The following is a 144179-nucleotide window of genomic DNA, read 5'->3' as shown; positions in this document are numbered from 1 at the left end:
GAAGTACAGACAGCCGTGCCACGGTCCATATCGCGTCTCCTGGTGCATCTGTCCAAGACCGGGTGAGTGCTCCATTTATATTTCTTTCTGTGCTTTATACTTGAGCTTACCGTGTATCTATGTACGTAGTAGCACAGTAGGTGACAGTTCATACCTGCCTTTGTCCTAGAAGAATTGCTGCTCTTTTATTTGAACTTATATGCGAGACTGTTGTTCCTCTAAAGTGGATCTTGTGCCGGGTCTTCTTGCTTTCTTTGTGGTGAATTATACCAAATATGTTTATTTGTTAATTGTGAAAAGGAGGTGATTAAAATTTTTATTAGAGAGTGGCTTATTTGTAATTTAAATTTTTTTTTTTACTTTTTCTTTCACATTTTTCAAGTCCCAACAGGGGACTATTAAAGGAGTAGTCCAGTGGTTTACAACTTATCCCCTATCTTAAGGATAGGGGATAAGTTGCAGATCGCGGGGGGTCCGACCCCTGGGCCCCCCCACGATCTCCTGTACGGAGCCCCAACAGCCCGCGGGAAGGGGACGTGTCGACCTCCGCACGAAGCGGTGGCCGACACGCCCCCTCAATACAACTCTATGGCAGAGCCGGAGCGCTGCCTTCGGCAATCTCCGGCTCTGCCATTGAGATGTATTGAGGGGGCGTGTCGGCCGCCGCCTCGTGCTCGACACCCGCTATCTCGGCGGAGAGCCGGGGCCCCGTACAGAGAGATCGCGGGGGGCCCCAGCGGTCGGACCCCCCGCGATCTCAAACTTATCCCCTATCCTTAGGATAGGGGATAAGTTTTTCACCACTGGACTACCCCTTTAATACCAACATTTCAATTGCTATTACTGTTCAGTGCTATGCAATGGAATAGCACTGATCAGTAATATCCACAATCAATTACAGCCTGCCAGATAGCAAACTATACAAGAACCCCAGACAGAAGTATTGAGGAGGGTAAGAGACTTTTGGCCATCATTTTCACTCATTGGACCCCTGTGATCTCCCTGCAGATGGTCAGATGAATGTACTTGAATCACTGCAACTGCTTTAGATGCTGTGATCAGCACTGATTATGGCATCTAAGGGTTAATGACATACATAAACATGATCGTTGAAGTCTCCCATAAGCAGTAAGATCTCGGGACCTGCTGTTTATGAAGTACTCACTTCATGTGTGCTTACTTCATGTGCATAATGTAAATGTACGTCATGGTGTGCTGAGTACCAGGGCACCATGATGTACATTTATGTCATGTGTCCTTTAGATGCTAAATGGGAGAAATACTGTTCTGCTATATGAAGTTTAACAAGTAGAGAATAAATCCACTTGTGAATTTTGTAGTTTAGCTGATATTAATTCTATACATGAAAACAAATGTGTCCTGGCAAAATGCCAACTTCCTTTTTTAACTGCATGTAAAATACATTTAACAATTTTAATATTCTTCTGCTTCTTGTCTTAGCACATAAACGTGAGAGGAAAGTCTTATGTCACATCTTCTGATGGAACTAATATTTTGAGAATACAATAGATGCCATGCACTGGAATTTAATGATGTGGGTTCTTCTCAGTCCAGTGCTTTGTACAGCAACTTGGCTGAACATAGATGACCTCAAGCCAAAAATTAGAAGAATGTTTTAAAAATGTTTGGCTTCTGGTTTCACACATGTTTTTTTTTTTGTGTTCTTTTCTGTACAAAACACTTCCACTAGATGTTTGCTTTTTTGGGACATTTCATTTCTTACTTTGTGGGAATTTGTTGGATCCATGAGTTTTTTTCCAGGCAAACATAAACACATTTTTTTCCAAGCAAAAAAATCCAGACTAACTTGTGTGTGTGTAGTCATTGAAAAAAATGAATTGTACATGCTGGTTTTAATTAGAAAGATATTGAAGTAAAATGTCACAAATCTATTAAAGGGGTACTCCGCTGCCCTGCTTCTGGAGCTCCGCTCCCCAGTATCCGGAAGTTTATTGTTCCGAACGCTGTGTGCGGGCTTCCGTGTTCAGGGCCGCCCCTCATGACGTCACGCCCACCCCCTCGTGACGTCAGCCCGCCCCCTCAACGAAAGTCTATGGGAAGGGGGTGCGACGGTCATAGACTTTGGTTGAGGGGGCGGGTGTGATGTCACTAGGGGGCGGGCGTGACGCCACGAGGGGTGGCCCTGAAGACGAAAGCCCGCGCACAGTGTTTGGAACAATAAACTTTCGGATGCTGGGGAGCGGAGCTTCGGAAGCAGGGCAGTGGAGTACCCCTTTAATGTAATCCTCTTAACATATTTGGCACATTTTGACTGCCTGTGCACCACAATTTATGGCAGCTTGAAATGTTTGCTATGATTTGACACCTATTTTCTGCATGAATTATAGATAATGCATTGTGCACGAACGATTGCTTGCTCATTCATGTGGCCCTTTGCAGCCGTTACACATCGGCCACACGTCTCCTATCACACAAGGAGATATGCAACAGTTTTTTGCCAGGTCAGAATAAAGTGATCAGGCAACAACCAAGGGATCTATTGATTGTCGGCAGGGTGTTTGGACAGTAATTGCCCCATTTAAGGAGGGCCTTACACTAATGTGGGGCTATTTTCACACTTTTTTTTTTAGCAGTGTCTGATTCCATTTCTCACCAAGAAGGATCTCTGCAGCATATCGGGTACGGTAGACTGTGTGACGGTATGTCAGAGATATCTGTTGGGTGAGAAAAAACTATTCAATGGAACAATTGCAAGCAGAAGCTTTAATATTTGTGCTGTTCTCACTTTAGAGCCCCTCCAATCCCTCAGGAAAGGCAACAATCCTCTGATTTTGGGCCAGAGCCCCTTCCTGCATGCTTAGTACACATTGCACCAGTAGTTGAGGAGACTTGCACCTGTAATGCATTAGTCATAGGGAACGTGGGTAGGGCCAAGGAATAAGGGCATAAAGAATAGCTAAGAAATTGTATGGCACAACAGGAAAAGTCTCCTGCACAGCAAGCTGCACCCGCAGCCTAGTTTGGAGTATGTGTGTGGCTGCCAAGGCTGTCAGATAGATCATAAATGCATTCTTTATGTTTTTTTGCTAATTATCTCCTGAAGAACTGGGTGACCGAAACACAGAGGCAGAGACAAAGAGAAGGAAATGAGCTGTTCACACTGTCTAGGGGAAGCTAACTAAAAGGTCTTGCCAAGTCATAGCATTTACACATTCAGGGGAAATGACAGTTTTCCCTTAGTACCTCTGCAGATTGGCAGTTAGTAGGGTTTAGCTGTAACATAATATCTAAAATCAGAACAAAAAGAACAAACTTTAAGCAGGATCATACCAAAGAGGATGCACAGAGACATTGATTGATATGAAAGATTTAGAGAGCTTTGTTGGAGACATAGCTAATGGCAATTTTCTCTGAACATCTCCAACTCTCCTTGACTCATTTTTATATCCCTAAGGGTCTATGTACTAAATTTTGATGAAATATTAAAAACCCTGACACACCATGTAAGCCTATTAAAGGAAATGCATTTCAGCTGCAAACTGTTGCACTTGTAAGACATGACAGCTGGTCTGTACAGTGTGTTTAAACAAAGCAATGAATATTATTCTTGCTAATCTTACTTTGTACATATAAAGGGGTACTCCGTTGGAAAACATTTTTTTTTAAATAAACTTGTGCCAGAAAGTTAAACAGATTTGTAAATGACTTCTATTTAAAATATTAATCCTTCCAGTACTTATCAGCTGCTTTCTGCTCAACAGGAAGTTCTTTTCTTTTTGAATGTCCTTTCTGTCTGACCACAGTGCTCTCTGCTGACACCTCTGTCCATGTCAGGAACTGTCCAGAGCAGGATAGGTTTGCTATGGGGATTTGTTCCTACTCTGGACAGTTCCTAAAATGGACAGAGGTGTCAGCAGAGAGCACTGTGGTCAGACAGAAAGGAAATTCAATAAGAAAAGAACTTCCTGTGGAGCATACAGCAGCTGATAAGTACTGGAAGGATTACGATTTTTAAACAGAAGTAATTTACAAAGCTGTTTAACTTTCTGGCATCAGTTGATTTCTATTTTTTTTTTCCAGCGGAGTACCCCTTTAACGACACAGTATTAATACTGAAAACCAGGGATCCCTGTATACCATACAAAGAATTAGTAAAAATGAAATATGTTATATAAAAAGTGAGCGTTGATCATTTACTGCAGGCAGCATAATACTGGTAAAGGCATTGTGATCTTGCTCCCTGCCCGGCTGGCTTGAGCGATGCATCCCGCCCTGTACACAGCCAGGTAATGAGGCAACACTCAAGACAGCCAGGCAGAGAGCAGTTGCTGGAACCCATCCCAAGGACCAGTTACCCAGCTCCCAGGGGCATTTTAAAATTACTCTAAAATACAACAACATCTTAGAGTAATTTTTAGTGTTTATAGTGTATTGGAATTACAGAATTTGGCATATCTTGCTTAATATTAATTTACCCAATAGAAGCTACTACACATTAACATCATTGAGTTGAAGCCCTTCTTTGTGCACCACTAAATGTGTCTTAATGTTCACATCAAATACTTTTTAGATAGACAATTCTTTTCTAGACTTTTACTATTTAATCAACACAACATGTACAGTACTTAAAAGTGCTAAATACCTTTTATAGTGACACTAACAATAATGAGAAAAAAACTTGGATACATGCATTAGTACCAATCCCATACTTGGTAGAAACACCTTTCCCTGCAATGACAGCTTTTGGAGTTCAGGTCTTGGCTTTAACTTAAACTGCCCAAAACTGCCATTTTCGGATATTAACATACTTTGATCTAAATCATTCCATTATTGCCCTAGCTGCATGTCTAGGGTCGTTGTCCTGCTAAAAGATGAACCTCCATTCTCCCTGAAGGCTTTTTTTGTAGACTACATCAGATTTTCTTCAAGGATTTCCCTGTATTTGGCTTTATCATCTTTCCATCAGTTCTGACCAGTTGCCCAGCATGATGCTACCACCACCATGGAAGGGGGGATTGGGTGCGTTTTGTGTTTTCAAGATGATAGGCTGTATTGGATTCCAGCCACATACCGAAGTTGCCTTGTGGACAGATTCTCCCATCTCTGCTCTTGATCTTTGCAGCTTTTCCACAGTTACCATGGACCTCTTGGTTGTTTCTCTATTTAAATCTTTCCTTCCCAAACTTGTCAGTTTGTTGCGTGTCCTTGTCTTGATAAGTTTCCATTTTTCACATGATGGATTTAATAGTGCTCCATGAGATTTTTAAAGCTTATGAATTTTTTTTTATATCCTAGTACAAAGCGTACTTCTCCAAAACTTTATCCTTTACTTATTTGGTAAGCTTCTTTGTCTGTATGCTGCTTTTTGTTCAGTAATACTCTCTTTTGTTTTATTGCAGGTCTCCACACAAATACAAGTGTATCACCAGAAAACCATTACAGTCATTGGCGCATTGGCGCGAAACATACGTTGGGGTGAGTGCTTGTGGTGTATGGCTCTGTAATGGTAACTATCTTTTAACACTGCCTGCATCTCTTTATCTATAGGTCATCACTGTTTACATACCTGCAGTTAAGACTTTCAATTGTAATGTGATTTGTCTATATGCTGATGCTTTGGGCTGATGTTTATACCTTAGTCTATACCACTTGCTGTCCATGCAGCCCTGTGCTTTGTGCTTATTCCTCTTTTTTAATGTCCTTTTAATGTTTAAATTGTCAATAAAGTTTGCATATTTTTCATCATCTCTCTGTTACCGTAATGGTTTTTCGTTGATGCATTATACTGATATACAGTAACATTTATATCTACATTTTGTATTGGTAATACTGTTGGTGTTAATACAAATACAAGTATGCATAATTTAGCAGGAGTGACAGAGCCTTCCATGGCCTGATAGATTAACTATAATTTACACCATAAACTGGAAAAAAAATATAGCATAAATCTACATATACTACAAATGCTGTTTACTGGATATTTAGAAAAAAGCAGCTGGATAGGCAAAACACATGTAATAATATTAAATAGTAATATAGTAACCATGATAGTAGCCATCAGCCCAAATGCAAAATCATCAAAGTTATATAGTTTTAGGCATTTCCAAATGTCAAACCCATCATCTTGATGTCTCATTTAAACAGAGAGTGAAGAAACATGTAGTTTATGTTTAATCCTCCTAATGCTATAATTGTGAATACTATTGTGAAGACTGAATCTGTGTAGACTTGTAAATGTTCTTTTTTTGGTATTATTAGTATGTTTGCACATGTATTTCTTACATTTAACCAAATCGGTTTAAAGAATTCAGAATTTATATTAATATTATATTTATTCACATTGGTAACAATTTGTTAAGTTAGGGTACACTCAGATATCCAGCGATCTGGCATACTTTCTTTCAAGTTTCATTGCCGAAATGCAAAAAGTTTACTGCACTGCTTTTCAATCTGACAGGTTTGTGTTTCAGTTAAGCTTATCTAGCATTTGCCTAGTGTGTTGAGTGCCTTTGGTCTTTGCCATTAAGGCACCATGGGGCCCTAATTCCCCCCCCCCTTTGGTTGAATACATATAGGTCAAATTTTACATGCAATTTTGTTGTAGCAGCCAATTCATTCTGCTGTGATGGATTTCACCATTAAATAGGGGGTCAGATCCACAGTGAATCCGCAACAAAATTGCATGCAACGCATGGGTTTTTTACTGTGTATTTGTGGGTGTATTCAGTGCCCAGGGCAGCACGAGTTGTAAATATGGCCCTTGAGAGGATGCCAGATGCAAAGCATCAGCTTTTGCCTTCTGGGTAACTCCAGATTGCCAGACATACTATATGTTAGAGAAGCAGTTGCTCTTGCAACAAAATGGGACCGCGATGGGGGCACCTGTTGCACCAGCTTTCATTAAAGCGTACCCATCAGATCCAACAAAAAAATGTTTTTAATATATTACTCACTACCTAATCCTGACCATGTACATCTAATTTTTATGTATCTAGCACCTTTATTTATTTTTTATTACACTTGTAATGTAGCTCACTAGTCTGAATTCCTCTCAAAGGGAGGGGGCGTGGCCTCACTGTGCATGTCTCCGCCCCCCCCCTGAGTATGCTGTCTGCTCACATCTACCCTAGAATTAGCAAAACTACAACTCCCAGCTTGTCCTCACTGACAGTAGCGGGACACAAGCTGACAGTGGGAGAATTTTTCCTCCAGCTATGAGCCCTGCACTCACAGCTGTCAATCAGGGAAGTGTGTCCATGACATAGGTGATGACTCATTTACACAGCAAGACTAGAATGTGTCTAAGCAGGCAGGGGGGGCAAATTTTATAATTAAAACAATTGCAAAACCTATTGGTTTTGCATGCTTTGCAACATATCAAATTTTTTTTGTATCTGACTGTGCCCATTTAATATCTTTTTTGAGCATAAAGTGTTTTAAGACCCAGTTCAGTGTTAAAACCATTCATTTTCTGAATGTGAATTTTATAATTGATCAGGGTTCAAGACACAATGCACATAACATTTTTTTCCCCAAAAACATCAGCCAAAAATGCATTTCTGTGTCATGACAGCTATCATCCTGAGCTCTCTTTGCATTTTGGGCAATTTATACATCTTAGTGAAAGAAACAGTGATGATGGATCTCTTGATCTACATGCTCTAGAAGCATTTACAGGACCAAGGACATCCAAAATGTTATAAGGGCCTGGAATAAGGCAAGAAGTAAAAACAAAAATCAACTTCTATACACATCCAATAGAAACAGTAGAAAGGAGGGTTTCTCATGTATATGCAGATACAGCCCATTGAGTAAAGTTATAAAATCTGTCATCAGAAAAAAACTGGCATGTAATTGCAAATTACTTCATTTTTTTCTTAAAAAGTGAATTAAAATGATAAAGGAATTTGAGAGACTCCTTGTAGATTTCCTGTCACGTCATGTAGGGGAGGGAAGAATGCACCCAGAGCTTATCCCACAATCCCTTTCCCTGTCTATGTGTATAGCCGCCTGGGTTCCAGTCCCTCAGTAGACTAAAGTGCAGGAATATAGTAACAACAATAAACAGAACTGTAAGGTCAATGAGATAGGTTGGAATATGAAAGGTTACATGCTAACAAGGACATGAAACCTGTAAACTAAATAATAGCAGGAATACAAAGTAGATACAAACAGATATAAGCATGCAGACAACAGCCTAAGAACCAAAGCAAGAATGATAATAAATGGCAGGAATGATAATAAATGAGACAAGATCATTTAAAATTTAATGGCAAAAGTAAACCAAGAATGCAGGTAATGGGAGGTTATCTGATGTCAACACTTTATGGATCAGGATGCACTAGAACCAATTAACACTAGACTAACATCAAAACCATACTCCAACAATGGAGGAATACAAAATACAAAAAAACAAATAGGCTCCAGGTAACGGACAAGCAACACATTGGTTGCAGAACTAACCTAACCATAGAGGATTACAAAATACAAACAAGTCTGAAAAGAGATCTAGATAAAGATTTCACTAAAACTAGTTCACAATGGACAGAGGAACTAACAGACTCCTGGTTAGGGATAAAGCGACACGCTAAGTAACAGACCTAACCCTAGGAGGAATACAAAATACAAACAGGCATAAATACAAGTTCAAGATAACACAGAATCAGATAAGAACACAAGCCAAAATACAAGAATACTAAAACAGACTATAGAACTGACATTTAACTAAACTATCAGAAACAAAGCTAATAGCTGGACAAATGAGGCAAAACTACAAAAGCCATGGATAACACAAAGATACATGTGGACTTTGACAAAAACAGAGTGTAAAGTGAGTCAGAATGTCAAACAACAGCATAATAACCCCTCCTAACTGTCTATTGGTTGAAGAATAGTAAAGAGCAACATGCACAGTTTGACCAGATACAATGTTACATTTCCCTCATCATTTTCTTCAATTTAAGGCACAAATTAGAGTAAATCTTGAATAGAGGTCCCATCCAACCCTGCACACTATTTAGAAAAAGTAAAAAAGGAGAGGTTAATTTCTGCAAAAATACACCTTATCTCACTATTGGGGATTTAGAGCCCTGTATCAGATATACAGTATTTGGTCAGCCACCAATTGTGCAAGTTATCCCACTTAAAAAGATGAGAGAGGCCTGTAATTTTCATCATAGGTATACCTCCACTGTGAGAGACATAATGAGAAAAAAAAAAATCCATAAAATCCCATTGTCTGAGTTTTAAAGAATTTATTTGCAAATTATGGTGGAAAATAAGTATTTGGTCACCTACAAACAAGCAAGATTTCTGGCTCTCCCAGACCTGTAACTTCTTCTTTAAGAGTCTCCTCTGTCCTCCACTCGTTACCTGTATTAGTGGCACCTGTTTGAACTTGTAATAAGTATAAAAGACACCTGTCCACAACCTCAAACAGTCACACTCCAAACTCTATGCCAAGACCAAAGAGCTGTCGAAGGACACCAGAAACAAAATTGTAGACCTGCACCAGGCTGGGAAGACTGAATCTGCAATAGGCAAGCAGCTTGGTGTGAAGAAATCAACTTTGGGAGCAATTATTAGAAAATGGAAGACAAATAAGACCACTGATAATCTCCCTCGATCTGGGGATCCATGCAAGATCTCCCCCTGCGGTGTCAAAATGATCCCAAGAACTGTGAGCAAAAATCCCAGAACCACACAGAGGGACCTAGTGAATGACCTGCAGAGAGCTGGGACCAAAGTAGCACTACGCTGCCAGGGACTCCAATCATGCAGTGCCAGATGTGTCCCCCTGCTTAAGCCAGTACATGTCCTGGCCCGTCTGAAGTTTGCATGTGGATGATCCAGAAGAGGGTTGGGAGAATGTCATATGGTCAAATGAAACCAAAGTAGAACTTTCTGGTAAAAACTCAACTCATCGTGTTTCGAGGAGAAAGATTGCTGAGCTGCATCGCATCCAAAGAACACCATACCTACTGGAAGCATGGGGGTGGAAACATCATGCTTTGGGGCTGTTTTTCTGCAAAGGGACCAGGATGACCATGTAAAGGAAAGAATGAATGGGGCCATATATTGTGAGATTTTAAGTGAAAACCTCCTTCCATCAGGAAGGGCATTGAAGATGATACGTGACTGGGTCTTTCAGCATGACAATGATCCCAAACACACTGCCCGGGCAACGAAGAAGTGGCTTTGTAAGAAGCATTTTAAGGTCCTGGAGTGGCCTAGCAAGTCTCCAGATCTCAACCCCATAGAAATCCTTTGGAGGGAGTCCGTGTTGCCCAACGACAGCCCCAAAACACTGCTCTAGAGGAGATCTGCATGGAGGAATGGTCCAAAATACCAGCAACAGTGTGTGAAAACCTTGTGAAGACTTACAGAAAACGTTTAACCTCTGTCATTGTTAACAAAGGGTATATAACAAAGTATTCAGATGAACTTTTGTTATTGACCAAATACTTATTTTCCACCATAATTTGCAAATAAATTCTTTAAAAACAGACAATGTGATTTTGTGGATTTTTTTTCCTCATTATGTCTCTCATCGTTGAGGTATGCCTATGATGAAAATTACAGGCCTCTCTCATCTTTTTAAGTGGGAGAACTTCCTACTGACTAAATGGTGGCTGACTAAATACTTTTTTGCTCCACTATATACTGCACAATCTGATCGATTGTCCTGCACTGGACAACAAAATGATACCTGGGTATAGGGTGAGGTGATTTATACTTGCAATTTCAAAAGCATGCAAAAAATAATATTGTAAACCCGTCACCAATGATAAACAGCTGCATACTATTTGTAGACAGCAATACCGAGCTATATACAACTTGCAAAATGGATGGAATTATAAAAAAAATAAACTGGGAAAAAATACAATTTTGTGTCAATGAGTCACAAGCAAGCTCTTGACATATTTCAATCATGTTTGTGATGTCATCAGGGGAGATTGCTATAGATCACACACATACATATATATATAGCACATGTTCAAACTAGCAAAAAATATTTGCCCAAGTGAGCTGGTCTGATGGATTTCATTAGATGTCATTAAAGGGAATATTCAGGAAAAGTAAAACAGAGCTAGTTTATTTAAAAAACAGCTCCAAGTCTGCTCCAGGTTGTGTGTGGTATTACAACTTGGGTCCATTCATTTCAATGGAACTGAACTGCAGAACCACACTCAACCTGGAGACCGGGATTTTTTTTTAAAGAAATCAGCTATGTTTTTCTATTCCTGGATAACCCCTTAGTTACCAATAAAAGTCCTCTCTCCCTGAACAGTTTCTTTCAAGTGGTCCCGGGTGGCAGCTCTCTCACTTCAGGAGACTGTTAATGGCAGTCATTTTCTGTGGATTGTGGTCTGTAGACCACCTTCTCCATCTTTAGCAATACAAATGTTAAGGAATGCCAAGATGTTTCTATTTACCTCAAAGGTAAGGAAAAGTCCAATATAGTTTGTATTCACAAAATGCCTCCCTTTCATCAACAAATGTCATACCCCACCAGCTCAGGAGCAAATTAGCGTATGTGGGGTCACATGGGTTCCCCATCACTGTACTCCTGAGCTGGTGATAAATTAGGCTGTCAAATAAAAAATAGTTCCAGGTGGGAACAAATTCAAGCAATTTAAGGACCAAACTATTGTGTGGCTACATGTGAAGCCCTCTTGCTGATAGGTAGTAAGAGACTGCTGTTATACCTTGGTTTGCGGAATAGATGAGTAGAGCGCCTCTACGTTGATACTGAGTGCCCATCGTCTATCAAACAGTCCAGTTATTCCAGGAAGTCTATGGTATTTCTTGTATATGACAGTTAAGCGAGGACAAACTCTCTTAGGACCCTATCAATATAAATACCCACATTCTGTCCAATATGTCCTAATCAAGATGCTCCGTTAGTAAAGTTGTGCCCTGTGTATTTTGGCAGTAAGTTATTTATTATTGGTGAGAGGTTCACAATTCTTTATTTGTGAGCTTTTAAATGTGTAACACTAAAAGTTAAGTGTTAAGCACCTCCCCCGATGTCCTGGTATTATTTTGTTGTAAGAGCTTTGTATCAGAAAAACAGACCCAATCACTATAAAGGTATGTAAAGTAATGAATCAAATCATATTTGATTTAATTATGGTACAGTGTTTATAGTGGACAGTCAAACATGCTTATTAGGATGCACAGTAAGAGCCTTAACCTCTCTAGGACTAAGGGCTTACAGGTACTGATTTTTAGGAATAAGGGCGTACAGGAGCTGATTTCATTTAAAAACCACTCCCTTGTCCTTAAAGAGTACCCCTCTGATCTTGTTAAATTTTATAATCCTCCCAGTTCACTGCCCCATCATGATAAACCATCCCCTGCCTTTATTTTTATTATTTGTTAGTTTTCTTTTCTACCTTGATATTGCTTTGTATTTTCTGCTCAGATTCACAGACTGGGAAGGGGCGTTACCCAGCAGACGTGACATGATCTGAAGCCATACAGGGGTGAACTTCCTCCCTTACTCTGCTGCACACAACCCAGGGAAGTTCAATGTGTGAGATGAAATATGTATTTTTTTCAAGTACATTAGAAAGATTTTTTATTAACAATAAGGAGTGCAATAGCAAAAATTAGTTTTAATTAGAGTGCCCATTTAAGGACCAAGGGCGTATTTTTCCGTTCACCGCTGGTAACCAGGCGATGATCGGAATGGGATGCCTGCTGAAATCATTCCGCAGGCATCCAGTGACAATAACTAGTAGGTACTGAGACCCCCCCCATATCAGGTCGCTGTGATTCGCCGGTCAATCCGGGACTCCTGTGAACCTGATGACCCGGAAGAGGAGAGTGATGGGTGGTGTTAGACACACCACCTATCACTCTCCATACTTAAGTATGACCGACCAATCATAGGCACCATTATGAGGGGTAACCTCCCATTGCTCCACTCTGCTCACCCACAGTAGGAAGTTGGTGAGCAGAGCGGAGCCTGGTACCTGGACCCCTCCTCAGTGTGCCATCTGTGCCCATCTTGGCATCCTCTGTGCTATAGGGATAGTTTTAAATCAGGCAGGGATAGTTAGGAAGTAAATAGTGGAAAAACTAAATTTTTGTCTTTTGCTGCTGCACCCCATAGTAGGTGTCCGAGGGTCGGCAGCACCTTCAGCTGAGTGACCTGAGCCCTACTTCTGCGTAGTTCTGCGGTCTGCTCCAACCTTTACGGCGCAGAAACTTTTTTTCTAACTCTGTGGCCCTTTTGCTATATAAGAGTGGCTGGCCACTGTTAGCGAATCACCCACCTCAACACTGATCAGAGTTTTTTTTTTTTTGGGGTGCAGGCACTTTTTCGTAGTGGAGGAAGCATACACTATTATACTCTCGCAAACCGAAAGTACCATTGAGGTTGAGAAAGACCCCTCTTTCCTGCTGTTTTCCTCATCCTCCTCATCATTTATCTTCTGATGATGAGCCCCTAAGAAGACGGCGGCAGCGGCGCTGCTGTGAGAGGCCACCCCCCCCATGCAAGTGACCCAGTGCCCCATACTAGTACAAGCGACCCTGGCGCCCATACCAGTTATCCGACCCCCCAGTCAAGTTTACCTGTGCCCCCTACCGGTAAACTTGTCTGGACTGCCCCAGAGGACTAGCAGCCCGTGATTCCAGGAATCCAGATTGACATTGACGCCTTTACTGAAATGGACTCGTTCAATAATTTTTTCAGTGATGACTTTGTCAATCTGATGGTAGTTGCAGACAAACCTGTATGCCTAACATTTTTTTGGCCAGCATCCAGATTCCTTTTTGGCTAGGCCCAATAGATGGATCCCCGTCAGTGCAACCGAGATGAGGACAGACATATTGGAGCATATTGGGGCCTTGTGCTGCACATGGTCATAAAACCTAGTGTCAGACAATACTGGAGTGGGGACGTCCTCTACCAGACTCCACTCTACAGTATGGCCATGATACGGAGACGTTTTGAGGCCATTCAGAAAAGCATGTATTACACTGATAATGCAGCATGTCCCCCCTAAGTGATCCTGCGTATGACCGCCTGTACAAAATCAGGAAAGTCATCAATCATTTTGGGGCCAAATTTTGTGAGGCCTACATACCCCAAAAAGAGGTCTCTATTGATGAGTCTCTCCTTAGCTTCAAGGGGAGACATATTTTCCGCCAATATATTCCCTTTAAGCGGGCAAGGTATGGAGTGAAACTCTATAAACTTTGTGAGAGTTCCTCAGGGTACACTTTCAAGATTAGAGTGTATGAGGGAAGGGATTCCCGTCTTGAACTCCCAGAATGTCCCCCCACCATCCTGGGAGATAGTGGAAAACTTGTGTAGGACCTTTTGCAGCCACTGCTGGATAAGGGTTACCACCTGTACATGGATAACGTTATGCCAGTATCCCTCTTTTCAAATCCCTCGCAGCCAGATCCACGGCCACTTGTGGGACTGTTCAGAAAAACCAAGGAGGCCTCCCAACCTATCCCCTCCAGACACCTATCCCCAGGCATTAAAGCAGGGCCCCTCCCAGTGAAAACCTGTTGCTGGTAAGGTATAAAGACAAGAGGAATGTCCTTATGCTGACCAAAATTCTTGGTAATGGCAGAACCCCAGTCCCTGTATGAGGTACCACATTGACAGTCCTCAAACATGATTGTATTCTGGACTGAAATTAGTATAAGTGAGGAGGTTGATCTCTCTGATCAAGTCATAAAGCCATATAACGCCATGCGGAAAACCCAGGCATAGAACAAAAAAGTTGAGGACTTCATGGTCCAGATTGCCATGTTCAACTCTTTTGTACTGTCCCAGTTCTCTAACAATGCACGGACATTCCTGCAGTTCCAAGAGAAAGTCCTCAAGGCCCTGATCTTTGGCAACTGGGAAAGAGCAGGCCAGAGTTCCCTTGGAACTGGAACTGTAGGTGACAGGATCTTCCCATGCGAGGTCCCTCATACTGAAAAGAAGGGACAGTCCAAAAAAAAATGCAGAGTGTGTCACAAGAGGGGGATAAAGAAGGACACCACAACTCATGCGACACATGCCCTGATCATCCGAGCCTCTGCAATAATTTATAATTTATACTCCTCTTACCCCATTTTAATTTCCCTTGATTTGACCCTAATGTACATTGTCTTCCAAATTTTAAACCCAAAAATCCCTTTTCATAATACCCCTAATAAGATCTCTTGGGGTATTTTTTCCCAAAAATGGGTAATAGGTAACCAAGTCACTTGCATTAGGGGATTTCATAGTTGCCTCAAATGGGCAGTGCTCTCTCCAAACCTGAGCACTGTGCGCATTTGCAGACAACAGTTTAGGGATGGCCACACACAAAACATTCCCAAAATGATGAAGCAGAGAATAGGGTTTGGAGTGGGCACAATTTTTACTTTTGGCTATGCTCTGGGTCATCATTCTGGGAACATAATTAGCAAATCAGTAGGAAAATAGCAATTTTCTTTTTTTTACAAACTACACTTCATCCATTCCTGGAAAATACATTTGAGGAACACCTGTCCATTCCAAATGTCCTCAGGGGGAAGGTAATGGGGTCACATGTGGGTGTTTCTGATATGTCATAGCTCTTAAATGCGAACATAGCTTTACGACTCTTGAACCCTGTTGTGCGGCCGCACAACACGTTACATCCACATATGGGGTATTTCCATACTTAGAAAAATGCCCTCCAACAGTTGTAACCCAATTTCTCCCATTACCCCTTGTGTAAATAAAAAATTTGGGTAACACCAGGATTTTAGTGTAAAAAAAATCTAATTTTTCATTTTTACAGCCCACTGTTCCAAACACCTGTGAGGTGTAAATACTTACTGTACCCCTTGTTACGTTCATTGAGAGCTGCAGTTTCAAAACTACATAGTTACATAGTTAGTATGGTTGAAAAAAGACATACGTCCATCAAGTTCAACCAGGGAATTGAAGGGTAGGGGTGTGGCGTGATATTGGGGAAGGGATTGGATTTTATATTTTCTCATAAGCATTAATGTTATTTTGTTCCAGGAATGTATCTAACCCTGTTTTAAAGCTGTTATATTTTCCTGCTGTGACCAGTTCCTGAGGTAGACTGTTCCATAACTAAGGTCACTTGGCTTTTTTTTTTTATATTTTATGTCAGAACTTCTGCCATTGCAGTGCAAATCACCACTGTAGATCTTAAATGTGACTCCTGAGCCCTGTTGTGCACCCGCATAGCATCTTACAGCCACATATGGGGTATTTCCTTACTCTGGAGAAATTGGGCTACAAATTTTTGGGGGCAATTTCTCCTTCTGTCCATTGTGGAAATGAAAAATTTGGGGTAACACAAGCATTTTAGTAAAAAAAAAAAATCTAATTTACAGTCCACTTCAAGTATGAACTAAAATTTACCACTATCTTAAAGTAGAATATGTCACAAATATTATCTGGGAATCAGAATTATCTGGGAATCAAAATGATAAGTAACAGCAGAGTTATTAATAGAGAAAATTTGGTTCAGCTATGTCTGGCCTACAGAGAGCATCAATAGGGTATAGAACCCTTTGCCTTGCCATAACATGGACTTGGAGTTTGCTGTGTTAGTGAAATAATACTGTAATTCAGTATGACATGCAGATTAGAGGCGTCACTATTAGAATCACTTTCGCAGAGGGGCACAATGACAGAGCCTGGAGGTGGCATCAGTATGAGGAGACCATATAGTGGCTGAATGACACAGCGTGGAGGTGGTGGCAGCATGATGAGACCATATAGTGGCTGAATGACACAGCGTGGAGGTGGCGGCGGCATGAGGAGACCATACAGTGGCTGAATGACACAGCGCTGAGGTGGCGGCAGCATGAGGAGACCATTTATTGGCTGAATGACACAGCCTGGAGGCAACAGCCTGATGAGACCATAGGGCCTCACAATTGAAAAGATTAAAGATATTTTTTAATATAAGATTTCAAATAGTTGAACCTAAAAAGTTTTATTTAATGTGCCCACATGGTGGCACAGTGACACAGCCTGGAGTTGGCTACAGCATGAGGAGACCATAATCTGGCAGAATGACACAGCCTGGAGGTGGCAGCAGCATGAGGAGACCATATAGTAGCTGGGTGGCACAGACTGGAGTTGGCGGAAGCATGAGAAGACCATATAGTGGCTGAATGACACTGCCTGGAGTTGGCTGCAGAAAGCGGAGACCATATAGTGGCTGAATGACACAGTCTGGAGGTGGTGGAAGCAAGAGGAGACCATATAGTGGCTAAATGACACAGCCTGGAACTGGCATCAGCATGAGGAGAACATAAGGTGGCTGAATGAGACAGCCTGGAGGTGGCATCAGCATGGGGAGAACCAGGGCCAGATTAAGGCTGCCTGGAAGACAGAGCACTTCATTATGATGGGGCCCACCCCCCCACAGTTCCCCCACATTAGGTGCAGTATAGTTCCCCCGCATTAGGTTGTAGTTCCCCCACATTAGGTGCAGTGTAGTTCCCCCCATTAGGTTGTAGTACCCCCACATTAGGTGCAGTATAGTTCCCCACATTAGGTGCAGTATAAGTCCCTGCACATTAGGGGTGCAGTACAGTTCCCCCACATTAGGGGTGCAGTACAGTTCCCTCCATTAGGGGTGCAGTACAGTCCCCCCCCCATTAGGGGTGCAGTACAGTCCCCCCATTAGGGTTGCAGTACAGTTTGCCCCCAAAATTAGGGGTGCAGTACAGTTCCCCCCCCATTAGGGGTGCAGTACAGTTCCCCACCATTAGGGGTGCAGTACAGTCCCCCCCCATTAGGGGTGCAGTACAGTTCCCCCCCCATTAAGGGAGCAGTACAATTCCCCCATTAGGGGTGCAGTACAGCCCCCCCATTAGGTGTGCAGTACAGTCTCCCCCCATTAGGGGTGCAGTACAGTTCCCCCATTAAGGGTGCTGTACAGTTCCCCCCCCCATTAGGGGTGCAGTACAGTTTCCCCCCCATTAGGGGTGCAGTACAGTTCCCCCTCATTAGGGGTGCAGTACAGTTCCCCCCCATTAGGTGCAGTATAGTTCCCCACATTAGATGCACTATAGTTCCCCCACATTAGGTGCGGTATAGTCCCCCACATTAGGTGCAGTACAGTTTCCCCCACATTAGGTTGGCAGTATAGTTCCCCACATTAGGTTGTAGTTCCCTACATTAGGTGCAGTATAGTTCTCCACATTAGGTGCAGTATAGTTCCCCTGCATTAGGTTGTAGTTCCCCCACATTAGGTGCAGTACAGTTCTCCCCATTAGGTGCAGTACAGTTCCCCCACATTATGTGCAGTATAGTTCCCCAACATTATGTGCAGTATAGTTCCCCCACATTAGGTGCAGTATAGTTCCCCCACATTAGGTGCAGTATAGTCCCCCACATTAGGTGCCGTACAGTTCCCCCCACATTAGCTGCAGTATAGTTCCCCACATTAGGTTGTAGTTCCCCACATTAGGTGCAGTATAGTTCCCCACATTAGGTGCAGTATAGTTCTCCACATTAGGTGCAGTATAGTTCCCCCGCATTAGGTCGTAATTCCCCCACATTAGGTGCAGTACAGTTCCGCCATTAGGTGCAGTACAGTTCCCCCACATTAGGTGCAGTATAGTTCCCCCACATTAGGTGCAGTATAGATCCCCCACATTAGGTGCAGTATAGTTACCCCACATTAGGTGCAGTATAGTTCCCCCACATTAGGTGCAGTATAGTTCCCCACATTAGGTGCAGTATAGTTCCCCCACATTAGGTGCACTATAGTTCCCCCACATTAGGTGCGGTATAGTCCCCCACATTAGGTGCAGTACAGTTTCCCCCACATTAGGTTGGCAGTATAGTTCCCCACATTAGGTTGTAGTTCCCTACATTAGGTGCAGTATAGTTCCCACATTAGGTGCAGTATAGTTCTCCACATTAGGTGCAGTATAGTTCCCCTGCATTAGGTTGTAGTTCCCCCACATTAGGTGCAGTACAGTTCCCCCCATTAGGTGCAGTACAGTTCCCCCACATTATGTGCAGTATAGTTCCCCCACATTAGGTGCAGTATAGTTCCCCCACATTAGGTGCAGTATAGTCCCCCACATTAGGTGCCGTACAGTTCCCCCCACATTAGGTGCAGTATAGTTCCCCACATTAGATTGTAGTTCCCCACATTAGGTGCAGTATAGTTCCCCACATTAGGTGCAGTATAGTTCCCCCGCATTAGGTTGTAATTCCCCCACATTAGGTGCAGTACAGTTCCCCCATTAGGTGCAGTACAGTTCCTCCACCCACATTAGGTGCAGTACAGTTCTCCACATTAGGTGCAGTATAGTTCCCCCACATTAGGTGCAGTATAGTTCCCCCACATTAGGTGCAGTATAGTTCCCCACATTGGGTGCAGTATAGTTCCCCACATTAGGTGCGGTATAGTTCCCAGCATTAGGTGCAGTACAGTTCCCCCACATTAGGTGCAGTACTGTTCCCCCCCCATTAGGTGCAGTACAGTTCCTCCCACATTAGGTGCAGTACAGTTCCCCCACATTAGGTGCAGTACAGTTCCCCCACATTAGGTGCAGTATAGTTCCCCACATTAGGTGCAGTATAGTTCTCCACATTAGGTGCAGTATAGTTCCCCTGCATTAGGTTGTAGTTCCCCAACTTAGGTGCAATACAGTTCCCCCCATTAGGTGCAGTAAAGTTCCCCCACATTAGGTGCAGTACAGTTCTCCACATTAGGTGCAGTATAGTTCCCCCACATTAGGTGCAGTATAGTTCCCCCACATTAGGTGCAGTATAGTTCCCCCACATTAGGTGCAGTATAGTCCCCCACATTAGGTGCCGTACAGTTCCCCCCACATTAGGTGCAGTATAGTTCCCCACATTAGGTTGTAGTTCCCCACATTAGGTGCAGTATAATTCCCCATATTAGGTGCAGTATAGTTCTCCACATTAGGTGCAGTATAGTTCCCCGCATTAGGTGCAGTACAGTTCCCCCCATTAGGTGCAGTACAGTTCCCCCACATTAGGTGCAGTACAGTTCTCCACATTAGGTGCAGTATAGTTCCCCCACATTAGGTGCAGTATAGTTCCCCCACATTAGGTGCAGTATAGTTCTCCACATTAGGTGCAGTATAGTTCCCCCACATTAGGTGCAGTATAGTTCCCCACATTAGGTGCAGTATAGTTTCCCACATTAGGTGCAGTATAGTTCCCCACATTAGGTGCAGTACAGTTCCCCCACATTAGTTGCACTACAGTTCCCCCCCATTAGGTGCAGTAATGTTCCTCCCACATTAGGTGCAGTACAGTTCCCCCCACATTAGGTGCAGTACAGTTCCCCCCCATTAGGTGCAGTATAGTTCCCCACATTAGGTGCAGTATAGTTCCCCCACATTAGGTGCAGTATAGTTCCCCCACATTAGGTGCGGTATAGTCCCCCACATTAGGTGCAGTATAGTTCCCCCACATTAGGTGCAGTATAGTTCCTCCACATTAGGTTGGCAGTATAGTTCCCCACATTGGGTGCAGTATAGTTCTCATTAGGTGCAGTACAGTTCCCCCACATTAGGTGCAGTACAGTTCCCCCACATTAGGTGCAGTATAGTCCCCCACATTAGGTGCAGTACAGTTCCCCCACAGACATATAGCCTTCAGCCATATACAGTGTATGGCTGGAGGCTGTATGCCTTTTTACTGCCCCAGTGTTCTGACCACCGGTCCTCTGGACGGGGTCACAATCTACTGCTATGGCCTATGGGCATCAGCAGCATCAGGAGTCAGAGTGGGGCGGTGGGTGGCAATACCAGTACCCCTTGACGAAGGTGAGTGAAAGAAGGAGAACTTGGCATCAAATGACAGACAGATTACAGGATTAGAATAGTAGCTGAGGCAGGTCGGAAGAAGAAAACGGTCTCTTTTGTAAAAGTGTTAATGTGCAGCAGTCAGTATTGAGGATATGCATTACGTAAAGCTTAACTTTTAATACTATTCTTAGGATAAAATATGTGTACCCCAATTTTTTTTTTATATAAGAACAGGAAAGGTGTGCAAAAAACACCATGTGCCACCTACACCACCAAGTATTGATGTGATGCAAAGACCTCTAAAAGGTGGAAGGGAACAACGTTTGGTTCATTGTAACCGGTGGGGATAAAAACTTCCCCTGTAAGGCCCTGGAGCCAGTTGTCTGGAGCCAGTTGATCTAAAAAAAAAAAAGTTTTTCCCTGGAATACCCCTTTAAATATGTTTTGCACTATCCATGTTTGTGAAGTGTTGGTGTGGCACCATGCTCAATCTACTCTGATGCATCAGGCATGGGTGGGTGGAAATCCTATATGATCCATGCCTGATTCATCTTCACAAAGGTCAGTCTCTCCACATTTTGGTGGACAGACGAGTTCTCCTTGGGGTTACTATGGGCCCCGCCGCAAAAAAAACCTGCTGTGATGACACACTACTGGCTGGGCAGGACAGCTTGCCCAGAAGTCCAGCGGGCTTTTCAAAGTGTGTGGGCAGGATCATGTCAAGATATGCCACCATCTACTCTTACTGTAAGGGGCGGGGTGTGAAGGCAATCCGACCATTAAAATAATAACTACTATACCTTTAATTTAATCACATCTGATATCCTTCGCTGCAAATGTTATGACTTGTTATAGTTAATTTGTTATTATTTATATATATGCTGTTGTATTTTATCAGCATGGATATTTACTTATTTTATTCTATTGTATAACATATTATACTTCATAGTTTCCTTGAGCTTGATATATTATTCACCTTTTACTTTAATGTTTAATCTAAAATGTATTGTTTATTGTATAGTGTAATGTGTGTTGTAAAATTTAATAAAAATATATATAAAAAAAAAAAAGATATGCCACCACCTGCTGCTGATGAGTTGCTTCACTACATGGGTGAAGAAAGCTACTCATCAGCGACTATAGACTCAGGATGCAGCTCATGGAGCTGGTACTGTTCCTTCCGCCCCACCCCTCCCCAGCAGTTTGGCAGTGGAAGGTGAGTGCAGAGGGCCCCCAGAGTCAGACTTGCGAGAGGCTGGACGATGGCACAGATAGGCTTCGGCCAACTGACTACGTAGGATGTCTCTGTAGTAGGTCAGTTTGTCCTCCCTCTCAGTGAGTGTAAAAAAGGCCCCCATTTTGTGCCGGTAGAGAGGGTCCAATAAGGTGGAGAGCCAGAAGTCATCCCGCTGCCAAATGGTGACAATTCGGCAGTCACTACGCAAGCAAGTGAGCATGCATTGTGCCACTTGTGCAAGTGACTCAGAGGTACTTCCTGCCTCCATCTCCACTGCTTACTGCCATGGTGTGTCCGTGTCCTCTGTCTCGTCTTCCTCATAGCTCTCTGGCTGCTCCTGCTCCTCCTCTCCTGTCAGATGAATATAAAAACTGCTCATTACGCGAAATCTAAACTGTGCTCCACTGTCCCCCTCCTCTTCAAGTTCAGCCCCCAGAGGGCACATGTGGCTGTGAGATGTAGGTGCCACATCTCCAGTGCCCTGACCAGCCACCGTTTCCAACGCGTGTTTGTAGTAAATGAAGCAGTGGAATGATGTCGTTCATCCCGTAATCCTGGTGCCTGATTAATAATGTGGCTTTCTCAATGGGCCTGAGCAAACAGCAAGTGAGCTGTCACTGGTTGACATTGAAGTTACACAGGGGAGTCCCCCTATACGTTTGGATCATCAAAAAATCGGTGATGGCTTTTCTCTGTTCGTATAGTCGGTCCAACATATGGCCTGTCCTATCCAAATTGCTGTGGTGGCTGTGCAGGAACCACATTCACCCATTTATTGTCCTTGACCATAGTTACAGCTTAACATGTCGGCACTGCCGTGCACTTTGGTACACACCGACAGGCTCAAAGACTGTCCCACCTTCTGTTCCACAAAATTTTGCAGAGCTGGTACTGCCTTCTTTGCAAAGAAATGACGGCTTGGGACTCTCCACCTCGGCTCGGCACAAGCCATCAGTTCTCTGAAAGGTGCAGAGTCCACCACTTGAAAAGGGGAGCAACTGCAGGACCAGCAACTTAGACAGGAGCACATTCAGCTTCTGCGCTGTTTGGATGAGTGAGCGCATACTGTTGTCTCTTGGACATGGCTTCACCGATTGATTGCTGGCAGAATGACTGACTTGAAGTAGGTGATGCAGGAGCATCTCGAGCGACAGAAGATCGGTATGACACACAGATCCCTTCAGCTGAGGTGGTGGAGCCTTGGCTGGCTGAAACAGGCAGCAGAGTGCCACTGGGTGATGCAGCAGGCTGGACCACCACATCGGAGCCACGGTTCTCTCAGGCCACTTTATGGAGATGCTGCATAAATTGACGCAGGGCCGTTGTGCCAACATTGGGACCCTGGCCATGCTTCACCTTCTGCCAACACATCTTGCATGTGGCCATGTTAACTTCCTCCGGATGCGTAATGAAAAACTGCCACACCGCCGAGTAGTTGATTTTCCCTCCAACAGTCCGCACTGATTGACTGCTACTGCCGCCGACTCCAGGAACCCCTGTTTCACTACCTCCCGGGAAGGTAGGCTGCCGCAAAGCAGGTGGTCTACCCCAGGCACGTTTGGCTCCAGACTTTCCACTTCTGCCACCATGCTGACTGCCAACCCTGCTACCACCTTGCTGGCTCAGCTGATGCCTCACGGCAACCTGCAACCGTCATCTCCTGATGATGATGAAGCCTCTTCTGCCCCCGGCTCCCAAGTGCGATCGGCTTAATCATCATCATTGAGTTTTGTCTGAGTGTCACTGATGTCCTCCTCAGGTTCCTCAACAGTGTCTGTTTCAGGAGCCTGAACGCTAGCAACACCACCTCCCACGCCACTCTACTTATCGCTACTTGCCCACTATGCGGAGGAAGCAGCAGATGTCTCCTCCACTTCTTGGTTGGGCAATAACTACTGACTGTCCTCACTAAATAGTGGAGCTGAACCCACAGCATAAGATTCTTCTGCTGGGGAGGGAACAGCATAAGACAGAGTCAATGGGAGGACAGGGACTGCTCCCGGGTCATGCCAACTGAGGGTTGTGTCTGAGGAACGCACCGACTGTTGACTGAGGGTGTCAGATGTCCCTTGTGATGAAGTGGATGACCGTGTTAACCAATCGATGGCGACAGATGGGTTGCTAGTCGAGACATGACTGCTAGCTGATACCGGGCTCACTTCGAATTCCTGCAGCCACTTACTCCTAGTCTGCCTCTGCCTCTGCCTGATGAATTTAGGCCTCTGCCACTCCTCTGTGCACATCCTGGCACTTCTCTGCCTAACATAATTATTGTGTATATCAGGGGAGTACAATACGCTCCACTAAGCTTAAAAAAGTATTTGTGTACAACACCATCCGGTGTGTACTTTTGCCTGGCCTTTCACAGTATCTAGGCCCTTGAGACTTTAACAGGAACAAAATAGTACACCACTTAGATGTACATATGTGGTATGCACTTATGAGGGGAGGACAATGAGCTACAGTACGCTTTCTCTCTCAATCTCCCTCCCTTCCCCGTCAGATGTCCCTTGTCATGAAGTGGATGACCATGTTAACCAATCGATGAAGGTAGATGGGTTGCTGGTCGAGACATGACTGCTAGCTGATACCGGGAGCTCAGGCCTCTCGCTGCGACTCCTGCAGCCACTCAAGTCTAGTCTGCTGCGACCTCTTCCTGATTAATTTAGGCCTCTGCCACTCCTCTGTGCACATTCTGGCACCTCTCTGCCTAGCATAATTAGTGTGTATATGAGGGGAGTACAATACGCTCCACTACTCTTAAAAAAGTATTTGTGTGCAACACCAGTCGGTGTGTACTTTTGTCTTGCCTTTCACAGTATCTAGGCCCTTAAGACTTTAACAGGAACAAAATAGTATACCACTTAGATGTACGTATGTGGTATGCACTAATGAGGAAGGACAATGCGCTCCAGTATGCTTAAATAAAGTATTTGTGAACAACACCAGCAGTACACACCAGTGCTGGAGCACACGGTCACTGTGTACTACACCCAAAATTGCACTTTCTCTATTCATCTTCCTCCCTTCCCCATTAGTGCTTCTAGGCACAATTTGTGCTTGAGCTGAATCGCTGCTGTTCTGTATAAAACACTGCTCTGTCCCTCTTTGTAATAGAACGCTGTAGTGACTGGGAGGTGAATCACTGCAGTAAGAATGCTTTTCTGTGCAACACACACTGATCTCTGTCCCTTTGTGCAACAGAAAGCTTATGTGTCTATGAGATGAATCGCTGCTGGAAAAAAGATTTTCTAGCTAACACACACAGCGCTATCTGTCCCTATCTATCTCTCCGCAATGAAAGTCTGAAGTGACTGGCTGCTGAAGTGATATGGCTGCTGATTATATAGGGCTGTGACATCCTAGGGGCGACTGGCTGCTGATAGGCTGCATGCTGCATGTTCTTCAGGGTCATCTCGCCTACCCATGTTCTCGCCTTTCCAGGATTCCTTGCCCCATGTCCTCACATGTGGATCGGCCATTTTTGATGCCCTGGAGTCTGGACTGCACTAAATGAAGTTTGATGAATCTATTTGCGTGATCGAATCGCACCGATATTCGCATTCGTTGTGAATCAAATTTTTTTTGAAATTCGTAACAAATTCGGATTCATACGATTCGATTCGCTCATCCCTAGCAATAAGGTATCTATATCATACATTTTTGGGAAACTTAATTATGTAAGAACATGTTAGACCATTGTAAAATCCTCTCTAAAATTATATTAGAAACCCTGATTCATGATGCCACTCAGACCTCTTGTCTGATGACAAAGGAGATAAAAGTTTATTTTTAGTTTCCACATTTCATAGAATTCACATGTATACCTAGGTCCATTAAGTCACACCCTTTTTAACTAAATTAAGTTGACATAAATTAGTCTCTGTAGCCATGAAATTGTCATCATTGTAGCTCTCCTTTAAATCATTATGCTATAGTAATAGGTTTTTGATCAGCTTTTTTTTTAGATAGTATGCATTTTTTTCCATATGAATGCTGAGGAGGCGATGAACTATATATTTCTGTATTTATAATTCACAGACAGGATTAATAAGAATAAACATTTTTAGGTCATTAAGTAACACAAACACAATATCTTTCTACAAAACATCCCTATAAAAATAAATAAAACATCCTCTTTTAAAGACATTTCTTGTGGAACATCTGAAATATCCATTCAATATAAAAATATCCTGAGATCCTGTTTATGTATAAAGATATAAAATGTTTTCAACAAAAGGAAGTAGTTGGTAGTCTGTTGTAAAAACAAGGAGCAATATATTTAGTTAGTATTCTAATTTATTTCCTGTCTAATATTTCTATGGGTCTCTATGAATCATACTGAATGTGAGGGTAATATATGACATGGGATCCTGTAAATGGACTTTAGGCCATGTTTCATGTCCAAATAAAGGCAGAATGCTGCAGGCTAAAGATCTTTATTTAGGACATAATGTGAGGGGATTTTTTTTTTTTGATCTGTAAGATACTGTATATTATTTACATTCACCTTGTATTATTTTTAAAGCAGAACTGTCATAGGTTGTCCTGTCACAAGATCTTATGAGTAAAGAACTACAGGCATTACAAATCTATCTATCTATTTGCATGGATTGTATTGTATGTATGTCCCAGCATAATGGCTGGAAACATTTTGATTAAAATTGGTGCATATCCACTTTCTTTGACATATGTCAAATAAAAATATTATACAGTTTTAGAATCTTTGCAGCCTAAGAGTAAAACAGCAGAGCCCAGAGAACTAAATCATACTTTACCATGAAGTTAGTATGGCGGCATAATGTTTAAAATTCCCAGGCAATCTCCATAGCTCAAGAGTAACCTGATTAAGAGATGTATCAAAAGTCCCATGCAAGTCTATGGGATTTCCTGTTCATCTCCTGATCATGTTATTCTCAAGCTGTGAAGATTGCCAGAGAGTTTTAAACATCCTGCCGCCGAACCGACGTTATAATAAAGTATGATAACTGTCCGTTAGACAGGTGCAGAGAATGGGTAAGTGCAGGGGCAGGGAGAGTGGATGGGGTGGTTGGGGGAAAGAAGGTTTATTGCAGGCTTAGAGAAGACATCAGTGCAAGGGCATGGAGAGGAAGAGAAATATGCTCTATTGAAACATTCACAACACGTAAAACAAAATGGCAAATATTGGCCTAATGTATTAAAGAATTAGGACATACATTACTCTATAATTAAACTGAAAATATTCATATTTTTATTTGTAAGTTTAAAAAAAAATGTTATATATGGTGATGCAGAGCTGTGATTGGTTGTTATGGGCAAAACCAGACAGTTTATGTCAGGTCGATAAATCTGGGCCACTGAGATGCTAATGGACTTGGCTTAGGGCTTCACCTCAGAGTGCTGTCCAAACCATTATAACTTATTCACTTTGAAAGTTAATGTAAACTTTTATAAATGGAATCCCTAGGTTGCTATTGAATTTAAGTCCTGGTTGGCAAAATCACACTTGCAAGTGTGAAATATGAACTGCAGAACCAGAATAATAAACATAGAGGCCAAGATAAAGGCTTGTGGTATGCTTATAACAGATCAGGATAAGCATCATTCAGACAGTGTAGCTTCAAGGTCCCTGGCCCTATCTTATATGAAGGATAGCCTTATGCCTATCCCATGCATCCTTACAGGAAAACTGTCAGATATCTTCTCCCGCACTATCCACAGTACTGATAGATAGTGCGGGAGACACTGATTAAAATGAGCCCTACCTTACCCGGAATTGTACTTTTATTCTATGTGTCTATCTTGCTGTAACTGGCACGGGCGGGGCTTCTGCACTGACATCAGCGCCGCTTATGAATATTCATCCCCCCTCCCTTCAGTTAGGAGCGGCAAAGAGAGGGAGAACTGGAGGGAGGGATGAATATTCATAAGCGGTGCTGACGTCAGTGCAGAAGCCCCGCCCGTGCCAGTTACAGCAAGATATACACATAGAATAAAAGTATGGTTGCGGGCAAACGGCCAGGCGAATCCGGGTAAGGTAGGGCTCGTTTTAATCAGCGTCTACCGCAGTATCCACCAGTATTGTGGATAGTGGGGGAGAAGATATCTGACAGTTTTCCTTTAAACTTCTCCACTGTATTTGCAGCTACCACTGCACAAACCTTTGCCCCACGATTTTAAAACAATGTCCTCTTATGGAAGTTTTTATTCTTTTAAATATCCCCTCCTTTTTTACCATATTGATTCCTTTAATGTATTTAAAAGTTTCTATTATGTCCTCTCTGTTCGTCTTTCTTCCAAGCTATACATAGTTTAGTAGCGCTTCTCTGTTCTCTCTCCAAAATATCTATATCCTTCTGGAGATACGGTCTCCAGTACTGCACACAATTCTCCAAGTGAGGTCTCACCAGTGCTCTGTACAGCGGCATGAGCACTTCCCTATTTCTACTGCTTATACCTCTCCCTATATACCAAAGCATTTTGCTAGCATTTCCCGCTGCTCTATGACATGGTCTGCCTACCTTTAAGTCTTCTGAAATAATGATCCCTAAATCCCTTTCCTCAGATACTGAGATCAGGACTGTATCACATAGTCTATACTCTGAATGAGGGTTTTTACATCCCTCTCTGTTTCCAATCATTGCTGTCTTAAATACTGAACACCCTAGCATCCCCCTGATGTTTCGCCGTTTGCAACCGTCTTTATCAAGGTGTAGGATACTAATGCATTAGTATCCTGCAACTTGATAAGGCAAGTTGATACCGTCAAATTGATCTTGTGATTTAATAACCCTGGGTACCCTATGGGAGATAAGAGGGGAACAGGGTAAGGATACAATAACATAAACACTGGGGACCAATGCCTTAACAAAAACATCAGGGTTACAACAGTACTAAAGCGACTTTATCTGTATTTACACCAATCAAGTAAAATCAGGTCAATCAAACATTTGCAATAAAGCACATTATACTCCACCAGATGAGAAAAAAATCATTTTTTATTTTTTATTGCACTTGTTGGTCCAATAGTGTCCTTTTTAATAGTATTATTACCTGTTCAGACATAGGACCACTTTAGAGCATTTTGGGGAGATTTAATTGGTGCAGTATTAGATATATTATAAAATGTAACTTTATTTAAAAAGAGTGACATCTATATGTTATCAGCAAACTGGTCTAAAATGCATTTAGCATGTGTTTGGCCTTAGACAAATCTGTTGCTAAAAAGTTGCATGAAAAATGCCACAAAAAAAAATACTTGACACAAAATTCATACATGTGGACTGATATCCTTACATTTTTCCAATGCACTAAATAACCTTTTATTTGCAGCATTACCATCAGTTTCCCTTTAAAACTCCAACTATTTGTGTATTTTAGATACGGTAACATTTTTCTAACTGATTTAACATTTTTATTTTACTTAAATTTAACATTGTTGAGGAAAAAATCTGATTATGTTCTACAGAGCTTTGACTTCCTGTAGATTTATATTCGTTATTTGTTCATTAAGAATTTATTGCAAACAATACATATATCTTTCTACAGATCTTTAGATCTATCCAAGCACTTTTAAAATTTTACTGGTTAAGCAGGTTCAAACAAAACATTCTCCTGTAAAAGACTGTAATTCTGTTGAATTTCTGAAAACAATATAGGTTCTTGTGTGAAAATGAATGATGGCGGTAACATATATAAAACATGTTGACTTCTGTCATTCAACCTTTAGTCATATGCCAATACCTCCTACAAAAAAATGCTATATAAACTCTCTGGATAAATATGACAAATTACCAATCCGATTTTTCTTTAGTGTCTGCAAGGAAATGACTTGTCTGTGGTCTTAATAAGTTCAAGAACACAGAGACATATGCAAGAAACAAAAGCAGGGGCGAGACAGGGTGCTACAGCACCCAAGGCAGATAAGACAAACAAGACGCACCCCTCACAATGCACACAGTCATTGGCCTGTCCACACTAACTCACATGTGCATTTCTATTCTTGTGTAAGATGTCAGCAGAAAAACAGAAACCATCGGTACGAGCGCTCTTCAAGTGATGATTACCTCTCAATGCGATCTGCTCACAATAGAGAAATTTGTGTAATATTTAACCGCTCCTTTCCATATAGATCAAATGAGTCATGTTAGATTTTTTAGAATTGGAAGATGCAAATAGATCTGTATCTGTGGTGGGAGATATATTATTGTAAATTTGTACAGCTCAAACTATAATTTTACTTCCCTGTAGTAAAGCCGGGCACCCCCCCCCCCCATATATAAATAATAAGTAAATAAGAAGGTACTAATGCACGATTAACCTGGCTGTAATAGGCAGGGCTCTGTAAATACGTATGGCACATTGGGGTTACCCTAGATAAATCTGCCATTATTTCTGCCTATTTTTACTATCCTACTTCCATATATCCTTGTTCTCTATAGTTTCTATCATAGACCTGTTTATGTAATATCAGGATCATTATCATACAGGGTCCCATAGGGACATTGAGAAGATTTGCTTAGTAGGGTGTGTGGTAGACTTGGGGAATAAAGCCTTGTGGGGGTGTAGGGTAGTTGGGCTGTTCAGTTTTATAAAGGGCGCTGTTAACCCTTGTCACTCGTGACGCCAGGGTGAGGGTTAAGGTGTAGTGATGCTGGGCCTATCGCCACCCTTCCCAAGAGCGATAGGTGAGTGTAAAATAAATGGATTGTCCACAGCAGTGCTGAACTTAAAACTTGCAGGAACTTTACTGAAGATTTTCTGTACATGCAGTATCGGTAACAGTCCAGATAACAGAGTCTATATAGACAGCACAGCAGTGACTGACAGTTGCTTAGGACCGGAAAGTTCTCTTAAGATTAGGAGGATTAGATTCATAGATCTGCTGGATTTAGGGGTTGGATTAGGTCCAGAGATCTTGCGGAGATAGCGGGGAATTGTAAGAACTATCTGTCTCTAGCGTAGGCTTAGGCCGCAAGGCTTTGGCCTAGTAATTGTCTTGTAAGCTGCGGAGGTCCTACCTCGTCCAGAATCAGCAACCCAAGAGAGAGACAAAATGGCGCAGCTCCCTTATATGGGCAGGGGCTGGCCGTTTTGGATTGGTCCATATCAGCTGTCACTCACCATTACAATGTATTGTGGGTGATCACCTGACCAGAACCACCAAAGGTCCTCTAGCAAAAACATAGAGTTCTATAACCCGGTCACATGACCCGCAGGTCCTGCGACGCAAACAAGGTAAGAATATTACATATACATCTTTACATTTATATTTACATTAATTATAGCTAACTGAGGGGTGATGAGGGATTAACTAAGGAAGAGGACCCCCACTGTTCTTAGGGACTCTGACTTTGGGGACCTCACCACAAGGTAACGTATGTAATACGGTACCGGGACACCACAGGTGCACCCTTATCAGTGCGTTTGTTCTGCTGAGGAAAATTGAGTCTCCAGTATTAAAGAGGTACTCCGGTGGAATTTTTTTTTAAAACAGCTGGTGCCAGAAAGTTAAACAGATTTTGTAAATTACTTCTATTTAAAAATCTTGATCCTTCCAAGCAGGGGTGTACCTAGAGCATTTGGCACCCGGAACGCACCCTTTGTTTGGTACCTCCCCCCTCCCTTCCCCCCTTTAATTACACCTCTCCCCCCTTAATTACACCCCTCCCCGCTTAATTACAATAGATATAGGCAGAGTTAAACCCCCTTTTCCCCATAGGTATAGACAGAGTCACCCCCCCTTTCCCCATAGGTATAGGCAGAGTTACCCCCCTCTTCCCCATTGGTATAGGCAGAGTTACCACCCTCTTTCCCAAAGGTATATGCAGAGTTACACCCCCCTCTTTCCCATAGGTGTATGCAGAGTTACACCCCCCTCTATCCCATAGGTATATGCAGAGTTACACCCCCATCTTTCCCATAGGTATATGCAGAGTTACACCCCCCTCTTTCCCATAGGTATATGCAGAGTTACCCCCCCTCTTTCCCATAAGTATATGCGGTTATCCCCCCTTTCCCATAGGTATATGCAGAGTTACACCCCCCTTCTTTCCCATAGGTATATGCAGTTACACCCCCCCCCCTGTCCCATAGGTATATGCAGAGTTACACCCCCCTCTTTCGCTTAGATATATGCAGAGCTACACCCCCCCCTCTTTCCGTTTGAACTAGATTTTTATTGGTATTTCAATTATATAACAATAGGCTTTGGAATAGTTTTGTTATATAAAGTTTGTGAATGATAGCTATTGGCTTACAAAGTCAAAATAAAATTTACTCTAAATTATAATGTAGCTTTTAACTTAAATTAGATTCATTCATGTTATAGTATAGTATTATACAATATATAGCAAAGTAACAGTAAATTTAGAAAATGAACTAAACAGGTTAGCTGAAGACTTTATAGAGCTGTTGAAGATTTGAGCTAGTTTGTAGTTGAGTAGTATGTGTCATGTAAGACTTACCAAATTAATATGTTTTTCATTGAAGGTTTGTTCGCCTTGGTTGCTTCTTCCTCCTCCCTCACAATAGTATTAACAATAATTATGAATCATGTGTAATAATCAGTAGATGTCATTAATATTGAAAAGAGGCCCAATGTAAGAGTGTATGAGAAATGTAGAAATACTCTCATCATGTTTAATAGCCATAGTACAATAGAAAACAAGTAGGGACTATTACTTTGCGAATAAAGTTTGATAACCCCCCCTCTTTCCCATAGGTATATGCAGAGTTACACCCCCCTTTTCCCATAGGTATATGCAGAGTTACACCCCCCTCTATGCTCACCTGATGTCCCATGCAGCAATCTCCTCAGCAGCAGGGGCCTGTGTCTTCTCCCTACCACAGTACAGGTAACGATAAGTGACGTCATCAGTGCCTGTACTGCGTGCTGCGTGGCGGCGGAGGCGGAGGTCACATCTCCTCTGTGTAAGCTGCAGATGTCTTGCACATACCGAAGAAGGCAGCGCTTTCTGCTTGGGATCTGGGACGAGTGACCTCAGTAGCGGCGGCAGCCTTAACTAGTGTTGAGCGGCATAGGCCATATTCGAATTCACGATATTTCACGAATATATGGACGAATATTCGTCATGTATTCGCTAAATTTGCATTTTCGTAACATTCACGTTTTATTTTCGCAAATTTCGAAAATTAGCATATACAAAAATTTGCATAAGCAAAAATTTGCATAAGCAAAAATTTGCATATGCAAATTTTCACACACGCGAAAATTCCCACGCCAGTCTCACACAGTAGTATTAGAGCCTTCTTTACACCACACAAGCTGGAAGCAGAGAGGGGTGATCACTGTGATGTGTACTGTGAAAAAAAAAATATAAAAATAAAAAAAACGAATATTCGTAATTACGAATATATATAGTGCTATATTCGTGAATATTCACAAATTCGCGAATATGCGATATTCGCAAATAAAATTTGCATTGCGAATATTCGCGAGCAACACTAGCCTTAACCGTCCGATGGGATTGGCCAGTCAGTCCGCCCCTGGCACCCCCCCTTGTGTGTGGCACCCGGGGCGATGCGCCCCCCCCCCCCTTTGGTATGCCACTGCTTCCAAGTACTTATCAGTTGCTGTATACTACAGAGGAAGTTCTTTTCTGTCTGACAACAGTGCCCTCTGCTGACATCTCTGTCCGTATCAGGAACTGTCCAGAGCAGGATAGGATTGCTATGAGGATTTGCTCTCACTCTTGACAGTTCCTGAGACAGACAGAGGTGCCAGAGAGCACTGTGGTCAGACAGAAAGGAAATTCAAAAAGAAAAGAACTTCCTCTGTAATATACAGCAGCTGATAAGTACTGAAAGGATCAAGATTTTTAATTAGAAGTCATTTACAAATCTGTTTAACTTTCTGGCACCAGTTGATTAAAAACTTTTTTTTTCATTCGAGTACCCTTTTAAGGGACTAATAGGGTACCTGTACTATATCTACTATTTCTTGTTTTATATATTTTTTTACACATTCTGGTATCTCTAAGATGTTTGTTCCTTTTCTTGTTTTACACAGGGACAATTTGCGATTTTCCTAAATAATGTAGGGGACAGCTAAAAGAGTTTTAGTATGAAGGTTGGACTTGGTCAGATCTTTTTATGCAAAGGTTGATAGAAAAGAGGGTTTACTACATCACCTACTTAGAGTTTATACATGTAAGTTGTATATAGGTGAGACAGTTTTTGTAGGGGAGGAGTTTTAGAGACCAGCTCACCAAATCAGGAGAGGTGAAAATAAAAAGAGGAACCCCTGCCGTGTGGTAATAGGACTGATCTAAGGTGAATAGAGGAAGGTGCTTGTACAAGGATTCCAATTTAAGGCAGATGGCTGTATCATCTAGCAAGCAATCATGGGCATCAAATATCTCTATAACTGGTACTTGTCTTTCAATTTGGCTGGTATTTCATATTTAAGGGTCTAAGCCTAGCATATCCTGCACCTGCATCAAGGAGGACCAAGTCTAGTTTCCGAATGCAAAATGAAAAACCTTTCTAAACAGTCTTCATTAGAAATTTTCTACCAGATTTTCTACAAAATTCGCTATTCAGATATACATTAATTCAAGGGCCAGACTCAAATCCTTGCCAACAAGAGTGGTTCCTTCTCTAAAGAAGTGAAGGATTGACAAAGCCTTTATTAGCCAGTCATTTTGACCATTTGGGATATATTTTTAAGGTTAAGTGAAGAAAAGTCCAGATGGGTGTAGACTTATTAAAAGCCTAACATGACAAGAAATACCAAAGCAAAAAGTCCAGTGAAATTTTCTTATTTCACAGTAACTCAGCAAGAGGACCAATAATCTTAACAAGAGGGTGATCTTAAAAAATGGTGTAATGGCAGCTTGTTAGGTTTAGGGCAAGACTGCACGGTGTTTTGAGCTCTTTTCAATATGATTTCTTCAACGTAGTCTGGTTCTGATTTGGATAGACATATCTGTTCTATTGTGATGGGGATAGCTTCAGATTCATGATTCTGGAAATCTAAAAATTATATTTAAATTATTCTTCCTCTCTTTGTTTTCTTGGTCCTACAAATTTCTGTAAATTGCATTGAGATGGTCTTGGCAGGACAGTAAACATTTGGGTGCAGCTATATTGTAATCAAGAAGACAGGTTTGCGCATTCTCCAAAGTCTAAACCCAATGGCATACCTGTACATAATATTTAAGCTCAGACAGTTCCATTAGATAAGGCTCCAGGGCCATGGTAAAGACTGGTTTGAAAAGGTTCTACAAATAGGAATCTTGCTTGAAGATGCCTTCAATTACTGAGGTGATAGATTCATTTTCACCCATAGGGCCTATGTAAATTTAAAGTGCTTAGCACCTTGAGTTAAAGATTTTTTTCAAGACTATATGGGAGTTAAGACTTGGTAGGACTCAAAGGGTCTTTATTGCCACTAATTTTAAACCTGTGGTCACGCATTCGCTGAAGGAATCTATACAATTGGTTTTACATATGTCATAGTGTTAGGACATTTGGAGTAGACTGAGGGTCAAATCAAACAAATATAGGTTTGTTAAAGCAGGATCCCAAAATACTACAGCCGGCTTCTAAAATGATAAAGGGAATGTAGTCCTCTAACGTCAGATGACTGGGCAACTAGCCTTAAGAGATAATAATTAGTCGCTACTCCCGACTTCTTTAGGGAGGGCCCAGCGCATGCGCAGTTACACTGCGCAGAGAGCTCTCCGGGGAAGCACAGCTCTCACATGATCAGGATGTGAGAGCTGCGTAAAATCTTCAGTGCATGCGCTCTGCATACAGAAGCAGCGCTCAGGTGGCATATGACTCCACATCACTAGGACATGTAGTTGAAGAAAATGTGAATATGGGGAGCGGGCTTAGGCACCTTCCTCTGGGATCCAAAGTATAACTGCCCGCGGGGGACACGCCTGCAGAGCGCAACTAAGGGGATGAATTACGGAACCTTAGAGGACGAAAACAAGGCAGCAATCCAACAAAAAATTTAAGTGACCCCTGTATGGACTCCTGTTCACCCACACTAGAACCCAGTGTATTGGGTTTAGAGTGGGTAAACTTGCTGACAGTTTTCCTTAAAAAAAAAACAAAACAAAAAAAACAGTGGCCTCTGTTTAATAGGCTGCAGTGCTGTCATGCTGCACTTGTAGCATGACCATGACAGCCAATCATTGGCTAAAGCCGTCATGTTAGTATGGCGTTCTGCAGTCATGTACAACTTGTCATCACTACAGCCAAAAAACAATGAGTCGTAATAGAACTATATGGCACGGGAGAAGTGGGGTATGTGAAAATTGAACATATGATAATTATTTGCTATTCTACATATATTTAGCTTAACTAAAAATCCTATTTGAAAGAATCCTAGGTATGTAATGTTCATGCAGAGTACAAATAAACTATGTCTAAAAGTAACTAGGAATGCTTCACTTAGTGGGTAGCATTAGTGTAATAAAGCCTAGAAGAATGTCTCTTCCTGTGTTGTAGGATGCAGCGGTGGGCTACAAATAACTCTGAAGGCAGGAGGTGAAGTGTGATCACAGTTTTCTAAGGAGGTAACAACCAGTCAGGAAGCAGAGTTTTAAGAAAATTACTTGGCAGCCCTTTTGCCTTCCTTTTTTTTGTATTCGTTTCCATTATTCTTTTGATCTCCAGATTTTTTCTTACATTAATATTTGTTTTTTCTTCTGAAATGCATTGCATAAAATTGTCTACGGTGTTGATTCATACATCCTGCACACTACAGCAGCCTTTCACCCATCACAACAGTGAGTCCCCTAAGAGGAAGTACTACTGATAATTTGTGCAGCCTCTGGAATAGTCATTTATTATTTTCTGATAAATTCATAAAACCTAGGTAATGCCAAAAAGTTTTGGTTTATTTAAAAATATGGATTTTCTTATCTAAACTAAAATTTTTCACACTCTAAAATCATAATAGATCTACACCTATACTGAACATTCAACATTGCACCGTCTTAAAATAATTTTTTCCATAGAAATTGTGTACTATAAATGAGGTTTTGTCTTCATGATTCAAATTTTAGCAAAAGGAGCTGCACAATATATCTATTACAAGGCCCAGTGAAATTCTTTTTTTCCTAAAGGGGGTTCAGGGACTCGCATCGCAGGACGCACCCATATACGAGCTCCAGTCCGTAACTCTCCGGGTGTTTCTCCTGCCTCCGCCTCTGCCTTTCTGCTCCGGCGCACGTGTCCCTTTCCCCTAGGATGTGCTTTCCCCTAGGATGTGCCGGAGATTTAAGACCTAAAGGGCCACTACGCTTAGTGTAATTCACCTGTGGCTCATTTATAAATTCCTCCACCCTCCTCACTCCCCTACCGGATCTTTGTTGCTTTGTGCCTTAGAGAAAGCGTTCCTCAGTATTGCCTTGCCATGTATCCGATCCCTTGCTTTGTGACTTTGACCTTGCTCCTCTGCCGCCTGCCTACTGAACTCCTTCTTCGCTTTGACTATGCTACTGTGCCGCCTGCCCTGACCTTCTGCTACCCAGACTACCAGCTGCCTTATTCCTCCTGTGCCTCGCATCTCCTCAGCCACCTGTGTGGTCGAGCCGTGCCAGGGGTAACGACCTGGGTGCTGCCTGCCGCAGCAAGTCCATCCCATTTTGTGGCGGCCTCTGGTGAAAACCAGATGCACCTTAGACTCTGCTCCCTGGTACGGTCCGAGTCATCTGCCACCCAGGTCCAGTGGATCCACATCCACCGTTGTTCCTGTCTTCCGAAATGTGAGTGTTACAACTAGTTGTGATTCATCTCATTTGAAACATTTAAAGATTTAAAGTGTACCTGTTAAATGCCATAAAAAACTGATATGTTACTCAGTACCTAATCCAGATCATGTACATGTAATTTTTTATTTATCTATCACCAATATTTCACAAAAAAATGGCATATTACAGCTGCTCAATGTCTTTTTCATCTATCCAAAGGTAGGGGGCATGTCCTTGCACTGTGATGTCTCCTCCCCCCCCCCTTAATTTTGCTGACTCACTGGTGAGCCTGGCAGCCCAGCTCTGTAACCCTTTCCTCTCTGGTTTCATGCTGTACACATATACAAATACAATGATTATTGAAGATGGTCTGCAGTGATATATAACTTATGTATAACTTACATCTTCTTAAATTAGTGTAAAGGTTAAGTGTTAAAAGTACAGTAGTTTTTTTATGCATACATTTTTTGTTCCTATGTCATTCATGTGTGTCATCCTTAGGCAGTCCTGTCATGGGACTTGTAGTTTTGGAATAGTTGAAGAAACAGTGTTTGGATAACTCTTTTTTGCAGCAGTGTTGCCTTCAGCTGTGTGCCTACAGCTTTTGCAAAACTACAACTCCTGGCATGCCCAGAGATCCTTTGACTGTCCAGGCATGCTGGGAATTGTAGTTTTGCCACAGCTGGAGGAACATGTTTGGTAAAACTCTGTGTTACAGCAGTGTTGCTGCAGGCTGCGTTCCTCCTGCAGCCTTGTCAATCAGCCATCTTGTGTCCATGACCCTTGGACACACTAATGGTCCTGTGGGACTCATCAGTGTTCCAGAAGGTATGAGGACCCCTAGTGGTGGGATTTTCAAAGCAGTTTTCTTTAATAAAATGTAAAAATATGTTTTGAAGTAGTATATTAGAAAAACTATTGTTTTGCCAAGATATACAAAATATTAAACGTTTTTATATCTGACAGTGCCTATTTAAAGCCATTTCTGTGAGATCAGTGGACTCAATGAACACTATAACAGCATCTGTCGGGAATCAGTGAGGAGATGAATTATATTACTGGCCAACCCCTTTATGAACTACCTTAGAAGTTAATTAAATCATCCTGCATGCTGTTTGCAGAAATATGGACAGCACCTTGTATGTCATGAGTCTGCTGAGGTGATTGATTGGCTGTAGCTGCCATATGAGTATACAGCCATGCTACAGCATGGTAAACAAAGATCTGTAGGGATAACTCAAGAGGCGGCATTGGATCAGTAACAGATTTATCAAGTGAGTATAGGTTCTTTCCTTAGGTTCTTTCTTTTCCCCCTGTTCACTTTTGTGGTTTTGGGTTGCATGCAAAATTCAGTTTTCGCTGGAGCAGATGGCTTTCTGTGCCAGACGTGCCAGTGGACATGCTTTGGGCGTGGTTTCACCAGGGCACAGATTTTTGTCTTATGTATTTAACATTTTTAAAAGTTGCTCACTTTTGCCCAAAGGTGATGTTAGCAGGGACCAAATGCAGCTAGCCACCCCATGCTAGCATTAACCCCTTAAGGATGCAGGGTTTTTCAGTTTTTGCATTTTCGTTTTTTCCTCATCACCTTCTAAGAATCATAACAATTTCAATTTTGCACCTACAGACCCATATGAGGACTTATTTTTTGCACCACCAATTGTACTTTATAATGACATTAATCTTTCCACCACAAAAAATTTACAGCAAAAGCAGAAAAAAAATATTTGTGGGGCAAAATAAAAAAATAAAAACGCCATTTTGTAATTTTTGGGGGCTTCCGATTCTATGCAGTACACTTTTCGGTAAAAATGACACCATATCTTTATTCTGTAGGTCCACACGGTTACAAGGATACCAAATTTATATAGGTTTTATTTTATTTTACTACTTTAAAAAAATTATAACTACATGCACCAAAATTAGTATGTGTAAAATTATCATCTTCTGACCCCTATAACTTTTCATTTTTCCGTATACGGGAATATATGAGGGCTCATTTTTTGCACCATGATCAGAAGTTTTTATTGGTACCATTTTCGCTTTGATGGGACTTCTTGATCCCCTTTTATATTTTTTTTCTAGGGTATACAAAGTGACCAATTTTTTTACGTGTACGCCATTAACCGTGTGGTTTAATTAACATTATATTTTCATAGTTCGGACATTTACGCGGCAGTACCACATATGCTTATTTTTATTTACATTTTTTTTTATGGGAAAAGGGGGGTGATTCAAACTTTTATTAGGGAAGGGGTTAAATCACATTTATGAACTATTTTATTTACACTTTTTTTTGCGGTGTTATAGCCCCCATAGGGGCTATAACATGCAATACCTTGATTGCAGAAACTGATCAATGCAAAGCCATAGCATTGCATTAATCAGTGTTATCGGTGATCTGCTGCTCCAGCCAGGATCTCAGGAGGAGCAGCAGAGTGACAATCGGACGGCGGGAGACAAGGTAAGAAGCCTCCCGCTGTCCTCTCAGCTTTTCAGGACACTGCAATTTCACCGCGGTGGACCCGAACAGTCCACTGAGCTAACCGGCAACGATTTTCTCCCGTTTTAGATGCCGCGGTCAACTTTCTCGGCGTCTAAAGGGTTAATACCGGACATCAGCCCGGTTGGCAATGTCCGGTTTTTGCCGCAGGTCCTGGCTGCTGATAGCAACCGGGAACTGCCGGGTATGAAGCGCGCTCAGCTCCTGAGCGTTCTTCACATAATGGGAGCCGTCCACAAGCGTAAGTTTACGCTCGTGGTCGTTAAGGGGTTAAAGCGCAACTGTCATGAGGTTTAGGGCATATAACCTAACCACAGTGTGTTTATGGTGTGTAAAATATGTCTGCAGCCTTGCTTTTATACCTCTTATTACAACTTTTATTAGCTCAAAAACACTTTTATATGCAGCTACTGACAGCTGGATAGGCATGGCCAGGGGTTCGCTATGCCCTGTACACAAGCGCTGGGCCTGCTGTGGGATTGACACACTGGTCCCAGCGCATGCGCCCCTTATCTTTCATATGTAAGCGATGACCGACATTTCTTTACAGAGCAAGCGCTCTGTCTGACACCTCCCAGTGCCCGGGCAGTACTGGGGGCAGAGAGTGAGAGGAGTAAGAGGGGAAGGCACACAAAGGCGTTAGACAGTTGAAGTAAGCGTTCGTGCTCTGTAAAGAAATGTCGGCGCTTACATATGAAAGATAAGGGGCGCATGCGCTGGGACCTGTGTGTCAATCACACAGCGGTCCCAGCGCTGGTTTACAGGGGATAGGCTGGCAATACAGTATATAGTGGTGCAGAGTGCACCACTTTATACTGTATAGTAGCCTGGACTTCAGTTGTTTACTGACAGGAGTCCCTGCTCTCGATTTGGCTGAGCTGTGACAGCTGTGACCAACTGTGCAGGAGACATACAAGTGGTGCTGGAGTCAAACACACTAACATTATCCGGCATATATGAAGAGACGCACACCTCATAACACATGCCGTCCAGATGCGACATGTACACACATGTGCCTTGTTGCACCCATACGTCCCTGTTAATACATGACCCATTAAATTTAAAAATAGTTTTTTTTCTGATGACACATTCGCTTTAAGGCAATATTTATACCATTAACTTACTTTTACTTTTGTAAGCTCTAGTTATAGCAAAATATGTGAAAATGAATGAAACAACCACTTGTTTCTGATATTTGGCAGGGATACAATCATTTTCATAAAGAGAATGCATCATTTTTAGGTATGCTTCATGGAATGAATATAATTGATGTTACAATAAGAGGGAACTCTGGTCCACTGAGCTAACTCCACATTGCTCTCCAGGTCTTCATCAGGGAAGTTAGAACACTGTACATTCATCTACTATTCTGTATTGTAGCTGCCAAATCGTAATGTCGACATGTCAAAAGGCTAAATTCTTTCTCATTTATTTCATACTTTATCATGAAGAGAAAAACAAAAAGCAGCTCACTTTCATAATTGAAATGTCCACCATACAAAGCGTTTTCTACACAATAAATGTTATACTGGACAAGTAAACATGATACATTTGGTTATGACAGCAGGCCTGGACTGAAAATCTGTGAGGACTGGCACTGGCCACAAGGGCTGCTCTGTTCAACAAGTGGGCCAATCTGTGCCGAACAATATATTTTTTTAATTCATTTTTTTAAATTACAGACATCCACCTAGCAAAAAGTAAAGATAATAAAACATTTAGCACGATGGGAAAGAGATATATCATATTTTCTGCTGCTTTTGGTTTCTTTCTGGCTCTCTTTCTTGCCTCTTGCACTGCTGTATGGCCACCAGTTTATTCTACCAGTATGTTAGCATTGTACAACATGTGCCCAACTGTAGGAATATTTTTTTCAAACCTGCATTATATAATTAGAACTTTACATATACACAGGTGGGATTTATATTTTTATCAGGTGTTATGGATGCTGTGAGGTAGTGTGTATGGAAAATAGGGAAGTCAGGCAAAGTGTGGAACGGAAACCCGAAAATTTTCGTCCCATCTCGTTGTTAAATGTTGACTTAAAAATGTATGCACAAATTATTGCTAATAGGCTGAACGACATACTTCCCTCCTTAATTAAAAATGATCAGGTCCGCTTTATTAAGCAGAGACAGATGGTAGTTGTCACCAGATGATTTATCGATTTGTTGTACCATGTGGAGACCTGTCGGACGCCTTCTCTGCTGCTGGCGCTGGATGCTGAGAAGGCATTCGACAGGATAAACTGGTGTTACTTGGACTTCGTCCTATCTAAATTTGGTTTGGTTAATAATATCAAAACTGCTGTGCTGTCATTATATACCCATCCTACTGCCGCAGTTTTCACATTTGGGTTCCTCTTCAACTCTTTTACCATCACCAATGGGACCCGTAAGGGGTGCCCTCTCTCCCCACTAATTTTTGCATTGGCAATGGAGCCATTGGCTGAGAGAATTAGAACAAACCCCAATATTTCGGGTATTGATATGTTGGATTACAATCATCGTATTGGGCTCATTGCAGATGATGTCCATATTATATGTAGGTCTCCTTACTTAGCATAATGGAGGATTTGAGTGCCTTTAGTGACATCTCCTATTACAATATTGATAATAATAAATCTCAGATCCTGGGACCAGGGCTCTCTTCAAATATGATCCGAACTATCAAATCCCGCTTCCCTTTCCCTTGGACAAAAGACTCAATTCCATATTAAGGAATACAACTTACCTACCCTTGTGGCAATCTCTTTGAGGCCAATTATTCTACATTATTAAAAACTCTGAAAAATAGTGTTGCCAACCTCCTGGCTGTGGGTGTCTCATGGTTGGGGAGAGTGGGAACCGTCAAAATGATGATTCTACCAAAAATATTATACAGGTTTAGAAATGTCCCAATCCACCTTCCTTATTGTTATTTAAGAAAAATCCAATCCATCCTAATGCGGTTTATATGGGTTAAAAGGAGACCTAGAATCCAAACGAACTCCCTTTTCCCACCTATTGCAGAGGGGGTTATAGGTTGTCCCTCAATTGTCCATTATTATAGAGCAGTTCATATGGAGCAACTTAAAAGCTTATAGATATACGATACGCTTAAATTGTTGTTGGTAATGGAAACCTCACTTCTAGGAAAACTATCTATCAACCACATCCTCACTGCGGCCTATGTATTTAAGTCAGATTTTTCTTTTACACATCCAACCCTGGGGGCCACGCTTCAGTGCTGGAACCATTGTATTCTAAAACATAAATTATGCACTATTGATATCCTTCATTCTCATATACTCACCCTAATGTCCCACATTCCTGGACTTAATGTGTTGGGCTGGGTTTCTAGGGGTATATATTATATTATCCATATGTGGGAAGGAAACCTTTGTGTTCCTTTTGAAACATTGCATGAAAAGTTTGAAATTCCTCGTAAGGAATTTTACAGATACCTCCAAATCCGCTACGCATTGTTCTCTATTAAAGCGTCCTTAGATACAGTTGACTCAGAACTCATTAAATGGCTGTACAACACCAAACAAATAGGACACAACATTTCTTGGAGTTATAGCTTTCTTCTTAAATCCACCTTATCAACTTCTACTGTATACAAAACTAGATGGGAAACTGATCTGAATAGCAACTTTACTATCCACCAATGGAATAAAGTCAACTCTATCATACCTACATTTTCTAAATGCATCAGTCATTTGGAAACATCTAAAAACTATTCTATAGGTGGTACCTAACTCCATTTGGCCCAGTTCTCGTCTAATACAGATGTCTGCTGGAGATGCACTAATTCGGGCAAATTTATACACATATGGTGGGATTGCCCTTAGTTACTTGCCTTTTGGAAAAAATTGGGTAGATTCCTGTCTCAAATATGTGGCCTCCCAATAATATTGAAACCTGCCTTGGCCCTGCTTAACATAAAACCATTATACTCCATGCACTTATCATGGCAAGAAATTCCATCACTAAAAAATGGAAGACACCATTAGTCCCTACTATTAGAGAAATAGTACAGGGCATCAATTTAAACTTCTGGCATGAATATAAGGTTTCTTGTGCCCTTAATACAGATTCTACCTTTCTATCTAGATGGGATATATGGTTATCCAGCATCCATAACTCAGTGCAAATATGATGCCTTCCCTAACTTTCCGGTGATTCGGGTGAATTCTTCTTATACTAATCCATCCTTGTTTGGTAACTTATGATATAACTTCAGGTGGAAGCAAGTGCATCTACTTTGTTTACCCAGTTAATGTATTTTATTGTTAACTTATAATTTCTCGTTTGACTATTGCTATAAATGCTATAAAAGTATATATGTATTTGTTATATCTATACATCCTGACATGGATTACTTTACCTCTAATCAGATGTATTTACTTTAACTTATGTCTTGAAACATGAAAATGTTTGCAATAAAAATTTACTTGTTAAAAAATAGTGTGGAACGGCAGTGCAGGGAGCCAAGGGATCACTTAGGCCATGTTCACACGACCAAAAATGTGTGAAAACATTTGAATGTTCCGGTGGATGCTAGGACCGCACGGAAATACGCAGTAGAAAGAACAGACATGTTGGGATTTCGGTGCAAGGAACATATGCTGCGGAATATTCACCATGTGCACTGTGCAGCAGAATCCTATTTAAATAATTGGGACTCTACTACAGCGGAATTTCCAAGCGGAATATTCCCACAGAATTTCACTCTGTAATTCTGCTTTGTGAAGTTGGCCTTACGCTACCTGCTGCCCAACCTCAAGATTTAAAAACATGTAAGTTCAAGGGAACTCATCGCTGGTTCCCCAAATCAGCTAAAAAATTTACCAGTTCAGGAGAATCAGAAAGAACTGGTAAATTCAGGCTGTCCGGGGATGCTGGGAGCTGTAGTTTTTCAACAGCTTGTGGCACCCTGGTTGGGAAACACTGATTTACACCAAGGCTATATCACTCACCGAAATACATGTTGGAAAATTGATGCATTAAACGTCTGTGAATTGCAGAGCACATTTTGCTAGGGTGTGCACTTTAAATTTTGCAGAATAGGTGGCATGTCACTTGTTCTGAGCACATTCTTTGGGAATGTATAGGTCCCATTCAATAGTGTTAATAAGCATTCATGACGAGAATTAAAAAAATGTGGTACATGTTTTCAAAGTATGATACAGAAATCCGAGGTTACACTTGGAATTTCTGCAGCGTATAATATACCATATTTTCACCCCTCAGGAAAAAATCGACTATGGGAACATAGCCTAACCCTCAAACTCTTGATCTGGCTAGAAATACAGGCAGGGCAGTAAAAGTAGGTAATACAGGACACCTTAAGGCGATATGTTCTGTTGGAATGTAGAGATAACCATCTACAAAACAAGATACAATGTATGACCTCAACAAAACATAATTTTTTCCCCAGCTGCTATTGTATTTACAAGACAAGTTCTTTTTTCTAATCTGTTTCTATTTTCTGATTGTAATTTTTTTATTTAATTATTTTTTGTACACTTTTACGGGGCTGCCATCTTACCTAAGCTGTTTTTACCAACCGTCAGAAACCGGACTGGAAGCGGGTAGTGGATCCTCTGTGTTAGTGAGGCGATGGCGTGGGCCGTGCCAGGGGACCGGTTCTAAGAAGTTACTGGTTTTCACCAGAGCCCGCCGCAAGGAGGGATGGACTTGCTGCGGCGGTAACTTCCAGGTCGCATCCCCCGATAGCGACTCAACCTCACTAACAGCTGAGATAGGCGTAGTACACAAGGACAAGGCAAAGGCAAGGTCGGACGTAGCAAGAGGTCAAGGCAGGCGGCAAAGGTTCGTAGTCAGGGGCAACGGCAAGGGTCTGGAAACACAGGCTTGGGAACACACAGAACGCTTTCTCAGGGCACTAGGGCAACAAGATGCAGCAAGGACAGGAAGGGGAATTGGGTTTTTATGTGTGGAAGTGCTTGGGAACTGATTGGACCAGGCACCATTTAACGATGCACTGGCCCTTTAAATCCGAGAGACCCGGCGCGCGCGTGCCCTAGAGAGCGGGGCCGCGCGCCGGGACTGAGCAGGAGGACGGGGCAGGTGAGATGATCGGGATGCGACCCACGGGCAGGCAAGTCCCGCCGCGTGGATCGCATCCCCGCCAGAGGACACAGGGCAGCGCTCCCGGCGCTGCAAGCCAGAGCAGAACGCTACAAGCGCTCCGGGGAAGGAGCGGGACTGGGAGCGCTCTGCGTTACACCAACATTTAGTAATATGATTTACAGCAAAGCCCATGGACATTGGCAACAATATACAGGAGCTTTCCCCCTATGAATGAGAAACCTTACTGGGTATGTTTTGTGACCTTTCAGTGGTCATTCCACTCAAGAGAAAGTGAGCTGTGAGCTTCAGCTATAGTCTTATCTATCTACCGGTATCACTTTTCCCAGTAATGCTGTACAGATCACTTTATATCAGCCTCCTCCTGATCACCACATAAAAATAAGAAAGTGTCAGCCTAGTTCAAAACTTAGGGGTCAGAATGGAAACTGCAAGATTTGAGGATTATTTTAAAATAATTATAGTTAAATTTAAATTAAAAAACAATTCAAAACACTAAGACAAAAGTCAAGTGCTTTTCAAGAGTTATAGAATAGATATTGCTCTACCAACTCATATCCAACTTGTCAAATGAATAAACATTGAAGGAAATTTTTGACCTTTCACATGGTCCCATGATTTTTACACATTGACTCTGTCTTCTCCCCAAGACTGGTAGAACCATTTCTCAATTTTCACATCATGTGTAACAGCGGGCTTACTTATGTTATGACATTTTTCTAGACATTAGCAGTTCATATAAAGAATATTGTTAAAAAAAATTCAATGTAACCCAGGGCACAGAAATAAGTTGACTTCCAAGCCATCGGTATAACTTTATGTACTCAAGTTATATAACCAAACATTGTAAAAATCTTCATACTTCACTGCAAAAGGGCCCTTTTATTTCCCTCTTTGTGCAATTCTACTTCAGTGACATCTGATGTAAATACTTTAGATAACATCCATACAATGAATTTTGATCCTTAAAATGTTACACTGTTATATAGTTTATTAAATGTTGTAATTTTATTCCTTATGTGCCAAACACTAAACAGTGATCCCCCGACCTACGATGGCCCCGACATACGATAATTTCAACATACGATGGCCTCTCAGAGGCCATCGCATGTTGAAGGCAGCATCAACATACAATGCTTTTGTATGTCGGGGCCATCGCATAAACGTCTATCTGGCAGCGCAGACTGCTTCAGCTGCTGCCAGATAGCCGTTTAATGTGCCCTGTGGGGTCCAGTGAGTGTCAGTCACCTGTCCCCGACATTCCGGACCGTCCTCTTTGGGGTCCGCTGCATGGCCGTCGCTCTCCTTCATCGTCATCACGTCGCCACCCACGCTGTCCCGTCATCCAATAGGAGCGACGTGCGTAGCAACATGATGACGGCGAAGCATGGGCAGCAGTGATGGTTCAGAACGGCAGTGGCGATGGAGAGCGACGATCCAGGGCAGCGGTGATGGTCCGGTGCGGCGGGGACACATGAGTACAACTTTCTATATTATTATTGCACGGATCCCTCAACATACAATGGTTTCAAGTAACGATGGTTCATTTTGAACGAATTACCATCGTATATTGAGGGATCACTGTATAGTAGTACATACCAGATGCACATTTGGACTGGTTCAACACCACAAAGTATTCTGGACATATATTCTGAGGGCGCAACCACTAGGACAGTGTGGACTTTGCAGGTCCCCAAAATGACAATATATTTTGGCAAATGAATTTCAGTGTGAAAGCAATGGGATTCTGCTGAACCAGAATTTCAGTACAGGATTTCAAAGCAGAATTTCCAAATTTCAACTTGGAAATTCCATAGTCTGAATGGGCCCTTATACATAATTTGTCTGATCTCACTATACTTTTATTGGATATAGAAACCAAATATTGACTTTACTTTAAAAAAAATTCAAATCAGATTTACTCTAAGGGTACGTTCCCACTCGGCGTATACGCAGCATATTTGACGCTGCGCAATTTTACGGCAGCAGCGGGAAGTACGCTGCGTATTCCTTGCTCACTATACACACAGGGCTTTCCGGTGGCAGCCCTGTGCGTGTAGTGAGTTTTAGAGGCGGGGCCGTTTGCCGGCGTGACTGTGACGCGCGGCTCCGCCTCCAAAACTCACTGCACACATAGGGCTGCCGTTGGAAAGCCCTGTGTATATAGTATACGCAGCCTATTTCCCGCTGCTGCCGTAAATTTTGCGCAGCGTCAAATACGCTGCGTATACGCCATGTGGGAAAGCACCCTTAGAGTCCACGAAGGTTGGAAATAAATAAGTGAAAATACTAGGTGCAGATGTGTCCTGTAGCAAAAATACATATGTATTCTGAGTACATAGATGCATTTAACTTGTCCAAGAGAAATTCTTTAGCATTGTCCCAAGAAATCGGCATCAGGAGTGGTGGGTAACTCTGGTGCTTTATTATATATGTATAATATGCAATTTATTCTTTTCTGGTTCTCTGGATGCATTTTATAAGTAAACAATTTTCCCTATTTGCAGCTTCTATTTGCTCTTGCCCATTGAAGACATGCTTAGCTTATTTTTACTTTTTTGTTTGTTTGCATTATTATGTCCAACATTTTTCTCTGTTTCATATATGGGACCAGTGATACGCATGCATGTATTCAGCATACATATGTATTTTTACATTTATGAGATATCTGCATCTAGCATTCCATTTCCGACCAATTTGTTTTCAGTCTGCCTGGAATGTATTTTATGCAATTTTGAAAGTGTTTGATCATTTCTCAATAAAAATTCTATTTGATTCATTCTTCACTTTTTGTCCTGTATTTGCTGTTTTTGGGGTTATACATGCAGCAAGAATAGAAGGAAATTTTAGTCGGCAAGCCATCTCTCCGTCTCATTGCACACAGAAGTTCTGTAGCAATGCAGCTAGTGGGAAGCATAACTTTTTATTCGCTGGAATAATTTATGTAAGTAACCACTTGTATAAATGTTGTTCACCCGGACTATAATCCAGTGTATTTGGGTTCAGTGCAGACTGTCGGTTTCCCTTTAAGTTCATATGATTCTGTGAGTTGTAGCCACATCAACCAGAAACTCTATTTACAATTGATTTGTTCTTAGTTATAGCAAGACTAAGCCATTCCAGGACTAAAAATGAATCAGATTGAAACGCGTCAGGGCTTCTAGATACATGCAACTTTGGTAAGTGGATTTTATTGTTACTTCAATAAACTATGACATTTTAATGTAAATAAGATGCTCGACTGACATTTTCTTTTGCCTTGTTTTAACACTACATTCTCTAAATCTGAGATGGATATTATTCTTAGATACTTACAAGCCTTCTCAAGGTATAATAGGATGCCAGAAATAGTATTTGGAAAATAAAGTGAGTAAAGTGTATCCAGTCCTTCCGAATTACTTTGTTTACCTTACCAAGGAAACTAGTACAGTCTTCCTGTTGACTATGTTTACTTGGATATCAATACATTCCCGTATTGTACACTGTTTTATGGCCTACACATACTACTGTAACGTTACTGATCATCTCATGTTTTACAGAATCTTCTGCTGTATCTATTGCTTTTTACTATTTGTAATAAAAAGAGTTTTTGTATTTTCCCTTTCAACTGCAGACTAATGCGCTTCTTTAGACTTGGTGATATTTGAAATTATAAGGTAATTCTTTAATAATATTTTTAATATTGAGTGATTGTAAACTTTTTTTCAGGAAAACCGTATGCCAGGAATTAAAACCGGACAGGGTGGCTGCGGCATGCCAAGATGAGGGTTTAAAACATTAACCAGCGGCAGCTGCGGAGCGGACGTAGATTGGCAGATAACACACGGGTTGGGATTTAGCTTGTAATTTTTGTTTTAAAAGTGTGTGTTATATGCCGATAAATACGGTATGTTTCATGAAGTCAGAATGTTGAAATGTTACTTGTCTATTTGCTATAAAGTAAAAAAGCTGCGTGAACATTTATTTATTTTTAAGAATAGAGAGGTATTTCATTCTTTTTTGCTAATAACAGAAAGTCATTGCAGTAATACAAGTCCTCAGGTCATGAAACCTAGAACTCGCATACCATCATATGATGCCAAGAATGAGGGAGCCCTTTTTGCTGGCAGACAGAGCACATTCTCTCCCTTTTAAGAGTTGTCCTTAGCTGATAAGATATGACACCCTCCTCCCTCCTGCTAAGAAGACTTCCGAAATGAAAATCTGTAAAAGGGATGAGTACTGTTTCCAGAAATTTTTAAATGAGAAATATGGATCTTTACTTTAGATTCAATACAGCCAGGGTCAAATGCTTTTTGTGTAATACTGAGCACTAAAATGTAATGTTGCAACATGATTTATGTAGCATTAATGTAGCTATCATGCAATTTGATGAATTAACTGTCATGTAAGACAGACTGATGATAAGCTATGTATCTCCAAAGTATGCATTAGTCTGTCACAGACTAGACTTAAACTTATATAAATATCATTTTAATGTAAAGCACTAGACAAATAGAAGCTGAGATGCATTCTGTTCATACATATTGTAGTAGGGGGCAGCTGGAGGGAGAGGAAAATGTATTTTTCAGATTTATAAGTAATTCGAACATTTGTATTGTGTTACCGAAGCAGAGCCATATAGATTGGATGGCGATTTTTTTTTATTTTTGACCAATACCTTATTCTGTTTTTTTTCTTAAATAATGTCAGTATAAGAGTCTATACTAGTGTGTGTTTGGGGGGATTTAAGCCCTTCAGGACCCAGCCCATTTTCACCTTAACCCCTTAAGGACCATTGCAAATAAACCTGTATGCCCCTGAAAGACCAGGCCTGTTTTTTCAAATCGGGGATGTCTGTCTTTATTAGAGAATAATTCTGGTAACGTTTTGCCAATCACATTAATTCTGGCATTGTTTTTTTGTCACAAGTTGTCCTTCATGTACATAGTAAAAGTAAGCCGATATCATTTGTAGTTTTTTTTTACAATGCAAAAAATCATTACATTTTTATAAAAAATTACGATTTTTTGCTATTTTAACACTAATTGGTTGCATATATTTATACATACTAACCAAATAGTTTATGAAACTTATACTTTCAGATGTCTACTTTATTTTGACGTCATTTTTTAGTTTTTAATTAACATTTTAAATTAGTTAGAAGCCTAACAATTTAACTTGAAATTTTGAAAATTTAGAAAATTTGAAAAGTACATCTTTTTTTATGTGCTATGCAAGGTTTGCAGAAATTAAAAAGGCAGTAGAACATAGGAACACCCCCCAAAATTACCCCATTTTAAAAACTAGACCCCTCAAGGTATTCGCTAGGGGGTACAGCGAGTATTTTAACACCATAGTTTTTTGGCAGGCATTATTACAAAGTCAGTGTTAAAAATTCGAAAATTGCAATTTTTCACAAATGCATCATTTGGGGGGCATATTTTTTGTACATCACTTGAAATGCACCCTATATTTTATTTAGCTGCTTGTCCCATGTTCGGAAATACCCCCGCTTTGGCCATATATGGTTCCTTGGCCGCGTGGTAGGACTCAGAAGGAGAGGAGCGCCATTTGGCTTTCAGGGCAGAACAGTACCCCCACCCCCACAAGTGACCCCATTTATATACCGCACCCCTACAAGTTATTGGCTGGACCAGGGACCTCTCTGATTGGTCCTTGGTCGGCTGGCAGTATAACGCGTCTGTCTGTGACAGTTAAGGCTCCTGATGGATACATCCGCCATGTTGTGGGAATAAGCACCCGCTCATGGCGAATATATCCATCACTGCTGCGGCTGGGTAGCTCAGTGTGTCCGCTCATGACTGCTGGCGGAAAATCCGCCGCTATGAGTGGACGCACAAAGCTACCCAGCCGCAGCAGCGAGCTCATTACCGTGATTGCTGCATAATGTGTAGGATCACGTGGCGGACATCCGCAGCATATTACATGCTGCGGATGTGTTACGCCTAGCGCTCCGGGTCCCCGCTCCTCCCCGGAGCGCTCACGGCGTCTGTCTCCCTGCAGCGCTCCGGTCGGTCCCGCTGACCGGGAGCGCCGCACTGTCATGGCCGTTGGGGATGCGATTCGCACAGCGGGACGCGCCCGCTCGCGAATCGCATCCCAGGTCACTTACCCGTCCCGGTCCCCTGCTGTCATGTGCTGGCGCGCGCGGCTCCGCTCTCTAGGGCGCGCGCGCGCCAGCTCTCTGAGACTTAAAGGGCCAGTGCACCAATGATTGGTGCCTGGCCCAATTAGCTTAATTGGCTCCCACCAGTTCCCTGGCTATATCTAGTCTCCTCCCTTGCACTCCCTTGCCGGATCTTGTTGCCTTGTGCCAGTGAAAGCGTTTAGTGTGTCCAAAGCCTGTGTACCTGAACTTCTGCTACCCATCCTGACTACGAACCTTGCCGCCTGCCCCCGACCTTCTGCTACGTCTGACCTTGCTTCTGCCTACTCCCTTGTACCGCGCCCATCTTCAGCAGCCAGAGAGGTGAGCCGTTGCTAGTGGATACGACCTGGTCACTACCGCCGCAGCAAGACCATCCCGCTTTGCGGCGGGCTCTGGTGAAAACCAGTAGTGGCTTAGAACCGGTCCACTAGCACGGTCCACGCCAATCCCTCTCTGGCACAGAGGATCCACTACCTGGAAGCCGAATCGTGACAGTAGATCCGGCCATGGATCCCGCTGAGGTGCCCCTGCCAAGTCTCGCTGACCTTACCACGGTGGTCGCTCAGCAATCGCAGCAGATTGCCCAACAAGGACAGCAGCTGTCGCAGTTGACCGCCACGTTACAGCAACTTCTGCCCCTGCTACAGCAGCAACCATCTCCTCCGCCAGCTCCTGCACCTCCTCCGCAGCGAGTGGCCGCTCCTAGCCTCCGCTTGTCCCTGCCGGACAAATTTGATGGGGACTCCAGACTCTGCCGTGGATTTTTGTCTCAGTGTTCCCTGCATATGGAGATGATGTCGGACTTGTTTCCTTCAGAACGGTCTAAGGTGGCGTTCGTAGTGAGCCTTCTTTCAGGAAAGGCCTTGTCTTGGGCCACACCGCTCTGGGACCGCAATGATCCTGCCACAGCCACAGTCCAGGCCTTCTTCACTGAACTCCGGAGTGTCTTCGAAGAGCCAGCCCGAGCTTCTTCTGCCGAGACTGCCCTGTTGAACCTGGTCCAGGGTAATTCTTCCGTTGGCGAGTATGCCGTACAATTCCGTACTCTTGCTTCAGAATTATCCTGGAATAACGAGGCTCTCTGCGCGACCTTTAAAAAAGGCCTATCCAGTCGCATCAAGGATGTGCTGGCCGCACGAGAGATTCCTGCCAATCTGCAAGAACTCATCCATCTAGCTACCCGCATTGACATGCGTTTTTCTGAGCGACACCAAGAGCTCCGCCAGGAAAAAGACTTAGATCTCTGGGCACCTCTCCCACAGTATCCGTTGCAATCTACGCCTGGGCCTCCCGCCGAGGAGGCCATGCAAGTGGATAAGTCTCGCCTGACCCAGGAAGAGAGGAATCGCCGCAGGGAAGAAAATCTCTGTCTTTACTGTGCCAGTACCGAGCATTTCTTGGTGGATTGCCCTATCCGTCCTCCACGCCTGGGAAACGCACGCACGCACCCAGCTCACGTGGGTGTGGCGTCTCTTGGTTCTATGTCTGCTCCTCCACGTCTCACGGTACCCGTGCGGATTTCTTCTTCAGCCTGCTCCTCCCTCTCAGCCGTGGCCTGCTTGGACTCCGGTGCCTCAGGAAATTTTATTTTGGAGTCGTTTGTTAATAAATTCAGCATCCCGGTGACCCGTCTCGTCAAGCCGCTCTACATTTCCGCGGTCAACGGAGCCAGATTGGACTGCACCGTGCGTTACCGCACAGAGCCCCTCCTCATGTCTATTGGACCCCACCTTGAGAGGATTGAATTCTTCATTCTCCCCAACTGTACCTCTGAGGTTCTCCTCGGTCTGCCTTGGCTCCGGCTTCATTCCCCCACCATTGATTGGACCACCGGGGAGATCAGGAACTGGGACTCTGCCTGCCACAGGAAGTGCCTCTCCCCCCCTCCCAGTCCCGTCAGGCAAGCCTCTGTGCCACCCCATGGCCCCCGTCCTGGTGTCACACTGCCCCGTGCCAGGCCTCGCCCTCTGCCCTCCCTCCCCATTCCCACTCCTGCTGTACTGCCTGCCGTTGAGGAAACCCTCCATTCTTTCCCGGTGTCCTCATCCCAGGGGAGGCAGTTACTGGACAAAGAGAAGGGGAGACCTAAGGGGGGGGGTACTGTTACGCCTAGCGCTCCGGGTCCCCGCTCCTCCCCGGAGCGCTCACGGCGTCTGTCTCCCTGCAGCGCTCCGGTCGGTCCCGCTGACCGGGAGCGCCGCACTGTCATGGCCGTTGGGGATGCGATTCGCACAGCGGGACGCGCCCGCTCGCGAATCGCATCCCAGGTCACTTACCCGTCCCGGTCCCCTGCTGTCATGTGCTGGCGCGCGCGGCTCCGCTCTCTAGGGCGCGCGCGCGCCAGCTCTCTGAGACTTAAAGGGCCAGTGCACCAATGATTGGTGCCTGGCCCAATTAGCTTAATTGGCTCCCACCAGTTCCCTGGCTATATCTAGTCTCCTCCCTTGCACTCCCTTGCCGGATCTTGTTGCCTTGTGCCAGTGAAAGCGTTTAGTGTGTCCAAAGCCTGTGTACCTGAACTTCTGCTACCCATCCTGACTACGAACCTTGCCGCCTGCCCCCGACCTTCTGCTACGTCTGACCTTGCTTCTGCCTACTCCCTTGTACCGCGCCCATCTTCAGCAGCCAGAGAGGTGAGCCGTTGCTAGTGGATACGACCTGGTCACTACCGCCGCAGCAAGACCATCCCGCTTTGCGGCGGGCTCTGGTGAAAACCAGTAGTGGCTTAGAACCGGTCCACTAGCACGGTCCACGCCAATCCCTCTCTGGCACAGAGGATCCACTACCTGGAAGCCGAATCGTGACAGGATGTCCGCCAATGCGATCCTACACATTATGCTTCTTTTTTTTTTATTAGATTCATTTAATAAATGTATTTTTAATATATATTTTTTTTTACACTTTTATTACATTTTTATTTATTTTTACACTTTTATTTTATTTATTTATTTATTTTTGCACTTTTTAATGCTTTGGAATACTTAGTATTCCAAAGCATTACAGTTATATGCTGCCAGTTTTCACTAGCAGGCAGCATATTAGGACGTGCCTCTCAGGCAATACCCAGGGCAGACCTAGGGGTCTTTGTAGGACCCCCGGCAGCCCAGGTATGCAGCAGCACCCCGCGATCGCGATGCGAGGTGCTGCAGGAGAGACAGAGGGAGCCCCCTCCCTCTGTCAGAACTCCTTACAGCGCGCGGTCACTTCTGACCGCGGCTGTAAGGGTTAAACTGTTGGGAGTGAAGTGAACTTCACTCCCGGCAGTGCGGTAGGCCCCGGCCAGCCGCGTATTACATGCAGCACCCCGCGATCGCGATGCGGGGTGCTGCAGATGAGACAGAGGGAGCCCCCTCCCTCTGTCATAACACTTGCAGCCCGCGGTCACTTCCGACCGCGGCTGTAAGGGTTAAAACTGCCGGGACCGAAGTTTACTTCGGTCCTGGCAGTGCAGCAGGGTCCCGGCTGTGTGATACAGCCGAGTCCCTGCCGCGATCTCGTGGGTGCACTGGGCAGCACCCACGAGAAGAATGGACGAGTATAGATGTCCAGGTGCGGGAACGCCCACCTACCTGGACATCTATACTCGTCCATGGTCGTTATCGGGTTAAGGACCCAGACATTTTTTGCACATCTGACCACTGTCACTTTAAGCATTAATAACTCTGGGATGCTTTTACTTTTCATTCTGATTGTGAGATTGTTTTTTCGTGACATATTCTAGTTTGTTAGTGGTAAATGTTTGTCGATACTTGCATAATTTCTTGGTGAAAAATTCCAAAATTTGATGAAAAATTTGAAAATGTAGCATTTTTATAACTTTGAAGCTCTTTGCTTATAAGGAAAATGGACATCCCAAATAAATCATAGTTTGATTCACATATACAATATGTCTACTTTATGTTTGCATCATAAAGTTGACATGTTTTTACTTTTGGAAGTAAAAACAAGTTTTTACTTTTGGAAGGCTTCAAAGCAATTTTCCAATTTGTCACAACATTATCAAAATCTGAATTTTTCAAGGACCAGTTCAGATTTGAAGTGGATTTGAAAGCCCTTCACATTAGAAATACCCCATAAATGACCAAATTATAAAAAAAAACTGCACCCCTGAAAGTATTCAAAACGACATTCAGAAAGTTTATCAACCCTTTAGGTGTTTTACAGGAATAGCAGCAAAGGAGAAAATTCAAAATCTAAATTTTTTACACTAACATGTTCTTGTAGACCCAGTTTTTTTTTATTTTTACTAGGAGTAACAGAGAAAAAGCCCCCCCAAAATGTGTAACCCAATTTCTTTCAAGTAAGGAAATACCTCATATGTGAACTGAAGTTCTCTGTGGGTGCATTAGAGGGCTCAGAAGCGAAGGAGAGACAACAGGATTTTGGAGAGTAAATTTAGCTGAAATGGTTTTTGGGGAGCATGTCGCATTTAGGAAGCCCCTATGGTGCCAGAACAGAAAAAAAAAAACACATGGTATACTATTTTGGAAACTATACCCCTCATGGCACGTAACAAGGGGTACAGTGAGCCTTAACACCCCACAGGTGTTTGCTGACTTTTTGTTAAAGTCGGATGTGTAAATGAAAATGTTTTTTCACCAAAAAATTCCCCCCCCCAAATTTACAATTTTTACAATAGGTAATAGGAGGAAATGCCCCACAGAATTTGTAACTCCATTTCTTCTGAGTATGGAAATACCCCATATGTGGATGTAAAGTGTTCTGTGGGCAAACTACAATCCTGAGTTTTTGGAGAGAGAATTTGTTTGGAATGAAAGTCGGGGGCCATGTGCGTTTACAAACCCCCATGGTGCCAGAACAGTGCCCCCCCCCCCGACATATGACCCTATTTCGAAAACTACACCCCTCATGGAATGTTATAAGGGGTACAGTGAGCATTTACACTCCACTGGCGTTTTACAGACTTTTGGAACAGTAGGCTGTGCAAATGAAAAATGCAATTTGTCTATTTCATGGACCACTGTTCAAAAAATCTGTCAGATACCAGTGGGGTGTAAATGCTCACTGTACTCCTTATTACATTCCTTGAGGGGTGTAGTTTCCAAAATGGGGTCACATATGGTGGTGGGAGGGGTCTGATGTTCTGACACCATGGGGGCTTTGTAAACGCACACGGCCTTCAATTCTAGCCTAATTTTCTCTCCAAAAGACCAATGGCGCTCATTCTCTTCACTTCTGAGCCCTGTAGTTCACCAGCCGAGCACTTTACATCAACACATGGGGTATTTCTATACCCCATGTATATGTTACAAATTATGGGGGGCTTTTTTTCCTATTACCCCTAGTTTTTTTCCTATTACCCCTTTTTGTGAAAAAAAAATTTCATCTTCACGTCCAACTTTAACGAAAATTCTTCAATAACCTGTGGGGTGTTAAGGCTCACTACCCATTGTTACGTTTCCAAAATGGAGTATTTCCGTACTTTGGAGAACAAATTTTGTGGATCTTTTTTTCCTTTTACCTCTTGTGAAAATGAAAAGTATGGGGCAACACCCAGCATGTTAGTGTAAAAAATAAAAATTTTTACAATAACATGCTGGAGTAGACCCCAACCTTACCTTTTCATAAAGGGTAAAAGGAGAAAAAGCCCACCAAAATTTCTTAGGCAACTTCTCCCGAGTACAGAATTACCCTATAGGTGGCCCTAAACTGTTGCCTTGGAATATGACAGGGCTCCGAAGTGAGAGAGCGCCATGCGCATTTGAGGCCTATATTAGGGATGTGCATAGGGACGGACCCGGATGCAAGAATGACACTTGCCTCCTGTACTAAAATTACCCTATGGCAGTGTTTCCCAAACAGGGTGCTTCCAGCTGTTGCAAAACTCCCAGCATGTCTGGACAGTCAATGGCTGTCCAGCAATACTGGAAGTTGTTTTGCAATAACTGGAGGCTCCATTTTGGAAACACTGCCATACCAGACGTTTTTCATTTTTATTGGGGGGTAGGGGACTGTGTAGAGGTATATGTATATGTAGTGTTTTACTTTTTATTTTGTACAGGTGTAGTGTAGTGCTTTTTGGGTACATTCACACAGGCAGGGGTTTACAGTGAGTTTCTCGCTGGGAGTTTGAGCTGCAGCAGAAAATTTGCAGCTTGCAAGTGGGGCAAACCTTCGGCTGTTGCAAAACTACAATTCCCAGCATGTCGTTTGGCTGTCCGTGCATGCTGGGGGTTGTAGTTACGCAACAGCTGGAGGCATACTAGTTGCAAAACACAGAGTTTGTTACTTGACTCAGTGTTTCGCAACCAATGTGCCCCCAGCTGTTGCAAAACTACAACTCCCAGTATGTACGGTCTATCAGTGCATGCTGGGAGTTGTAGCTTGCAACAGCTGGGGGCCCACTGGTTGCAAAACACTGAGTTTGGTAACAAACTCTCAGTGTTTCGCAACCAGTGTGCCTTCAGCTGTTGCAAAAACTACAACTCTCAGCATGCAGTGACAGCCGAAGTGCATGCTGGGACTTGTAGTTATTCAATAGCTGGAGGTATACTACTACAACTTCCAGCATGCCCTTTGGCTATCCATACATTCTGGGGGTTGTAGTTATGCAACAGCTGGAGGCACACTGGTTGCAAAACACTGAGAGTTTGTTTCTTAACTCAATGTTTCACAACCAGTGTACCTCCAGCTGTTGCAATTCCCAGCATGTACGGTCTTTCAGTGCATGCTGGGAGTTGTAGTTTGCAACAGCAGGAGGCACACTGGTTGTGAAACACTAAGTTAGGTAACAAACTCTGAGTTTTGCAATAAATGTGCCTTCAGTTGTTGCAAAAATACAACTCTCAGCATGCACTTACAGCCAAAGGGCATGCTGGGACTTGTAGTTATGCAACAGCTGGAGGCACACTACTGCAACTCCCAGCATGCCATTTGGCTGTCAGTGCATACTGGGGGCTGTAGTTATGCAATATCTGGAGGCACACTTTTTCATAGAAAACATTTTCCTCCAGCTGTTGCATAACTACAACCACCAGCATGCACAAACTACCAAAAGGCATGCTGGGAGTTGTAGTTGTTCCTTCTGCTGTTGCATAACAACAAATCCCAGCAAGCCCTTTTGTGCATGATGGGAGTTTTTTCTAGGCAACAGCAGGAGGCATGGCCTTACCTCCTGCTGCTGCTCTGCAGGATCCTGCCTGATGCCGCCTTCACTATCACCCATTTCTTCCGGGTCACCAGGGACCCGATTGACCAAGAATCGCCACAAATCGCCGATCTGAATTGAATCTCAGGACCCCCCCAGGAGTTTGCACGGGAGGCCTGCTAAATGATTTCAGCAGGCATCCTGGTCCGGACCCCGCCCGGCGTGCAGCAGGGACTGGAATTCCCACAGATGTACAGGTACGCCCTTGGTCCTTAACCCCTTAAGGACGCAGCCCTTTTTCACATTAAGGACAGAGCCCTTTTTCGCAATTCTGACCACTGTCGCTTTACGAATTAATAACTCGAAAACTCTGAAAATTTTTGCATTTTTCTAACTTCGAAACTCTCTATTTGTAAGAAAAATGGATATTCCAAAAAAAAATTATGTCCACTTTATGTTGGCATCATAAAATGGACATATTTTTGCTTTTTGAAAAAATTAGAGGGCTTCAAAGTAGAGCAGCAATTTTCAAAAATTTCATGAAAATTGCAAAATCTGAAGGGACAGATGTTACAGAACTACAACTCCCAGCATGCCTGGGCAGTCTTGCCATGCTGAGAGTTGTAGTTTGGCAACATCTGGAGGGCTTCCCTTTGGGCACCACTGTAACAGTGGTCTCCAAACTGTGACCCTCCAGATGTTGCAAAACTACAACTCCCAGTTGGGAGTTGCAGTTTGGCCTTCCTAGTGGTTGCCACAGTAAAGATCACTTCACTTTCATCCCCCCCCCCCCATGTAGTTTCCCTACCTGAGCCAGGATCCAGCAGTCTCCAGCGACGATCGGGGATCCCCAGGCATCTTCCCCTGCAGGTACCGGCCTCCATCTTCTACCCACGATCCCCTCTACATCCAGGGGTGGGCAGAACGGGGGGTTGCCATGCCAACCCACTGTCCTGCCCTGCCATTGGTCAGAATCATTTCTGACCAATCGCAGGGGATAGGAGGAGATCGCAGCACTGCGACCTCGCTCCTATCCCTCAGGATGATCAGGGCTGTCCCTGACAGCTCTGATCATCCCTATTTTCCGGGTGATCGGGTCACCAGATTTCTGCGATCGCTGACATGGGGGGGTCTCAGGACCCCCCTCGGCGATGTGCCGGGATGCCTGCTGAATGATTTCAGCAGGCATTCCGGTCCGGTCTCCAACCGGCTAGCGGCGGGGACCGGAATTCCCATGGGCGTATGCATACGCCCCACGTCCTTAAGGACTCGGGATGCAGGGCATATGCATACGCCCGGCATCCTTAAAAGGTTAAAGGGGTGCTCCGCTGCTCGGCGTTTGAACAAACTGTTCCGAACGTTGGAGCCGGTGCCGACAGCTCGTGACATTATAGCTCCCCCTCTCATGATGTCACGCCCCGCCCCCTCAATGCAAGTATATGGGAGGGGGCATTTGTTCCAAACATTGAGCAGCGGAGTACCCCTTTAAGTCCCAGGACGTCAGGGCGTACCTGTATGCCCTGGGTCCTTAAGGGGTTAAAGGGGTGAGGGGCAGAGGAAGAAAGACACTACCAATGGATCAAGCAACTTAAGACTCCAGAATTATATGGGATGTGTGCTATTGTCTGTTCTACGTAGCATGTGTTAAATAGTTACATAGTTTAAATGGTGCTCATTAAGTTCATCCTAAAACCCTACTGTGTTTATCCTGAGGAAGGCAAAACCTTGCAGATGCCAATTGCCCCATACCATAGGAAAAATTCCTTCCATACTCCAATAAGGCAATCAAAATAAATCCCTGGATCAAAGTTCTTTCTAATATCCATAAACTGTAATAATATATTTTTCAAGAAAATCACCCAGGCCCCCCTTAAACCTGTTTATTGAGTCAGACATCACATCATCATGTGGCAGAGAGTTCCATAGTCTCACTGTTCTTACAGTAAAGAATCGCTGTCTTTGATAATAGAGAACCTTCTTTCCTCTAGACATAGATGATGCTCCATTGTCATGGTTAAAGGACTAAGTATAAATAGATCACAAGAAAGATCTCTGTACTGCCCATTTATATATTTTATACAGACGTGGAGCGGTGAGTGGCACTGAGTGCTGAAAAACTTTGGTACACACTGACAGGCTCAAGGACTGGCCCACCTTCTGTTCCACAAAATTGGGCAGGGCTGGTACTGCCTTCTTCGCAAAGAAATGACGGCTTGGGACTCTCCACCTCGGCTCGGCACAAGCCATCAGTTCTCTGAAAGGTGCAGAAAGGGAGGGACTGCAGCACCAGCAACTTGGACAGGAGCACATTCAGCTTCTGCGCCGTTGGAGGAGTGGGCGCATACTGTTTTCTCTTGGCCATGGCTTCACCGATGGATTGCTGGAAAAATGACTGACTCGAAGTTGGAGGAGCAGGAGCATCTGGAGCGACAGAAGATGGGTATAACACACAGCTCCCTTTGGCTGAGGTGATGGAGCTTTGGCTGGCTGAAATTGGGAGCGGCCTGCCACTGGCTGATGCAGCAGGCTGGACCACCACATTGAAGCCACGGTTCTCCCAGGCCGCTTTATGGTGGTGCTGCATATGTTGACACAGGGCCGTGGTGCCAACATTGGGACTCTCGCAATGCTTCACCTTTTGCCGACACATCTTGCAAGTGGCCATGTTAACCTCCTCCGGATGCTGCCACACTGCCGAGTAACTGATTTTCCCACCAACAGTCCACACTGATTGACTACTATGGCCGCCGACTCCAGGAACCCCTGTTTCACTTCCTCCCCGGAAGATAGGCTGCCGCGAAGCAGGTGGTCTACCCCAGGCACGTTTGGCTCCAGACTTTCCACATCGGCCACAATGCTGACTGCCAACCATGCAACCCCCTTTCTGGCTCAGCTGCTGCCTCATGGGCAACTTGCAACCCTCTTCTCCTGATGATGATGAAGCCCCTTCTGCACCCGACATCATTGAGTTGTGTCTGCATGTCACTGATGTCCTCCTCAGGTTCCTCAACAGTGTTTGCTTCAGGAGCCTGAATGCTGGCAACACCACCTCCCACGCCACTCTCCTCATCACTATTTGCCCGCCTAGCGGAGGAAGCGACAAAGGGACTTCAAATGTACCGTGGGTCTTTTGCGGCGCTGACTCGGAACAGGCACATCAGGTGAGTATGAAAGGTTTATTAACATGCTAGGCGTTTCACCGCACATGCGCGGCTTCATCAGGCATGCGCGGCTTCATCATAGCGGAGGAAGCGGCGGATGTCTCCTCCACTTCTTGGCTGGGCAGTAGCTGCTGACTGTCCTCTATTAGATCTTCCTCACTAAATAGTGGAGCTTAACCCACAGCATAAGCTACTTCTGTGGGGGAGGGAACAGCATAGGACAGAGGCAATGGGAGGACAGGGACTGCTCCCGGTCCATGCCAACTGAGGGTTGTGTCTGAGGAACCCACTGACTGTTTACTGGGGGTATCAGATGTCACTTGTGATGAAGTGGATGACTGTGTTTACCAATCGATAACGGCAGATGGGTTGCTGGTCGAGACACAACCGCTAGCTGATACTGGAAGCTCAGGCCTCTTGCTGTGACTCCTACTGCCACTCGCCCCTAGTCTGCTGTGACCTCTGCCTGATGAATTTAGGCCTCTGACACTTCTCTGTGCACGTCCTGTCACTCCTCTGCCTGACATACTTAGTGTGTATATGAGTGGAGCACAATACGCTCCAGTACACTTTCAACGGTATTTGTCTACAACACCAGCAGGTGTGTACTTTTGACTGGCCGTGCAATGAATTAGGATGCCCTTAATAATTTAACAGGAACTAAATGGTACACCACTTAGATGTATGTATGTGGTATGCACTTATGAGGGGAGTCCAAGGCACTCCAGTACGCCACTTAAAACAGAATTTGTCTACAACACCAGCAGGTGTGCACTTTTGGCTGGCCTTGCAATGAACTAGGCCCTTAAGACTTTAACAGGAACTAAATGGTACACCACTTAGATGTACGTATGTGGTATGCACTTATGAGGGGAGTTCAAGGCACTCCAGTACACCGTTTAAAACAGTATTTGTCTACAACATGAGCAGGTGTGTACTTTTGGCTTGCCTTTCACAGTTTCTCACTCCCTTCAGTGCTTGTAGGCGAATAACTGCTTTAATACACCCAAAAATGCTCTCTCTCTCTCTCTTTTCTATATCAGTGCTTGTAGGCTGGACTTGGGCTTGAGGTGAATTGCTGCTGGCAGCCTGCTGTAATACACCCACAGGTGCACTCTCTCTCTCCCTTTCCTATCTCTGCTTACAGGCTGGACTTGGGCTTGAGGAGAATTACTGCTGACAGCCTGTTGTAATACAGCCACAGGTGCACTCTCTCTCCCTTTCCTGTCTGTGCTTTTAGGCTGGACTTGGGCTTTAGGTTAATCACTGCTAACACCCTGCCGTAATACACCCACAGGTGAACATTCTCTCTCAATCTCTCTCTCTTCCCTATCAGTGCTTGTAGGCTGGAATTTGGCTTGAGGTGAATCGCTGGTGTAAAAATGCTTTTTTGTGTCTCTCTCTGTATCACTCTTTTTGCAATAGAATGCTGGAGTCACTGGCCAGAAGATGGCTGCCAATTATATAGGGCAATATTATATTTAGCAAATCGGGGTGGGGGGCGTTTTCAAGCTGTGCACTTTACGGTAAAAATTACATGTTTTCTTGGGTCAATATGATTAAAATGATACCCATGGTTACATGCTTTCCTATTATTGTACTGCTTTTAAAAAATCTTAATACTTTTTCATTAACAAAAACTGTACGTTTAACCCCTTAAGGACTCATGACGTACGCGTACGTCAGGAGTCCCGGTCCTGCGATATAACGCAGGGTCACACGGCGACCCCACATCATATCGCGGGACCCGCCGCCGCGGTGCCGTTTGCTATTAACCCTTTAGCCGCGTGCTCAAAGCTGAGCCGCGCAGCTAAAAACGAAAGTGAAAGTGCCCGGCTAGCTCAGGGAGCTGTTCGGGATCGCCGCAGCATAATCGTGGCATAATCGCGGCATCCCGAACAGCTGTAGCACAGGAGGAGGTCTTCTTACCTTCTCCTGCGCTGTCCGATCGCCGAATGAATGCTTCAAGCCTAAGATCCAGGCTTGAGCAATTAATCGCCGAAAACACTGATTGATCCATTCCTATGGAGATGCATCAATCAGTGTTAAAGATCAGTTAATGCAATGTTATAGCCCCCTATAGGAGCTATAATATTGCATAAGAAAAGTGTAAAAAAAAGCATTAACCCTTTGAATTATCCCTTCCCCTAATTAAAGTTTGAATCACCCGGCATTTCCAAGAATAAAAAAAGAAAAACTGTGAAAATAAAAATAAACATATGAGGTATCGCCGCGTGCGGAAATGTCAGAATTATAAAAATATACCGCTTTTTAAACCGCACGTTCAATGGCGTATGCGCAAAAAAATTCCAAATTCCAAAATAGCACATTTTTGATCACTTTTTATACCACAAAAAAGTGAATAAAAAGTGATCAAAAAGTCTGATCAGAACAAAAAATAGCCCTCATAGCGTCTTGAACACAGAAAAATAAAAAAGTTATAGGGGTCAGAAGAAGACCATTTTAAACGTATAAATTTTCCTGCATGTATTCATGATTTTTTTCTGAAGTGATACAAAATCAAACCTATACAAGTAGGGTATCATTTAAACCATATGGACCAACAGAATAAAGATAAGGTGTCATTTTTGCCGAAAAATGTACTGTGTAAAAACGGAAGCCCCCAAAACTTACAAAATAGTGTTTTTTCATCAATTTTGTCGCACATTGATTTTTTTCCCGTTTCACTGTAGATTTTTGGGTAAAATGACTAATATCATTACAAAGTAAAATTAGTAACGCAAAAAATAAGCCATCATATAGAATTTTAGGTGAAAATTTTAAAGAGTTATGATCTTTTTAAGTTAATGAGGAAAAATTGAAAATTAAAAAACAGAAAAAGCCAGGGTCCTTAAGGGGTTAAAATTGCCCTTTTTTGACCACTTCTAACTTTTTCATTTTTCCATATACGTGTGATGATGTGTGACGGCTAATTTTTTGCGCTATGATCTGTAGTTTTTCTTTAGTACCACTTTTGCGCATATGTGACTTTTTAATCACTTTTTATAAAAAAAATTGCAATATCATGTGACCAAAAATGCAAAATTTGGGAATTTTTTTAAACCGAACGGGATCATTAACATTATATTTTTATAGATCAGACATGCACGTGGCGATACCAAATATGTTTATTATTTATAATTGTTTATGCTCTTTTTCTAAAATGGGGAAAAGTGGTGATAAAAAATGTTGGCATATAAGGGGTTAATGGCGGACATCAGAGGAATCACTGATGTCCGCCATTACCAGCGGGTATGCTGTAACTGACAGCCGCCGGGACCTGCTGTGCATGAAGCAAGCACAGCTCCTGTGCTCAATTCATAGCCATGCCATAAAAGTTCAACGCTGGGCACGAAGCACCTCGCTGCAGCGGCAAGCATTTTTTTTACATCCCAATTTAATGAAAGTTCGTCAATCACCTGTGGGGTGTTAAGGCTCACTGTACCCCTTGTTACGATCCTTGAGGGGTGTAGTTTCCAAAATAATATGCCATGTGTTTTTTTTTTAGTGTTCTGGCATTATGGGGGTTTTCTAAATGTGACATGCCCCCCAAAAACCATTTTAGCAAAATTCCCGCTCCAAAAGCCCAATGTCGCTCCTTCCCTTCTGAGTCCTCTAGTGCACCCACAGAGCACTTTATATCCATAGAGGTAAACCATGGGGTATTTCCTTACACGAGAGAAAGAGAATTACAAGTTTTGGAGGACCTTTTTACCTTTAACCCTTTTAGTGTAAAAAATTGAGATTTAGATTTCTCTCCTCCATTTAGCTGCTATTCCTGTGAAACACCTAAAGGGTTAACAAACTTTTTGAATGTCATTTTGAATACTTTGAGGGGTGCAGTTTTCATAATGGGGTCCATTGTAGAGGATTTCCAACATAGAGACTGTCAAATTCACTTCTAAACTTAACTAGTCCCTGAAAAATTCAAATTTAGAAATTTTGGGGAAAAAATTGGAAAATCTATGCTATACTTTGAAGCCCTCTGATGTCTTCAAAAAGTAAAAACATGTCAACTTTATGATGCCGACATAAAGTTAAAGGAGTAGTCCAGTGGTGATTCAGTGGTGAGCAACTTATCCCCTATCCTAAGGATAGGGGATAAGTTGCAGATCGCGGGGGGTCCGACCGCTGGGGCCCCCTGCGATCTTCTGTACGGAGCCCCGACAGCCCGCTGGAAGGGGGCGTGTCGACCTCCGCACGAGGCGGCGGCCGACACGCCCCCTCAATACAACTCTATGGCAGAGCCGAAGCGCTGCCTTCGGCAATCTCCGGCTCTGCCATAGAGATGTATTGAGGGGGTGGGTCGGCCGCCGCCTCGTGCGGGGGTCGACACCCGCTATCTCGGCGGAGAGCCGGGGCCCCGTACAGAGAGATCGCAGGGGGCCCCAGCGGTCGGACCCCCCGCGATCTCAAACTTATCCCCTATCCTTAGGATAGGGGATAAGTTTTTCACCACTGGACTACCCCTTTAACATATTGTATATGTGAATCAATATGTAATTTATTTGACATGTTATTTGACGTTTACAAGCAGAGTACTTCAAAGTTGGAAAAATGCTAAATTTTCAAATTTTTCCTGAAATTTTGGAATTTTTCACCAAGAAATGATGCAAGTATTTACCACTAACATAAAGTAGAATATGTCATGAAAAAACAATCTCGGAACCAGATTTATAAGTAAAGGCATCCCAGAGTTGTTAATGCATTAAAGTGATAGAGGTCAGATTTGCATAAAATTCTCCCGTCCTTATGGTTATAATGGGCTCCGTCCCCAAGGGGTTAAAGTCCTTCTAGGGGACTTCTGATTGCTTATTTAGTTCAATGCAATGCAATCCTTTCAGCTGTAAAAGATCGAATCCCCTGAACACCAATGATGCAGCATAACTGAAAGCAGCATCTAAACAGTTAAAATTAGAAAGTAGAAGATATCACTCTGTGCCGATTATCAGAGGCGTGAACAAGTTAGGCAAAGGCCTGAACAACTATTCACAGTTTAACAAAAATGTAAATTCCTTTTTCAGAACTGTTTCAAATAGTAGCCTGTCGTTTTAAATATACATTCTGGCCCTTATTTACTAAGAGTGGAGTGTAGGTTTCTTTGTGGTTTTTAATTCCCTACAATTTATTTCCCATGGTATTTACTAAGGTTTCCCTACATTTTCCACTTTCCCTACACTTTGCTTTTTTTACACATGCTCTGATCTGTAGGGTTTTAATCTGCTCAAATCCACCACATTTTATGTGCAAATCTTAGTAAACATGTTGGGTTTTTGTGAAAATGTTGGGAACACGCCCCTTTTCGGAGACCACGCCCCATTTCTCCAGCGCCCACGCCCCTTTTTTGGGTTTTCTTAGCAAGATGGAGAGTTAGGGTTTTTCAATTCTGAGGCAAATTCTGGCGCAATATCTAGCGCAGACAGAATTTCTGGCGCACAACCCGACAAAACATGTCGGGTTTGCAATAGAAAATGAGGGCCCCTGTGTCTGAAGGAGTATTGAATAAACAATTTTGTATTTTCTGGCTTTGTAGATGTATATACATATTGGGGGAGATTTATCAAAACCTGTCCAGAGGAAAAGTTGCTGAGTTGCCCATAGCAACCAATCAGATCGCTTCTTTCATTTTTGAAAAGGCCTCTGAAAAATGAAAGAAGCAATCTGGTTGCTACGGGCAACTGGACAACTTTTCCTCTGTACAAGTTTTGATAAATCTCCCCCAATCTACTTTGTTGGCCTGCTAGGAGAAGGAGGAATCCTACTGGGCACTATTTTGGTGGGAACGCTTAGGTCAGGGTTATTAACAGGAGGGTCTTCTAAAAGAAAGTCATCTGCAAAAAGGCAGGAGAAAAAAAAATGGGGTGATCCTGTGGGAAGGAATAAAGCACAAGGAGGGGATCCTCTGAAGAAAATAGGATGTGAGACTTATTCGATCTGTTCAATACTGTTATATAGCTGTGGTGAGGATGTGATGAAAGGGCAGATGTTATTACCCTAGGGGCAGATGGCATTAACCCCTTGTGTTCGTGACTCCTGAGCGTGGTTATCCTCTACACCAACCGAGGTATGGCTGCTGGTTCCATGGCCAGGCACAGGGCAAATAATCACTCCGATGCAAGGTCACAGAACATCGGCAGCTTTACTGAGGCAAACAGGTATTATAATCTTTATAACTTAGTTAGGCCCAAGGAGATGACCAGTGACATAAGGAGACTTTCGGGCTCGCTGGGACTTGTAGCGGACTTGGACTTAATTATAACAACAGAAGAAGAAAAAGGAGTTTACACAATACCACTTGAATAAAATGTAACTTTTATTATAATTATAATAAAATATGAACCAACTGGATACAAAAAATTGGAGGACCTCAGAGCTTAGGCCGAGCAACTATACAGGGAGCATAACACACCGCAGATATTTGGGAGCACTGCCAATCTCAAAATTGACTAAGTATGATGTCTCTCCTATACATGGAGAATACCTTACCTACCCCTCCTCAACATAAAGTGCAGACTGCTACCTAACATGGAGGTGTGTGGCATTCTATAATAGGAAAGTGCCTGGCTAGACATGAGTCTTAGTAATAAAGTGCATGATAATGTCGACAATGTCTGAATATAGGATTTAAGGTGCTAGTATCTTACCCATTTGTGTGCTGCTCCTCCGTCCCCAACGCCGTTTCGTAACCTTTCTCAGCCCCCTTGCAATCTGTTAAGGGCCTACATTCTGTGAAAGGATAGACAAAAGTAATATCCGGCTGGTGTTTTACAAAAATACAGAGTTTTTAGGCGTACTGTAGCGCATTTTTGTGCCCTCATCACTGCATACCGCATACGTACATCTAAGTAGTGTACTATTTTGCACCTGTTAATCTGTCAAGGGCCTACATACTGTGAAAGGACAGACAAAAGTAATCACCAGCTGGTGTTTTACAAAAATACAGAGTTTTTAGGCGTACTGTAGCACATTTTTCTGCCCTCATCAGTGCATACCGCATACGTACATCTAAGTAGTGTACTATTTTGTACCTGATAATCTGTCAAGGGCCTACATACTGTGAAAATCACGGCAAAAGTACTCACCGGCTGGTGTTGTCCTCAGATACTTTTTTAATTGTACTGTACCGCATTTTTCTGCCCTCATAAGTGCATACCACATACGTACCTCTAAGTAGTGTTCTATTTTGTTCCTGATAATCTGTCAAGGGCCTAGATACTGTGAAAGGACAGCCAAAAGTGCACACCTGCTGCTGTTCTAGACAAATACTGTTTTATGCGTAGTGAAGCATATTGTACTCCCCTCATATATGCACTAAGTATGTCAGGCAGAGAAGTGCCAGGACAGGAGTGGCAGAGGCCTAAATCCTTCAGGCAGAGGTCGCAGCAGACTAGGACTCGCAGCGAGAGGCCTGAGCTCCCGTGTCTCAACCAGCAACCCATCTGCAGTCGTCGATTGGTTAACACGGTCATCCACTTCATCACAAGTGACATCTGAAACCCCCAGGCAGCATTCAGTGGGTTCCTCAGACACAACCCTCAGTTGGCATGGCCCAAGAGCAGTCTCTGTCCTCCCATTGCCTCTGTCCTATGCTGTTCCCTCCCCTAAAGAAGTATTTAATGCTGTGGGTTCAGCTCCACTATTCAGTGAGGACAATCTAATAGAGGACAGTCAGCAGCTACTGCCCAGTCAAGAAGTGGAGGAGACATTTGCCGCTTCCCCTGCTAGGCGGGCAAGTAGTAATGAGGAGAGTGGAGTGGGAGCCGGTTTTGCCAGCATTCAAGGTCCTGAAGCGAACACTGTTGAGGAACCTGAGGAGGACATCAGTGACGTGACTTGTTGATGATGATGAAGCCAATCCCAATTGGCAGCCGGCTGCAGAATGGGCTTCATCATCATCAGGATAAGAGAATTGCAGGTTGCCCGTGAGGCAGCAGCTGAACCAACAAGGTGGTAGCATGGTTGGCACTCAGCATGGTGGCAGAAGTTGAAATTCTGGGGCCAAACGTGCCCGGGGGAGACCACCTGCTTCGCAGCAGCCTACCTTTCCAGGAGGTAGTGGAACAGGGGTTCTTGGAGACGGCAGCAGTAGCAGTCAATTAGAGCGGACTGTTGGTGGGAAAATCAGCTACTCGGCGGTGTGGCAGTTTTTCATTGAGCATCCGGAGGAGGTTCACAAAGCCACATGCAAGATATGTCGTCAGAAGGTGAAGCGTGGCCAGGGTCCCAATGTTAGCACCACGGCCCTGCCTGAACACATGCTTCGTCACCATAAAGCGGCCTGGGAGAACTGTGGCTCTGATGTAGTGGTCCAGCCTGCTGCATCACCCAGTGGCACGCCACTCCCTCTTTCAGCCAGCCACCTCAGCCGAAGGGAGCTGTCGCTCCAGATGCTCCTGCTCCTCCTACTTTTAGTCAGCCATTCTGCCAACAATCCATCGGCGAAGCCATGTCCAAGAGACAACAGTATGCGCCTACTCATCCAACGGCGCAGAAGCTGAACGTGCTCCTGTCTAAGTTGCTGGTGCTGCAGTCAATCCCTTTTCAAGTGGTGGACTCTGCACCTTTCAGAGAACTGATGTCTTGTGCCGAGCCGAGGTGGAAAGTGCCAGGCCGTCATTTCTTTGCGAAGAAGGCAGTACCAGCCCTGCACAATTTTGTGGAAGAGAAGGTGGTCCAGTCCTTGAACCTGTCGGTGTTTAACAAAGTGCACGGCAGCGCCGAAGTCTGGAGCTGTAACTACGGTCAGTGACAATACATGTCCTTTACGGCTCACTGGGTTCCTGCACAGCCACAACACCAACTTGGACAGGTCACGCTGCTTCCTCCTCCACGCTCTCAGGTAGTTGGTCCTGTGACAGTGTGTGACTCCGCCTTCTCAGCCTCCACCGTGTCCTCAGCCTTCACTGCCCAGACAAGTCTCAGTGACCCTTCAGCATACCATGTGTGCAGGGCACGGCGGTGTCACGCTGCTCTTCACATGGTTTGCCTTGGCGAAAAGAGTCACACAGGGGAGCAACTGCTAAAAGTCATTCGTAAAGAAATCGGAGCATGGCTTACTCCACGAAAACTGGAAATGGGAACCATGGTGAAAGACAATGGGAAGAACATCTTGCATGCGTTAAGACTGGGTAGGCTGAGCCATGTGCCCTGCATGGCACACGTGTTCAATCAGGTTGTGAAGCAGTTCCTGAAGTGTTCCCCGCAATTGCAACACATCCTAACAATGGAAAGGAAACTTTGCATGCACTTCAGCCACTCATAAACAGCAAAGCACACCCACCTTGAGCTGCAGCGTCAGAACGGTATCCCCCAACATAGTCTGATTTGTGACATTGCCACACGTTGGAATTCCACCCTCCATATGTTGGACCGACTGTACAAACAGAGGAAAGCCATCACCGATTTCTTGATGATCCATGCAGATAGGGGTACTCCCCTGTGTGACTTCAATGTGAACCAGTGGCAGTTCATACGTGACACCTGCAGTTTGCTCAGGCCCTTTGAAGAAGCCACATTATTAGTAAGTCGCCAGTATTACGGGATGAACAACGTAATTCCACTGCTTCATTTCTTACAACATGTGTTGAACATGTGGCAAAGTCTCTTAGAGATTGACAGTGGTTGGGACCTTAAGCGTTTTAGAGTCTGTAGACTGATATGTGCTGTTCCGCTGGATTTAGGCGATTTAGTTGAGGTCCAGCAGTCACGCTTGCTTTAGCAGGGATTTAGTTTAGAACTCACGGTTTAGTTTTGGCTGAGGCCGGCAGGTTTTCTGGCCTAGCTTGTCTTTGAAAGTTGTGCAGATCCGTCCTGCTAGTCTGGCATTCACGAGAGCAGCAACCCAAGAGAGCGATCATTGGCTACAGCTCCCTTATATGGGCAGGGGCTGGACTAAAGCTGATCTAATACTTCTGTCAATCATCTTTACATAGAGTTATGGGTAATCAGGTGATCCAAGGACCTCCAAAGATCCTCCAACATACCATAGAGGAATTAACATAGTCACATGACCGAAGGACCTGCGACGCTACAAAGGTAAGCACACTAATATGCATTATATTAAATATATACATTATTAAATATGTACACATAAACATTATAAAATTAGAAAAAGAGGAGGCGACTAGGGGCTGTCCCACCTGGGGGACCCTACCTGAACATAGTAACTCTGACTTTGGGGACCACCACACAAGGTATGGTATGCAATACGGTACCGGGACACCACAATATGCCCATGCCAACACACCTTGAAGAACTGCTGGACTTTCTGGGCAGCTAAACTTGATTTGTTGCCGCAACTAGCAGAGTTTGCCCTGGCAAAGCTGTCCTGCCTTGCCAGTAGTGTGCCATCCACCGGGTGTTTAGTGCAGCGGGGGCCATAGTCACCCAAGGAGAGACTGACCTTTGTGAAGATAAATCAGGCATGGATCAGCCAGGATTTCCAACCAACAATGCCTGATGCATGAAAGTAGATTGACCATGGTCCCACACCAACACTTCACAAATATGGATAGTGCCAAACAGATTTAAGGCGCTGCTCCCCAGTTGCAAACATTCCTGTGCAGCATACCACTTTTCACCCACCTTCGTCACCGGGTAGTGGTATTGCCACTCACCGCATCACTCTTTCACTGGGTCACTTTCAGGACTCCTGATGCTGCTGCTGCCACCTCCAGTCTGTCTCATTCAGCCACTATATGGTCTCTTCTCATGCTTCAGCCATCTCCAGACTGTGCCATTCATCCAATAAATGGTTTACTGATGCTTCAGCCAACTCCAGTCTGTGCCATTCAGCAACTACATGGTTTAGTGATGCTGCTGGGCCTAGGACATTACCTATATATGTTTATGTAGCACTAGGTACCATACATCTTCAATGGAAATTTCAAAATTCGTCTTTTATTTTTAGAGATTGTGAGGCCCTATTGTCTCCTCATCTGCCGCCAACTCCAGGCTGTGCCATTGAGACACTATATGGTCTCCCCATGCTGCCACAAACTCCAGGCAGTCATTCAGCCACTATATGGTCTCCTCATACTGATGCCACCTCCAGGCTGTCTCATTCAGCCACTAAATGGTCTCTTCTCATGCTTCAGCCAACTCCAGGCTGTGCCATTCAGCCACTATATGGTCTCCTCCTACTGATGCCACCTCCAGGCTTTGTCATTGTGCTGCCATGTGACATGTGACTCCATGTTAGATTTGGTCCTTTGTACCCACACACCGGGGCCCAGGACACTGAAACTTTGGAGTTAAAAGTTAAGTTTCAAAATTCTTAATTTCAATTTCAAAATCTTAAATTTAAATTTAAAAATCATAAATTTCAATGGTCTCCTCATGCTTCAGCCAACTCCAGGCTGTGTCATTCAGCCAATATATGGTTTACTGATGCTGCTTGGCCTGGGCCTAAAAATGTTTTATGGTAGCACTAGCTACCCTAAATCTTCAATTAAAATTTCAAAAGTTGTCTTTTATTCTTAAGGATTGTAAAGTCCTGGTGTCTACTCATGCTGCTGCCAACTCCAGTCTGTGCCATTCAGCCAATATATGGTTTACTGATGCTGCTGGGCCTGGGTCTGGGAATAAAAATGTTGTTATGGTGGCACTAGTTACCCAAAATCTTCAGTTTAAATTTCAGAATTCATCTTTTAATCTTAGGGAATGTGAAGCCCTAGTGTCTACTCATGCTGCTGCCAACTCTTGGCTGTGCCATTCAGACAACTCCAAGCTGTGCCATTCAGCCAATATATGGTTCACTGATGCTGCTGGCCCTGGGCCTGGGAATAAAAATGTTGTTATGGAAGCACTAGCTACCCAAAATCTTCAGTTTAAATCTCAGAATTAATCTTTTAATCTTAGGGATTGTGAAGCCCTAGTGTCTACTGATGCTGCTGCCAACACCAGGCTGTGCCATTCAGACACTATATGGTCTCCTCCTGCTTCAGCCAACTTCAGGCTGTGTCATTCAGCCAACTATGGTTTACTGATGCTGCTGGGCCTGGGTCTGGGAATAAAAATGTTGTTATGATAGCACTAGCTACCCAAAATCTTCAGTTTAATTTTCAGAATTCATCTTTTAATCTTAGGGATTGTGAAGCCCTAGTGTCTACTAATGCTGCTGCCAACTCCAGGCTGTGCCATTCAGACATTATATGGTCTCCTCATGCTTCAGCCAAATGCAGGCTGTGTCATTTAGGCAGTATGTGGTTTACTGATGCTGCTGGGTCTGGGCCTAAATTTTTTTTATGGCAGCACTGGCTACCCTAAATCTTCAATTTAAATTAAACTTTTATTCTTTTGAGATTGTGAGGCCCTGGTGTCTACTGATGCTGCTGCCAACTCCTTGCTGTGCTATTTAGACACTATATGGTCTCCTTTGCTTAAGCCAACTCCAGGCTGTGTCTTTCAGCCAATATATGGTTTACTGATTCTGCTGGGCCTGGGCTTAATTTTTTTTATGGTAGCACTAGCTACCATAAATCTTCAATTTAAATTTCAAATTTCATCTTTTAATCTTAGGGATTGTGAAGCCCTAGTGTCTACTCATGCTGCTGCCAGCTCCAGGCTGTGTCATTCAGCCACTATATGAATTCCTCATGCTGCCAACACCTCCACACTGTGTCATTTAGCCACTATATGGTCTCCTCATACTGATTTCTGATTTCAAGCATGTGTTCATCCTAAAGCTCACCTGGGGTGCCAACATTTATGGCCATGAAAGTATATGCCAAATTTCAAGAAGATTGGATAATATTTAGGGGTTGCACACATTAATCATTTTTATCTCATACTAGTGACATTTCTAATATTTAAGTGCTTTGTACTAATGGGCTTCTCATGCATTTCTTTCAACCAAACCAATGGGAACCATAAGAGGAATTTGACTGCTAGAAAAGGTGCCTAGTGGGGAGTTTTTAGGAGCTCGGCTTTGAGTGGAGTAGAAAAGGCTTTCGCCTCAAGAATAAGAACTAAGGGGGAATTTAATCATTATATATACACAGTTTTCACTGTCTATATTTGTCACGATTCGGCTTCCAGGTAGTGGATCCTCTGTGTCAGCGAGGGATTGGCGTGGACCGTGCTAGTGGACCGGTTCTAAGAGGCTACTGGTTTTCACCAGAGCCCGCCGCAAAGCGGGATGGTCTTGCTGCGGCAGTAGCAACCAGGTCGTATCCACTAGCAACGGTTCTACCTCGCTGACTGCTGAGAAGGCGTGGGACAGAAGGACTAGGCAGAGGCAAGGTCAGACGTAGCAGAAGGTCGGGGGCAGGCGGCAAGGTTCGTAGTCAGGATGGGTAGCAGAAGTTCAGGTACACAGGCTTTGGACACACTAAACGCTTTCACTGGCACAAGGCAACAAGATCCGGCAAGGGAGTGCAAGGGAGGAGACTAGATATAGCCAGGGAACAGGTGGGAGCCAATTAAGCTAATTGGGCCAGGCACCAATCATTGGTGCGCTGGCCCTTTAAGTCGCAGAGAGCTGGCGCGCGCGCGCCCTAGAGAGCGGAGCCGCGCGCGCCAGCAGATGACAGCAGGGGACCGGGACGGGTAAGTGACCTGGGATGCGATTCGCGAGCGGGCGCGTCCCGCTGTGCGAATCGCATCCCCGACGGCCATGACAGTGCAGCGCTCCCGGTCAGCGGGACTGACCGGGGCGCTGCGGGGAGAGAGACGCCGTGAGCGCTCCGGGGAGGAGCGGGGACCCGGAGCGCTAGGCGTAACAGTACCCCCCCCCTTAGGTCTCCCCTTTTCTTTGACCGGCAACTGCCTCCCCTGGGATGAGGACACCGGGAAAAAATGGAGGGTTTCCTCAGCGGCAGGCAGTACAGCAGGAGTGGGAATGGGGAGGGAGGGCAGAGGGCGAAGCCTGGCACGGGGCAGTGTGACACCAGGACGGGGGCCATGAGGAGGCACAGAGGTTTGCCTGACGGGACTGGGAGGGGGGGAGAGGCACTTCCTATGGCAGGCAGAGTCCCAGTTCTTTATCTCCCCGGTGGTCCAATCAAGGGTGGGGGAATGAAGCCGGAGCCATGGCAGACCGAGGAGGACCTCAGAGGTACAACTGGGGAGAATGAAGAACTCAATCCTTTCGTGGTGGGGTCCGATAGACATCAGGAGGGGTTCTGTGCGGTAACGCACGGTGCAGTCCAATCTGGCTCCGTTGACCGCGGAAATGTAGAGCGGTTTGGCGAGACGGGTCACCGGGATGCTGAATTTATTAACAAAGGACTCCACAATAAAATTCCCGGAGGCACCAGAGTCCAAGCAGGCCACGGCTGAGAGGGAGGAGTTGGCTGTAGGAGAAATCCGCACGGGCACCGTGAGACGTGGAGAAGAAGACTTAGAACCAAGAGATGCCACACCCACGTGAGCTGGGTGCGTGCGTGCGTTTCCCAGGCGTGGAGGACGGATAGGGCAATCCACCAAGAAATGCTCGGTACTGGCACAGTACAGACAGAGATTTTCTTCTCTACGGCGATTCCTCTCTTCCTGGGTCAGGCGAGACCGATCCACTTGCATGGCCTCCTCGGCGGGAGGCCCAGGCATAGACTGCAAAGGATGCTGTGGGAGAGGTGCCCAGAGATCTAAGTCTTTTTCCTGGCGGAGCTCTTGGTGTCGCTCAGAAAAACGCATGTCAATGCGGGTAGCTAGATGGATGAGTTCTTGGAGGTTGGCAGGAATCTCTCGTGCGGCCAGCACATCCTTGATGCGACTGGATAGGCCTTTTTTAAAGGTCGCGCAGAGAGCCTCATTATTCCAGGATAGTTCAGAAGCAAAAGTACGGAATTGTATGGCGTACTCGCCAACGGAAGAATTACCCTGGACCAGGTTCAGCAAGGCAGTCTCAGCAGAAGAGGCTCGGGCAGGTTCCTCAAAGACACTTCGGACTTCAGCAAAGAAGGACTGGACTGTGGCTGTGGCAGGATCATTGCGGTCCCAGAGCGGTGTGGCCCAAGACAAGGCCTTTCCTGAAAGAAGGCTTACTACGAACGCCACCTTAGACCGTTCTGTAGGAAACAAGTCTGACAACATCTCCATATGCAGGGAACACTGAGACAAAAATCCACGGCAGAGTCTGGAGTCCCCATCAAATTTGTCCGGCAGGGACAAACGGAGGTTAGGAGCGGCCACTCGCTGCGGAGGAGGTGCAGGAGCTGGCGGAGGAGATGGTTGCTGCTGTAGCAGAGGAAGAAGTTGCTGTAACGTGGCGGTCAACTGCGACAGCTGCTGTCCTTGTTGGGCAATCTGCTGCGATTGCTGAGCGACCACCGTGGGAAGATCAGCGAGACTTGGCAGCGGCACCTCAGCGGGATCCATGGCCGGATCTACTGTCACGATTCGGCTTCCAGGTAGTGGATCCTCTGTGTCAGCGAGGGATTGGCGTGGACCGTGCTAGTGGACCGGTTCTAAGAGGCTACTGGTTTTCACCAGAGCCCGCCGCAAAGCGGGATGGTCTTGCTGCGGCAGTAGCAACCAGGTCGTATCCACTAGCAACGGTTCTACCTCGCTGACTGCTGAGAAGGCGTGGGACAGAAGGACTAGGCAGAGGCAAGGTCAGACGTAGCAGAAGGTCGGGGGCAGGCGGCAAGGTTCGTAGTCAGGATGGGTAGCAGAAGTTCAGGTACACAGGCTTTGGACACACTAAACGCTTTCACTGGCACAAGGCAACAAGATCCGGCAAGGGAGTGCAAGGGAGGAGACTAGATATAGCCAGGGAACAGGTGGGAGCCAATTAAGCTAATTGGGCCAGGCACCAATCATTGGTGCGCTGGCCCTTTAAGTCGCAGAGAGCTGGCGCGCGCGCGCCCTAGAGAGCGGAGCCGCGCGCGCCAGCAGATGACAGCAGGGGACCGGGACGGGTAAGTGACCTGGGATGCGATTCGCGAGCGGGCGCGTCCCGCTGTGCGAATCGCATCCCCGACGGCCATGACAGTGCAGCGCTCCCGGTCAGCGGGACTGACCGGGGCGCTGCGGGGAGAGAGACGCCGTGAGCGCTCCGGGGAGGAGCGGGGACCCGGAGCGCTAGGCGTAACAATATTGCACAATCTTTATTGCACAATTCTGTTTTTTGCATGTTTTTTTGGCACAATTTTTGATAGAACTTTACAAGTGGAATTCTAAATCACGGTGTATGGTAGAGCTGATTATGTGGTGTTTTCTCTTTACACGCACACATTTTGCGCAAGTCCTGATTTTATTGCACAAATATACACCATCAAGGAGGACACTTAAAATGTTATGAGAATAAGTCCAGCAAGTCCAGTAATATGTAATGCATATTTAGATTAGACTCCCATCTGTACAGACTGTATATCTATAGAACTGTGTAAAATTCAAACTCCCACTGTTCTTGATGAGTTCAGGAGATGGCGACTGTGTAACATAATCATGGTGACAGTACAGCTAAGAATACCACTGTATGTGCAGGGAGGGAGAAGGAGGTACAGCTGTCAAGTTGATGTATATGTGTGATCATGTGTATGCAGCAGAGCTGAGTGTGTGATTGTGTGTATGCAGAAGAGCTGAGTGTGTGATTGGGTGTATACAGCAGAGTTGAGTGTGTGATTGTGTGCATGCAGCGGGGCTGAGTGTGTGATTAGGTGTATGCAGCAGAGCTGAGTGTGTGACTGTGTGTACGCAGCAGAGCTGAGTGTGTGATTGCGTATATGCAGCAGAGCTGAGTGTGTGACGATGTGTATGCAGCAGAGCTGAGTGTGTGATCATGTGAATGCAGTAGAGCTGAGTGTGTGATTGTGTATATGCAGCAGAGCTGAGTGTGTGCGTGGTCATGCATACACACAATCACACATTCAGCTCTTCTCCATACACATGCCACACACTAATTTCTGCTACATGTACATGATCACACACAGCTCTGGTACATATACACAGTGTTTACCAACCAGGGTGCCTCCTGCTGTTGCAAAATTGCAACTCCCAGCATGCCAAGTTTTGCAACACTTGGAGGCATTCTGGTTAGTAAAACTGATATACAGGTAAGGGGACAGATTGTTTAGCAAAATTACACATTTTTAAAACTCAGACATAAAGATTTATGATTTTACTATTGTGCAGAGTTTGGTTCGGCACACACTGCTGCTCAAGCACTTCTAGCTATGTGAGTAGTGTACCGTGGGAAAATGCCACAGCTCTGTGAAGTGTGAGGTAGTGAAGGGGTGCATGGTAGAGCGAGGGGGGGGTGTTTCTATATTTGCGCAAAATTTATCAAAGGACGTGAACAACTTTTGTACATTTTTAGTGGAAATTAGACAAGCAGTGTAAAGGGGTAGATCTGTGTCTACAATAGACACCTAATGATAAATGTCCCCCTAAGTGTACAAAAGAAGAAATGATTCATATAAGAATAAAGATTAAAAAGCTATCGCTGAAATCAATAAGACTTATACTAAAGTTATACTATAAGACTCATCTCCATCATCAGCAGCACCTAGTGATGAAGAGGCCGAGTTTTCACTTCCAGCTAAAAATTATGTGGAAGTCCTTGATTAATACCTCTTGATCAGATACACGTCTACTTGGGATTGAGAACAGCCATGTGAACGCTCTTAAAGTAGTCAATGATACCGCAGAAAGAGGAATTGCTCTGATAAAAAGGTTTAAGAATCGGTCAGGGACTAACAACAAAAACTATTTTTGTTGAGGGTAGTCGAGCATCACAGAAAAGATGGCACCAAGCGAACAAAAGAAGGGATTGCATCGTTCAAAGTTGATTAATATCAACACCAATATTGCCAATCATACTACCTATTAATCTTAGCACCTAGTTTTAATATATCTTAAGTTTGTGATTTCTAGTTTTCCCAATAAAAGTAATTGACATTGAAAAATCATATTTGTTGCCTACTTTTACAAAACTGATCAAAGTGTGCAACCTCTAAATATTATCCAATCTTCTTGAAATTTGGCATATATATCTTTTACATCACTGAGACTTGGGGTGTTCGCAAAGTCTGCCAAAATTTAATATTTTCTTTTTTGCCTTACAAAATGAAACACCCTAGGGTACACAGTTGTGGAAGTGTGGCTGCATGGTGAGGCCTAGGTCTCCCTTAGGACACCAGACACTCTCAGGTCTTTACTGTACTGCACCTGAGAACAAAACTGAACTAGCTAGCTCCTCCCTGGGTTTATAAGGGAGCAATTTGGAGGGGTCCTATGGGTCACTCACAAGTCACCTGGTCACTGACACCTTCCCTTAACCATTTAGGGTTTGTGGAATGGAGGTGGACTCAGGGGCACTGAAATAGAGTCCGCCACACAGGACAGAAAAGGGTACAGGAGAGCAACTCCTTTACTGGGCCACCACACAGCACTGAGTTATCTCAAACCCTTTAGAATAAGTGCCATCTAGTGTTAATGTAACCACTAAGCTATTGTGCCTCAACTTAGATTTGCAGCCACCATGATAGCTTTTGCTACTGTATGTTCAATAAACATGTTTGTTTGGATTACACTGATCTACACTTGTCTTCTATTAAAAGGAACCGTAAAAGAGGATAAGACTAAACCTTACACTACAAGTACACTTAGTGCATTATTAGTGTAATCATAGAAAACTAACCAGTTAAGTTGAGAATGATCCGCTGATATTTAGATCAGTTCCAGTGAAGTGAAGAAGACACATTAGATGTCACCTTAGTTAATAAGAGATGTGTACTGACATTTTCATGAGAAACCACATTTCCTCTAGATGTCAAACGTAGACGCACTGTAAGGTTTTTCACACATTTGGTGTACAGATAAGCTCCACACTCATTAACCAGATTCATTTTACACTCCACAGATTTAGTTAATGTTGTAATAATAGGATGACTTCTCTTTACACTTCTTTATAATAGCTTGCTAACTTCTATTACCTGTGTTAGGATAGCAAACAATATAAAACCAATTTAGATGCCATTTTCTCTGATTATTGTCCTAGGTTTGTTTTCTCACAACTGTCTGATAGATTTATTGTCCGTCGTGTGAAACCCAAATTAGCAAATTGGAAAGTCATTCAGCTTAGTAATGTATTCACATTGTAGAGCCTGCTGCACTCCAATTGTAACACGGTCACTTCTAAAGAAATCTTTATGAAATGCCTATAGTCAAGAGGCATAGAAGTATTTCTACATCATTTTCCAACCTTATGATACATTGCTATTTTTTCTTATTTTTCTCATATAACTTCTGTGACCAGCATTTCTGAATACATATACAGATGAAGTCCCCTAAATAGGTTAGAAAGCCATGTAACAATTTGATTTATTTTAGTCAGCCATTAAAAGGTATCATAACTGCAAGACAGCTATTTTGTCTCTAAGAGCAATAAAAAAAATTAAGTAGCGAACATGGTACCAAACCCTTTTCTCTTCAATGAATACATATAGCACTGGGATGATAAAAAATAAAACATGCTCTCTACTTTTCGCATGGAACCAAAAAGGAACATCAAACTTTATTTTTTACATGTTCTACACTAGTACCCGGTAGTGACCCCATTTCTTTGCTTGTAATCTCTTCTTTGAACATTTTCCAATAAACAACAATGTAGTGCATATAAAACATAAATGGATGGCAAAGGTAGTCAGATGACAAAAGAAGGATGTCCAATAAATGTAATGAGCATGAAAAAATTATTCTACATGTATTTAAAATATCAGAAACATAGCTAATAGGCACACATATTTGCCCAGTAGAGCACAAAAAAAGTAATAGAATAAAAAAGAAAGTTCTTCCACTAAGCCCTCATGTAATTGGTAGTACCATATACAAGGAACTGGTAACGAGGCACAAAGAGTCATTGTAGCTTCACAGTACAGAGCCAATGGCACTTCCCATGGCTCTATACTGCAGCATGTTATGGACGTATTTAATACAAACAAGGCTTCTAGGGGATGATGTCCCTGTAACACTCTGTCCAATGGAGTCACAGATAATCTGACAGAAAACAATCTTTCTATGCCACCATATAACATCAGTGGCTTATGGTGGTACATTATGGCCTCTGTACATGGATATGCGCCATCATGCCTTTTGGACCTAATTTATAAGAATTCTGTCCAAAATAATTTGCCTTTTTTTTTTTTTTTTTCAAATAGTAAGGCTTTATCAGATTTTCTGCATTTATTGTATTGCCATTTCTCACATTACAATGGGTAAATCTCTGCAAATCAACCTGGATGTTGTGTCCAGGGACTCGTCTTCATACACTTGCACACAGTCACCACTTTGGTAGCAGTGTATTGGTAAGGAGGCTGATTCCCCTGAGATACATGATAATCCTTACATCATGTAAAATGTGTAAGCAGTAGCACAATAAGGAAGACAAAATGTTGTTGATATATTGTATTCAGATTTATTGGACATTTTGAGTACGAACCTGCAGTTTCAATTGATTCTCTGGATTAATAGATAAGATGTGGCTAACAGTTTTATTGAATGTATTGCCTAAAGAAATCTCTACATAACACATAGCAATCCTAGAAAGAACTAGCCTTATTATTGGATTAGATATGGAGATCAATATGTTTGGTGTGTGCTAAGGATTCAGTAAAACCATCTGTTGTACAATCACTCTCCGCTGTAAAGGGAGGATAATAACTAAAGACAGCATTACATATTAGATAGCTTGACTCCAGCTAGTGGCTCTGATACAACCAATAATGTTTATGCTCATATGTGCATGTTATATTTGGAGGCAGGAGCAAGTAGGTAGAACAAAAAAAGAAAGGAAAGTGGAATCAGGTGAACAAATCCAACACAGTCAGATGACTGGATGCATGTGTTATAATAATAATATTGATACTAGATCCTATGAAAATGAAGCTCTTAAATGGGCACTGTCAGATCCAAGAAAAATATATGTTGTTACTGATAAAAATTAAAAACCTGGTTGTTTAAATTGCTAATTTTCTTGTTAATATTTAAGAGCAGGGCTCCTGAAAATCCCACCACTAGGGGTCCCCATACCTGCTGAGACATTAACCAGTCCTGCAGCAGCCTCAGGCTTGTCCATTAGTCTTGCACAAGAGATGACTCATGGACAAAGCTGCATCACCAATCACCACCACAAGGGAGGAAAAGGCCTCTTCCCCTGGGAGGATGTCTAACCCTGTGAGCTAATGAAAATATATAAAATATAGGTGAGTAAAGATTTAGCGACTATGAATTCTGGCATGTAACATTCTATTAGAACATGGAAAAAGATACATGTGAACATTTTATAAGGAATCTGTAAAATAATAAAAAGTAACACAAGAAACAAATTTTCATGTCATCTGTGAAGCCATTATAACTGTGGGGAAGCATAAACATTACACAGCCTGCTAAACACAACCTACAGTATCTCAGACACACAGTGACATAGAGCAGAATCTTTAGAAGTAGAATCAATCATCCCTTTGGGTTTATTCACATAACAATTCTGTCCTCTATGACACATATACTGTACATGGGCAAACCATCAAAATGGGATGCCAACATATACATACATGGACAGGCAAGGGTCCCAGTACTTTAATGGCCTGAAAATGTTTGGGTCATTTCCCTATTGTATACGTGTATTCAATCGGGCTCTAAAGCAAAGCTCACCATGCTTCTGTCTGAATATCTGAGTAACTACATGATATGTTTGGAAAAAATTACTCAAAAGTAGCAACTTGTTGACTGCTACTTTTTGGCCATTAAAGTCAATGATTCCCATTCCTGTAAGAGCACCTACAGTATATGCTGGCATTCTAATATGACAGTTTGCCAACAGATATGTATCGCAAAGGGAAAAATTGTGATGTGAACAAGCCCTACTACAGATTTCTCTTTAGGGTACGTTCATACGTACGCAGATTTGATGCGCAGAATTTGATGCACAGGATTTTCTGCTGCAGATTTCAATGTAAACTAAATGACTGAGCACAGCTTCTAATTGACAGTTACAAATCCTGCGCATCAAATCTGCACAGGATCCTGTATGTATGAACGTACCCTTAAGGGGTATTCTGGTAGAGAATATTTGCTTTGTAACTGTGCTCAAGGCACAGTAAAATAAATAAAAAACATACTTACCCTTCATACTCCCCTGCTACCGCTGTCTCTGTGCTGTTCTCCTGCTGCACTGCACTTGGTGCAAAACTGTTGTCTTGCCACGTTCCCCAGTCCTCTGTGAATGCTCCCCGTTGTGTCTTTACTTTTTATATGAAATAAAGAAGATTTGGACAGTATGGTGAGTGTTCCATCATAGCTTTTCTTGTATGGATATGTATTACTGAGTTAGAAATGCAGAGCAGCAGGTGACAGACACTGAAATAGCAGCAGGAAAGGAAAGTATAGTTTTTTGTTTTGTTTTTTTCAATTTTACTGTGCCCTGAGTGCAGCTAGATAAAAGAAAAATATTCAGAATACCCGTTTAACTTGTTGATGTTTGCAATTAAAGATATTTAGAGATTTACAATGTATGGTGGTGGTGCCCACCATTTGCATGTAGATATTTTGGGGTTGTATGTGAGTATCAATGCTTGGGTCCTGTTGCAGCTGACAAGAATGGGTTAATATGCTTGTAGATCCATTACTCTGAAAGAGACTTTTGGGAACAGAGAAGGGATTGCTGCTTCACTCCCAGTAAGAAGATAATTCCCCAAAGTTTGTCTCATCTCTTGAGTGGCATAATGCAAACCGAAATGACACCATTGTGGTGATGTCCATAAATAATGAAGCATTTGTATTCCTAGAATGCCTGACAATGTTCCATTCCATTCAGCAGAGAAAACGTTGTTAGACACAAAGCCAAATGCAGTCAGAAGATGACCCCAGTAGTAAATGGCTGTGAGGATTCTGGAACATATCTTGTTGTTTTCCTAAGGGGCCGAATGTCCAAATTATGTGATTTATTGGTACAAATGTCTCTCCTAGCTGAACAATATTCTAATTGCTCGGTTAGAAACATCTTAGGAGAAGAGGATTAGAAAACTATATTACTTGTACAGTACAAATCAGATGTATGACCCTCAAGAAATGTGTAGGCCTGCAGATAGCTTTATAAAACAAATCATTATTAGTTCAATTGTTTTATAAAACCAGCAAGGCTCTATTCACACACAGAATTTTATTTTGGTGGCATTTTTTTTGGTTTTTTTCCCCAAAAGTTTTCAAAAAAGGTAAGATTTTTCTTAAATTCTATAGCAGATATTATAACTTCTATATAAAGGGACATGTTAAAGGGGTACTCCGGTGAAATATATATATATATATATTTTTTTTTTAAATCAACTGATGACAGAAAGTTAAACAGATTTGTAAATTACTTCTATTAAAAAATCTTAAAGGACAACTGCAGCGGAATTACACTTATCCCCTATCCACAGGATAGGGGATAAGTGTTTGATCGCGGGGGGTCCGACCGCTGGGACCCCCTCGATCTCCCTAACGGGGCGCCGCCATTAGCACCCATGGTGACGTAGTGTCGACCTAGAGGTCGACGGTGATGCCCCGTCTCCTCCCTGTCCCCATACAGTTCTATGGGGGATGCGGGGAGGCACGAATGCTGCCTCCCCGCCTCTCCCATAGAGATGTATGGAGGAGGCGTGCCGGCCGCAACGTAATGCTGCGGCTGGCATGCCCCCTGCACAGGAGAGCGGCGGCCCCGTACAGGAGATCGCCGGGGGCCCCAGCATTCGGACCCCCCGCGATCAAACACTTATCCCCTATCTTGAGGATAGGGGATAAGTGTTTGTACCGCTGCAGATGTCCTTTAATCCCTCCTGTACTTATTAGCTGCTGAATACTACAGTGGAAATTCTTTTTCGTTTGAAACACAGAGCTGTCTTCTGACATCATGAGCACAGTGCTCTCTGCTGACATCTCTGTCCATTTTAGGAACTGTCCAGAACAGCATATGTTTGCTATGGGGATTTCCTTTTACTCTGGACAGTTCCCAAAAAGGACAGAGATGTCAGCAGAGAGCACTGTGCTCATGATGTCAGCAGACAGCTCTGTGTTTCAAACGAAAAATAATTTCCACTGTAGTATTCAGCAGCTAATAAGTACAGGAAGGATTACGATTTTTCAATAGAAGTAATTTACAAATCTGTTTAACTTTCTGGCACCAGTTGATTTAAAAAAAAAAAAAATCTTTTCACTGGAGTACCCCTTTAACTAAAGACTAGCATTTTAAGTTTTGATCTTTCAATGAGGCCAATTGGCATAAATTAAACTTATTAAGAGGCACATGCCTTTTAAAAAATGGTCACATTTATGGCTGTCTAAGTGCCATAGACTAAAATGTATGCCAGCAATAATCTGGTGTACATTTTGGCTACAGTTTATGCTCTTCCCACTAAATCCTACCCACATTCTAAAAAAGACGAACACATAGTTACAAATTATTGTGCAAATGAGTCGTGGGCAAACAGTTGCCACTGTTTTACGACTGGTTCATGGCGTACACGCCAAAGTAAATTCCCCCATAAATAGTTTGGGCTTTTGGTATTTATATAATTTATTTGGGGCGGTGGGTATTTTCCCCTCCCAAACTTTTGCAATGTTATTATTATTTTTTTTTTTTAATGTGTCATGAATTCCAGGTCGCTCTACATATGAAAAGATGTTTACGTTCATGAGAAGGGCAAAACAGACAAAACAAATACAGTGACCCCCCCAACCTACGATGGCCCCGACATACGATCATTTCAACTAGAGATGAGCGAACATACAGTAAATTCGATTCGTCACGAACTTCTCGGCTCGGCAGTTGATGACTTATCCTGCATAAATTAGTTCAGCTTTCAGGTGCTCCGGTGGGCTGGAAAAGGTGGATACAGTCCTAGGAAAGAGTCTCCTAGGACTGTATCCACCTTTTCCAGCCCACCAGAGCACCTGAAAGCTGAACTAATTTATGCAGGAAAAGTCATCAACTGCCGAGCCGAGAAGTTTGTGACGAATTGAATTTACTGTAAGTTCGTTCATCTCTAATTTCAACATACGATGGCCTCTCAGAGGCCATCGCATGTTGAAGGCAGCATCAACATGCGATACTTTTTTATGTCGGGGCCATCGCATAAAAGGCTATGCGGCAGCGCAGACTGCTTCAGCTGTTGCCGGATAGCCGTTTACGGTGCCCCGTGTGGTCTGCTGACGATCACTCACCTGTCCTCGGGGCTCCGTAGCGTACTCCTCAGGATCCCCTGCATCGCCGGCGCTCTCCATCGTTGGCATCACGTCGCCACGCACTCCGTCCCGTCATCCAATAGGAGCGGCGTGCGTAGTGATGTGATGGCGGTGACGGAGAGCGACGTTCCCAGGCAGCAGAGACCTTCCCGGAGCATCGGGGACACCCCGGGGACGCGGCAACAGGGATTGAGGGCGACATCCAGGGCAGCGGAGACAGGTGAGTTTAACCTCCAATACCAGTGGTCTTCAACCTGCGGACTTCCAGATGTTGCAAAACTACAACTCCCAGCATGCCCGGACAGCCGTTGGCTGTCCGGGCATGCTGGGAGTTGTAGTTTTGCAACATCTGGAGGTCCGCAGGTTTGGAGACCACTGTCCTATACCTTACATTGCACGGATCCCTCAACATACAATGGTTTCAACAAACAATGGTTCATTTGGAACGGATTACCATCATATGTTGAGGGACCACTGTACAATAAACACCGACCAAGTAAAAGACAAGTAAAGAGAAGACCCTGCCACAAGATCTAACAACCTATAAAGCCTCTTTATGGAACTTCCGAAAGACCACCATACCATTTCTAAAAAAAAACAGGTACAAAATGTTAAAGAATACAAAACACCCATAGAAATTTTTTCAATCCATTCCATTTTTTTAACATGCTTTTTAAAATTTAAAAGACGCATTAAAGTAGTAGTAGCAACAAGTCAATAGTGTTCCTCCTGTGAGCTGTACGAAACATTGGGTGACATTGCATTGTTCGCCACATTGGGTGACATTGCATTGTTCGCTGTCACAACAATGAAATAGTTAATACAACTACCAACTGCCAGAAGTTCTTGTGTGGCAATGCGGGGCTGGTGCGTCTGGCATCATAGTTATTGGGAACTGTGTCTGAGTTCATGGAGAGGAGTTTCCAACATTAGGCGGTGTCATGTATAACCTATGCACAGAACCCTGGGGTGAGAGGAGCCACAGGCTAGGGGCAGCTGCTGCCCCACTAGTGGAGATCTCTGGCTGGGAAGGGGTTGTAAAATATAAGGAAGGAAGAGCCAACTGAGCTGAAAGAACAAACTCTCTGGACCTGTCTGACACTTGAGGTCAGAAGGTCAGTGTTAGCTGGCGGAGGCAGCTTAGCAGATTGGAAGCTCAGGATCCCCCTCCAACATCATTGACACAAACAAGCAGATGGCAGGTGTCAGCAGTGACAAAGAGCCATCTGTGCAGCGAGGAACATCCCTTCCATTCTCTCACAAGCTACTTCATTAAATCTCCAACATCAGAGAGCGAGGGAGAGATACAGACTGCAGCCAATCTGGGAGCCCGGCTAGCATTGCGTCTTCTCTATATGCCACTTTATAGCTTTTATTTATTTCTCTAAAAAAAAGGTTGTACCTATTCTTTTCTCTCTACTTTTCTAATGCCGAAATCCAACCTTCGACCCTTCGATCAACTTTTTGCTCTATCGAGAACATTTCCATTCTAGTCTCATTTCCATTTATCTTGAACATTTCTTATTTTCAGCTGTTTTCAGGTTCAGTTCCGACACCTCCCTCTCCTTTCTGTTTTATCCTATCAGTGCACAAGACATACGAGAAGAAATAAAAAAAATAAAAAAGATAGCCCGGTAGCACGCTGTTTTGTTAAAACTTCACTACAACTTGGCAGCCACCATTGCAGCAGATGCCAATAATTAAACAGGAATTTGCTAAACGTCGTTCTCCTTTGTGCAATTCAAGCTGTTTGGTGCCACATTGTTGCTCAAAAATGTGGAAATTGCTGCAAGCTTATAGATATGCATATAGATTGACACTGTATGCGAAGTAGTAATAATAAAAGTAGGGGACATGATGTGATAAAACTGTCTGGGTGTACCTTATCTGTATATAAACCATTTTTTTTTCAAAGGGCTTATTACATATGAATATATGCAAATGAGTTACCGTATATACTCGAGTATAAGCCGAGTTTTTCAGCACGATTTTTCACGCTGAAAACGCCCCCCTCGGCTTATACTCGAGTGAACTCTCCGCCTGTCAATCCCTTCTCAGTGGTCTTCAACCTGCGGACCTCCAGATGTTGCAAACTACAACTACAACAGCCGATGGCTGTCCAGGCATGCTGGGAGTTGTAGTTTTGAAACCTCTGGAGGTCCGCAGGTTGAAGACCACTGCGGCCTTCGTCATCATTTAGACACCCCCTTTAGTTTTCTACTCCCCTCCCCTCGGTGGGAAGGAAGGGTGAGCTGGTCCGGGCCATCTATGCTGCAGGGACCGTCTGGTGGGGAGGGTTAGTTGCTCCGGGCTGTCCAGTTTCACCGGGGGGGGGGCCCTCTTCTCCGCGCTCCGGGCCTGCCTTGAACTAGTTCATGCGCTTCCCTGTGCGTCGTCATCAAGGCAACGTCACTAGTCCGGGGCAAGGCCCGGAGCGCAGAGAAGAGGGCCCCCCCGGAGAAAATGGACAGCCCGCAACAACTAACCATCCCCACCGGATGGTTCCTGCAGCATAGATGGCCTGGACCAGCTCACCCTAACTTCCCACCGAGGGGAGGTGAGTAGAAAACTAAAGGGGGTGTCTGAATGATGACGAAGGCCGCAGTGGTCTTCAACCTACGGACCTCCAGAGGTTTCAAAACTACAACTCCCAGCATGCCCGGGCATGCTGGGAGTTGTAGTTTTGCAACATCTGGAGGTCCGCTGGTTGAAGACCACAGATGAAGGGATTGACAGGCGGTGATGATGAAGGGGGGGATGATGTCGAGGGTCTGGATGATGACGGGGTTCTTGATGATGACATGGGGGGATGATGTATTTCCCACCCTAGGCTTATAGTTGAGTCAATAACTTTTCCTGGGTTTTTTCGGGGTGAAATTAGGGGCCTCGGCTTATATTCGGGTCGGCTTATACTCGAGTATATACGGTATGCTATCCCTTACATCAATTTATTTACACTATTTACACTTTTCTATATTTTCACACCCATAACAGTTTTATTATTCTGATTGTTGTTATTATTATTCTTTACAAAAAATTTTGCTGTGAATAATAATACCAATGTTAGGCTGTAGTCACATAGCGGAAAGTCCACAAAATAATTCTGCACGGACATTCTTCGGTAGCAGAGTCCCATTGATTTTAATTGGATTCTGCTATACTGTGCGTACAGCAGAATTGCGGAAATCCTGATTCCAGCATCTGCAGACATGTCTATTCCAACTCTGCTCAGAAATGCATTGCTGTCTATAAAGACGGTTTATTTCCAAGTGGTCCTAGCAATGGCATGTTTTACTGGCGCCCCCTGTCTGTGAAATGTCTGCCCGGAAATTCCCCCACGTGCACATAGCCTTACAGAGCTCTACATGTCCAGAAAGTTTCACTTTTCTCAGTACCATTAAAGGGGTACTCTGGTGCTTAGACATCTTATCCCCTATCCAAAGGATAAGGGATAAGATGCCTGATCGCGGGGGTCCCGCCGCTGAGGACCCCCGTGATCTTGCACGCTGCACCCCATTAGAATCAGTCACCGGAGCGTGTTCGCTCCGGGTCTGATTACTGTCGATCATGGGGACGGAGTATTGTGACATCACGGCTCCGCCCCCATGAGACATCACGCCCTGCCCCCTCAATGCAAGCCTATTGGAGGGGGTGTGACAGCCGTCACGCCCCCTCCCATAGACTTGCATTGAGGGGCGGGGTGTGATGTCACACGGTGGCGGAGTCGTGACGTCACGATCTCGCGTTACCGTGGTCGGGAGGCATTAGGATGAGAGCCTCCAGCACTGCCAGAAGCCGCAACAGGTGGGTGCTGCAGCCGAGATCCCGGGGGTCCCCAGCGGCGGGACCCATGCGATCTGACATCTTATCCCCTATCCTTTGGATAGGGGATAAGATGTCTAGGGGCGGAGTACCCTTTTAAAGAGACCAGTCTCTTTCATCCTCTAGGCTGCAGCTTGTGCAGGTTAGGACACTATGATAGACAAGTAGAGCTGTCAGGACACATGGTACAAAATACTCAAACTGCCAACCATTGGCAGCCACAGAAAATGTATAATTATTGTTATTAAAAATAGTCCTACTATTACAATAACAATAAAAAATAAACATAAAAATAAATATAACTTGTCAAAACATTATCACTTGTATCAGCCATAATATTAACCCCTTAGTGACCAAACCAATTTGGGCCTTATACAGTGTTCTTTATTTTTTTGATCATTACATCCTACAAATTCTAACAGATTTTTTTTTCACTGACATATGAGGGCTTGTTTGTTGCAGTAGAACTTGAGCATTTTAAAGTTTGAATACCACTGGTATAGGAGGTAATACTCATGTGTCCCTGCCGCTCCGGACCTGTCACCGCTGCCCTGGATGTCGCCGTGTCCCCGGGGTGTCCCCGTCGCTCCGAAACGTCTCTGCTGCCGGGTATCCTCACTCTCCGTCGCCGCCATCACGTTGTTACGCACGACGACGTGAGAGCGCCGGCAATGCAGGGGATCCCGTTACGGAGCAGACACCGAGGAGGCAGATCCCTCCCGGTGTCCTGTAAGCTGTTCGGGACGCCGCGATTTCACCGCGGCGGTCCCGAACAGCCCGACTGAGCAGCCGGGTTTGTGTCACTTTTGCTTCAGAGGCGACGGTCAGCTTTGATCGCCGCATCTGAAGGGTTAATACAGGGCATCACCGCAATCGGTGATGTTCTATATTAGCCGCATGTCCCGGCCGTTGATGGCCGCAGAGACCCCCGCGATAGGACAGGTTTTAATGTGTATTTGCCGTATTTGCCGCACCAACTTTCCCCCCCAGTTTTGGGGAAGAAAAAGTGCGTCTTATACGGCGAAAAATACGGTATATGATATCACTATCCTGGATCCACTTTACCTTCTTCCTTGACAGTGAGGTCTCAGCTTCCATCTCCTCATCCTCACCTTGTCCTCCATAGCTTTCACTATTACATACAGAGAGAGTCATTTCTAATTTAACCAACCGAAAACCAACCCAAATTAATTTAACTTAACCCCTTAAGGACCATGGGCGTACGCGTACGTCTGTGGGAATTTCGGTCCCTGCCGCGCGCCGGGCGGGGACCGGACCGGGGTGACTGCTGATAACGATCAGCAGTCACCCCGCGCAAATGCCCAGGGGGGGTCATCAGACCCCCCCCATGTCGGCGATCGGCGCAAATCGCAAGTTAATTCACACTTGCGATTTGCTCGATTCCGGGTCATTACGGGTCTATTGTGACCCGGTGACCCAGAATATAAGGGGGATCGCGGTTGTCTAAGACACTCACGATCCCCCTGAAGGGATAGGAGTGAGGTGGCAGGAGTGCCACCCCTCCTATCCCTGCTATTGGTGGTCTAGACGCGACCACCAATAGCAGATCGGGGGCGGTTAACTTTCATTTTCCCCGTTCTGCACACCCACAATAGGCGGGGAAGAACGGGGAAGCGGCAGAGGACCGGCGCCAGAGTCCACTTACCCTGCAGGCGACGATCGGTGTCGGAGATCGGCGGGCGGCGATGACTTGCAGCAGGCTCCTTGAATCCGACGGAAGCCATTAAGTTGCCTAGCAACATCTGGAGGGCTACAGTCCGAGACCACTATACAGTGGTCTCTATACAGTAGCACTCCAGATGTTGCAAAACTACAACTCCCAGCATGCCGAGACAGCTGTTTGGGCATGCTGGGATTTGTAGTTTTGCAACAGCTGGAGGGCTACAGTTTGAGACCACTATATGGTAGTCTCTGAACTATAGCCCTCCAGATCTTGCAAAACTACAACTCCTAGCATGCCCACACAACTGTTTGTTGTCTGGGCATGCTGGGATTTGTAGTTTTGCAGCATCTGGAGGGCCACAGTTTGCAGTGGTCTCCATACTGTAGCTCTCCAGATGTTGCAAAACTGCAAATCCCAGCATGCTGGGAGTTGTAGTTGCGATCCCTCCACCTGTTGCATAACTATATCTCCCAGCATGCCCTTCGGTGATCAGTACATGCTGAGAGTTGTAGTTTTGCAACAGCTGGAGGCACTCTGGTTGGAAAATACTGAATTAGATAACAGAACCTAACTGAAGGTTTTCCAACCAGTGTGCCTCCAGCTGCTGCAAAAGTACAACTTCCAACATGCATGGTCTGTCAGCACATGCTGGGAGTTGTAGTTTTGAAACTGCTGGAGGCTTGCCCCCCCCCATGTGAATGAACAGGGTACATTCACACGGGCAGGCTTACAGTAAGTTTTCAGCTTTAAGTATGAGCTGCGGCAAATTTTTCGCCACAGAGCAAACTCCTAGCAGGGAACTCACTGTAAACCTCTGCCAGTGCGAATGTACCCTAAAAACACTACACTACACTAACACACAATAAAGGGTAAAACACTACATATACACCCCCTTACACTGTCCCCCCCAATAAAAATTAAAAACTTCTTGTACGGCAGTGTTTCCAAAACGGAGCCTCCAGCTGTTGCAAAACAAATACTCCCAGCATTTCTGGACAGCCACTGACTGTCCAGGCATGCTGGGAGTTTAACAACAGCTGGAGGCACCCTGTTTGGGAATCAATGGCGTAGAATACCCCTATGTCCACCCCTATGCAATCCCTAATTTAGTCCTCAAATGCGCATGGCGCTCTCTCCCTTCAGAGCCCTGTTGTATTTCAAGGAAACAGTTTAGAGCCACATATGGGGTATGTCCGTACTCGGGAGAAATTACACTACAAATTTTGGGGGGCTTTTTTTCCTTTTACCCCTTATGATACGGAAAAGTTGGGGTCTACACCAGCCTGTTAGTGTAAAAAAAAAAAAAAGTTTTTACACTAACATGCTGGTGTTGCCCTTTACTTTTTATTTTCAAAAGAGGTAAAAGGAAAAAAAAGACCCACAAAATTTGTGACGCAATTTCTCCTGAGTATGGAAATACCCCATATGTGGGCGTAAAATGATCTGCGGATGCATAACAAGGCTCAGGATTTAGAGCGCACCATGTACATTTGAGGCCTAAATTGGTGATTTGCACAGGGGTGGCTAATTTTACAGTGGTTCTGACATAAATGCAAAAAAATTAATACTGACATGGTACCCCATTTTGGAAACTAAACCCCTCACGGAAGGTAACAAGGGGTATAGTGAGCCTTAACACCCCACAGGTGTTTGACAAATTTTAGTTAAAGTCGGATGGGAAAATGAAAAAAAAAAATGTTGTTTTCACTAAAAAGCTAGTGTTACCCTAAGTTTTTCATTTTCACAAGGGAAAATAGGAAAAAAGCCCCCCAAAATTTGTAACCCCATTTTATCTGAGTAAGACCATACCCCATATGTGGATGTAAAGTGCTCAGAAGAGAAGGAGCGCCATTGGGATTTTGAAGAGAAAATGTGTCCGGAATTGAAGGCCACGTGTGTTTACAAAGCCCCCATAGTGCCAGTACAATGGACCCCCCCACATGTGACCCCATTTTGGAAACTACACCCCTCACGTAATGTAATAAGGGGTACAGTGAGCATATAACCCCACAGGTGTCTGACAGATTTTTGGAACAGTGGTCCGTGAAAATGAAAAATTTTATTTTTCATTTGCTCAGCCCACTGTTCCAAAGATCTGTCAAATGCCAGTGGGGTGTAAATGCTCACTGCACCCCTTATTAAATTATGTGAGGGGCATAGTTTCCAAAATGGGATCACATGTGGGGGGGTCCACTGTTCTGGCATCACGGGGGGCTTTGTAAACGTACATGGCCCCTGACTTCTATTCCAAACAAATTCACTCTTCAAAAGCTCAATGGCGCTCCTCCTCTTCTGAGCATTGTAGTTCGACCGCAGGGCACTTGACTTCCACACGTGGGGTATTTCCATACTCAGAATAAATTGGGTTACAAATTGTGGGGGTAATTTTATCTTATTACCCCTTGTAAAAATGTAAAATTTGGGGAAAAAACAGCATTTTAGTGAAATTTTCTTTTTATTTACACATCCAACTTTAACAAAAAGTCGTGAAATACCTGTGAGGTGTTAAGGCTCACTGTACCCCTTGTTACTTTCCTTAGGGGTGTAGTTTTCAAAATAGTATGCCATGTGGGTATTTTTGCTGTTCTTGCACCATAGGGGCTTCCTAAATGCGACATGCCCCCCCCCCAAAACCATTTCAGCAAAATTTGCTTTCCAAAAGCCAAATGTGACTCCTTCTCTTCTGAGCATTGTAGTTTGCCCGCAGAGCATTTTGCGTCCTAACATTTTTTTTTTCATTTGCACATCTGACTTTAACGAAAAGTCGTCAAACACCTGTGGGGTATTAAGGCTCACTGGACCCCTTGTTACGTGCCTTGAGGGGTGTAGTTTCCAAAATGGTATGCCATGTGGGTTTTTTTCTGCTTTTCTGGCACCATAGGGGCTTCCTAAATGTGACATGCCCCCCAAAAACAATTTCAGAAAAACTCACTCTCCAAAATCCCACTGTCGCTCCTTCCCTTCTGAGCCCTCTACAGCAAATTTTTAGAGGATTGCTCTCCTTTTACCCCTTGTAAAAATTCAAAAACTGGGTCTACAAGAACATGCGAGTGTAAAAAATGAAGATTTTGAATTTTCTCCTTCACTTTGCTGCTATTTCTGTGAAACACCTAAAGGGTTAACACACTTAATGAATGTCATTTTGAATACTTTTAGAGGTGCAGTTTTTATAAAGGGGTCATTTGTGGGGTATTTCTAATAAGAAAGCCCTTCAAATCCACTTCAAACCTGAACTGTTGAAAATTTTGTGAAAAATTGGAAAATTGCTGCTGAACTTTGAAGCCCTCTGATGTCTTCCAACAGTAAAAACATGTCAACTTGATGATGCAAATATAAAGTAGACATATTGTTTTTGTGAATCAATATATAATTTATTTGGAATGTCTATTTTTCTTACAAGCAGAGAGCTTCAAAGTTAGAAAAATGCAAAATTTTCAATAGTTTCATCAAATTTTGGAATTTTTCACCAAGAAATGATGCAAGTATTGACAAAATTTTACCACTAACATAAAGTAGAATATGTCACGAAAAAACTATCTCGGAATCAGAATGAAAGGTAAAAGCACCCCAGAGTTATGCTTAAAGTGAAAGTGGTCAGATGTGCAAAAAACGCTCTGGTCCTGCAGTGAAAAATGGCCTGGTCCTTAAGGGGTTAATAACAATGGATATGGCTGCTGTTCTTACTATGGCAATGACTGTCCACAGAATTTTTTTTTTGAGGTTTACCAGTTGTAGAATCATTTTTTTCTTCAAGCAGAATGTTTTTTTTTTAAGATCTTTGTAGTGTCAACTGAAGGTCAAAGAGTATTTAATGTTTATTAAATCAAAGAAAATTTTTGTATCCTCTTGCCCAGACAATAATGTCATTTAATGGCTGACGGATGCGACTTGTTTTCTCCACATGCACGCCTTAATCTGGAGTCTTTTAGTATGTTATTAGTCTACCTCCTCATACACAGACCCTTTTCTGTAAACACCTAAGAATACTAAACCTAGTAGCCTGCTTCTGTGTGATTTCCACTCAAATTCACTTATCTGCTCTGAAGATCTCTTCTCCAGCTGTCAAAGCCTTGTGTATTCATGTATTGAAGGATGCTCTGTCTACTACATGTATACATGCAAAAGACACAAGCATTTATTTGTGCAGCACGAAGGACCACCCACAATACATGGCAGAAAATGTGTGTCTGGCTATTTAGACCCTGAGGCACTGAAGATGCTTGTAAAAACATATTAACCCTTAAGAGCACAACTCCAGTCATGCGTCAGAGGCAGAATATCTGTGATCAGAATATAGTGTTGAGCGGCATAGGCCATATTCGAATTCACGATATTTCGCGAATATATGGACGAATATTCGTCATATATTCACTAAATTTGCATATTCGTAATATTCGCGTTTTTTCGCATATGCGAAAATTCGCATATGTGAAAATTCGCATATGTGAAAATTTATGAACTTTATAGCAAGTATACCAGTGTTACTTGATAGAAGCAGCAGAAGGGAGGGATCAGTATTCGCGAATATTCGCATATGCGAATATTCGCTCGGCGGTCTCATACAGTAGTATTAGAGCCTTCTTTAGACCACACAAGCTGGAAGCAGAGAGGGATGATCACTGTGATGTGTACTGTGAAAAAAAGCGAATATTCGTAATTTCAAATATATAGGGCTATATTCGCAGATATTCGCAAATTTGCGATATTCGCGAATAAAATTTGAATTGCTAATATTCGCGCGCAACCCTTCTTCCATATCCTATCCTAATCGCTGTAGTCTAGAGCTGCAAAGGTGCCACAAAAATGTAAACCGATATCCTGCCACTGGAGTGTGTTTGGTCTGGAGTTACACTTTAAGCTACTCTGGTGCATTTGTATGTCATGGAGTGCTGTACATAAAGCCACTATGATGTTCAGATATATCCTGATGATTTCATGGGCCCAGAAACCCGTACATTCAAAAGCAGGGGTCCAGAGAGACAGCCAGGCTAATATTGATACAGATGGGATCAACAAAGCTTCCAATCCTAGCTGTTTAACCCCCTAGATACTGAAGTGCTTAGATAGAGGGAGGGGGATTCCTCAATCACCCATGAGTACCCAGCAAATGTGATTGCAGATGGGCAGGGCCTAACAAATGCCATAAGGCTTGCAAAGGTTGCATTGCTTAATAGTATTTTGAACCTCAATTTGAGATGAAAGAAAAAAGTGAATAAAAAACTACAGTTTTCTTACAGTTGAATTGCATTTAATTCAATGGGAAAACATCTGTCAGTAATATTTTATATCTGTAATGATAATGGCTGTCAAATTTAGTCAAATGACTTGTTTGGGCCATTTCTGTTGACAAATACAGACTTTAAAAAAAAATTGATACATTTGTGGTACAGGTAATGGCTCCAAAATAACTGATTTGCAAAGTACAAATGAGCATTTACTATAGCTCCAATATGCAAAGAATGACTGGAAAAATGGCTGAAAAAAACTTATAAATAATGGCTCAAAAAGCATTCCAGAGAAAAAAACATTTAAAATTTGGGACTTATTGAGGGAGAATTATCAAAATCTGTCCAGAGGAAAAATTGTCCTGATATCCATAACAACCAATCAGCTCGCTTCTTTGATTTTTAACAAGGCCACTGCAAAATGAAAGAAGCAATCAGATTGGTTGCTGTTACGCTATGCACTCCGGCCTCACACGCTGGCCGTGAGCGCATGGTCACCTTACCTTATGCTGCTGATGGGGCTGGGACTCGCATCGCGGGACGCGCCTGCATGCTAGCCCCAGTCCGTCACTCTCCAGGTGTTTCTCCTGCCTCTGCCTCTCTGCTCCGGCACACGTGTCCCCGTCCCTTAGGGCGTGCACGCACCGGAGCTTTAATATTTAAAGGGACAGTACGCTCATTAGTGTAATCCACCTGTGGCTTGTTTATAAATTCCTCCACCCTCCTCAGTTCTCTGTCGGATCTTTGTTGCCTTGTGCCCTAGAGAAAGCGTTCCATTGTATTGCCTTGCCGTGTACCAGATTTCCTGCTTTTGTAACTTGACCTTGCTCCTCTGCCGCCTGCCTACAGAACTCCTGCTATGTCCTGACTACACTACTGTGCCGCCTGCCCTGACCTACCGCTATCCAGACTACAAGTTGCCTCAGCCCTCCTGTGCCTCGCATCTCTTCAGCCGCCTGTGTGGTCGAGCCGTGCCAGGGGTAGCAACCAGGGTGTCGCATGCAGCTGCAAGCCCATGCGCTTTGCGGCGGGCTCTGGTGAAAACCAGCAGCACCTTAGATTCCGCTCCCTGGTATGGTCCGAGTCATCTGCCACATAGGTCCAGCGGATCCACATACACCGGAGTTCCTGTCTTCAGAAACGTGAGTGTTACAGTTGCTATGTGCAACTGCACCACTCTTTCTTTAGGCAAGTTTTGATAAATCTCCCCCATTTTGTTTAAAAAAAAATAGGCTTTTTTAAACCCTCAAAATAAGCCCCAAAACACAGTGGGGGTTATTTACTAAGAGTGCAGTTTTCTTTGTGGGTTTTGATTCCTGAAATTTTGCACTTTTTCCAATGTTTTGCTTTTTTTTACAACTGTTCTGATCTGTCAGGGTTTTCCCAGCTAAAATCCACTACATTTTATGTGGAAACCTTAGTAATTATGTTGGGATTTTTCATCACTATCGGGGACACGCCCTTTTGTTGGGACCACGCTCCCTTTCTCACGTGCCCACACCCCCTTTTAGGCTTTTTCTAGTAAAATAGTGGGTTTTATATTTTATTTGGTCACAAATTGTGTCGCATAGAACATGTGACAAAATTTGGGCAAACCCGAGAAAAAATAGTCGGGATTCCGTTAGTAAATAACCCACAGTGTGTGGGCATAGCATTACATTTACAATGATGCATTGGTATAATGAGTATTTTTATAACATTATATAACATTACTAGCTGAGTACCCGGCATTGCCCAGTTTTTCCTTCCTAATCCTTTTTCCTTCCCGTCCTCATATATTGTTGTCATATCCCAACCCCATATCTCATCCTCATATTCCGTCCTCATAACCCGTCATCGTATCTCGACCTCATATCCTGACCTCCTATCCTGTCCTCATATCTCGACCTCCTATCCCATATTCATATCCCATCCTCCTATCCCGACCTCCTATCCTGTCCTCCTATCCCAACTTCATGCACTTGCACATCCCCCGGCTGCGGAACTTTTACGACTACTACTCCTATTATTATCTGCCCATGATGGGAGTTATAGTTCAGGGGCTGAGGTGCAGATCGCACCGGGTCATTCTGCAGAGACCCGCTGCGATCCGCATTTATTAAGATGACAAGCCGGCGGTACATGCGTCTACACTGCGCTGCCACCGGCTTCTATATGCACTGTCATAATTCATAATCCCCACCGCCGGGAGAGGGGAGCTCTGATTGGTCAATAGCTAGCCACCAATCAGAGCTCCCTTGTTCTGCCAGGGATTATGAATTATTACAGTGTATATAGAAGGCGGCGGCAGCGCCGTGTAGACACATGTAAGGCCGGTTTGTATAGTTAATAAATGAGGATCGAAACAGATCTCCAGAGAATGATCTGCTGCGATCCACATTTAAGTTAAAAAGTCGGGGGTACATGCAGCTATACTGCCCTCCTGTGCTCCTATATACACTGTAATAATTCATAATCGCTGCCAGGAGAGGGGAGCTCTGATTGGTCAATAGCTATCCACCAATCAGAACTCCCATGTCCTGGTGTTATGAATTATTACAGTGAATATAGGAGCACAGGAGCGCAGTGTAGCTGCATGTACCCCCGACTTTTTTACTTAAATGTGGATCGCAGCAGATCATTCTCTGGAGATCTGTTGAGATCTGCATTTTTTAACTATACAAGCCGGCCTTACCTGCGTCTACATCGCACTCCCCGCCAGCTTCTATATATACTGTCATAATTCATAATCCCTGCTGGAACACGGGAGCTCTGATTGGTGGATAGCTATTGACCAATCAGAGCTCCCGTGTTCCGGCGGCAAGGATTATGAATTATTACAGTGTATATTGAAGCCGGTGATGGGTGAGATTATCAAACCCCTGAGAAAATCGGACTGCTCCTCTCCACCCCCCGCTCTCCAAAGTTTTCCCAAGCTGGAGCGGGGAGGAGCGATGGTAAATTAGGTCCTCAGAATACAGAGCGAGGGGAGGGAGCTGTGTATCTCACCAATCACCGGCTTCTATATACACTGTAATAATTCATAATCCCCGCCGGAACATGGGAGCTCTGATTGGTGGATAGCTATTGACCAATCAGAGCTCCCCTCTCCCGGCGGCGGGGATTATGAATTATGACAGTGTATAAAGAAGCCGGTGGCAGAGCAGTGGAGCCGCATGTACCACCGGCTTGTTATCTTAATAAATGTGGATCGCTGCGGGTCTCTGTAGAATGACCCGGCGTGATCTGGACCCCAGCCCCTGGACTATAACTCCCATCATGGGCAGAGTCTGTCCATAATGGGAGTAGTAGTCCTAAAAGTCCCGCAGCCGGGGTGCAAGTGCCATCCCTCAGTAGTGCTGTGGTACTACAACTACTCCCATCATGGGACAGGCTCTGTCCCATGATAGGAGTTGTAGTCTAAGGGCAGAGGGACAGATCTCTGTTCACATCTTTCTGGCAGTGTGTTCCCAAACAGGGAGACTCCAGCTGTTGCTTAACTACAACACCCCATGATGGGAGTTGTAGTTTAGCAACAATTGTAGGCTCCCTTTTTAGGAACACACTGCATTATGTGTGCTCTTCCCAGGGGAGAGCAAAAAAAATGTACTAACCCATATTTCATGTTTTTCTTTTCTTCTCATTTCAGATACGTGAATTCAGAGGACTACATGAGATTCGGTGGGCTGCAACGATGACCAGCGTTTTTATAAATTTCAATAAAAGGTTTAACGAGGGCTGTGGGGGAGTATTTTTTTTTATAAAAATTGTTTTTTCAATGTGTCTTGTTTTTTATAATTGAATTTTCAGGCTTAGTAATGGAGGCTGTCTAATAGACGGAGTCTATTACTAACTCTCACCAAAAACAATGAGGCCAAATATGGACAAAATTCATATACTTTATTGAAAGAACAATAAAAACTTGTGTTAAAAAATTACATAACAACAATAGATCGGTGGTCATGCAGCACACACTGCAAAAGAATGATGAGAATGTCCCGTATGACTAAACAGAATGTACAAAATACAAAAGGTCTCCTTCAAAATGGTGGCGTACCATATGGAATATGTCAATATGCAAATACATAACATGTATAAGAAATGAGACTATGAGAAACAAGAATCGAATACAAAGAGAGGAAGGGCAGGGTAAACAAAAGAATAGAAAAAGCAAACAGATTACGGTCATGCACCCTATCCTGGGACAGCTCACCTACCCCGAACGCGTTTTCGCTTGCCGCTTCGTCAGGGGGCGTGTCTCAGGTCAGAGGAAGTGATGTATAAATAGATAGAGGGAGCCAATCCGTGGCACCATAACAAACAAGGAGGCCAGGATACAGGTGAGAATTATTAGTGTCACAGTCATGCGTTCTACTATATATCTTATGCGATACCTTATTGGTTGGTCATACTCCGTCAGTGCCGCGCGCATAGTATGAGTCCCGGTCAGTGAGATCCGGAAATGGGGAAGAGGATCACAACGAGGTCTGGAGGTATCACGTGACACTAAGTCATGTGATCCCCCAGCGCCGGATCGAAAAGAGATAGAGAGGAATGCTGCATCAGAACGAGGTCTGGAGATGTCACATGACATCGGGGAATCAGAATAGGACCAGGGGATCAGATCGAGACTGAGCTTGGTCACATGATCGCAAGTAATGCGATGCGATCAAGTCCCGCCCCTTAGTGATCGATATAAACATAAGAGTAAAAAGCCCATGACAACACTCGGGCAGTACAAGCCGGCACAACATTACATATAGGACAGACATACAAAACATACAACATAAAACACCACAGTGATAAACCGTGCAAACAAAAAACTTACCCTCCACCACAAAAAAGTGAAAACGTGATAGAAAACTGTGGAAAAAAGTAAAAAATTAAAATAATGCATGGTGGTAATAGTTCGTGATGTACAATTCATAATAAATATTATTATATATAGACATAGTGACAAAAATTAATAATAAAAGGCTAAAATCAACGTGAATATCAGTGGAGGTTTATAACAAAATGTGAGTAAAATATATAAAAAGTGTGTGTTAATAGTGATGAAACCTAATAGTATTTGATCAATGTGATCAAAAAAAGTGTAGAAAAAGTGTATGAAGATAGAAGTGATGGAACGTAACTATACTAGTAAAAACAAATCATTAAACACTGTTATTAAGAAATATATAATTAGATACATAATATTATAAAAAAGACCATGAACAATTAAATATTTTAAAGTGCATATGTGTTACTTGTACAATTAAAAGGGTGTGAGTATGACCCCAGGCGACAGGGTAGAACTGTCCCCAGATAAGGTGCATGAACAATGACCTAATCCATAGAGTACAACTTTAAATTGGCATGTAGACACGGAATAGCTCCCAAACCTAAAAAGACAAAGAAAAGAAGGGAAAGAAGAAAGAAAAAAGAGAGAAAGAAAAATGTGATTAAAATCAATTAAAAGAACCAATAATAAAATCAACTAACCAAAAAGAGACACCTAACCGAGAACTAACACGAAATCCAAACTATAAAAATGGTGCAAAACTAACATAATCGTTAAGGCCGTGGGGGTAGATGGTTTTGAGGCGATGAATCCATCTCATTTCTAGGGCTTAGCGTTAGCCCCAAAATCAGCTAGCGATAACCTCCAATTATTACCCCAGTACCCACCGCCACAGGGGTTTAGGGAAGAGCAGGTACCAACAGGCCTGGAGCATCAAAAATGGTGCTCCTGAGCCTAGGCGGTAACAAGCTGGCGTTATTTAGGCTGGGGAGGGGCAGTTACAATGATCCTCACCCACCCTGTTAACGTCAGGCTTTTGCTGCTTGGTTGGAATCTGGCTGATACTAAAAATAGGGGGAACTATGCATTTAAAAAAAAAAAAAATTTTATAAATAAATTTTAAAAAGTGTGTGGTTCCCTCATTTTTTCAGTATCAGCCAGATGCCAACCAAGCAGCAACAGCCTGACATTACCAGGGTGGGCGAGGCCCTTCCCAGCCAAAATAATGCCAGCCTTTTGCCACCTAGGCCCAGGAATGCCATTTTTGATGCTCTGGGCCTGTTGGTACTAGCTCTTCCCGGAACCCCTGTGGTGGTGGGTACCGAGGTAATAATTGGGGGTTAGCGCTATCTGATTTGGGGGCTAACGCTAAGCCCCAGCTTAGTTATGGATTCTTCAGTTATACAAGACACCTTTCACTACTAAGCATGAAAATTAAATTATAAAAAACACAACACATTGAAAAAAAAATTATTAAAAAAAACACACCCACAGCCCTCCTTTACCCTTTTATTGACATTTAAAAAAAACGCTGTTCATCGTTGCAATCCACAAAATCTGACATAGTCCTCCGCATTCACATATCTAAATTTCAAAGAAAAAAAACAACAAAAAGTTTAGTAAATTTTTTTGTTTCCACACACCAGCAAAAACGCAAGAAAAACTGACAAAACGCAGGAAAAAGCTGGGACAGTTTTTCTGGCGTTTTTTTTATGATGGACAAAAAACCTCAATGGAATCCTGGCCTCAGAGCAATAGAACAAAATCCCTACATCCACTTTTCCTGTGAGGTAGAGAAGGAGTGTACGGTAGAGCGAGGAGGGGCGTTTCTATATTTGCACAAGATTTATCAAAGGAATGTACAGCCTTAGTAAATTCTGAGCAAGAGTATAAATTAGACAAGAGTGTAAAGGGGTAGAACTGTGTCTACAATAGACAAATAATGATAAATCTCCCCCATTGAGATATATATATATATATATATATATATATTTGCATTGTAAAGTATTAAAATAAAACCACCTTTCATTCTATAAAATGCGATAACACAAAATATTTTAAGTGTTTTAGTAAGACATGTAAACACCCACTGTATATATTTGGTATCACTACAATTGTACCAACCCATAGAATTAGTCCATCTAGTTCAACCATTTACTCTGCAGTGCTGACAAGAGAAAATGAACACAATCCCTCTAGTGTAGTAACCATTTTCCTCATGTCAGGGATTGTAAATCCAAATGTAGGAGGGTGATTGTCAGTTAAGCAGATTTTATTACGGGTGCGGCTTCTTTAACCAGCCATTTTCGCTACTGCAACTGCAAGGAAAATGTAGTGATATATGGTGGCCACACAGATGAATGATAAATGACCATTCTTGTAATACTTTGAAAGCTCAAATACACCAGAGTGGGAGTTACTTTTATTGGGGGGCACTCATGAAGGGAGAACCTAGGTAGGGAATCCCTCTTTGGATATGCCTCATTAGGTGACATGAATGCGGTGTGCGGTGCCAATACAGAAAGTAATAGAAACGCGTTATCTGTGACCTACCCTAATAAAATCTGGTTATTATATCTTAAACTCAACCGTGTCCGGCTACTTCTATACTGCCACGATCCCAGTCAAGCTATTCTACAGGAGTGAGCGCTCTAACACACCTTTTTACCACGTGAACCGGAGCCCCGGGGATCTTCATCTCTTGCATTCTCCAGACGTCCAGGAATCCCAGGACGCCACGGTGTGAGCTGCACCCCCTGATCTCACTATTCCCTTTGCAACGGGATACAAGCACGATATGGTGTTGTGCTCACTGCACAACACCAGAAGGTGAGCAAGTTTTTTTCACCTCTTTTCCTTCTTTTTATCTGAATACTTTTACGGCACATTGTTGCGCTTCCCTTTTGTGTTTCCAATTTTTCTGCATATCAAGCATCTAAAAATTTAAGAAGCGAGCTGATTGGTTGCTTCGGGCAACTGGGCAACTTTTCCTCTAGACAGGTTTTGATAAATCTCCCCCTACATGATGTGTTACCAGCACTGACCTGTCCAATGTCAGTTCCTTCTTCCTTAGTATATACAGAACTAAAGAACCCATTCAGTAGCTCTGCTTTCTCTATATTGCCTGTGACAACCTCCCCATTATCATTATTAAGGGGTCCTACATGCTCTGTCCTTGTTTTTTTTGCTTTTATATACCTAAAAAAAATATTTAGGATTAGTTTTGCTTTCTTTGGCCACCTGTCTCTCATTTAGAATTTTTGCTGTTTTTATTACATTTTTACAGATTTTATTAAGCTCCTTATACTGTTTAAATGTTATAGGTGACCCATCAGATTAGTATTTTTTGAAAGCTATTTTTTGGTTGGTTATTGCTCTTTTAACATCATTTGTCAGCCATGTAGGATTTAGTTTTAATCGTTTATATTTGTTCCCCTTTGGTACATATTTAGCTGTATAGTTATTTAGAGTTGATTTAAAGATGTCCCATTTACCTTCTGTATCAGTATTTGAGAACACCTCCCCCCCAGTCTATGTCCTGTAGTGCAGCTCTCAGCCCAGGGAAGTTTGCCTTTTTAAAGTTATATGTTTTTGCCTTCCCCGCCTGTCTTTGTTTTATACATTTTAAGTCAAAAGTAACTATATTGTGGTCACTATTACCAAGGTTTTCCCGCACAGTTACATTACCAACCAGCTCTGCGTTGTTGGAAATGATCAGATCCAACAAGGCATCACTTCTTGTTTGGTCCTCCACAAACTGGCCCATAAAATTATCCTGCAATAAATTAAGGAATTGTCGCCCCTTTGTAGTTTTATCGCCCCTTTGTAGTTTTATCATTGTGTATTCTCCTGACTGTCCCATCAGAGCTGTAGCCACTTGTAAGTTCTGCAGTGATGATGGGTAAAACTGTGTTCAATCTGTGTCTCTCCAGCTGTTACAAAACTACAACTCCAATTGCCAGAGGCTCTTCAGAATGATGGCAGTTTTAGCTCTCCAACAGCTGGAGAACCACTTCAACTGAGGTGATCGGTGGGGGTCTCAGCAGTCGGACCCCCACCAAAAAAATGGGCTGCTTATTATAAAATGCTTGGGCCCTGGGGGGGGGGGGGTGTCAGGGGTAGGGAGACCCGAGGTCATTTCTTGCATCGGTGCCCTGTGGTTTCTAGCTACACCTCTGCGCACGGCTGCTGCGCATTGATACAGCATTGGGGGCAACGAATAACAGCAGAAAGGGGTTTACAACAACTATATAGTGGCATATTGTGCCCCCGGCCATATAGTTGTTGTAGGCCCCTCTTTGCTAATAGTTTCCCCCCCATATAGTTGTAGGCCTCTCTGAGAGGGGCCCAGGCCTACCACAACTATGGGGGCAACTATTAACAGAGGGGTCTACCACAATTATAGGGGCAACTATTAACAGAGGGGCCTACGCAAACTATATGGAGCCCCCTATATAGTTTGGGCAGACCTCTCTCTTAATAGTTGCTTCCATATAGTTTGGTAGCTGTGTGTCATACTGTTACGCCTAGCGCTCCGGGTCCCCGCTCCTCCCCGGAGCGCTCACGGCGTCTTTCTCCCTGCAGCTCCCCGGTCAGTCCCGCTGACCGGGAGCGCTGCACTGTCATGGCCGTTGGGGATGCGATTCGCACAGCGGGACGCGCCCGCTCGCGAGTCGCATCCCAGGTCACTTACCCGTTCCCGTCCCCTGCTGTCATGTGCTGGCGCGCGCGGCTCCGCTCTCTAGGGCGCGCGCGCGCCAGCTCCCTGAGACTTAAAGGGCCAGTGCACCAATGATTGGTGCCTGGCCCAATTAGCTTAATTGGCTTCCACCTGGTCCCTGACTATATCTGACCTCCTCCCATGCACTCCCTTGCCGGATCTTGTTGCCCTTGTGCCTAGTGAAAGCGTTTTGTGTGTCTAAAGCCTGTGTACCAGAACTTCTGCTATCCACCCTGACTACGAACCTTGCCGCCTGCCCCCGACCTTCTGCTACGTCCGACCTTGCTTCTGTCTACTCCCTTGTACCTCGCCTATCATCAGCAGTCAGAGAGGTGAGCCGTTGCTAGTGGATACGACCTGGTCACTACCGCCGCAGCAAGACCATCCCGCTTTGCGGCGGGCTCTGGTGAAAACCAGTAGTGACTTAGAACCGGTCCACTAGCGCGGTCCTCGCCAATCCCTCTCTGGCACAGAGGATCCACTACCTGCCAGCCGGCATCGTGACAGTAGATCCGGCCATGGATCCCGCTGACGTCCCTCTGCCTTATATCTCTGATATCACCACGGTGGTCGCCCAGCAATCCCGACAGATCGCCCATCTAACCCACCAGCTGTCGGAAGTATTCACCATTGTGCAGCAACTTCAGCAGCAATCATCTCCTCCGCCAGCTCCTGCACCCCTTCCGCAGCGAGTGGCCACTCCTAGCCTCCGCCTGTCCTTGCCGGACAAATTTAATGGGGACTCTAAGTTTTGCCGTGGCCTGCCTGGACTCTGGTGCCTCTGGGAATTTTATTCGGGAGTCCTTGGTGAATAAATTCCGTATCCCGGTGACCCGTCTTGTCAAGCCACTCCACATTTCCGCGGTCAACGGAGCCAGGTTGGATTGCACCGTGCGTTTCCGCACGGAGCCCCTCCTAATGTGCATCGGACCTCATCATGAGAAAATTGAGTTTTTGGCCCTCTCCAATTGCACTTCTGAAATTCTCCTTGGACTACCCTGGCTTCAACACCATTCCCCAACCCTGGATTGGTCCTCAGGGGAGATCAAGAGTTGGGGTCCCTCTTGTTCCAAGGACTGCCTTAAACCGGTTCCCAGTACTCCCTGCCGTGACCCTGTGGTTCCTCCTGTATCCGGTCCCCCTAAGGTCGTTAGGGACTCTGCCTGCCACAGAAAATGCCTCTCCCCCCCTCCCAGTCCACTCAGGCAAGCCTCGGTGCCTCCTCATGGCCCTCGTCCTGGTGTCACACTGCCCCGTGCCAGGCCTCGCCCTCTGCCCTCCCTCCCCATTCCCACTCCTGCTGTACTGCCTGCCATTGAGGAAACCATCCATTCCTTCCCGGTGTCCTCATCCCAGGGGAGGCAGTCACCGGACAAAAAAAAGGGGAGACCTAAGGGGGGGGGTACTGTTACACCTAGCGCTCCGGGTCCCCGCTCCTCCCTGGAGCGCTCACGGCGTCTTTCTCCCTGCAGCTCCCCGGTCAGTCCCGCTGACCGGGAGCGCTGCACTGTCATGGCCGTTGGGGATGCGATTCGCACAGCGGGACGCGCCCGCTCGCGAGTCGCATCCCAGGTCACTTACCCGTTCCCGTCCCCTGCTGTCATGTGCTGGCACGCGCGGCTCCGCTCTCTAGGGCGCGCGCGCGCCAGCTCCCTGAGACTTAAAGGGCCAGTGCACCAATGATTGGTGCCTGGCCCAATTAGCTTAATTGGCTTCCACCTGGTCCCTGACTATATCTGACCTCCTCCCATGCACTCCCTTGCCGGATCTTGTTGCCCTTGTGCCTAGTGAAAGCGTTTTGTGTGTCTAAAGCCTGTGTACCAGAACTTCTGCTATCCACCCTGACTACGAACCTTGCCGCCTGCCCCCGACCTTCTGCTACGTCCGACCTTGCTTCTGTCTACTCCCTTGTACCTCGCCTATCATCAGCAGTCAGAGAGGTGAGCCGTTGCTAGTGGATACGACCTGGTCACTACCGCCGCAGCAAGACCATCCCGCTTTGCGGCGGGCTCTGGTGAAAACCAGTAGTGACTTAGAACCCGTCCACTAGCGCGGTCCTCGCCAATCCCTCTCTGGCACAGAGGATCCACTACCTGCCAGCCGGCATCGTGACACATACCCTCCTTCTGATGCTCCAGATGCTCCTGCTCCTCCTACTTTGAGTCAGTCATTCTGCCAGCAATCCATAGGCGAAGCCATACCCAAGAGACATCAGTATGCGCCTACTCAAGCCATCATTTCTTTGCGAAGAAGGCAGTACCAGCCCAGCAAAATTTTGTGTAAGAGAAGGTGGGCCAGTCCTTGAGCCTGTCGGTGTGTACCAAAGTGCACGGCAGCACCGACATCTGGAGCTGTAACTACGGTCAGGGACAATACATGTCCTTTATGGCCCACTGGGGGAATGTGGTTCCTGAAGAGCCACCACAGCAACATGAACAGGTCACGCTGCTTCCTCCTCCACGCTCTCGGGCCATTGGTCCTGTGACAGTGTGTGAATCCGCCTCCTCATCCTCCACCGTGTCCTCAGCCTCCACTGCACAGACTCAGTGCTCCTTTAGCATACCATGTGTGCAGGGCACGGCAGCATCGTGTTGTTCTTCACATGGTTTGCCTTGGCGAACGGAGTCACACGGGAGGAACTGCTAAAACTAATTCATAAAGAAATCGAAGCATGGCTTACTTAATAAAAAAAACTGGAAATGGGAACCATGGTGACTGAACGGGAAGAACATCTTGTCTGTGCTGCGACAAGGAAGGCTGAGCCATGCGCCCTGCATGGCACATGTGTTCAATCTGATTGTCAAGCGGTAACTGAAGTGTTCTCCTCATTTGCAAGACATCCTAACAAAGCACACCCTCCTTGAGCAGCAGCATCATAAGGGTATCCCCCAACATAGTCTGATTTGCGACGTTTCCACATGTTGGAATTCCACCCTACATATGTTGGACCGACTATACGAACAGAGAAAAGTAATCACAGATTTCTTGATGATCCAAGCGGATAGGCGGACTCCCATGTGTAACTTCATGGCTGGTCAGGGCACTGGAGACGTGGCGCCTACATCTCGCCCACATGACCCCTGTGGGGGATGAACTGGAGGAGGAGGAGGGGCACAGTGGAGCACAGTTTAGGTTTCACAAAATGGGTGGTTTTTCAGACACACCGTGGCAGTATTGAGATGGAGGTAGAGAGTCCCTCCGAGTCACTTGCACAAATGGCATGATGCATGCTCAGTTGCTTGCTTAGTGACCGCTGAATTGTCACCTTTCGGCAGCGGGATGACTTCAGGCTTTCCACCTTATTGGACCCTTGCTTCCAGCACAAAATGGGGGCCTTTTTTACACCTACTGAGTGTAAGGACAAACTGACCTACTATAGAGACATCCTACGAAGTCAGTTGGCAGATGCCAAAACTCCAAGAAAAATGCCATGTGGGTTTTAACTTTGGCCTTTAGTGATCCAAAAAAAGTGATGGAGATACCTTTTTAATAAAGATTTTGTAGGGTATCATCATAAAAAAACTATTTAAAAAATTTACAATAGTGATGGAAATTTTTTTATTTAACGAAATGTATCTTTTTTATGACGACATTTTAATAAATTTTTAAACAGGGATCAATTTATGTGGCCGGGTAGGGGACTAGAAAATGTAGCCGACAATAATAAAAATGTAGTGTGTGTGTGTGTTTTTCACTTTATTTTATTTTTTATTTTTTAGGTAGTACTACTACTCCCAGCATGGAACACATTGTTCCATGATGGGAGTGTAGTGCCTGTACTAATTGACAGATTGCCCGGGTCTGTAGTGATCCTTCTGTAAAGAGTTGTGATTGCCCAGATGGTTCCAGCCAATTACAGCTCTCTGTAAGAAATATGAATAGGTGTATAATGTATGGATGCGGGTGGCCGCTCTGCGATCTGTCTATTAATGCAGGTACTACAGCTCCCAGCATAGAGCAAAATGTGCTCCATGTTGGGAGCAGTAGTACCTGCAGTAAGGTACAGATCACAGCGGATGTCACTCCTCCTGCGATTGTCCTAGAGGTAATGTCGAGACTAAGCTGTGCCCACGGCTACAGAGCCGGGAGAACAGCTGATGCTGAGCTGTGAATATATGTCGTATATCTATTGCCCAGCAAGAACTCACAGTAAGCCAGTACAGTATACACATTGCTGGCTCACTTAACCCCTTCCTGAACTGAGCGCTATGCATCAGCTCAGCAAGGAAAGAGTTAACTTATACTGCTGGACAGTGTAGGTTAACCCTTTGGGCGGCATACACTATATACAGCTATCTATAGATAGCTGTATATAGTGTACACAGACGACAAAATCCGCTTACTTCCCTCCAGTCCCGGCAGGGTCCGTGTAGCTCCGCCCTTAGTAATGATGTCATTAGGCGGTGGAGCTTCAGAAGGGAGCCAGGCTGGTAAGTGTGAAGCTCTGTACATATTGGGGGGAGATTTATCAAAACCTGTGAAGAGGAAAATTAGCCCAGTTGCCTATAGCAACCAATCAGATCGCTTTTTTCATTTCTAACAAGGCCTATGCAAAATAAAAGAAGAGCTCTGATTGGTTGCTATGGGCAACTGAGCAAATTTTCTTCTGCACAGGTTTTGATAAATCTCCCCCATTGTCCGTTTTGTATAATATGAACAGACCCTTCTGGCAGTGTCTTTTCAGATAGGGAGACTCCAGCTGTTGCTAAACTACAACTCCCAGCATGCTCAGACAGCCAAAGGCTGTCTGGGCATACTGGAAGTTGTAGTTTTGCAACAATTGGAGGCTCCCTGTTTGGGAAAACATTGAATTTTCAGGCTTAGTAGTGGAAGCTGTCTAATAGACGGAATCCATTACTAAGCTGGGGCTTAGCATTAGCCCCAAAAACAGCTAGCGCTAATCCCCAATTATTACCCCAGTGCCGGTAAGAGCCAACAGGCCTGGAGTGTCAAAAATGGCACTCCTGGGCCTAGGTGGTAACAGGCTGGAATTATTTAGGTTGGGGAGGGCCAGTAACAATGGTCCTTGCCCACCCTGGTAACGTCAGGCTGTTGCAGCTTATTTGGTATTTGGCTGAGAATAAAAAGACGGGGAACCCTATGCATTTAAAAAAAAAAAAATACATTTATAAAAAAAACACATAGGGTTCCCCGTCTTTTTGGAGTTGTAGTTTAGCAACAGCTGGAGTCTCCCTGTCTGGGAGGACACTGCCAGAAGAGTCTGTTCACATTGTACAAAACGGACAATGTGAACAGAGCTTCACACTTACCAGCCTGGCTCCGGTCTGCAGCACGGCCCCTAATGATGTCATCACTAGGGGCGGAGCTACACGTACCCGGCAGGGACAGGAGCAAGGCAGGTAAGTGGATGTCGTCTTCTGTATACACTATATACAGCTATATATAGATAGCTGTATATAATGTATACCGCCCAACGGGTCTATAGGAACAGGGAGTCCTGTCAGTCTGGTGACAGGATTCCCAGCTCCTGTATAGTATACACGGGTACACTATGCACCCCTGTATACTATATGGCCGGGGGAGGTAAGTAGTGATGCTGTACATCACTCCTCATCTCCTTACACTCTGTGGACCGGGTGCTCAGCATCCGACCCACAGAGTGGTACCCTGAAGGCAGGGAAAAAACTGCCACAGGGTTCAAAACTGGCTGTTTCCACACACCAGGAAAAATGCCAGAAAAAACGCCAGAAAAACTGCCAAAACGCAGAAAAAAGCTGTTGCAGTTTTATGGTGTTTTTGATCGTGTTTTTTTAGGTGTTAAAAAAAAACCAAGTGGAAACCTAGCCTAAAAGTGACTAGTAGGAGAGTAACAATTCACCCCAAAAACATAGTACAGTTAGCAGCTCCGGTAAAAGCAGCAGCAGCCAGGTGCCTGGTGATAAGGGTAGCACCACCATCACCAGGCAAACGTTCTCACTGTCTTCCAGGGGTTTTGTGGGTTCACAATAGTATAACCCTTGTGGACTAGTAGAAGAAGAGTCTCACTATATGACATTGAGCTAGGTGTCAGTGGATACCTCATCATCTCCAGTTACATGGCGAGATGGAAATGTCTATCCTAGATTGTCTGTCCTATCATCTCTGTCTTTGCTTCACCCTTCTCCAGTGCTAAGTAGAAGGATAGGATTAGTCACAAAAAGGAGTTGTATGAGGACAGTCAGCCTTTGAAGTATGTTGCAGAGGTGGTGGAGGTGGAAGCAGTGGCCAAGCATAGCACTAGTGAGGCTAGCGGTGGTAGGCATGACGGTGTGAATGTAAGGCATCATGGTTGATATGCTAAGGGGGAGCAAGAAGCCCATGATCAGACTTCATAAGTTTATGATAGAGAAGCAGCATGGACGATGATGAGGAGTGTGATGATTATGTGAAAGAGGCAGTAGCAGCAGCAGCAGCAGCTGCATCTTCATATTGGAGAACTGAATGACAATGTTTCTACATCTGGTATTCCACCCTGACATGTATCGTCACCAAACGGATGTACATCACCACCTGAACAACACCTGAACATCTAAGCTGTGCCATTTTTTATGACAGACACCATTAGCCCAGACCCCATGTGCTTCTGGGTCACCAGATTAGACCATTGGCCAGAATTTGCCCAGTTTGCCATTGCTGTCCTGTCTTTTTTTTTTACCCTCCAGTGTATCATCAAAGTACATGTTACGTTCAGCAAGGGCCTTGTCACTCATAAGCAAACAAGATTGTATGGGCCCTTATTTTAGTGCTAAAAAGGATACAAAATATGCGAGTGCAGTGTGTTTTTAAATAAGCTGTTAATTACCATTAGGGATGAGCGAATCGAATCTGATGAATCCGAATTTGTTACGAATTTCAAAAAAAATTTGCATCGCAACAAATGCAAATAACTCCACAATTCGATCGCATGAATCCCTTCATTAAACTCCATTTAGTGCGGTCCAGGATCTAGGGCATCTAAAATGGTGCATCCACATGTGAGGACATGGGGCAAAGAATCCTGGGAAGGCAGGAACAAGGGTAGGTGGGATGACCCTGAATTACATGCAGCATGCAGCCCATCAGCAGCCAGCCACCCCTGTAATGTCACAGCCCTATATAATCGTCAGCCATCTTGCGGCCAGCCACTTCAACATTTTATTGCAGAGAGATAGAGAGGGACGGACAGCACTGTGTGTTGCACAGAAAAGGATTTTTCCAACAGCGATTCACCTCCCAGTCACTATAGCATTCTATTACAGAGAGGGACAGAGAGCAGTGTGTTGCACAGCAACAATTCACCTCAAGCCCAAATCCTGGTGTGTACTGCTGGTGTTGTACACAAATACTTTTTTAAGCCTACTGGAGCCCATTGTCCTCATAAGTGCATAGACAAATACTGTTTTAAGCGTAGTGGAGCGTACTGTCCTCCCCTCATACACTCACTAATTATGTCAAACAGAAAAGTGCAAGGATGTGCTTAGAGGAGTGGCAGAGGCCTAAATTCATCAGGCGCAGACCGAGATCGCAGCAGACTAGGAGCGAGTGGCAGCACGAGTCGCAGCGAAAGACCTAAGCTCCCGGTATCAGCTAGCGGTCATGTCTCGACAAGCAACCCATCTGCCGTCATCGATTGATTAACTCGGTCATCCATTTCATCACAAGTGACATCTGATACCCCCAGTCAACAGTCGGTGGGTTCCTCAGACACAACCCTCAGTTGGCATGGCCCGGGGCAGTCCCTGTCCTCCCATTGCCTCTGTCCTATGCTGTTCCCTCCCCCACAGAGGTATTGTATGCTGTGGGTTCAGCGACACTATTTAGCAAGAATGATCTACTAGAGGACAGTAGGCAATTACTGCCCAGCCAAGAAGTGGAGGAGACATCCACCGCTACCTCCACTAGGCGGGCAAGTAGTGATGAGGAGAGGGAGGTGGTGTTGCGAGCAGCTCCTGAACTAGACACGCTTAACCCCTTAACGACGCAGGACATAAATGTATGTCCTGATAAGCTGGTACTTAACGCACCAGGACATACATTTACGTCCTAAGCATAACCGCGAGCATCGGAGCGATGCCCGGATCATGCGCAGCAGGCCCCACTGATGATCGCAGCCAGGGACCCGCCGGTAATGGCGGACATCCGCGTTCCCGCGGATGTCCACCATTAACCCCTCAAATGCCGTGATCAGTACAGATCACGGCATCTGCAGCATGGCGGTCACTAAAATGGATGATCGGATCGCCCGCAGCACTGCCGCGGCGATCCGATCATCCAGCATGGCAGACAGAGGTCCCCTCACCTGCCCCCACTGCCTTCCCGGCATCTTCTGCTCTGATCTGCCTTCCTGCAGACCAGAGCAGAAAATGACCAATAACACTGATCAGTGCTATGTCCTATACATAGCACTGAACAGTATTAGCAATCACATGATTGCTATAAATATGGGACTTTTAAAGTGTAAAAAAGAAAAAAAAATAGAAAAACCCCCTCCCCCAATAAAAACGTAAATTGTCCCATTTTCCCTATTTCACCCCCAAAAAGTGTTATCAAAATATTTCACATACATATTTGCTATCGCCGCGTGCGTAAATATCTGAACTATTAAAATAAAATGTTATTGATACCGTATGGTGAACGGCGTGAACATAAAAAAAAGTCCAAAATAGCTGCCTCTTTATAAAATTTTATTCAAAAAAATAAAAAATGGATTTAAAGTTTTATATAAGCAAACATGGTATCAATAAAAAGTACAGATCACGGCGCAAAAAATGAGCCCTCATACCACCACTTATACAAAAAAATTTAAAAGTTATAGGTCTTCAAAATAGGGGGATTTTAAACGTACTAATTTGGTTACTAATTGGTTTGGTCATTTTAATCGTATTGACCCAAAGAATAAAGAACACATGTCATTTTTACCATAAATTGTACGGCGTGAAATTGCCGTTTTAAACAGTGATTACATTTGGACCGAACTAAATTTTTTGGGAAAAATTTGGTGAATCGCACAAAACAAATGTTTAAAAAATTCGCTCATCTCTAATTTTTACTTACCAGTGCTTCATATTTGCTTTCTTTATGATCCTTCCCGCAACTCACAAAACCAGATTTTCTGTTAGTTCCTAGATATTTTTCAAAGTCATAAATGGTTACAGTAAATCTGTTTCTTCTCCAGCTGATTGATGTCTTTGCAGCACTTTAAATCCACTTTCCCACCTTTCCGATAATAAATCTGTGGTGTACTACCTCTGAATATCTGCTCAATGAAAAGCTCACACACCAATATACACACAAACTGTTTGCTTAACTGAGCTTCTAAAAGCATATGTTTTGTTGGCCCTGCCTCTCCTTTATTTGAAGAGTTTTCATGTCCCCAGCTAAGACATCCACAAACATTTCTAAAAGTCATTCCCTTTATTTATATGCTTGGGTGACATGTGTGGCTTGCAGCAGTCCTGACATTAAGCTGGCACATGTAAGGGCATTTGTCATACAGACTGCTGTGGCTAAATTTACACAACATACCTTCTTTTCCTTTTTTCACACATATCTACGTCAGACGTAATACCAGTGTTACACCATTGTTTACACTTGACTTGACTGATAGATCTGATTTAGATAGGTAAGAAAAGAATGCAATAATGCAAGCTAGCCTTACCGTGTCTTGTAAAATGATTTCCTTTGATACTATTTTTGAACGTTTTATTCAAAGTTTTATTTAGGCTAATATAAGACAGAATGTGGGACATCAGTGACAGTGATATGACCATTTCATTATAGATCTCAAGACAAGCCTTCATATCTGTCCGTTCTGGACTTCCGCCAATGAGTCAGAATGAAAATAACTGCTGCAAATAGTCTGCAAGTGTAATGTCCGTTTATTTGTTTTTGATATTTCATACCCTGGGGTTAGTTCAGACATTGGTCATTGGTTTTATGTCTGAGCATTTTTTGTTCAAATTCTTCCTAGCCTTGGAAGAGTTAAGGTTCTCATCCTATTGCAGCTCGGGTATGGCTTTAAAACCCTAGCTCTTCTGCACTCTGGTTGCTGGTGATTTGTGCATTTCTGTCAATGTCTGAATTATCATGCACCTTGTTTGTATCTTGTGATATTATCTGAGTTTTTAACCATGGTTAATAGTCTTGTTTATTGTAAATTTTAGTCTTAAGTACAATTGTCAGTTTTATTATCGTATGTCCGTTCTGCTTGTACCTTGTTTTTAGTCTGTGTTCACATTATGAGAATCCTGACCTGTGTCCCTCTACGTTGTGGAGTTTGATTTTGAATATATCCTGTCTTGTATGTTTAAAAATATCCTGTCTAGTATCCTGACCTGTGTTCCTTCACGTTGTGGAGTTTGGTTTTCTTGTATTCGTTTTTATAGAGTTCATGATTTCTTATCTTTAGAGTTTATAGTACATGCACTGTACATGGTCACAGATTTTGTGTTTCCTCTGTACTTTACCATTGATCTATAGTGTCCTGTGTGCTTACTCACTGATCTGTGTCTGTGTTAGTATCCGTTTATGTTGTGTTCCGTGTATTATATTTCTGTTTCCTTCTAGGCCAGTATCCTGTTCACACGTTGGAGTGTGCCTGCTGGCTAGAAGTCTATTTTGAGTTATTATTGCTGTCTACTCCTTTTGCGGAGTAGGATGTCGAGTGCGTTTCAGTTCTGTGTCCCAGTGTGAATAGTGTTCTATGTTCCTGATTAGTTTAGTGTTTAACATTCAGTTCTTCTGTTCATTCCCTGGATATTCTGGTATTCTGTATACTTATTCCATATCTCGTCTTTTTCATTTATTCATGTCTGCCGTTTATCTGGATTCCAGTTTCGGAACTTTTTGTTAGTACACTATATTCTGCCCTGTTTGTGAGTTTATATTGTGCCTGGTATATCTGGTTGTTCTGGATTTTTCCAGTTATGTTTATGGCCTTCACTGACTATGTCTATTATTATTTGTTTTTAAGCCCACTGCACTTTAGCTCAGGTAGGGACCGGCACAGTGGTTGTCGATCCGCTGTTTAGGGTGGATGGGCAAGTAGGCATTGAGAGTGTTATTAGGGACAGCTTAGGGCTCACTCTCCCTTTCCGCCCCTGGTCATGACAGCAAGACTAGACAGAACTATGTTTTACTGCTGATTTTATAATGGCATTAACTTTCAGGGCACTTGACACAAACTCAATGTATGTGTATGAATGTGTGTTTCTATGTTCCAGCATAACTTCAGAACGGCTGGAAATGTGTCAGCTAAACTTAGTACACATCTTTCACTAATACCTATTTAAAACGTTAGACCACGCAATCCATATAAATCAAAATGCAAGTTTATTGGAATTCACAAAGACAAGTAAAAATGAGTGAAATACCAGTCTCCAGACTGAAATAGATTATGCACAATAGGTACAAAATAGAAAAAGCATGGTGACTGGTCTCAATCCTCAGATGAACACAAAGAATACAAAAATATGAATACACCATGAGTCTTTTATTATACACTACAGATAGCTAAATGTAAAAAAAAAAAAAAAATGCTTGAAAGTGTGTAAGTACAGTACATGACTCACATGACCTAAAGACCATACCTAGAAAGAGATATGCATCTGCAATAAAGCTGGAGACAGTGGAGAGATATATGCAAACCATTGGAAAACAGGCAAACTGAGAACGCTAATTAAGATTATGGCTACAAACATGTATAAGTGTCATACAGTGAAAGGTTCCACTGTGGAATGTTAATTATTTAGCAAATTTAATGTTGTACAGTATGTTGGAGCAGAGATTAACTGTGCACTGTATTGCCTGCTCTATAAGTATGCGCTCACAACAGTGGCATTAGATGGTGGATATGGTGAGCAAGGAAGATCAGTGTAAAAGTACACAGAAGCACATAAACTTCTCTTCTCTGCTGTACAGCATAACCCTGTTTAAGGTGATACCAGCATGGAGCCTTGAAGGAGGAAGCAGCATGGTGGTGACCATGGATGGAAAGCAGAGCATGTGATGGTAAGTGCTGGTAGAAACAGTGCACCAATCATCTGGCAGATTGCAAGAGCTTCTTTGGAGTGCTGTATAGAAAAATAAAAACACTGCTGCCCTAAAATGGTGCCAAAAAGAGCAGCTAGTTCTGCCACAGGTCAAGAGCTGTACACTACTGCACTGTACTGTAGAGAGGTGTTGTGAGCCAATTACATGCACTTCAGTAATACAAGGATTTTACTGAGGACATGCCCACCCTGATTGGTCATTTTTTCCAGCCATTCATACGTGCTGTACATCGGGACTGTCTGTAGCATTGTATGTTGAGTATGGTTTCAAGTTACAGCAGTGCAGGAAAGACCATTGTATGTTAAAAATATTGAAATCTAAAGCCATGGTAATTTGAGGATCACTGTAAAATGCTATTGAAAGAGTAGTAAATGCTTGGAACAAACTTCTAGCAGAAATAGTTGGTAAATCCACAGTAAGTAAATGTGAACCTGCCTGGAATAAACAACATAAAGAACATAAGAAAATAATAAAGGCAGATAATAAATGGACAACATTGTCTTTTTCTGCTGTCAATCTTCTATTAACCTGGAACATATACTTGTGACATAGAAAGCAAAATGGCAGCATGCAAGAATTTCCTACAGTGCGCAATGAGCGAGCACATACATCACATTCTTTTGAAGATAAAATGAGAGAAAGGGTGACTGACCTGGAAGATAGGTTATGTAGTAACAACTTGATAATTAGAGGTACTTTAAAACGGATAACAATCTATACTCAGCTGTTACTAATAACCCGCAACTCCTCAGATAGAATTGTCAATAAAGCTCCTTGTTTACCAGAATCAAAAACAGCACCAGATAACGCTCCCAGAAGCTTTCCGATAAGAATGTTTTTTTCTACCAAAGTAGAGACTGCCTATTCCAATAAACATGAAAATATGGAACACTACCAAACCCTTGTTCAAATAACGTAATTTCTAAACAGAATCTACAGATAACATTTTTTGGAAATGCTGCATCAGAGTCCATTTGCTTTCTAGGGGATTATGCTGCACATGGTGGAATTTACAACTATTCCATCATCATATGTTGTTATTTTTATTATTAAAGTGATGTTCTTTAAAGCCCCTTGAAAATAATTGCCTGATCCATTTGCTAATATGTATTCTTGGCATTGCTCTGTGTATTTAAGGTGGATCACACACAAGTGAACTGCTATGTCTAAATAGCAGAGTCTGTAAAATATTGTACTGTTACGAAGTAAGATTTTCCCACATTATTAACCACATTGAAATGACAAAAATTGTTCTCTGTTGCGACAAATGTTACTAGGCTAGCGCAGGTGTGCTGACATCTGCACTTTGGAAGTTTCTTCACTTCAAGAAATACCTGTTTTATTTGCCTACATCTACATTGCTACCATTTTTCCCATGTACCTAAATAAAAACAGAGTACAACCCCTCTTGAAATTCTTTAAGTGACATGTTTATGACAATACTAAATTCAGATTAGTAATGAACTGTTCCATGGCTTCACAGATTTTTTTTTTTCTTAATCAATAAATAGCAGAGTCCAGTTAAAAAAAAGTATGAACATAAACATAATGAATATGTCAAATAATTACCCAGTTTCCCAGAGTGCTCGGGCTTATTTTTCTGCTCATCGCTACTGTACTAAGTGGGTTTCCACAGGCACTAGCCTCACAATCAGGACTCAGGCACCAGTGTCAAATTATTCTCTGATAAGATATATTACAAAGAAAAAAATCATGATATAAGGCAAAGAGTTCAATTTATAGCAAGGTCTAACCAGTCTAGATAACACTACTAGACTCTACATTCATCCCATAATTATTGCATGACTTAAATATTTGTTGCTGATTGGCATTTTTTTGTCCAACATTCCATAAATTTAATGTCCATTTAGGTATCTGACAAAATATATGGCCTTCGTGAACATGAGACATCAAAACAGAAAACAGTTCCTACCTGGAATCAATTAGTTCTGAAAAAAATAATACCCCTTCTCTTAGCTCATGGCTTTTAAAAAAAAGTTGTCACTAGGGGTCTCCCTACTTGTCCAGAGCACATTTTCCCCTATCTCTTGCACAGAATTTGGACTCCTGCTGGCCTGGCAGAAGTCCAAAATCAAGAAATGCAGTCTGGAGTGCTGAGGGGTGTGTGTGCAGCCTTAGCCAATCATAGCTCATCTCACACACTGAAACTCTTTTATTATATAAAGCCTTACAAAATTACAAACATTATTATAAACATAAATGCAAACTTTCCGTTACTGAAGAACAAACTCAAAAATAAGCGTTACCAGCTATAACTTAAACACCAAACTATCTCTGAACCAAAATCCTACCTAACCAGCCAGCCCATCTGTTCCTAAACAAAATAATCATACCTCAAATAATATATACACTAGAATTTTTTTTATTATAAACAAAATAAATAAATACAGCTTACAACGCTACAACAAAAATTTTCTCCAACTTGGAGCATTTATTTTATTTTTTTTAATTTTATTAACTACACACACAACTAACCTTACTTTAGTACACAAACACTCATATTATACTAAACTATTTTTTTCCTTTTCCTTATTTTTATAAATAACATAAATTTAGCTTACTTTGCTATAACTTAAATTAATTTTGACTTGGACAATATTTGAAAAATTTTTTAATAAAAAATAAATAAACCCTGGTTTGGGAAATTTCTTTTACCACACACACAACACTACACACAAACCTTACCTAACTTTAGTATCAGCACTAAACACTCAAACCATTTTTATAAATAATATTTTTCTCCCTATTTTAAACAAATTAAACATAGCTTACTTTGCTATAACTGAAAAATAAAGTTACCTTGATAGTTTTTTCTTTTTAATTCCAACTTAAGTAAACTGGTCCGACTGCCATAACAAAATAATTTATCAACATAACTATACACCCAAAGATTATTTATATAGTATAAACAATGTAAATATTCTTAAGTAATCATATACAAATAATTAGTGACAAACCACCTAATACACTAAATTAAGTCCAACTATACCTAAAACAGTACAGTCTTGTCCTGACCCACTCAAGGCCACCCAAAAAGAACATGAAGTCCGCACATGAGTCATTTCTTGTTCCACCCAAAATCCACCACCCAATCTAAAACCCAACCACCTACCTATACAGAACAACATAACAAATCACATAAAAATAATGCAAACAATACACACCCTTTATAGGCCCAAGTTCAGTGCCTGTAAGCCCTTTATCAACATTGACGTTCTAAAAACAAAACAAAAAGCTAGGGTGTCCATGCATTAGCCCACCACCAGGATCGAAGGTTGGCAATCCTGATATTCTATTTCAATAACCTGTTGGCATTCAACAGGAGCGGTAAAAAGGACGGCCACCCCACTATACGCAAGAGACCTGTGGGAGGGACCACGCCTCCACTCTATTCTGGCTTTAACCAGAGAGGCTAGATCAAACAAACTTGTCTCCTGTAAAATGAAAATATCGGCTTCAACACGGCTGAGAAAATCAAAGGCTGCAAATCTAGCCATATCTGACTTTATGCTGGCACATGCCGCCATACAGGGTGATTAAATTAGACGGCCACGCGTTTTACCTTTGCTTCCCCTTCTTTTTGTCCCTCTCATCCCCCAAAGAAGATGAGAATGCAAGACCACTCTTAGATTATTTTTTAGACTCAGATTGATCCATATGGTCCCCATCTCCGTCCTACCCCGGTCTAGCCCTGCCCTCTGAGGAAGGTGCCTCAACAGGACAGGGCCCAGTTCCCCCTCAGAGGCTCTTTCTCTCTAGGAGATGGTATTGAGGATGAGGTACCGGTTTGATAGGTCAATCAGAGGGGGGGGGGTCATTCAGGCTTCCTTTTTGGACCTGGCCCATAGTACAAGGAACAGAGGGCTCTGACCTCTTTCTCCCTTTCCTTTTGCCCTTGTCTTTTTTTCGGGCTTCTCCCCACTCTCCTCATCCCCACTTTCATAGTGGGAGTAATCAGAAGGGTCGGCCATATTGCCTTCTTTTCTGTTGTGCCTCCTGATCTCCTCATCCAGCAAGTTCTCCTCCAGGGCTCCAGCGGTTACAGGGCCAGCTTCAGGAGCAGGAGCAACCCCTGTCACCTGGGCACTCTCCAGCTCCACACTCCTCCTATGATTTTCCTCCCGCCTTAGTTTTACGGGGCCCTTTTTCCTCCTCACTAGCCCTGTTATGCCCCCATCCCTGCCCATACCCTCCGTAGCCGAGGCAACTTCACAGCTCTCCTCAGCCGGAGTGGCCGCTGCACGGGCGAAGGTGCTAGGACAATGGCTAAAAGGGTGCCTGAGGACACCACACAGATGGCACCAGATCTGCCTACATGATGCAGCCAGATGACCCACCCCACCACACAAAGCACAGACCTGCACAGTACAGGCTGCGCTAAAATGGGTGGGGCTGCCACACCTGTGACAGACCTTAGGCTGCCCCTGGTAGAAGACCTGGATCCTATCACGTCCAAGAAAGGCAGCTTACGGAATGTGGGTAACCGTACTCCCTGAACGTTTGAGTTTGACGGAAAATGTCAGGGCCCCGGACCAGATCCGGTGCTCATCCAGGTTTTTCTTGGGCATGTATGTCACAACCCCATACCGTCCGAGCCAGGTCATGTCATGATGTCATAACAAGAAAGTGACTCATTACAGGTCAAAACGGTCACTTTCTTGACTGAGTTCTGACGGGAAAATGCCTTTACGGCGAAATCCCACCAGCCGGGCTCGTTCTTCGTCACTTCGTAGTTTGATCAGAAGAGTTCGAGACCCTCTGGCCGAATGAAACTGACATCAAACTCAAACGAACCGTAGGGGTGAATCAGGGCAAAGATGTCACTCGCCCAGAATTCCAATTGAAGGAGGAGCTCAACCACTTTTGCGTAAGGTGGGAACACATCTTCTCCCCTCCAAATCAGATGGACCACATTCCTACGGTTATTGTTCTGCCCAGTTCGCGGGAGGGACCAGACCACCTCTCCATTCCGCTCTCAGAAAGCCCCCAAACCGTGGCTCTCTATCCAGAAAGACAAGTCGACCTCACCCCTTCCCTCTACCTGGATCGACCTGTTGCCCCTACGCAGAGCCTCCAGGAGGTGCTGTTGCAAATGGCCGGACGGAGACGGGGACCCCACCGAACCCCGACCAGACCCAGAACCACTACTCCCATCATAACTTTTTCCATCCATACCAGACTTCCCATTCGTACCACTACTCCTACCATCATTCACTCCATTGACTCTCCCACATACACTCCTCTCATCCAAAACACTACTACACTCAGCATTCTCACATCCTGCCCTCTTGTCCTGACTAACAAATTCTGGGCTGGCTGGGACTTGTAGTGCTGCTGGTCATAGTATGCTCTTCTTTGCTGGCTTAGCTGCTGCTGGGGTCGACGCTGATGACTCCTCCTCAAAGGGCGATGTCACCTCATGAGTCTGGGGCTGCCACTCCAAGCGCACCCCAGCTCCTCCCACTGCCCCATCACTTGGTTTGCCTGACCGCATGGGCTCTGCAGCTGATCCCGGTGCCCTGACACTCCCCCCTCACAGAGGAGTGCCCTGCATCGCTCGCAGAACACACAGTACTCGGGGGACCGCCACCCAAGCACTTGGACCCACCGCTCTCTGCCACCGTTACCCAGACACTCGACCCCTCACAGAGGAGTACCCTGCAGTGTCGGTAATGCCCACAGCACTTGGGGAACCGCCGCATAACCGCAGTATAACTAGCATCTGGCGCTTGGACATGCCCCCTGCCACCCTGGGGCGGTCCTGCAGTGCCAGTGCTGCCCACCATATACCCGTCCTGCCCTTCCCTACCGGCAGAATGGGTGGGCTTTACATCTATAGCGTCCGCAGCCATCTCTGACACCATGCTGTACCCCCCATGCTGGCCCCGTTCCACTATTAAAACAGAGTCTGGCAGTCTATGGGGCCCAGCAGCCTGGACCAGCTTTGCAGCTGGCTCAGACTGCTGGAAAGGACGGAACGCATACTGTACTGTTTCCTGTGTCCTCTGCTTCTTTGATCTCTGCTTTACTGACACATCCTCACACAGGTCTTCGCCGAAGGTGAAATTCTGGAGGTGGGCTGGAGACCCCTGCATCACAATTGCCCTCAATAATCCCCCAGCCTCACTCTCCACATCATCCTCCTTGCTCTCGCTTAACAGAAGCGCCACCTGAGCGGGCTCAATGTAGCTGTCCTGGGTGGTCTTGGTGACACAGGGAATAGAAACAGGCACAGCATCTTCCTTCACCACCTGTACACTCCCCTCCTCCTCCTTTATTCCATCACCACCATTCTCACTTTCTTCACTGCCACTGCTCTCCCCATCGTCCACCTCCACCTTCACCTTACCTGGGGATTTCATGGTGGCAAATCGGTCTTCATTTTCAAGTTTCTCTCTGAAGAGACCGCTCCCCTCCAGGATCTCTGCTCTCCTCTCCTCCAGCTTTGCGATCTCATTCTTCAGGGTTGTGATCCTCTTTTTCAGTTCTGGCTTATTCCTTTTGGACCCAGAGCTTGCCATATTCTGAGCTCCACGCAGGTCCTCTCTCACCAACCTAAGCTCGCTACTGCACCAGTCGTATTCCACAAACCGTGCAGTCATGCAGGAGCAGTAGGTCGTGCTGAACTCTTTGGGACCGTTCTCTCCCCACAACTCCACACTTTTTCTCCTTGCCTTCCTTCCACTGGATCTCTGGCTTGGAACCGTCGCCTGGGAAGCAGACTGCTGCAGACTCTGCTTGATCTTCTCCCTCCAGCCGAAATAATGGCTGTCACAGTTTGCTCTCCACCCCCCGCTAGCCTGGAAGAACAGGAGTTGGAGGCCCGGGACTCCCGGGGCTTCATTGCAGGAAGGCCCTTACCAGGAGGCTGCCACACTTTGGAAAGTGCAGATGGAAACACTGCTTCTCTGCCTGGAAGTCTGTAGAGCACAAAAGGAAACACCTGTACGCGGCACACACTGAACTGCTCTGGGCTGTGTGCAGCAGAGTGAGGGAGGAAGTTCTCCCCTGTATGGCTTCAGATGATTTCATGCCTGCTGGGGAACCCCTCTTCCCAGTCTGCGAATCTGACTGGGACTGAGCAGAAAATACAGAGCAATATCAAGGTAGAAAACTAAAAAATAATAAAAATAAAGGCAGGGGGTGGTTTATCATGATTGGGCAGTGAACTGGGAGGATTATAAAATTTAGCAAGATCATGAGAGGTACTCTTTAACACTCAAATCAAGATGCATAAAATATCCCTTTTTGTTGGCAGATGCCTGCCAGTGTTAAAATGCACATGGAGGTATCGGAAGATGCAAAGGTTCTTTATCAAGTATTCCAAAACATAGGGAGTTGCAACAGGATAAATAGTCAAGAAGAAATAGCTTTTTCACACATTGAAAGTTGAAAAAAATTATCCCTTTTTTGTGATATGGCAGGTTGTTAGGTGTAGACCTGGCTTTTAGCAGCGTTACAGTCCTTTGGTAAATATTGATGGATATAAAAACTTTGTTCATGTACTTTAGTGTGAGGAGCCTGCTGCTGTTGCTCCTGCCTGTTTCAGCAGTGGGGTCCTCCTTGGTCTCCTGCCATAGCGTTTCATTTAATTTAAATGTCGATGGATATTTTGCGATGACACTAATGCTCCCTGAGCCTGCAGGACATCTTGAATATCTTTGGAGCTTGTTTGGGGCTGCTTATCCACCATCAGGACTATCCAGTGTTGACACCTTTCATCAATTTTTTTCTTCCGTCCACGCCCAGGGAGATAAGCTACAGTGCCATGGGTTGCAAACGTCTTGATCATTTTGCCCACTGTGGACAAAGGCAAATCTAGATCTCTGGAGATGGACTTGTAACCTTGACATTGTTGATATTTTTCTCACAATTTTGGTTGTCAAGTCCTTAGACACTTCTCTTCTCCTCTTTCTGTTGTGGCACACACTGACACACAATGCAAAGACTAAGTGAACTTCTCTCCTTATCTGCTTTCAGGTGTGATTTTTTTATATTGCCTACAACTGTTACTTGCCCCCAGGTGAGTTTAAAGGATAATCACATGATTGGAACAATCTTATTTTTCCACAATTTTGAAAGGGTGCCAATAATTTTGTCCAGCCCATTTTTGGAGTTTGATGTGACATTATGTTCAACTTGCTTTTTTCTCTCCCTTTTTTGGTTTAGTTCCAATACACACAAAGGGAATAAACATGTGTATAGCAACACATGTGTTACTGCAATCCTTTTCTGTGAGAAATACTTCATTTTCGAGAAAAATTTCAGGGGTGGCAACATTTACATTTTACAATAGCTTTTTCATGAAAAGCATAAAAAAATTATAATAATAAAAAAAACTCTTTTACTGGGGTCATGGGTTGTCCAAAAAACCAAGTAGATGTAGCAGAGCGGTGAAGGGAGTCGTCAATCAAATTTAGGGAGCGGTACCACGGCCGGAGTGACGGGACACGGTGGAAGGGACTTGAAAACCTCATATTCAACATCCCTAGGGGCAAAACGTCCCTTGGGGATGACACATTGTCAAGCATTATATATGCCAAAATGTGCTGCTTTGTTCCCTTTAACCAAACAATGATCAGTAATAGGGATGAGTGAATCAAATCTGACCAATCCAAATTCATTACAAATTTCAGGAAAAATTCGATTCGCAATGAATCCGAATACTGCCAAGATTCGATTGCATGAGTCGCTTCATTAAACTCCATTTAGTGCAGTCCAGGCTCCAGGGCATCTAAAATGGCGGATCCACATGTAAGGACATGGGGCAAGGAACTCTGGGAAGGCGGGTAGGCAGGATGACCCTAAATCACATGCAGCATGCAGCCTATCAGCAGCCAACCACCCCTGTGATGTCACAGCCCTATGTAATTGGCATCCATCTTGCGGCCAGGCATTCCAGCAGAGAGAGTGTTTCATTGCAGGGAGAGATAGAGCAGTGTGTGCTGCACAGAAAAACTGCTTGACAGCAGCGATTCAGCCGAGCCAAAATCACTGCAGAAATGCACTGGCAGAGAGAGAGAGAAAGTACACTTTTGGGTGTAATGCATAGCGACTCTGTACTGCTGCAGTGAGGTGTACAGCAACTCTAAAGCTTATAGGGGCCAGTTAGGCTGAGCATTAAAAGCCATTGTCACCTGCTATTAGTGCCTAATAATACTGTACTGGGCTCTACTACACAGTGATTCTGTACTGCTGCAGTTGGGTGTACAACAACTCTAAAGCTAACAGGGGCCAGTTAGGCTGAGCTCCAGAAGCCATTGTCGCCTGCTATTAGTGCATAATACTGTACTTGGCTCTACTACACAGCGATTCTGTACTGCTGCAGTTGGGTGTACAGCAACTCTAAAGCTTATAGGGGCCAGTTAGGGTGATCACGAAAAGCCATAGCCACCTGATTACAGTGCCTAATACAGGTTGCGTAGCGGAGCTTATGGTCCTCTCATAACTGTAACCCTTGCGTACATAAGTAGTGTACGTTTTTTTTGCCCCTGTAAAACTAATTTGGGCCTAGTTACTGTGAAATGCCAGCCAAAGCTACACCTTGTTTTTTGTAGCCTAATACAGTTTTAAGCAGAGCATATTGTCTATCTCTCATAAGTGTAACATGTGCTTACATGGTGTAAGTTTTTTTCCCCCTGTAAAACCAATTTGGGCCAAGTTACTGTGAAAGGCCAGCCAAAGCTACACCCTTGTTTTTGTAGCCTAATACAGTTTTAAGCAGAGCATATTGTCTACCTCTCATAAGTGTAAACTGTACGCACGCCTATGTGGTATCCTTTATATATTTTCCTGTAAGATTCATTTGGGCCTGGCTACTGTGAAAGGCCAGCCAAAGCTACCCACTTGTTTCCGTTGCCGTATACAGTTTGTAGTGGAGCACATAGTCCTCCTCTCATAAGTTTAAACTGCATGTATACCTACGTGGTATATATATTTTCCTGTTAAACTAATTTTGGTCTAGTTACTATGAAAGGCCAGCCAAACTTACACATTTTTCTGTAGTCTAAAACAGTTTTAAGGGAAGTGGAGCGTATTGTCCTCCTCTCATAAGTGTAACATATACACACTCAGCTGGTGTATAAGTATGTCAGGCAGAGAAGTGCCAGGACGTGCACAGAGGAATGGCAGAGGCCTAAATTAATCAGGCAGAGGTCACAGCAGACTAGGGGCAAGTGGCAGAAGGATTCGCAGCGAGAGGCCTGAGCTCCCGGTATCAGCTAGCGGCCATGTCTCGACCAGCAACCCATCTGCCATCATCGATTGGTTAACAGGGTCATCCACTTCATCACAAGTGACATCTGACACCCCCAGTCAATGGTTGGTGGGTTCCTCAGACACAAACCTCAGTTGGCATCGCCCGGGGGCAGTCCCTGTCCTCCCATTGCCTCTGTCCTATGCTGTTCCCTCCCCCACAGAAGTATCTTATGCTGTGGGTTCAGCTCCACTATTAAGTGAGGATGATCTACTAGAGGACAATCAGCAGCTACTGCCCAGCCAAGAAGTAGAGGAGACATCCATCGCTTCCTCCGCTAGGCGGGCAAGTAGTGATGAGGAGAGTGGCATGGGCGGTGGTGTTGCGAGCGTTCAGGCTCCTGAAGCAGACACTGTTGAGGAACCTGAGGAGGACATCAGTGACGTGCAGACATAACTTGATGATGATGAAGCCGATCGCACTTGAGAGCTGGGTGCACAAGGGGCTTCATCATCATCAGGAGAAGAGGGTTGTGAGGCAGCAGCTGAGCCAGCAAGGTGGAAGCATGGTTGGCAGCCAGCAGGGTGGCAGAAGTGGGAAGTCTGGAGCTAAACATGCCCGGGGTAGACCATCTGCTTTGTGGCAGTCTACCATGAAGCATCTGGAGGATGTTAACCTGGCCACATGCAAGATGTCTGGCAGAAGGTGAAGCGCGGGCAAGGTCCCAATGTTGGCATCACGGCCCTACGTCAACATATGCAGCATCACCATAAAGCAGTACAGGAGAACTGTGGCTCGGATCAGGTGTTCAAGCCTGCTGCATCACTCAGCGGCACGCCGCTCCCTGTTTCAGCCAGCCAAAGCTCCACCACCTCATCTTCTGACGCTCCAGATGCTCCTGCTCCTCCTACTTCGAGTCAGTCATTCCTCCAGCAATCCATCAGCGAAGCCATGTCCAGGAGAAAACAGTATGCGCCCACTCATCCAATGGAGCTGAATGTGCTCCTGTCAAAGTTGCTGGTGCTGCAGTCCCTCCCTTTTCAAGTGATGGACTCTGCAACTTTCAGAGAACTGATGTCTTGTGCCGAGCTGAGGTGGAGAGTCCTAAGCCGTCATTTCTTTGCAAAGAAGGCAATACCAGCCCTGCACAATTTTGTGGAACAGAATGTGGGCAAGTCCTTCAGCCTGTCGGTGTGTGTACCAAAGTGCCCGGCAGTGCCGAGGTGTGGAGCTGTAACTACAGTCAGGGACAATACATGTCCTTTACGGCCCACTGGATAAATGTGGTTCCTGCACAGCCACAAAAGCAACTTGGAAAGGTCACGCCGCTTACGCCTTCACACTTTCAGGCCGTTGGTCCTGTGACAGTGTGATCCTCCACCGTGTCCTCAGCCTCCACTGCACGGACAAGTCTCAGTGCCCCACCAGCATACCATGTGTGCAGGGCTCGGCGGTGTCACACTGTTCTTCACATGGTTTGCCTTGGTAGAAAATGTATACTAAATTATTGCAGCTATTATGGAGAAGTTACTTGAGGCTTCCCTGCAGCCCGTTCTGTTACATCAGCCAGCTCCACTTCCGCTCCATCTTCGTTCCAAGCATCCAGATGGCATACAAATCATTGCTAAACTGCTAAACAGCTAAAAATCATTCATCAAGAAATCAAATCATGGATTATGCCACAAGAATTGGAAATGGAAACCATGGTGATTGAAAACGGGGAGAAAATCTTGTCTGCGCTGCGTCAAGGAAGCTTGAGCCATGCACCCTGCATGGCACACAAGTTCAATCTGCTTGTCAAGCGGTTCCTGAAGTGTTCCCTCCATCTGCAAGACATCCTAACAATGGGAAGGAAACTTTGCATACACTTCAGCTACTCGTGCCCCGCAAAGCACACCCTCCTTGAGCTGCAGCGTCAGAACGGCATCCCCCAACATAGTCTGATTTGCTACGTTTCCACACGTTGGAATTCCATCCTCCATATGTGGGACCGACTGTACGAACAGAGAAAAGTCATCTCTGATTTCTTGATGATCCAAGATGGGGGGGGGGGACTCCCCTGTGTAACTTCAATGTCAACTAGTGGCAGTTCATACGTGACACCTGCCGTTTGCTCAGGCCCTTTGAGGAAGCCACATTATTAGTCAGTCTCCAGGATTACGGGATGAACGACATTATTCCACTGCTTAATTTCCTACAACAAGTGTTGGAAACGAAGGCTGGTCAGGGCATTGGAGACGTGGCGCCTACATCTCATGGCCACATGAGCCCTGTGGGGGTTAAACTGGAAGAGGAGAAGGAGGGGGACCGTAGAGCACAGTTTAGGTTTCGCTAAATGGGTGGTTTTTATGGTCATCTGACAAGAGAGGAGGAGCAGAAGCAGCCAGAGGAGCAACAGGGTGATGAGGAAGTATGCAGTGGAGATTGAGGCAGGTAGTCCCTCCGAGTCACTTGCACAAATGGCACGATGCATGCTCACTTGTTTACATAGTGATCACCGAATTGTCACCATTCGGCAGCGGGATGACTTCTGGCTCTCCACCTTATTGGACCCTCGCTACCGGCACAAAATGAGGGCCTTTTATACACCCACTGAGAGGGAGATCAAACTGACCTACTACAGAGACATCCTACGTACGCCATCGTCCATCCTCTCGCAGGTTTAAGGTGTTGCTCCCCATTTACAGAAATTCCTTCGCATCAGACCACAAGTATTGAGGATATACATTAGCTAAAACTTAACTTTTCTTAGTGTGCAAAAAACACCATGTGCCAACTACACCACAAAGTATTAATGTGATGCAAAGACCTCTAAAAGGTGGAAGGGAACAGCGTATGGTTCATTGTAACCGGTGGGGGTAAAAACTTCCCCTGTAAGGCCCTACTCTCACACATTAATTCCCTTCCTGGCAAGTGTTATCACCCTAAAAAGGGCCGCCCTCACACAGGAACATCTCCCTATTTCCACCTAAAAACACTGCCATTGCCCAGGATTTTTAGTTGGAAATAGGGAGAGGTTCCTGTGTGGGGCCACCCTTTTTAGGGTGAGTAACACTTGCCAAGAAGGAAATTAATAGGGCGAGAGTAGGGCCTTACAGGGGAAGTTTTTACTCCCACCGGTTACAATGAACCAAACGTTGTTACCTTCCACCTTTTAGAGGTCTTTGCATTACATCAATATTTGGTGGTGTAGGTGGCACATGGTGTTTTTTGCACACCTTTCCTTTTGTTCAATAAAAATAAAATGTGGGTACATATATTTTATCCTATGCATATTATTAAAAGTTACGTTTTCTGTAATGCATATCCTCAATACTTACTTGTGCACACTAACACTTTTACAAAAGAGACCGTTTTCTTCTGTCTACCTGCCTACTACTATTCTGATCCTGCCATCTGCCAGATGCCACACACTAATGCCAAGTTCTTCTTCTTTCATCCACCTTCGTCACCGGGTACTGGTATTGCCACCCATCGCCCCATTCTGTCACCGGGTCACTTTCAGGACTCCTGACGCTGCTGATGCCAGCTCCAGGCTGTGTCATTCTGCCACCATTTGTTCTCTTCAAGCTGATTCCAGCTCTAGGCTGTCTTATTCTGCCACCATATTTTCTCATCATGCTGATGCCACCTCCAGGCTGTCTTATTCTGCCACCATATGTTTTCCTCATGCTGATGCCAGCTCCAGGCTGTCTCATTCTGACACTATATGTTCTGCTCATGCTGATGCCAGCTCCAGGCTGTCTCATTATTCCACCATATGATCTCCTCATGCTGATGCCAGATCCAGGCTTTCTTATTCTGCCACCATATGTTCTCCTCATGCTGATGCCAGCTCCAGACTGTCTCATTCTGCCACCGTATGTTCTCCTCATGCTGATGCCAGCTCCAGACTGTCTCATTCTGCCACCGTATGTTCTTCTCAAGCTGATGCCAGCTCCAGGCTGTCACATTCTGCCACCATATGTTCTCCTCATGCTGATGCCAGCTCCATGCTGTGTCATTTTGCCATTATATGTTCTCCTCATGCTGATGCCAGCTCCAGGCTGTCTCATTCAACCACCATATGTTCTCCTCATGCTGCCGCCACCTCCAGGCTGTGTCTTTCAGCCACTATATGGTCTCTACATGATGATGCCACCTACAGGCTGTGTCATTCAGCCACTATATGGTCTCCACATGCTGATGCCAATTCCAGGCTATGTCATTCAGACACTATGGTCTCTCACGCTTCCACCACCTCCACACTGGGTCATTCTGCCACTATATGGTCTCCTCATGCTGCCGCCACCTCCAGGTTGTTTAATTCAGCCACTATATTGTCTCCTCATGCAGCCGCCACGTCCATGCTGTGTCATTCAGCCACCATATGGTCTTCTCATGCTGATGTCACCTTCAAGCTGTGTCATTCAGCCACTATATGGTCTCCTCATGCTGCCACCAACTCCACGCTGTGTCTTTCAGCCACTATATGTTAGTTACAATTGGTCACTAGGGTGACCACAAGTATCCTTTTTTCCCATCCACCTTATTATTAAAACTTAACTTTTATTGCCAATGAAGAGTTTAAAATGTATTTAACACACAGTTCTTCAATTATACTTCTGCTAATGTGAGATAGCAGCTTTGCTACAATTATACTATAGATTTTGTGAAGTGGCATAGCTTCAGTCTATACCTAACTTCTTGCTGAGAACTGTGGCAGAACTTTAAAAACTAAGACGCATAACCCCTCTGAAGTTTCGCCACAGCAGTAGCTTTGTCAAGAACTTAGGGGTAATGAAGTACAGACGAGCTTGACAGGGGTTTTTATAACCTCCTACCAGTGAGGTCACAGTCCGCCTTTCAGCTAATCACTGTCAAGTCTCCATGGATTGGTTCAAGAAGGATTGACAGGGCTGCCATCCAATAGTTTTCATGCTGCTAACCAATCATTTTTATACCATGATGCCCTGCTGTATTGCATCATCTTGATTGACAGTCAGTTCCTTCTATTGAGACAGAATGCATATCAAACGCACTCTGATTGCTTCCCATTTCCCTGAAGTAGACAAGTAGATGTATGATTCATGCTGCGCCGATTGTTCCTGAGCATGTCTGCGCATCCCGGCGCATGCGAGCTATTAGCTTGTCAGCGCAGTGAGTAAAAGTGACTGCTCATGTCTGCGCATTTCAACCTGCGCAAACTGTTAGAAGATTGTCATTTAGACAATGGAGGCAACTGCACATGTATGCGCAGTTCTCCTGTGCGCCAGGTGTTAGTTTCTTAATGCGTGTCATCTTATTGCTATGCTGTATCATTCATCATCTTGTCTATTTGTTTTATTCAATAAAGCATAATATCAGCAGCAATATTTTTCTGATTTGCATGAAATATGCTGAGATAGTTGTTTTTATATACTCATATTGAATGATTGTAATATTTCATATTGGATTTTAATTACTGTTGGCATTATATTTCACAGTGAGACCTACTGTCTCACACTGTATCAATAAGCTTATCTCCCATATGTATGGACCAACATCAATATTCCAACCTGGAATATTTGTACATTCACATTGAATGGCACACAGTACTCCATTTTGGATTCATCATTATAATATTTCATCTTAATATTTACTATATTGCATTATCCAATATTATACTCAATGTGAGGGCCTAGATCACCCTATACAGTATATGAACCAATCTGTGACTAATAAGTTGATATTTAATGTTGGAATTAAATTATAATTCTGAAATTATTGTTCCATATAGGGACTCACGGTTGCTCAGTCTCGAATCAGCTCAATTAAGAATACTATATAAGCTGGAATTTAAGACGAATATGACTATTATCAGGCTCAAGGCAATAATTTTTTGTACTTGAAATAGTTCTGGCGAGATTATTCATAAAAACCTGACAAAGTAAACCCTTTGCTGAGTCCAGAAGGACTCAATGACTGAAGGCAATGAATCCAATGCGATCTTGTTTGATCACAGCTATTAATTTCAATTGAAAGGCACAGCAATGGGCACTCCCTGTGCACCAAATTACGCTAACCTTTTTCTTGGGTGGTGGGAAGATACTTTAGTTTTTTCTGAATCACTTATCGAGTTCACGTTACACTACCTTTTTTGGGGACGTTATATAGATGATATTTAGATTTTTTGGGACGGCACTAAGGAGCACTTCAATAATTTTGTTTGGACACTTAACACGAATACAATTTGTAATGCACTTCACTTCAGAAATTCACGAATCCTATTTACGTTTTCTTGATCTCACAATTTCAATCAGTCACCAAGGTCATGTTTCCACTGATATATACTGCAAATCAACTTCAACGAACAGTTTTTATAATTGGCAAAGTCATCATCAATCCCCCCCTAAAAAGGGGAATACCAGTTGGTCAATATCCAAAAAGAAATTGCAGTAACAAAATTGATTTTCAGAAAGAGTGTGATCTATTATATAGACGTTTCACAGCCAGAGGATACCCAGAAAAAAGTTTTACATCGTGCTTATGCACGTGCAAGAGCAACATCGCGTCAAGAATTACTTACCGACAGACCACTTAATGCAGAAAAACAAATTATAAGACGTATTGGTACATTTCATCAAAATAATTACAAAATTCTCCCAATTCTGAAATGATACTGTCCTCTGCCAACATCAGACGCAGATCTAGCAGAGGTAATAACAACATATCCCTTAATCACTTACCGTAGAGGGAAAATTCTTCATGAATATTTGGTTCATAGTTTCTACCAAGAAGATACCTCTCCTACATGGTTGAGATCTTCAGTGATAGGTTCATACTTACCTTGGACTATACAATTCATCAATCCAGTGGATCATCGAACATATGAGATACGTCAATTTATCAATTGTCAATCTGTAGGAATTATATATGCGGCAGAATGAAATTATATATTGGTAAGACGATACAACATCTTCGGAGAAGAATTTCTAAGCACATCAGCACAATAAATACAAGGACACTTTCACTTCATATGAGAGAGATACATGCAGATAATCCCTTGGCTATCAAATTTTGGGGAATTACCCAAATCAAACTTGGACTTCGACGTGGGAATCTTAATATCCAACTATTATGTGAAGAATCCCATTGGATTCATCGCCTTCAGTTATTGAGTCTTTCTGGACTCAACGAAGGGTTTACTTTTTCAGCTTTTTTATGAATAATCTCGCCAGAACTATTTCAAGTACGGAAAATAATTGCCTTGAGCCTGATAATAGTCATATCTGTCTTAAATTCCAGCTTGTATAGTATTCTTAATTAAGCTGATTCGAGACTGAGCAACTGAGTCCCTATATGGATCAATAATTTCAGTATTATAATTTAATTCCAATATTAAATATCAACTTTTTAGTCACAGATTGGTTCATATATATAGGGTGATCTACGCCCTCACATTGAGTACAATAGTGGATAATGCGATATAGTAAATATTAAGATGAAATATTATAATGATAAATCTAATGTGGAGTACTGGTTGTCATTCAATGTAAATGTACAAATATTCCAGGTTGGAGTATTGATGTTGGGAGATGGGAGATAAGCTTATTGATACAGTGTGAGACAGTAGGTCTCATTGTGAAACATAATGCCAACAGTAATAAAAATCCAACATGGAATATTACAATCATTCAATATGAATATACAGATACCGTGTGAGACAGCAGGTTTCATTGTGAAATATAATGCCAACAATAATAAAATCCAATATGGAAAATTACAATCATTCAATATGAATATAAAAATACAACTATCTCAGCATATTTCATGCAAATGAGAAAAATATTGCTGCTGATATTATGCTCTATTAAATAAATCAAATAGTTAAGATGATGAATGATAGACCATAGCAATAAGAAGACACGCACTAAGAAACTAACAGGCGGCGCACAGGAGTACTGCGCATATAATCCCAGTTGCCTCCATTGTCTAAATGCAGATCTTCTATCAGTTCGCGCAGGTTGAAATGCGCAGACATGCGCAATCACTTTTACTCACTGCTCTGACAAGCTAATAGCTCACGCGTGCCGGGATGCGCAGACATGCGCAGGAATGATCGGCATAGCTGTCAGAAACAAACAGTGTGCACAGCATGAATCCCACATCTTCGTCAGAGTGCCCTTGATACGGTCTCAATGGCAGTAGAACTGACTGTCAATCAAGATGATGCCATACAGCAGAGCATCATGGTATAAAAATGATTTGTTAGCAGCATGAAAACTATTGGATGGCAGTCCTGTCAATCCTTATTGAACCAATCCATGGAGACTTGACAGTGATTTGCTGAAAGACGGACAGTGACCTCACTGATAGGAGGTTATAAAAACCCCTGTTGAGCTTGTTTGTACGCCATTGCCCCTTAGTCCTTGGCAAAGCCACTGCTGTGGCGAAATATCGGACGGGTTATGCGTCTTAGTTTTTAAAGTTCTGCCACAGTTCTCAGCAAGAAGTTAGGTATAGACTGCAGTTATACCACTTCACACAATATATAGTATAATTGCAGCAAAGCTGCTATCTTACATTAATAGAGGTATAATGAGAACTGTGTGTTAGATACATTTTAAACTCTTCATTGGCAATAAAAGTTACATTTTAATAATAAGGTGGATGGGAAAAAAGGATGCTTGTGTTCACCCTAGTGAGCAATTGTAAATAATATGTACAATTAATCCTCCATTCACTGTGTACTCCACATTGGATTTATCACCCCCTCTGTTGATTATTCAGCCACTATATGGTCTCCTCATGCTGATGCCACCTCCAAGCTGTGTCATTCAGCCACTATATAGTCTCCTCAGGCTGCCGCCACCTCCAGTATGTGTCATTCAGCCACTATATGGTCTGGTCATGCTGCCGCCACCTCCACACTGTGTCATTTATCCACTGTATGGTCTCCTCAAAAAATTAGCAAAATTGCGGTTTTCATTTCAACTTCTTGGATGCGCCATACATTTTATGGTAAAATGAGTAATGTCATGCCGAATCGAATTTTCCAAAAATTTGCTCATCCCTAATCAGTAATATTGGAATATTTAGAATTTTACATATCTACACATTCTTGAATTTTATGACACCAGAGGATCTCAGTAGCAAACTTTACTTGACATCCTTATTTAGGTATATTATCTGCATAACAGTTTGCTATCGCTACATCTGCTGTTCAAGTCAGGGAAAATGTATGTCCTGCTGTGCAAGGGCAAGTTGTTAAGAGCAGTGATGTTATGTAAGATGTTACCAAATCCCTCAGCAATAAAATATGAGTGTTAGTCCTCGGAAAAGCCTTAAATGCATCACTGATCTTGTTAAACTAGAAAGATTTGTCAAATGATTTGAGACACTAGTACTAAGATAAAAAAGAAAAGAAAAGAAATGTAAGTTGGTATCAGTATGATCACCAAAAACATGTAAGCAGAAGAGATTTTTCATATAACAACATTATGTCCTTAAGGACCACAGGTTTTTTCACTTTAGTTTTTTCCCTCCTTACCTTTCACAACTAATTTTTCTTTGTAATTACATCAATTATTTCACCACAAAATCTACGGCGAAATCAGATAAAATTGATAAAACCCAAGCCGGCGCAATTTTGTAACTTTTGGGGACTTCCGATTCTACGCAGTGCATTTTTGGGTAAAAATGACACCATCTGTAGGTCAATATGATTAAATTGATACCCAACTTATGTAGGTTTGTTTTGTTTTACTTCTGTTAAAAATGTTTTACTTTTTGCACCAAAATTTGTATGTATATAACTTTTTATTTTTCTTTATATAGGGATGTGGAAGGGCTCATTTTTGCGCCATGATCTGTAATTTTTATCAGTAACATTTTTGTTTTGTTGGGACTTTTTGATCGCTTTTTATAAATTTTTTAGGGTATGGAAAGTGACTAAAAATACGCAATTTTGAACAACACGCTATTGACCATGCAGTTTAACATTATATTTTTATAGATTGGACATTTATGCACGGGGCAATACCACATTTGTTTATTTTTGTTAAAAAAATTTTATATGGGAAAAGGGCTAATTCACATTTATAAATTTTTTTAACTTTTTTTATACAATTTATTTGTGTACATTTTTCCGTTTTTTAGGACTATTACATGCAATCTTCTGAGTGCATACACAGTTCAATGCTATGCCATAGCACAGCATTGATTAGTGTTATCAGTGCACTGCTGCTCCAGCCTGACGGTTTTACCGCGGTGGTCCCGATCAACTCTGCTGAGCTGCTGGGACAGTTTTATTTTTTTATTTTAGAAGCCGCAATCTACTTTGATTGCGGCATCTAAGGGGTTAATGCTGTGCATCACCGGGATTGGGGACATCCCGTATTAGCCACTAATCATGGCGGGTCATGCGACATAGTAGGGGAGCGGGACGTGGGCATAATGGTATGCCATTCGTCCTTAAGGTGTTAAAGTAAAACTCTGGTGGAATTTTTTTTTTTTTTAAATCAACGGGTGCCAGAAATGTATACAGATTATCTTAAACCTTACAGTACTTATCAGCTGCTGTATACTACAGATATACTACAGATAAATGTGTAAAGTTCTTTCCTGTCTGGCCACTGTGCTCTCTGCTGACATCTCTGTCTGTGTCAGGAACATTGGGGCATTTGGTTCTAATCTGGACAGTTCCTGACACAGACAGAGGTGTCAGCAGAGAGCACTGATGTCAGACTGGAAATAACTGCACTATGTTCTCTGTAGTATAAAGCAGCTGATAAGTACTGGAAGGATTAAGATTAACTTTCTGGCACCATTGATTTGAAAACATTTGTTTTCTACTTATTTCCACCGGAGTTCTCCTTTAACCTCTTAAGGACCAAGGACGTTCTGGAACGTCCCCGCACCCTGGGCTTTAAGGACCAAGGAAGTTCCAGAACGTCCTGGTGTTTCTCCGGTCTCTGCCGTGCACCGGGCAGAGATCGGAATGGCATGTCTGCTGCAATCGTTCAGCAGGCATGCCTTGCAAATGCCTAGGGGTGTCCAGGGATCCCTGCATGTCGGCGGTAGCCGGAGATCGCTTGCAAAATCTCGCAAGCGATCTTCAGCGATTCGGGTCATTCGGGTCACTTGTGACCCGATGACCCGGTAATAAATGGTGATCGTCGGTGTACAATTCACCGCCAATCACCTGCCGTTGCTGGGGAGCGGTGACAATACTGTCACCGCCCCAGCAACGCTGCTATTGGCCGGCGATCCTCCAAGGGGTGTAGTTTCCAAAATGGTATGCCATGTGGGGGGTATTTTGCTGTCCTGGCACCATAGGGGCTTCCTAAATGCGACATGTCCCCCCCATTTCAGCAAAGTTTGCAAATGTGACTCCTCTTCTGAGCATTGTGGCGCTCCTGCAGTGCACTTGACGTCCACTTATGGGGTAAATCCATACTCAGAAGAGATGGGGTTACAAATTTTGGGAGGTCTTTTCTACTATTAACCCTTGCAAAAATATGAAGGGTTTTAGTGAAAAATAAAATATATATTTTTTACATATGCAAAAGTCGTGAAATCCCTGTGGGGTATGAAGGTTCACTTTACCCCTTGTTATGTTCCCCAAGGGGTCTAGTTTCCAAAATATAATGCCATGTGGGTTTATTTTTTTAGCTGTCCTGGCACCATAGGGGCTTCCTAAATGCGGCATGCCCCCAGAGCAAAATTTGCTTCCAAAAAGCCAAATGTGACTACTCCTCTTCTGAGACCTGTAGTGCGCCAGCAGAGCACTTTTCACCCCCCCCCCCCTATGGGGTGTTTTCTGAATCGGGAAAAATTGGGCTTCAAATTTTGGGGGGTATTTTCTTCTTTAACCCTTTGTAAAAATGTAAAATTGTTTGGGAAAACAAGCATTTTATGTAAAAATCTTTTTTTTTTTTTTACATTTGCAAAAGTCATGAAACACCTGTGGGGTATTAAGGCTCACTTAATTCCTTGTTACGTTCCCCGAGGGGTCTAGTTTCCAAAATGGTATGCCATGTGTTTTTTTTTTTTTTTGCTGTTTTGGCACCCTAGGGGCTTCCTAAAGGTGACATGCCCCCCAAAAACCATTTCAGAAAAATGTTTTCCCCAAAATCCCCTTGTCGCTCGTTCCCTTCTGAGCCCTCTACAGCGCCCGCCGAACAATTTACATAGACATATGAAATATGTGCTTACTCGAATGAAATTGGGCTACAAATACCAGTAAAAATGTTCTCCTTTTACCCCTTGCAAAAATTCAAAAATTGGGTCTACAAGTACATGAGAGTGTAAAAAATGAAGATTTATAATTTTCTCCTTCACTTTGCTGCTATTCCTGTGAAACACCTAAAGGGTTAAAACACTAACGGAATGTCATTTTGAATACTTTGGGGGGTGTAGTTTTTATAATGGGGTCATTTATGGGGTATTTCTAATATGAAGACCCTTCAAATCCACTTCAAAACTGAACTGGTCACTGAAAAATAGTGAGTTTGAAAATTTTGTGAAAAATTTGAAAATTGCTGCTGAAATTTGAAGCTCTCTGGTGTCTTCAAAAAGTAAAAACTCATCAATTTTATGGTGCAAACATAAAGTAGACATATTGTATATGTGATCCAAAAAATGTTTTATTTTGAATATCCATTTTCCATCAACAAGCAGAGAGCTTCAAAGTTCGAAAAATGCAAACTTTTCAATTTTTTCATAAAATTTTGGGATTTTTCACCATGAAAGGATGCAAGTTGCCACAAAATTTTACCACTATGTTAAAGTAGAATATGTCACGAAAAAACTATCTCGGGATCAGAATGATAACTAAAAGCATTCCAGAGTTATTAATGTTTAAAGTGACAGTGGTCAGATGTTCAAAAAACGCTCTGGTCTTAAGGTGTAAAATTGCCTGGTCCTTAAGGGGTTAAAGAGGTTCTCCAGCCTTATGATATTGATGGACTATCCTCAAAATATGCCATGAGAAGTATAATAGCAGGGGTCTGACTTCTCTACTGGTCAGCTGTTGAAGGGGCATAGTCATCACTTGAGTGCCAAAGCTTCTTCAATGTATACCAGCGTGTTGCACAGGAGAAATGCGTTAGACAACATAAAAGACAGCAGGTGGGAGTAAGGTCTGTGCAACCCTAATTCTGGATCAGACAGCAGTGCTAGTTTAGTAAAAACTGCAATAATACAAGTCATACCAGAGTGTGGTTTTCTCTTGCAGTTTACTAACAGATAGATTTTTCTGTATGGCGTTCTCTGTTTCTCTGTATGGCTCTCCAGAAAGGTATGCAGCGTATCCGCACTATTGGCTCCTTCTGCTTTAGAACAAGCGCTGGTTCACACAGATGACTCTTGGCCTCTTTTCACAGTTTTCACAGGTAAAGAATGATAGGAATCTAGTTATAGTGAAAAATGTAACAGCACTCACTAGCGGGTATATTTATCCAAGGCATTTGTTGTAAATCACATACTTTTAATGCAGCATACAAGACAGCCCGTTTCATATGAATGACAGCACTTCCTCCAGTCAGAGACTAGATGCACACCATTGTTGTCCAGTGTGCTCCTGATGGTGGATTCATAAACGTTAACTTTGCCTAATGTGAAAAAAACATTAGATAAAGAAATTGGGGCTCAAAGGTCTGTGAATATTTGATATAAAATTAATTTATTTGTAAAATTGATTTATTAGTGTACAATTGATAGAAAAAATTGCATAATTAAATAGTAAATATTATAGTGGTCTGTGACGTACAGGGCCCTAGACTACAGATAGTGTAAGATAAAATCAGTGTATATGTAATGGAATAAAACAATATAAAAACAATAATATAAATACAATGATATGAATTAGTAT

Source organism: Hyla sarda, chromosome 3 (assembly GCF_029499605.1).
Source record: "Hyla sarda isolate aHylSar1 chromosome 3, aHylSar1.hap1, whole genome shotgun sequence".
NCBI classification, from domain to species: domain Eukaryota; kingdom Metazoa; phylum Chordata; class Amphibia; order Anura; family Hylidae; genus Hyla; species Hyla sarda.
The sequence above is the reverse complement of the archived record's forward strand: the minus strand, read 5'-3'. Positions refer to the sequence as shown.